The 144,179-nt window shown below is 45.7% G+C and overlaps 1 protein-coding gene across 9 annotated transcripts; it reads left to right on the top strand.

The window, feature by feature from the left end:
• Nucleotides 1-52,342: 52,342 nt before the first annotated feature.
• On the top strand, nt 52,343-121,400 carry LOC146785555 (autophagy-related protein 16-like). Of its 9 annotated transcripts, none has more exons than XM_085634711.1 (9): nt 52,421-52,452; nt 56,178-56,259; nt 65,106-65,348; nt 70,342-70,450; nt 72,499-72,572; nt 106,947-107,198; nt 110,820-110,882; nt 120,277-120,361; nt 120,776-121,400. In XM_085634711.1, the coding sequence occupies exons 4-9, from the start codon at nt 70,361-70,363 to the stop codon at nt 120,995-120,997; spliced, it is 786 nt and encodes a 261-aa protein (XP_085490837.1). In that variant the 5' UTR covers nt 52,421-52,452; nt 56,178-56,259; nt 65,106-65,348; nt 70,342-70,360; the 3' UTR covers nt 120,998-121,400. The 9 variants fall into 9 exon arrangements, with proteins under 9 accessions (XP_085490829.1, XP_085490837.1, XP_085490833.1 ...); XM_085634707.1 differs by lacking the exon at nt 52,421-52,452 and adding an exon at nt 52,609-52,961; XM_085634710.1 differs by lacking the exon at nt 52,421-52,452 and adding an exon at nt 52,927-53,006.
• The last annotated feature ends 22,779 nt before the right edge of the window (nt 121,401-144,179 follow it).

The following is a 144,179-nucleotide window of genomic DNA, read 5'->3' as shown; positions in this document are numbered from 1 at the left end:
AGAGTCATTTTAATGCCTGAAATAGTTCGAAATAGAAGCTTCTGAGTAGTAGAAAAAGTCTGTATAAATAGAAATTTTGGTCACATTGAGGCTTTAAAAAGTAGTTATTCAACATGAGGCTCAATCCAAATGACATTTTGAATCAATTTTTCTACAGTCCAAAAAATCAATTTTCTGATGAAAAACGATGACCCGTGACCTGTCGAACTTTTTCCAGATGGTCAAAAATGGTAATTTTTTAAAGTTTAATTTTTGGACTGTAAATGTCTATTGCATGTGAATTAGAACTCTTGGAACTAAAATAAGTGTGTTTAGAGTCATTTTAAAGCCTGAAATAGGTCGAAATAGAAGCTTCTGAGTAGGAGAAAAAGTCTGTAAAAATTGAAATTTTGGTCACATTGAGGCTTTAAAAAGTAGTTATTCAACATGAGGCTCAATCCAAATGACATTTTGAATCAATTTTTCTACAGTCCAAAAAAATCAATTTTCTGAAAAACGATAACCCGTGACCTGTCGAACTTTTTCCAGATGGTCAAAAATGGTAATTTTTTAAAGTTTAATTTTTGGACTGTAAATGACTATTGCATGTGAATTAGAACTCTTGGAACTAAAATAAGTGTGTTTAGAGTCATTTTAATGCCTGAAATAGTTCGAAATAGAAGCTTCTGAGTAGTAGAAAAAGTCTGTAAAAATAGAAATTTTGGTCACATTGAGGCTTTAAAAAGTAGTTATTCAACATGAGGCTCAATCCAAATGACATTTTGAATCAATTTTTCTACAGTCAAAAAAATCAATTTTCTGATGAAAAACGATGACCCGTGACCTGTCGAACTTTCTCCAGATGGTCAAAAATGGTAATTTTTTAAAGTTTAATTTTTGGACTGTAAATGACTATTGCATGTGAATTTGAACTCTTGGAACTAAAATAAGTGTGTTTAGAGTCATTTTAATGCCTGAAATAGGTCGAAATAGAAGCTTCTGAGTAGGAGAAAATGTCAGTAAAAATGGCAATTTTGGTCACATTCAGGCTTTAAAAAAAAGGTATTCAACATGAGGCTCAATCCAAATGACATTTTGAATCAATTTTTCTACAATCCAAAAAATCAATTTTCTGATGAAAATCGATGACCCGTGACCTGTCGAACTTTTTCCAGATGGTCAAAAATGGTAATTTTTTAAAGTTTAATTTTTGGACTGTAAATGACTATTGCATGTGAATTAGAACTCTTGGAACTAAAATAAGTGTGTTTAGAGTCATTTTAATGCCTGAAATAGGTCGAAATAGAAGCTTCTGAGTAGGAGAAAATGTCTGTAAAAATGGCAATTTTGGTCACATTGAGGCTTTAAAAAGTAGTTATTCAACATGAGGCTCAATCCAAATGACATTTTGAATCAATTTTTCTACAATCCAAAAAATCAATTTTCTGATGAAAAACGATGACCCCGTGAACTGTCGAACTTTTTCCAGATGGTCAAAAATGGTAATTTTTTAAAGTTTAAGTTTTTGGACTGTAAATGACTATTGCATGTGAATTAGAACTCTTGGAACTAAAATTAAGTGTGTTTAGAGTCATTTTAATGCCTGAAATAGGTCGAAATAGAAGCTTCTGAGTAGGAGAAAAAGTCTGTAAAAATTGAACTTTTGGTCACATTGAGGCTTTCAAAAGTAGTTAATCAACATAAGTCTCAATCCAAATTACATTTTGAATCACTTTTTTTCTGCCCAAAAAATCAATTTTCGGATGAAAAACGATGACCCGTGACCTGTCGAATTTTCTCCAGATGGTCAAAAATGGTAATTTCTTTAAGTTTAATTTTTTGACTGTAAATGACTATTGCATGTGAATTATCACTTTTGGAACTAAAATAGTTGTGTTTAGAGTCATTTTAATGCCTGAAATAGGTCGAAATAAAAGCTTCTGAGTAGGAGAAAATGTCTGTAAAAATGGCAATTTTGGTCACATTGAGGCTTTAAAAAGTAGTTATTCAACATGAGGCTCAATCAAATTGACATTTTAAATCAATTTTTCTACTGTCCAAAAAATCAATTTTCTGATGAAAAACGATGACCCGTGACCTGTCGAACTTTTTCCAGATGGTCAAAAATGGTAATTTTTTAAAGTTACATTTTTGGACTCTAAATGACTATTGCATGTGAATTAGAACTCTTGGAACTAAAATAAGTGTGTTTAGAGTCATTTTAATGCCTGAAATAGGTCGAAATAAAAGCTTCTGAGTAGGAGAAAAAGTCTGTAAAAATTGAAATTTTGGTCACATTGAGGCTTTAAAAAGTAGTTATTCAACATGAGGCTCAATCCAAATGACATTTTGAATCAATTTTTCTACAGTCCAAAAAATCAATTTTCTGATGAAAAACGATGACCCGTGACCTGTCGAACTTTTTCCAGATGGTCAAAAATGGTAATTTTTTTAAGTTTAATTTTTGGCCTGTAAATGACTATTGCATGTGAATTAGAACTCTTGGAACTAAAATAAGTGTGTTTAGAGTCATTTTAATGCCTGAAATAGGTCGAAATAGAAGCTTCTGAGTAGGAGAAAAAGTCTGTAAAAATTGAAATTTTGGTCACATTGAGGCTTTAAAAATTAGTTATTCAACATGAGGCTCAATCCAAATGACATTTTGAATCAATTTTTCTACAGTCCAAAAAATCAATTTTCTGATGAAAAACGATGAACCGTGACCTGTCAAACTTTCTCCAGATGGTCAAAAATGGTAATTTCTTTAAGTTAAATTTTTTGACTGTAAATGACTATTGCATGTGAATTATCACTTTTGGAACTAAAATAGGTGTGTTTAGAGTCATTTTAATGCCTGAAATAGGTCGAAATAGAAGCTTCTGAGTAGGAGAAAATGTCTGTAAAAATGGCAATTTTGGTCACATTGAGGCTTTAAAAAGTAGTTATTCAACATAAGTCTCAATCCAAATGACATTTTGAATCACTTTTTTACTGCCCAAAAAATCAATTTTCTGATGAAAAACGATGACCCGTGACCTGTCGAACTTTCTCCAGATGGTCAAAAATGGTAATTTCTTGAAGTTTAATTTTTTGACTGTAAATGACTATTGCATGTGAATTATCACTTTTGGAACTAAAATAGGTGTGTTTAGAGTCATTTTAATGCCTGAAATAGGTCGAAATAGAAGCTTCTGAGTAGGAGAAAAAGTCTGTAACAATAGAAATTTTGGTCACATTGAGGCTTTCAAAAGTAGTTATTCAACATGAGTCTCAATCCAAATGACATTTTGAATCAATTTTTTTACTGCCCAAAAAATCAATTTTCTGATGAAAAACGATGACCCGTGACCTGTCGAACTTTCTCCAGATGGTCAAAAATTGTAATTTCTTGAAGTTAATTTTTTTGGACTGTAAATGACTATTGCATGTGAATTAGAACTCTTGAAACTAAAATAAGTGTGTTTAGAGTCATTTAATGCCTGAAATAGGTCGAAATAGAAGCTTCTGAGTAGTAGAAAAAGTCTGTAAAAATAGAAATTTTGGTCACATTGAGGCTTTAAAAAGTAGTTATTCAACATGAGGCTCAATCCAAATGACATTTTGAATCAATTTTTCTACAGTCCAAAAAATCAATTTTCTGATGAAAAACGATGACCCGTGACCTGTCGAACTTTCTCCAGATGGTCAAAAATGGTAATTTCTTGAAGTTTATTTTTTTGGACTGTAAATGACTATTGCATGTGAATTAGAACTCTTGAAACTAAAATAAGTGTGTTTAGAGTCATTTTAATGCCTGAAATAGGTCGAAATAGAAGCTTCTGAGTAGTAGAAAAAGTCTGTAAAAATAGAAATTTTGGTCACATTGAGGCTTTAAAAAGTAGTTATTCAACATGAGGCTCAATCCAAATGAGATTTTGAATCAATTTTTCTACAGTTCAAAAAATCAATTTTCTGATGAAAAACGAGGACCCGTGACCTGTCGAACTTTCTCCAGATGGTCAAAAATAGTAATTTTTTAATGTTTAATGTTTTGACTGTAAATGACTATTGCATGTGAATTAGAGTCATTTTAATGCCTGAAATTGGTTGAAATAGAAGCTTCTGAGTAGGAGAAAAAGTCTGGAAAAATGGCAATAATGGTCACATTGAGGCTTTAAAAAGTAGTTATTGGTGGTGGGAGTGCACCCAAAAGCTTAGTTGGGTTTTCTTGGGGAACTCAGGTGGACTCTGGCCTAACCAGGTCCCCTACACAAGCAACTCTAGTCTGTGATGGTGGCATGGGGTTTGCCAACTTTACCATGAGTCCCAATATCTTGGGCAGGTACAGACAAGAGCCCATGATCAATGGTCAGAAGGCTGTGACCTACAGGGATACAGGGGCTAGTGTCACCATGGTGACAAAGAGACTAGTGCCCCTAGAACAGCTTTTACCTGAGTTTAGCTACCAGGTGACCAATATTGATGAAATTAGGATAGACCATCCCATGGCAGTGGTAAATCTCAGCTGGGGAGGGGTCACTGGCCCAAAGAGAGTGGCAGTGTCCCCAACCTTGCCTGTGGATTGTCTACTGGGGAATGATCTGGAAATCTCAGCCTGGGCTGAGGTAGACCACAATGCCCATTTAAGAATGTTAGGCATCCCTGAGAGAATGGATGAGACCCTGAGGGCCTCACCTCCACCCCAGGAGAAAGTAAGGAGAGTGAAGCCTGAAACTATGGATCACTCCACACAAACAGAGAGCATAGGGGGTGAGGAACAGTCCTCCCCCTACCAGACTAAAGGTAAGGGTCAAGTTTCTAAGGGAACGGATCCTGCCCCTTGTGAAGTAACTGCCCCAGAAGTGGACAGGCCTGTCCTGGCCACATCTCTGATGGCAGGAGATCCTTCCAAGGTGGTACCCAGTCTGGAGCAGGTATCCTGCCCCTCTCTACCCTGCCTCAGTCAGCCCAGGGCTGCAGAGGTCAGGGAGGTCAGTGGACCCCTAGTGGGCCCCTGTCCAGAGGAACCCCCTCATCAGCAGATTAGGGACACCCAGCAGAGTAGTTCTAGCCAGGTGAATATTCCTCTACACACTGAGGGATCCCCCTTACCCCTAGGTACAGGTACCCCCCAGATGGACTTTGTTGGGCACAGGGAAACCTGGGGCATAGTTGCCCCAAACATCAATGCCCTCCACTATTCCAACCAGAGGGACCCAACCCCCAGCTGTAGGCAGCCAGAGGTTGACCCTTAGGGCAAGATATGACACAGTCATGGACAGAAAGGCTTCCATGGTGACCAGTGTGCTGAAGAAGTTGACACCACCCCAAATAGGGTCTCACTTCCATACTCAGACACCCCATCGGCCTACTTCTGTACCAGAAAACAATACAGGTAATTTCCCTAGACTTTGGAGAAACTCCAAAACCCCTTGGGGTAGGATTTCCCAAGTGGACCATGAGACAGGGAGCAACCATGCTAGTGCAGGTTCTTCCTTATATGGCCACTCAGGAAATAAAGGCTTAACTGGGCAAGGTTAGCCTTATCTCCTTTCGTTTGTGGGGGGTTATGTAGGAAGGAGGAATCTGACTATATGGTTGCCCCCACTTTTTTCCAGGTGTTTGAATGTTTTTTGACTAGTCTGGCTGGGATCCTGCTATCCAGGACCCCAGCCTATCTGCTTACTCCCTTAAATGATTGATGTGCATATTAGATGCACTAGTGATTGGATACTGTGGTACCTTATGAGCCCCTAGTATATGGTACCTTAGGTACCTAGGGCATTGGTACTTCACAGGCCTACCAGCGGCTGCAGCATGTATTATGTCACCCCTGGGAAGCAATCTGACACCACAGGCCTGCTACTGCAGCCTGTGTGAGGTAGTGTTAGCACTCCTCACTGAGGTATAGGTTCCTATATCTCACCATACACAGACATATAAACCTATCAGTCACCCCTCTTGCAGGCCCTAACAATCCTGAGGGCAGGGTGCTAGGTTTACTATGTGAGGGGGTGCTTCTGCATGAGCAGGACCCCTCTGCAGCTGGCAGAGTCTATTCTCTGCTGCTGTTTGTGGATGCGGTTAAACCATATACTCTTAAGTTCATTATAACCTCGCGGTAAATGCTAACTTTGGAATGACTGCATCAAAACATGTCGTGTTTGGTGTCAAACAACTTGGAATCATACACCCACACCAGTAACTGGTGTGGGAGTATGATCCCACCCTTCTAGAGGGGACGACATGTACCCACTGGACTAAACGGTAGAAATCTTCTAGAGCCCTGGCATCACGAAATGGATGCCACCAGCACAGACACTGGGCTGCCCTCCTGCTGCTGACCGAAACTCGCAGTGGAGGAAGCCCAACAAAGGGTATCCTGTCACAGGGAGGTGTCACCACCTCCCAGACAGGATTTAGTGTATTGGAGCTGGGTGGGTGCACTCTTAGAGTGCCTTTGAAGTCCTGCACTGGGGGAGCAGTAGGCTCCTCTGTGCATATGCCAGCTCAAACCGGTTCAGGGGCTACCTGCCCCTGCTCTGGCGTGAAACTGGACAAAGGGAAGTGGGTGTAACCACCCACTACCCTGACCCTCCTAGAGGAGTGGTCATAGAGCTAGTCCCTCCCCTATCTTCACTATAAGATACCAAGCATTGCCAATGCAATTCAGATTACACCTGGACGATGCTCTGCAAAGAAGAATCCTGGCCCTTCGACGTTCCACTATCTCTGGAAGACTGAAGAATCTCCCTTGGAGTCAAGGAGTGACTCCCCTGCTTGGCAGGCACCAGTAACTTTGATCAACGGTTGCAAACTTCACCGCTCCCGCCGGAGTCCGAAGTCCCTGCATCCCCTGAAGTGGATTTCCTGACCTCTCGACGGCCATTTTGAGTCCCCAGTGAAGCTGTGGCATCTGGACCCCACGAGTGACGAGGAACAGCAATACCAGGGAACCGTGCACTGATTTCAAGTGCAAACCCGAAACAACGTTCTACGAACTTGTGCTTTGGACCATCTGTAGTCCAAGTCCCTAGCAGGTCTGGTACAGAAAATCAGCAGCCTACCCCGTCCCGAGTGACCGTGGGCTCCTGTGGAGTTTTTCCTGCAAAGGCGTCTTCGCGGTTGCTTGCCCATTGGCTAGTGACTCACCCGAAGACTTTCTCATCAACTTCAAGGGCTCTCCTGTTTGCTCCGGGCCTGCCCTCACTTACCCTTGCTGGGTAAGTTCATCAGACCTTGCTGGTCTGCACCATCTTCAATCTTTACTCCATGCGAGACTTGCAGTTGCCAAGGTTTGTTGGCTCCAATCCGGTTCCCGATACCGTCATCAGCTGCAGACGTTGTGGGACCCTTCGAATCCAGCTGCTGGTCATCGTCGATCTCTCCTGGACCTCGTGAGCGAAGAGACAAATTACCATCGACGACCTGAAGCGACGCGACATCAGTGGTCATCCATCCTGCTGGCCACCGGTCACTGGCAAGTGACTTTGAACTCTGTCCCCTCAATTTTCAGGTCCTCTTCAACTTCAATCCATCTTCGGATTCCAGCGGACACCTCTCCAGTCGTCACAAGCAGCAAGTCTTCAGTGATCTCCATTGAAAACAGCATCGCGACCCGACACCAAAAGACACCTATGCACCCGGCTTCCGTGGGTGAGGTAACTCGTGCACTCCGGTGCCCAAGTGTGTGTTGGCCCTCGAAATACTTACCCTGTAAAGTGGCTTGCTTGTTGACTTCTCCAAAGTGCCCTAAAACTTTAAATTACAAACCGCGACTTGTGCCATTGAAACCAATAGGAAACCCGCGGCTGTGTTTAGACACTGCACGCGTCTCCCGTGGGCTGATTACTTACCTGCTAACACTGCAGAAGTGAAGCCCCAGCGATTCCCAAGGCCCTAGGCCTTTTCATTTTGCAAGTCGAGTTTGTTAAACCATTTTCTTAGTATATGGTCTGGTACGCCCCTAGGGCTACAGCCATATTTGTGCTTAATTTATTGAGAAGTGTTGACATTTGAATGTGTATCTGGGTTCTAATCTCATAAAAAGATTAGAAGAGTGTATCTAAGAATAAATACATATATATTTGATATATATACCTGTGTGGTGTCCTTTTCATTTGGTAATTCAAGAGATTATAAGGTAAAACAAGCTGCTTTACATTCCTCAGAGACTTAGCCTAAAGGCTGCTCTCCACAGCTACCACTAGGATAGCTTTCTTTAAAAGGTTGTCTTAAACCTATCTACCATAAGAGTCGAATTGGACTGGTGCAAGGTGGCCACTATAACTAGTGACCAGCATATGCCAGGCCAACTTCTCACACCATGTCACACTTTTACATAGGAATAACAGCTCCTCATCCTGATAAAATTTTAATTTTTCTACAGGAATAGTTCCCACAATCAATTCTTCCAATACCATCCATAATTTAGCCACATCTATTGACTGGGAGTCTTTATTTTGTCTCTGCAACCCTTTTAACCATTCACTCAGTTCTTCCACGGATGGTCCTACCGGGTTCTCTATGCTACTCTGCTCTGGATTTCTCTGGGGTTCCAACAAAGTTTCTACTGTCGTTCTACTCCTTTCAGCATAATTCTAATTTATAAAGGGATTATTTGAAACATGTGGTTCAAACATATTTACTGTCGGTCCCCATGGATTTTCAATTTGACTCCGTTCTTGACTCTCAATCACATTATTGTTCCGTAAGCAGTGCTCGCTATCCTTTTGTTTCTCAAAAATTGGCGTTACTGGACCTATAGTCACTGGAACTGTTACAGCTTCTAGATTCTTGGTTAATTCTCTTATTTTCTCCGTTAATTCTAGAGTTGTTTTGGCCAATTCCACTGAATTTTCACTATCTATTCTATTCTCTGATTTCTTTTCTACCTCTCTAATGGAGTTTCTCTTTTCTAAGTCTGGTGACATAGTCTCTGTCTTGATAATTCGTAATGTTTCTCTCATTGGGGCATTTGGTGTCAACATTTCTGGTTCTGGTCGGCACGGTGGTGGATTTTTATAAAACACATCATCCAACACATCATCATCGGAGTAATTTGCTCCGTAACCTCTTGATTCCACATTATTCCTTTTTTTACACATTTTCTTCCTTCATTCTCTCCTACCGCTCTTACAGGAAACATACCCTCAGTCATACTTGCATTCCTCCATCTTTTCATTCGATCATCATGCGTTTCATGTCCATATGACCTGCCAAACAGATATCTGAAACTTCTACCATTCCTTTGCTTTTCTCGCTCATGCACTTCGTCTTCCCATTCTGTCAATGCCTCAAACTGCGTCGGTCTAGGTCTTGGTTCTAAGTACGTCATCTTTTGGCGCAATTTACTTAACACAGCCTTATTAAAGGAACCATGTTCTGGAAATGCCAGGACTCCATCGTCCTTGGTTTATTTTACCCAATTATCTACCCAAATACAAGTATGATATCCATATTTCGCAATCATTAAAGCTGCGGGGGTTTTCGGTGGAGGAATTAACTGTCCTTCCCTAGTTTTGACCTGTTTATCCTTTTTAAACCACTTTTTAACTTTACCAAACCAGGATTTCTTTTCCCTATCTGCTGGCTGGTAATACATTTTCTTAGTTTCAGTGTATCGCTAGTCTCTTACAACTGTACCGCTATTCTGTCCACTCACAGCGCGACTTCACGCTAACACACCAATCAAGAGCGTCTACGTCACTCTGTACTTTCTCTGTGACAGTGACAGTCCTCAAATCCCAGCGCGACTCACACTAACGCACCAATAGGGAGCGTTTACGTCACCCTGTTTCTTCAATCCTAGCGCGGCGTTACACTAGCGCACCAATCCGGAGCATTTCACAGTTCAGATCAACTGTCCAATCCCAGCGCGGTCGTTCTGGCGTCAGCATCCGCTGCGGCAGCTCTGCTCCTGTCTACCCCTCCTTTACAAGACCGCTCCGTGAACTCTTACTGCAACTTTTACAATTCTATTAGTAACAACACTAAAACATCTCCATTGTCTGCTCCGCTAACCAAAGAATAGCAATAGACCTTTCTCACGAGAATTCCGTCTTTCCCGAGAGCAGCGCTTACCTCTGCCCTACTACGGAATCGATACTTCCGTTGATAAAGTAGCACATCCCTCTACTTCACCCTTCTAGCAAGCATTAGCTAATTGTTTCTCTGGCATTTTAGAAATAAACCTAGAGTTTTGCAATCAACCCGAATGCCTTTACATTCACACTTGTTCACACAAGAAAATATAGTACATACGCATAGAATCCTGTCTTTCCCGAGAACAGCGAACAGTCTGTTCTACTACAGAATTATGACACACGTTAACAAAGCAGCGCTTCCCTCTACTTTGTCCTTCTAACAAGCTCAGAGAACACCTGCTACCTTTTCAGTGATGAGCGTTATCGGTATGCCAATTGGTTTCCTGGTACTTAAAGACCAAAATTTCACAGGTAACCTTCGCTATCATACACACTTCTCTCACACCGAGAATATTTCTAACGGCAACACACGATGATGCCGCCAAATCGAACCCAGACAATGCGCCGTGCAACTTCACTTGTTACACTTTTCCCCTGTGTACCTACAGGGCAACAACAATTCCGTCTTTCCCGAGAGCAGCGCTTACCTCTGCTCTGCTACGGAACTGTTACAAACTTCCGACTTCCTACATCCCAGAAGCCGTGCTAACAACATATAACTCAACGCAACTCAACATATAGTGTTAGTACACAAATTAATACCAATCAATAATCAATGAGCTATCTATAAGCAATGATCACTAAACCAAACAGTAGTAAACCATATCTCTGCTACCAAGAAAAACTGTTGCAGCGTGGAATGCAAAATCCCTCCCTTCGTCACAGATCATAAATCCCACACAATCACTACATTCGCTGGTGGGGCCCATAACACCAACATTCATCCTCCTAATAACCTGTTTCCAAGGAGGCAATTGTTCCACTCGCTGTAATGGAAGAGAGTACTCACATATCCCTATTCATAAAGATCTAAACTTCACCTTTAGTACTCCTCCCATGAATAGGCCATGGATCTACTAGCTGCAGGTTGGAGTGATAACAAAATCTATAACATAATTTACATAAATACATTTTCTCGAATAATAACGACCCAACACAGTTCTTGTAATGAATCTTAAATGTTATCTAAATAATTGAAATTCGAGTCTCTGGTTTAATCAAGCAAATAGATCATCATAGTTACCTATTCTGGCTAAAAGTCGCCCTCTAAGTCAAAATCTTGGTCATCAGTTCATACTGTCAGAGTCTTAGGAAACAGCTGTCCTGCAGTGTCACCGTCCTCTCCGTCAGCATAACGTCAGGAAATCGAAAATCTTCTGAAGGGTCTCGCTCGCTAACATCCTCTCTATTCTACCATTTTTATAGTAAAATTACATTCCAAAGTGTAACAAATGATATTTTGAACGATTCTAATTGGTCCGTTGAAAATTGTTCGACTTCTTTCCCATACATATAATGTGTCTTTAGATATAGTTCCAATCCACGCAATAGTATATTTTCATTGTTTCTTTCAGAGCAGCTGGCCGAAAGCCCGGTGTGTCCTTGGGTGGCACCGTTGAGTTAGGGTCGTGCAAAGGCTACTGCAGCTGATGGCGACGCATGCGCACTTCACCCAGAGATGCTCACAACCAAAGTCAATTTCGTCTGATAGGGATGTCGGCCATTTTGTGGCCACCAAATGGTCAACTTAAGCAAAGAAACACAAAAATGTAATTAATACATGGTAATGACTAATAATCTGTTATCCCCTTACTAATACCCATATGTGTGTGTATTTATCTAGCAGAAGCGAGACTTAATGCAGGTTATTTTTACATTAATAAAGCACACATCACAAATACATCACGAAAGCAACATATAATCATGCAATTTCTGATTGTCTATTATTAATATGCATACGAAATTAGTTTACGTCATTAATTAGGCCATACAAATGCAATTCCCACGTATATTCTTATATTAGTAATGTTGGTCAATTCAGACAGCAAACAATTAGTACAATTACTATTAATTAATTATTCATATTAATCTAAACATGCAGAATGGAGAAGGTATACAATTTTAAAGAAAACCCCACTCCAGCACTATCACCTGCCTCATTACTATAACTGGGACGGATATAGGTTTATGCGTTAATGCATACTCCAATAAAGAGACTACAAGTACTCACATTCATATTCCCAATGTAACTATTCCTTCGTTCTGAAAGCTCACGGGTCACAATCACACATAAAGTGACACACTAAGATGAGAAAATCAAGCATGGGTTTGGTTTGTTGGACACCTGACTGTGTCCTCCAATGCCTGCACACGCATAGTGGAAGCTGTCAGTGATTTACAGTTTGCAGTTTGTAAATGTTCACCGCTGTCCTCTGGGGTGGGTAACCACTCCATGCTTTGCGACTGAATAGGAGGCCCAAGATTTGTGCATTCCATTCCAAGTAGCAGTAGGTGGAGACACCCCGCCACCCATTTCCACTTGACACTAAGAAAAGATTTGCAATAAGTGCACTTTGATGCTAAGTCGTTTTGCACATCAGGCCTGCTGTTTCTAGTGTTGATCTGAAATGGCAAAATTTTCATGTCATATATGTCAAAGCTCATATTGCCGTTGGCTCCATGTGTGATCTTGCACATACAGCAACGTTTAAACTTTGACAGTCCAAGCGGGAAGACTAACCTGCTACACGCAAGCAGTAAGAGTGACCTGCTACACACATACAGTACCCTAACATTTATACTTTTTGTGCATGCTGCAAGGTCATACTGAACCCTCATGCCTTCTCCAAGCAATCTTGTAAATTTCATTTCATAGTCTGACTGCACTCACCTAGCTCCCTCTATGCCAGTTATGAACCCTCTTTACATTCCCCTGCCATCCTTGCCTCCCGCCCCCCAATTATTCATCACAGAATTCAAACATTTATCTGTATTTTTGGTGTAACTAATGTAAAACATATTGGTCCTACTCTGATTTCTCGGGATACTCAGAGGGACAATGTTATACCCTCCTCCCTTCGCCAGATGAGTGAGGAAAGGGAGCTTGAGTATGAATAGACAGCAGTGAAATTGCAGGACCTCCACTTATTGCTGAATGTTTGATCACATCATACACTTCCTATTAGTGATCACAGCGTCACAACTTTGTGCCAGTCTATCACGTTTGCATGTGCAGCAGCAATTGCTACATGCAAACATAACACTCACCTCATGCCCTACACATGACCTCCCGCATCAAAGTTCACATCCTTGATGGTCTTACATACGAAAATGCAGGTGACCTCACATATTACATGACTCTAAGGTAGTACGCAATATTTTGTACCTGGAGCTACTAAGCCGCAGCTTAGAGTTTTTGGAAATTCAGACCTTTTCTAGATTACCTTTTCGGTGATAAATCTTGCCCTGCTGTTTGGATTGAGTGATGTCTGCAAATTGCTCTTCTTCTACTCTTTAAATTGAACCTCATGCCACTGGAATTATGTGGTTGAAATGTTTTCTACATAATCATGGATTTGGCACACTTGACAGCATTTGATGCATATTTTGAAGTTGTCACCAAAAAAGTGTTTCCAGCAGAAATGCATCAAAAGTTACTAAACAAAAGTGCTAAAGATATTTCTGCACCATGGCGTATAATTTCAACAATCTTCCTTTTAATTTGGTCCTTCACTGCCCCATAAATCCAGTGGCATACATGATAAAATAAAAAATCGCGATCATGAAAATTCCCCATTGACTTCTATTGTAAAAAATGCAATTTCAGGCGGGAGTCAGCTAAAATAAACCAATTTTTGGCGTGAAAAATCGGTAGCCTCCCGCCTGAATCGGGTTTATTGGCATTAGTGCCAATATCGCCACATGTAGTCACATAACACACATAATACATCAATAAACCACACAACACTTTTGTAAGTGGAGAAATATTGCTGCAGGTTTATTAGCATAACCAATATGCAAACATGGTGGGTTATCTTACGGGCGATCCCAGGGCAGGCCAACCCCTATGCTGCCTGCCCGTCTGATAAGCCTAAATTACACCGTGGTAATCGCCAATTGGTGCATACCAAATCTTGGGAGGGGCCACCCCTCCCATCCGTGGACCACCAGTCCACTTGCTTACTCACGCCCCCCCCGAAAGAGGTGGGCGGAGCGTATTATGGCAGCCCCCGGTTGCTCAGACCCACAACCGCCCATAGGACTCACGGGGCGCCGTCGTTCTTCCAGGGGACAACGCTAAGACATCCCTGGGTATCCTGGCTTAGCACCACGCTGTGCTGCTGCATGAAGAGCCCCTTGGTATCTGCAGACTCTGGATCACCCTGTAACTCCTACACAGCCTTGGGAGAGGCCACCGTCACTACCAGGGCCCCCCACCAAGGTAGGCCTATTTACTTAAAACATGCTGCTTACCGGGCTTCTCCCAGGTCCAGCCAAACAAGTCTTAGCCCCTACAGGACCGGAGGCCAGCGTGCCCCTTCATGACAAGAGCCTCCATCCTTTCTAAACTCCCCGTGGATTTTTGACTGAAAAGACCTGAAACCTAAAAGTAGGCGTAGGTCCAATGTTGCCTTTGCATGGCTGAAGAACAATGCCTTTGACAAGCCACTCCTGCCAGGAAGTGCCAATGCGGGAGGAGGTAAGAGTTGACAAGCCCGCCTTACTTCCTCTTTCACTCAGTTGTCTGAGTCTAGCACTAGTCGGAGTATGTCCATCGCATTCCGTCAGTCACCACCCAATGTGAAGCCTTGCCCTCCCAAACTTCTGCCAGTATACCAGGGAGCAGACAGGACAGAGCGACCCAGAGGGGAACCAACGTGTAAATTCATTCTCTAATTTGAATACTGGGAATGCCACTTGTTCTCCTGCTACTTAGTAGCCAAGATGTATTTCCCCCGGGGTTTCCCCCAATCATATGGACCAACTCGCCCCCGTTGGAAGGCAACTTCCAACACCTGCATAGCTGCTAGCCAGTGCCGGAGGGCGGGAGAAAATACCTGTTGCCGTAACTCAAATCATTGGTACCTGTTTCATCGAACTCAAGGACGGGATACTAGGTGAACCTACCGGGACCTGCATCTTACGTTTCCCCCCAAACCTATGTACCCTGTTGCCCTGGTTGGAAGGCAACTTCCACAATCTGCCAGCTGCCAGCCAAGGCTGTAGGGCAGGAGAATTTACACATTATCGACACTCAAATCACAGGTGCCTGTGTCATTAAACTCGAGGACGGGATACTAAGTGGACCTACCAAGATCTGCACCTGAACCAGAGTCGGACCCAGGCCCCTCTAAGTTCTGCCGCTCCACCTGCCTGTGAACATGTATCCCGGGGCAGACCTCGGGAATCTAACCCATGCCTGACTTGAAACACATCTGAAAGGCATGACAGCAGGCTAACCACCAACATTGTATTCTGAATGTTCGCTGACAAATGCCAAGGAAAGTGCGCATAACTGAGAAAACTGCTTATATGCAATCCAGTTATTAATTTAACCTTCTATGACTGCAAAATGTGCTCTTGTGGTTGTCCGTATTAGTGCTCCCTCCCAACATATCAGCCCTAACCAGGCAACCCACACCCTCTTGGCACTGGCACACTCCAGCCCCAGCAGACAGTAAGTGCCTGTAAGAGTGTAGCCCCTAACCTTACAATCACTGACGGTATACCAGGGTATGCTGACACCCAGCTAACTCTACTGCTGAGTGCACGTTGCACCATCACAGGATGTCTTTGCCTATTCCGTGTCTGGCTGCAAGTTAGCTGTCATTGCCAGCCCCAATCCTTGGCGAAAAAGAAGCTATCCAGCTGCTGGTGCTGTTGAAGGTGCACATAGCTTGTTAACTGAGTGAAAATCCCTTACTACTGCTGTGCATGACCCACAACCATTGGCTCTCCATGGTTCAATACCTTCCTGCTAATAATGGTTTCCTTGAAGAATGCTGACAGATCTATGTTCTGCAATGTCGGGACTGCAAGATCTAATGCGTATATTGAAGAGCACCTAGTTCACACCCCAAAATTCCCACTTATCGCCGTGTTGCACGCGCAAGGGCAACCTGTCAAAGTATCCAGACGCAACCAAGAAGTCTAACCTTACCCTGAACAGTAACCCCAACTGGCCCTGAAGCGAGACAACCCATGCTAGGGCAACTCAGCAGCCTCCCTCCGACTTACATGCTGGTTATAGGCTCAACAGATTGACAGCTGATAGCTCCGTCCCCCGTGTGACCCCTGCTTGCCATCTTTGTCAGGGGGGGGGTAGGCCTTCAGGACTACTTAGCATGCACCATTCTATGAGGGCCTAAAAGACCTTTGTCCTGCTGCCTGACCTAATGATTCTGGCCCTGCACTAGAGGCTCCCGCTTCGGCCTTGGGTCAAAAAATTCGCCAGGAACATTGCTTAGCAGAGTGTGCTGCAAGGTTCTGCCTCCTCATCCATCGCATCCAGTTATGTAATCAACACTCACCAGCCCCTACAGCAAAACTCTACCAGTTTGGTGTAACTACATGCCGCCCATGTGCCTCAGGGCACAGGGCTTGGGGACGCCCCCCGTATTGAAACCATATGTGACAAACAGGGAGATTAAAGTCAGGCTAACCCCAAAATTACGAGGAAAGACCCACCACACAGCTGTGCCCAAATAACAACCATCCCGCATCAAACAGACCCGATGGAAAGCCAGCAGGAGCCTCACACTCTACCCCACGGAATAACACCGCAAGTAACTAATCGTTTAACGATCGAATAATAACAACAGACATCCATTCAGCATCTGAAGCCATAGCCGTTTCAGAAGGAACTGGGACCCCAAGGCCTTTAGCATCGGTGCTGACCTCGACACCTATGGTTTGTGTGATCTTTGCCCACTTTAAGTGTGAGCAGGGCCCCGCGATGCATATTTTCTTCATGGTCGAAAATGCACACGTCAACTACCCTAGCTGCTCCTTGCCGCTGGGTCATCCTACCCTATGGAGCCCTTCTGAAAGACCCGGGAACATTAAATCACCCTCAACACTTAAGCTTAAAACTTTGCTTAGCGTAGGTGCCGAAGGCGATGTGTACACCTTCCACCTGAACCCGGACATAGCGGTGAAAAGTCCCAGGAGGACCCGGCTAATATAAAAGACACCAACAGAGCCGAGGGAGCCTTACGCAAGCTTCAAGGATTGTTTAAGAGTTAAAACTGATCTGCAGGGCTACCCAGCTATGCTCAGGCAATGACTATGGGTTCAGACCGGCCACCAGCACGCCGCACATTTACTAGGTGTTCAGCTCACTGAGAAGCCTAACTGATCAACATTCATAGCGTTAATCTAACGCGCATTGAGAATTACATCTCGATTATACAAATGTAAATGTATGTGAACGTAAAGGTGTTGAAACGTTAAACATGAGCTCCAGTTACATGACATACTGAGCACGTGTCATTGCATCCCTATATTTACAGGAGCACTACCTATAACAAGCCCATCTATTGCTAATCAGTGCTTCTATTGGCATAAGGTGAGATAAGCCACATTATAGCTCAGTTGCATAGTCAACCGAGAGCTAGCCGCCCCCACCCATAGCTCTTGCGCTCCACCCAGAGCCCCAAACTACCAAATAAGAACAAGCCAAGGCCACTCAGCCTCAGTTGCCAATGAACAAAACATTGCAACTAAGGCACCCAAAACCCGATCCAGTCCCCGCTGCGGCACAAACTACAATCAATAGACCTCCCCTACTGAGGCCCTGCAACCAAGGCCCCCAAAACCAGATCCAGTCCCCGGCTGTGGCACGAAATACAAACAATCAACCTCCCCTACTGAGGCCTGGGCTCCCCCGGGATGCCTGTGCTCCTCAGCAATTCCCACTGGGACAAACCGTTCACAGAGCCGACCATGAGGTGAACAAATAACTACCCCTAATACCTTTCCTGTGGCTCCCTCCATAATCGCCCCACCAGCCTGCAGAGCAGGGGAAATCAGGCGGATTGTAAATCAGGGGGCTGTGTGCTCTTAAACTTTAAACTGCACATCAGAAGTTTAAGGTGCCAACATGGGGTCGCCTTGCCTGCATCTCATAGAGCTTAGAGAGCATCCAATACGTTCGCATTTCCATACTGGAAGAATTCATAATTTCAACATCACGGGGTGCGGAGTGCCCATCTCCATGCCATTCCAAGGACGTAATCTTTCTTCCCGTGGCAACTTCTTACAGGTAGCCAACCAAAACAACACTACCCACTCTGTCTTCCCGAAGTTTTGTGGCACTACCCACCTGAAATGCACTTCAGCACCCCTCACTGAGATAAGAAGCACCATGCAAAGGCCGCCGTGCAATACAAGCAAGAGAGTCGCAGCTGCAAGCCCCTGATAATTGTGACCGTTTCCCCCTTGGAACAGCCATGTGGAATACAAAGGGTCCTGTGGCACAGCTCCCGCTATCTGCCCTTGTGCCAGCCGCCAGTAAACTAGAGAAGCCCCGCTCTGGACACTCACCACAAGGGGGGTATGATACAAACCAGGCCGCTACCTAGTACATCCAGCACCCGAGTTACCAGGCACCAGAAAGCTGGAGAGGGGGTGCACCCCCCCTTAGTGCCCGGCACACTGGGTAGGCTAGGAGCGAGGCCCTTCCCTCAGCAGACCAGCTCCATACGCGCTATGCTCCCAGCCCCACCCCTCGACCAGCGCCTACACCTCCGTGCAGGGATGCCCTAGCGCTCAGTCGCGATGTATCCAGTGATGCAGCACACCGAGTGTGCTGGGCTGTTCGGATTTCTAATTGCAGCATCAGGAGACAACAAAGCAAGTGCCAGTGTGCCCCCAGTGTCGCGCCACCCCACAGTGATCCGCGTTGCGTGGAACAAAACGGGACCCAGAGTGCCCTGTGATTGTAACCCGTGAAACCTGCCCTGAGCCACAATGCAGATAAGCGGCGCGTCCCACCACCGGGAGGAGGGCCGCAGTAGGTTCAGCGCCCAAACACCAGAGACCAGCGGCAACCCAGCTAAGGCACTGGGCAGCACTCCCGGTCGTTTCGGGAGGGGGGGGTGTGAGAAGTTGGCCTGGCATATGCTGGTCACTAGTTATAGTGGCCACCTTGCCCCAGTCCAATTCGACTCTTGGTAGATAGGTTTAAAGACAACCTTTTAAAGAAAGCTATCCTAGTGGTAGCTGTGGAGAGCAGCCTTCAGGCTAAGTCTCTTGTGGTAAATAATTTAATTACCGGGACTTAATTTGATACGGAAACATAATAAAAATAGCTCAGTAAAATAAGAGGCAGAATCCGTGGTATTAGAGGTTCGGAATGGGCTTTATTCCAATGGACGATTCGAATCGGTTGCTCCAAGTTCCATCACCACGAAGGTTCAGGAAGTGAAGTACATACTTTATTGATAATTAATCACTTTTATACAATAGGCATTACAGTGAAGCAAATGCAAGAGGCGTAACAATTGATAGTGTAGATAAGAGATACATACGTAGCAAAAATAGGCGTAACTGGGAGTGACTAAAGAACGTCATCAGGTGTGATGTCATAATAGGGTGGTTCCATGAAAAGAATTTCGCAATGTCAGCAGAAATACTTGGCAGAAATGCGCGCACAGCAGCATGACGTGTGATTGACGTGCAACTAGGGGGTGAAGGGGACTTGACATTTAGCTCTACATGTGGCGACAGAAGTCTGGAGGGTCAAGTCAACCTAATCCCAAATCATATCTAACATCCTATGTTTAAAGAACTATGTTATCCAAAAGAGAGGTCTCTTAGAGTAGAATCTTATTCTATACTGACTATACTGACTGTTAGTGCGTGTACAAGCGTCTAAGTGTCTACACTAGATGCGAGGGCAGAAGTCTTCCATAGTAATAGGGCTATGAATTACTTGCATAAAGACAGAGAAGCCGGGCCTTTGCTCGGTAGCTGGAAGAATGTTTACTTAAACTACTAGACAGGAATGCATTGGGCAGGGAGCGGAGCAGATAATTTCGAAGGTGAAATACAGTTTTTGGCAGGCAACAGGCTGATGTCAGGCTTCGTGAGCCGCGCAGGGAATGAGACAAAGTTCATGGTCACAGATGCAGGCTCAGACTGGAGCTTTCAGAGGCAGAAGGCAAGAAAAGCTTGATGACAGAATCAGGGCCTACTTGCCTGGACTGTAAAATGGCATGAGTGAACCATATAAAGCCGGTGGCCTTTCGTACTTAGGAATGGAATATCCGGCCTATTCATGGCGGATCTGAAAGAGGACATGTTGACGGTGGACGCACATGTGTTTGCGTCTTCATAACTGGAACTGGAGGGAACATACATGTACTTGTGATTCATACATGAAACCGTTGGGGTCCAAGATAGGGGACATAACTGATCGGAAAAATCCATATTTCCACATTCCCTCCTTGTCCCCTACTTGCCCGTCAAGAGATATCAATCTTCATCAATCCGTTGATCTGTTCATATAACATCATTTGTTCTTCTTTTTTCTTCTGGGATGAATGAAATCCTGGTAGTGGAATACACGATGTGGCACACAGACCACAGATCGCTGGTCCACATTGTAGACATAGACAGCAACTGAATAGTATGAGAAGGCCAATACCTAGGAAGGATAGGACCTTCCATCCAAAGGTAGATAATACACTCCAAAACCAACCGGACCAAGTCCAGGTGCCTGGATTCTGGTGTATCTGGCTTACAATCTTATGAAGGCGAGTTATGGCTTTATATACAGATGGCGAATTTTCTGGTATGAAAATGCAACAACTTGATCCGATGACCCTACAAGCTCCGCCCCTATCGGCCAGGATGACGTCAAGGACAAGACGATTTTGAAGCACAACAATCCGCATAGCAGACTGCTCTTCTGTTAAATTGCCTAAGGCGGAAATAGTTTCGTTCACTACTGCTTCAAGGGTTCTAGTTAATCTACGTATCAGCTTACTATTAGTAACGGTACCTATATAGGGAAAGAGACCTTTATTGAAATCTGTGTATTTTTCCCATGCTGTTTCAGTGTAATCGACTATTGGGAGATCTCTCCTTACTCTATTATATACTAAATGAGTATTTCTGTGATAATCAGGAGGAGCTAGGAAAACAGGTGGCAAAAGAAATCCAATGTAGCAGGTACCATCCCAATCTAGAGGCAAACGTACATATGCCGTCTGACCACATATGAAATAGGAATGGCGGGAAGCTCTAAATGTAGACTTGCCTTGATCACTAAATTCTACTACAGTGGTGCATCTACTATGGCCCATATGTATGGAACCATTCTTTCTTACACATAATTCACCTTTTACTGGAAATATTGGCATAGCGGGCAAATTTGGAGTAGCTTCGGATTCGACATTTAGAATCATAAGATTAAGCGTAAAATTACCTAATCCATACACTTCATTTTCTAGATCAGTTCCTGTTCTCTTGGGAAGTCCCTCCTTGTTAGGGTAGCAGACTTTAAGTAAAACTAAGTTCAAATTTCCCCATACCCCGTTGTCTTGATAAACTGCAGAATTCGAATCTAGGGAATTAATTAAACTAAACCATGCTCCACAGGAGCCGTTGTGTGTGAACGGGTATGGAAAGAGAGGTAGAATTCCTTTATAATTCTGATAGGGAGGGAGTCGGCCACATATCCAACAATTTGTAGCATTGCTAACCTGATGGGAATGATGTAACATACTAATAAACGTGTTATTGCGCAGCGCAAATCTATAAGACAACTCAAGCGGAGGTAATTCACTAAAAGAATGTTCAGCAGTAATATTATAAACATGTCTAGAAATAGGATAATATATGTGCAACAATATACTTGCAGTAATTATTAAAAGACTTAAGAAGAACAAAATTAATAACGTCACTGTGCAATGACTACGCAGTGATTTACAGTACGCATGTCGTTTCAACATTTTTCGGGGTTGTTCTCTATTCAGGTCTAAGGGATACATGTCAGAGACAAATTCAACCGCTTCACCTTGGAGAGGACTTAAACAATCAAATTGCTTGACTGATTAGATCTGAGTTTTAGTTTATATTGTTCGTCATTACTTGATTCAACCAAAGGAAGTTTTGAGTCAATGGGTGAAAACACACGAGGTGTGGTATTTACATCCGATGGTAGTCCATGAAATTTCTTGATATGACTTGAATGTATCCAGCCTTTCCTGCCTTCGATCTTCACGGCTGTCCTTGTGGTGAGCAAGACCAGTTGCGGCGACTTCCACCTAGGATCCAGCTGAGTCTTCCGATCAAAGTTCCTCACTAAGACCAGGTCCCCCGGAACTACGTCATGGGGTTTCACCTCAGTGTTGTCGGGAAAAGTTGCAGCTACCTGTGAACGACAAGATTGTAGTGCAGACATCAAGGAAGCCAAGTAATCTGTCAGCATATTACAGTCAATATCAGTTATTTTGCGTGGTATGGGCGTCCCCCACATATTTGGTGGTCTGCCAAAGATCACCTCATACGGGGATAGCCCTGTTCGAGAGTGTGCTACCATTCTCATGTAAAAGAGTGCAACTGGTAACGCTACTACCCAGTCGACACCTTTCTCTCTGCATATTTTGGACAATCTGATTTTCAGGATCTGATTATGTCTTTCTACGAGACCTGCTGCCTCGGGGTGTCGGACACAGTGGAATTTCCACTGATAGCCTAACAAAAGTGAAACGTGTTTCATTAGTTCGGATGAGAACGGCTGGCCGTTATCTGAGTAGACAACACGTGGTAAACCGTATCGTGGGAAGAATTCTCGAACCAACTGTTTGGCAGTAGTCGGGGCAGTGTAATCTGAAACCGGGTATGCCTCTGTCCAACGGGAAAGAGCACAGACAACTACGAGAACATATTTGAATCCTCGACATCGTTCCATCTGGATATAATCCATCTGGAGGACTTCAAAAGGGTGATCAGGAGGCTGAAATCCACCCTGTTCTACGGGAACGCTTTTTCCTGGGTTGAACTGACAACAGATCATACAGGTACGAACTTTTTGTTTAGCTGCTGCTCGTAAATGTTTATTGAACCAAATGTGTTGAATGCTGTCTAGCATAGCTTTTTCTCCTAGATGCGCTGGACTATGTATAGTGTTAATAATGACTTGGACCATTGAATCAGGAAGGAACCACACAGATTTTTCCTTCGTCATCCATCCTTGATCCGTTTGAATCCCTCCTAATTCAGTCCATTTCTTTATTTCATCTGGTGTAGCATGTGTCTGTATGTCAATTACGTCAAGAGTAGGATCTTTAACCGTCATACAATGTGTTGGCGTCGGGACTATTGTCTTTGTCATGTCAGATGTTTGAGTTTGAGCAGTCTGTTTAGCTGTTCTGTCAGCTAGATCATTGCCTTGAGAAATGATATCAGTAACTTTCGTATGAGCTTTACATTTCATAATTGATATTGCAGTGGGTAGGTGTATTGCATCTAATAAGGCATGAATGAGGGGTCCGTGCTGAATGTGGGCACCGTGAGAAGTTAAATAACCTCTCTCTCGCCACAGCACGCCGAAGTCATGTACAACTCCGAATGCATAACGTGAATCAGTGTATATGTTGACTTTTTTATTTGTGGCTTGAATACAGGCTTGTGTCAGAGCGATGAGCTCTGCGGCTTGAGCTGACAAGGTATTTATGCAATTTGTTTCGATGACTTCAGTGTCTGTTGTGACTGCGTAAGCGGCCACTAACTCTCCTGTATTTGTTCTCATACATGAACCATCTACATACAACGTCAGGTCTGGGTCTGACAATGGGACATCTGTCAAGTCTTGTCTGGGTTTCGTCGTGATTGTAATAACTTCAATACAGTCATGAGCTAGTGGGTCTGTTCCGATTACAGGTAAAAGTGTGGCAGGATTCAATGTGTTACAACGTCTGATTTCTATATGTGGCTGAAATAATGTTAATTCATACCCTGTAAGTCGCGCTATAGTTAAGTGTTGTGTTTGCGTTCGATTCACGAGAACCTCTACTGCATGTGGTACTTGAACTGTCAATGGATGTCCTAACACTATGGCATCGCTTTGTCTGATTGCTAAAGCTGTTGCTGCCACTGATTTTAGGCATGCAGGCAAAGCCTGAGCTACGGGATCTAATGTACTAAAAAAATAAGCACATGGTTTGTGTGATCCTGCTTGTTCCTGTGTGAGTACTGACAAGGCAGTACCTTCGCGCTCTGTAACAAAGAGTGTAAACTGTTTATTGTAACATGGTGTTGCTAAAACAGGTGCTTGGCATAAGGCTTTCTTTAGGCTTTCAAAAGCTTGTGTATGTTCCTGAGTCCAAGGGAGAACAGTCGATGTGGCTGCCTCCTGTGTTGTCAATTGAATGAGTGGTTTTGCTAGAAATGCATACTGAGGGATCCACTGCCTGCAATATGAAGTGAGGCCTATGAAAGCCCGCACCTCCTTTTGTGTCTTGGGTATTGGCATGTTAGCTATTAACTGAATGCGGTCGGGTGTAAGCTGCCTTCCCTCCTTGGACAGCGAGTGTCCAAGATAAACAACTCGCTGGACACAGAATTGCAGCTTAGAAGGGGACACCTTGTGCCCCTTTTCGGCTAGAAATTGTAAAACTGTCAGTGATGCTTTCTCACATTCAGGTTCGCTTCTAGCGGTGATCAGCAGATCATCGACATATTGAAGCAAGGCAGTATTAACTGGCATGTGGATACTGTCGAGTTCTCGTTTCAGTGCTTGGCTATAGATGCTGGGGCTTTCTGTAAATCCTTGAGGTGCGCGTGTGAATTTAAAGCTACGTCCATTTAAACTAAATCCGAACAAGTATTGGCTTTCCGGATCTATTGGGACGCTGAAAAAGGCATTCTTGAGATCAATTACAGTAAAGAATGTTGCTTCGGAGTCAATAGCTGTCAGTAATGACGAGATATCTGGGACCACAGGGAATTGTGGCACAATGCATTTGTTTAATTCGCGCAGATCAATAACCAATCGATATACTGGCGGGGCCTTCGGATCTGTTCGTTTAAGAATCGGAATTATCGGGGAATTACATACATTGGAGTCTGTTTCCACAACCACTCCTTGGGCAATGAGCTCGTCAATGATTTGCAGTAAAGCCACTACAGCATCTGGTGGTAACTTGTATTGTCGCATTCGTGGTAGTACCACTCCTGCCTTTAGTGTAACTCGATATGGCGTAATATTCATGCAACCAACATCAGTAGGGCCTTGTGCCCATAGATGTGTAGGTAAAGTCTGTAATCGGGGATCCATGTCTCTAGACACATAGTGACCTTTGAAATCACGTAAAAACAATCTTACTCCTTCCGGAGAACAACATATTATAGCTCCTAGAGCTTTCAGTGTTTTTATACCTAACAAGTTTTCTGGACATGATTTAGTAAGCAAGAAATCTGTAGTTCGGGTCAAAGGTCCTATCGTAAGTGGAAGAGGCTGTGATACTTCATTAACAATAGGTTTTCCTGAAAAACCAAGGGAAATATTCTGTGAGCCTGAGAGGGGTGCCCCTGGGACTTCACTACGTTTTATGGTTGTTCGACTTGCCCCTGTATCAAGTAAAAATTTTCTATCTTGGCCTAATAATTCACTATGTACATAAGGTCCTTCTTGGTCTACTGGGACCTCGATAAGGGGTAAGTCAACTTCCCTCTCTAGGCTGGTTCATGCGTATCGCTGATAATCAGGATAGTCATACTGTGCGGTCTGGTACAGCTGTCGTGTCGTGGTTTGTGTGGCAGCAACAGGCAGCGCTGGTGCAGCTGGCACAAACTGTATAGACTGTTGTGGAGCTGGCATGGACTGTGCATGCTGCGGTGCTCCTTGTTCATTCTGATCCTGTCTAGGTGGCCGTGGTCTTTCTTTTGTAATACCTGTGGCGATATTACGCTTCAGGACTGGGCAATCGTGTATATAATGACCTGGCTGTTTACAATAGTTGCATGTCCCTTTTACAGGTCCTGCTGAATCACCGGAATGTGTCGTACCCTTTTATGTCCTTCAGCTGGAACTGTCTGGGAGACTAGCATTTTCATTTTCGTGTCTTTCATGCGTCTTTGTTCATGTTCTTGTTCCTCTCTAATTCTATTGTGATGATACTGTAACATTTGTAACATCTGTGATGGGGTGTTACCTTGCCAGGTACTCTCGAATTTTAATACTCTATTCTTCACTTGGGGTAAGGAATTTTCAACTAATTTTGTCACAAACAGATGTGGGTATGATTCGCTACTTGCTTTTATGCCACTATTTATACCAAAACATTTTTCAAATCGGGCATAGAAATCACTAGTGTCTTCATCTTGCTTTTGTTTACAGGCTGAAATTGTACCCCAGTCTTCCTTTTTCGTAGTTAATAAACGTGGCAGTACCTGTACTAGTAAACCTGGTAGTGCTTTAGTTTTATCCCCAAGCCCTGCTCCTGCAGTTCGGGCCTTTTCTTCTGCTTCTAATGCTGACCAGTCTATCTTTTGGTCTCCCACCTCCCACTCTTTTTCCTTGAGTTTTTCATAAATGCCAGCAGGCATCAATACCTTTAATATTGTCATAATGTCGGGATAGGTATACTCTCCCATGAGTAACATGTCTTTAATTTCTCGGTGGAAACCCGCTGGGTCTTTGTCATGACTGGGTACCACTTTCTTCATTTGTAACAATTCTATTTTCGATATGGGCGTATATACAAATACACGTTTAAACTCATTGTCCTCGCCTTTTATTGGGTGTACTTCTCGTAAGGGATTCTGTCTGTCCATGTAATACGTGGTTCTTTCCTTGATGGGCAGTGAGACATGTTCTGGGCATACAAAGAGAATGTACTGCTTTCTTGATTCTAGTATTTCTTTAATTAATTTAGTACCTGAACCTCTCCATCTATTTGTGAGTAATTCAGTCAATATATCAGGTAAGGGACCAGGATCTGAATGCTGGCTTTTATATAGTATAAGGAGTTGTTGAATCATATAAATCCCAGCTAAACGCTGTTCATCTGGGGTGAGATTCAAAAATGTGTGTGCTACTGTATCATCACCATATTTTCCGGGACTGTCAACCCAATGAACGGCTGACCTGGCTAATTCTTGTTCATCCATAGAATCGAGTAAATGATAACCCCTTCGTTCTCGGAGCAATTTGTCAGCGGCTTGGAACGAATGCTCGGGGGACCTTATATTTATTATAGGTGTTTGGAAATTCCTGTTATTATCTGGACATATCGGACGTATCGGGTCAATAAAACATCTAGTACTATTACAAGATCTTCCTCTACCTACATAGGCTATGGTTTCTGACTGTCCTGTGGGCAGTCCTGATCCTTCCTCCTCGCTTTGTTCGAACTGATCTACCGCTAATCTCTCTTCGTGTAGGCGTTCTATTTCTTTACGGATCTTTAGACACATGGCTATTATACAATTTTGCTTATCATGTCTCCCTTCTGATATATTCTGGCTCCATCTGGTAAGAGTGTGCATTGCTTCCGGGTCTACCCCCGGTCGGTCTTGATTTCTGATCACACAATTTATGAGGAAACGTAACAGTTCCCCCTGTATCTCCACTTTCTGGTATTCCATAGCTCTGTTAATACATTCAGAATCTCGCCCTGTTTGGACAAAATGATATATATTATCTAGATGCACAGTCATTCCTGGTATCTTCCCTAAATACACCGCGGCTCGTCTGATACGTAATGATGCCATGATCATTTCATCCTCTTTGCCGGGCACAGGGTCATATCTACAATCTATAAGAAGTTCCTTAAGCGTGCGGGCATTTATGAGTTTGGGGGTACGTGGATGTGCTGATTCTTGAAAGGTAAGTTTATTTACTCTGGGTGGCGTAGAAAAAATGTTGGTAGCACCTCCCGTAGCCCCATCTGGGGTATCGGGCGTGAAAGGATTCGTTGAACGCGATACAGCAACTATAGGTGTGGACACAGCTATAGAAGCAGCTGTAGGAACAGATGTGGAAACAGATGTGCTTGCCGGAACTTGTGTCTGGATTTGTTGCTGTAGAGATACAGATACTGGATCTTGGCGTTGAACCTCCCTGGCAGGCGGTCTATGTGGGGCGGGATTAGCGTACTCGGGAGCTGCGTCATCTAAATATGAGGAAAGAAAAACATCTTCTGCGGTTCTAGGATGCCCCTTAGGATGCATTTTTATTGGAAACAACGGGGGTGGCAAGTCTTTTGGTATCTCCGGAGTAGCCTTAGGTAATCCCTCGGCCAGGAGGGGATACATACCATTCATAAGGGCATTTCTTTGTCTGTCTATTTGTTCTGATTTCACTCGTGTACCTTCTTCAATTAATAGATTTTCTCGGACTTTATTTGAATTCTCTTTATTTTTCTCTTCCTGTCGGAGTGCTTTTTCTGTACGTCTATGAGATTCTTTACGCCATAACTCAACGGCGTCTTTCTGTGACTGTCTGACTTTCCTTTTCCATAACTCTTCCTCTACTTTCATGATGCACTCTGCATCCCAGGTCCCAGCTGCGGGCCACCTCTGACTTTCTGGTAATTCCTTGGTGTAGTCTACCCATAAATCAAGAAATAATATAGCGTCTAAGCCATGTTTATGATACATGAAGTACCCTGGAGTGTCCCTAGGAGGAATAGGAACAGCTTCTTCGAGTACCCCTTTTCTAGTTGTGATCTGTCTTAATTTCGAAAAGAGCGGCATATTGAGAACTGATCTGATACTTGATCTTGAACAAACTTAATACAAATAAACACAATAATGAACAGTCATTCATCCCATAATATGCAGAACGTATTTAAAACATTTAACATTTAACATTTAACTGAGCAACAATGATGATGACGATCTAAGGAAACTGAATCACTAAACATAATACTCGACATTAACTGAATTATTCTGAATTTATATACTTGATATACTAGATATACTGCTAAACAGTACAGATACACTGCTGAAACAGTGCAGACCGGATTTGTGTACCCAAACCCGTCTTGACCGGCACAACCTATGTGCACGTCAGAACGCCTCCCCAGTAATGGTACTCACCGGGTAGCTCGGAACGGAAGGCCTCGGAACGGAACTGAACTGGACTGGACTGGACTCGACAACTTCGGAAAGTTCGGAACATCGGGAACCTGGTGGGCCTCTGTATACCTCGGATCTTGCTCTCTCAGCTAGGCTCTGGTCGGGATACTTCGCACTTCTCACCGCCTCGTCTGGGTGTTGATCGCAGCCTCAGTCGCCCCCGCTTGACCGGAGGGAGATACAGGAAATCCTGCTGGTACGCGTTGTTGTCCGTCCAGCTGTGGCAGGAGACCGGGCCTGCAACGCACCGCCGGCGCGTGAGATGAGAAAGTGTCCCTGTTCGGGCGCCATTCATGTGGTAAATAATTTAATTACCGGGACTTAATTTGATACGGAAACATAATAAAAATAGCTCAGTAAAATAAGAGGCAGAATCCGTGGTATTAGAGGTTCGGAATGGGCTTTATTCCAATGGACGATTCGAATCGGTTGCTCCAAGTTCCATCACCACGAAGGTTCAGGAAGTGAAGTACATACTTTATTGATAATTAATCACTTTTATACAATAGGCATTACAGTGAAGCAAATGCAAGAGGCGTAACAATTGATAGTGTAGATAAGAGATACATACGTAGCAAAAATAGGCGTAACTGGGAGTGACTAAAGAACGTCATCAGGTGTGATGTCATAATAGGGTGGTTCCATGAAAAGAATTTCGCAATGTCAGCAGAAATACTTGGCAGAAATGCGCGCACAGCAGCATGATGTGTGATTGACGTGCAACTAGGGGGTGAAGGGGACTTGACATTTAGCTCTACATGTGGCGACAGAAGTCTGGAGGGTCAAGTCAACCTAATCCCAAATCATATCTAACATCCTATGTTTAAAGAACTATGTTATCCAAAAGAGAGGTCTCTTAGAGTAGAATCTTATTCTATACTGACTATACTGACTGTTAGTACGTGTACAAGCGTCGAAGTGTCTACACTAGATGCGAGGGCAGAAGTCTTCCATAGTAATAGGGCTATGAATTACTTGCATAAAGACAGAGAAGCCGGGCCTTTGCTCGGTAGCTGGAAGAATGTTTACTTAAACTACTAGACAGGAATGCATTGGGCAGGGAGCGGAGCAGATAATTTCGAAGGTGAAATACAGTTTTTGGCAGGCAACAGGCTGATGTCAGGCTTCGTGAGCCGCGCAGGGAATGAGACAAAGTTCATGGTCACAGATGCAGGCTCAGACTGGAGCTTTCAGAGGCAGAAGGCAAGAAAAGCTTGATGACAGAATCAGGGCCTACTTGCCTGGACTGTAAAATGGCATGAGTGAACCATATAAAGCCGGTGGCCTTTCGTACTTAGGAATGGAATATCCGGCCTATTCATGACGGATCTGAAAGAGGACATGTTGACGGTGGACGCACATGTGTTTGCGTCTTCATAACTGGAACTGGAGGGAACATACATGTACTTGTGATTCATACATGAAACCGTTGGGGTCCAAGATAGGGGACATAACTGATCGGAAAAATCCATATTTCCACATTCTGAGGAATGTAAAGCAGCTTGTTTTACCTTATAATCTCTTGAATTACCAAATGAAAAGACACCACACAGGTATATATATCCAATATATATGTATTTATTTCTAAATATACTCTACTAATCTCTTTATGAGATTAGAGCCAGGTAAACATTCAAAAGATCAACAGTTCTCAATAAATTAAGCACAAATATGGCTGTAGCCCTAGGGGCGTACCAGACCATATACTAAAATAATGGTGTAACAAACTCGACTTGCAAAATGAAGAGGCATAGGGCCTTGGAAATTGCTGGGGCTTCACTTCTGCAGTGTTAGCAGGTAAGTAATCAGCCCACAGGAGACGCGTGCAGTGTCTAAACACACACACGGGTTTTCAATACGTTTCAATGGCAAATGTCGCGGTTTGTATTTTACAGTTCTAGGGCACTTCGCAAAAGTCAACAAGCAAGCAACTTACAGGGTAAGTATTTCGAGGGCCAACACACACTTGGGCACCGGAGTGCACCAGTTACCTCACCCAGGGAAGTCGGGTGCATAGGTGTCCTTTGGTGTCGGGTCGCGATGCTGTTTTCAATGGAGATCCTTGAAGACTTGCTGCTTGTGACGACTGGAGAGGTGTCCATTCGAATCCGACGATGGATTGGAGTTGCAGAAGACCTAGAAATTGAGGGGACAGAGTTCAGAGTCACTTGCCAGTGACCGGTGGCCAGCAAGATGGATGACCACAGCTGTCGCGTCTCTTCAGGTCAAAGATGGTGTTTTGTCTCTTCGCTCACGAGGACCAGGAGGGATCGAAGATGACCAGCAGCTGGCTTCGGAGATTCCCACAACGTCTGCAGCTGATGACGGTGTCAGCACCCGGATTGGAGCCAACAAGCCTTGGCAACTGCAAGTCTCGGGTAGAGTGAAGATTGGCAATGGTGCAGACCAGCAAGATCTGATGGACTTACCCAGTGAGGGTAAGTGAGGGCAGGCCCAGAGCAACCAGGCGAGCCCTTGAAGTTGATCTGGAAGTCTTCAGGTGAGTTACTAGCCAACGGGCAAGCAACCGCGAAGACGCCTTTGCAGGAAAAGTTTACCAACAGCCCACGGTCACTCGGGACAGGGTAGGCCGCTGATTTTTGGTACTAGACCTGCTCGGGACTTGGACAACAAGTGGTCCAAAGCACAACTTCATTGGACGTAGATTAGGGCTTGCACTCGAAATCAGTGCACGGTTCCCTGGTATTGCTGTTCCTCGTCATTCGTGGGGTCCAGATGCCACAGCTTCGCTGGGAACTCAAAATGGCTGTCGAGAGTTCAGGAAATCAGCTTCAGGAGATGCAGGGACTTCGGGCTCCGGCGGGAGCGGTAAAGTTTGCAACCGTTGTTGAAGAGTTTTGGTGCCTGCCAAGCAGGGGAGTCACTCCTTGACTCCAAGGGAGATTCTTCCGTCTTCCAGAAATAGTGGAACTTCGAAGGGCCAGGATTCTTCTTTGTAGAGCGTCGTCCAGGTGTAATCTAAATTGCATTGGCAATGTTTGGTATCTTATAGGGAAAAGATGGGAGGGACTAGCTCTATGACCACTCCTCTAGGAGGGTCAGGGTAGTGGGTGGTTACACCCACTTCCCTTTGTCCAGTTTCGCGCCAGAGCAGGGGCAGGTAGCCCCTGAACCGGTTTGAGCTGGCATATGCACAGAGGAGCCTACTGCTCCCCCAGTGCAGGACTTCAAAGCACTCTAAGAGTGCACCCACCCAGCTCCAATACACTAAATCCTGTCTGGGAGGTGGTGACACCTCCCTGTGACTGGAAACCCTTTGTTGGGCTCCCTCCACTGCGAGTTTCGGTCAGCAGCAGGAGGGCAGCCCGGTGTCTGTGCTGGTGGCATCCATTTTGTGATGCCAGGGCTCTAAAAGATTTCTACCGTGTAGTACAGTGGGTACATGTCGTCCCCTCTAGAAGGGTGGGATCCTACTCCCACACCAGTTACTCGTGTGGGGGTAGGATTCCAAGTTGTTTGACACCAAACACGACATGTTTTGATGCAGTCATTCCAAAGTTAGCATTTACCGCGAGGTTATAATGCACTTAAGAGTATATGGTTTAACCGCATCCACAAACAGCAGTAGAGAATAGACTCTGCTAGCTGCAGAGGGGTCCTGCTCAGGCAGAAGCACCCCCTCACATAGAAAACCAAGCACCCTGCCCTTAGGATTGTTAGGGCCTGCTAGAGGGGTGACTGATAGGTTTATATGTGTGTGTATGGTGAGATATAGGAACCTATACCTCAGTGAGGAGTGCTAACACTACCTCACACAGGCTGCAGTAGCAGGCCTGTGGTGTCAGATTGTGAATGCTTCCCAGGGGTGGCATAATACATGCTGCAGCCCCTGGTAGGCCTGTGAAGTACCAATGCCCTAGGTACCTAAGGTACCATATACTAGGGGCTCATAAGGTACCACAGTATCCAATCACTAGTGCATCTAATATGCACACCAATCATTTAAGGGAGTAAGCAGATAGGCTGGGGTCCTGGATAGCAGGATCCCAGCCAGACTAGTCAAAAACCATTCAAACACCAGGAAAAAAGTGGGGGCAACCATATAGTCAGATTCCACCTTCCTACATAACCCCCCCCCCCCAAACGAAAGGAGATAAGGCTAACCTTGCCCAGTTAAGCCTTTATTTCCTGAGTGGCCATATAAGGAAGAACCTGCACTAGCATGGTTGCTCCCTGTCTCATGGTCCACTTGGGAAATCCTACCCCAAGGGGTTTTGGAGTTTCTTCAAAGTCTAGGGAAATTACCTGTATTGTTTTCTGGTACAGAAGTAGGCGGGTGGGGTGTCTGAGTGTGGAAGTGAGGCCCTATTTGGGGTGGTCCCAACTTCCTCAGCACACTGGTCACCATGGATGCCTTTCTGTCCATGACTGTGTCATATCTGGCCCTAAGGGTCAACCTCTGGCTGCCTACAGCTGGGGGTTGGGTCCCTCTGGTTGGGGTAGTGGAGGGCATTGGAATGTTTGGGGCAACTATGCCCCAGGTTTCCCTGTGCCCCACAAAGTCCATCTGGGGGGTACCTGTACCTAGGGATAAGGGGGATCCCTCAGTGTGTAGAGGAATATTCACCTGGCTAGAACTACTCTGCTGGGTGTCCCTAATCTGCTGATGAGGGGGTTCCTCTGGACAGGGGCCCATTAAGGGTCCACTGACCTCCCTGACCTCTGCAGCCCTGGGCTGACTGAGGCAGGGTAGAGCGGGGCAGGATACCTGCTCCAGACTGGGTGCCACCTTGGAAGGATCCCCTGCCATCAGAGCTGTGGCCAGGACAGGCCTGACCACTACTGGGGCAGTTACTTCACAAGGGGCAGGGGCAGTTCCCTTAGAAAGCTGACCCTTACCTTTAGTCTGGTGGGGGGAGGACTGTTCCTCACCCCCTATGCTCTCTGTTTGTGTGGAGTGAGCCATAGTTTCAGGCTTCACTCCCCTTAATTTCTCCTGGGGTGGAGGTGAGGCCCTCAGGGTCTCATCCACTCTCTCAGGGATGCCTAACATTCTTAAATGGGCATTGTGGTCTACCTCAGCCCAGGCTGAGATTTCCAGATCATTCCCCAGTAGACAATCCACAGGCAAGGTTGGGGACACTGCCACTCTCTTTGGGCCAGTGACCCCTCCCCAGCTGAGATTTACCACTGCCACGGGATGGTCTGTCCTAATTCCATCAATATTGGTCACCTGGTAGCTAAACTCAGGTAAAAGCTGTTCTAGGGGCACTAGTCTCTTTGTCACCATGGTGACACCAGCCCCTGTGTCCCTGTAGGCCACAGCCTTCTGACCATTGATCATGGGCTCTTGTCTGTACCTGCCCAAGATATTGGGACTCATGGTAAAGTTGGCAAACCCCATGCCACCATCACAGTCTAGAGTTGCTTGTGTAGGGGACCTGGTTAGGCCAGAGTCCACCTGAGTTCCACAAGAAAGCCCAACTAATTTTTTGGGTGCACTCCCACCACCTGGGGGATTACTACTGGTAGTAACAGGAGGTGTTGGAGCTGCAGAGGGAGAAACATTTTCTTTATTGCCATTCTTTGGACAGCTGGAGTCAGTTTTCCAGTGTCCAGGTTGCTTGCACACATGGCAATATGGTTTCTTATTGGAAGAGGAAGGATTTTGGGACCCACCCCCAGAACTGGGTTTTTGGGGCCCTTCAGAGGACTTTTCTGTTTTATCATCCCCACCTTTCTCTTTGGGCTTAGTGGAATCTTTCTTCTGGTCACCACCTTGGTTCTTGGGCCTAACGCTGGTTCTGACCCATTTGTCTGCCTTCTTTCCCAATTCTTGGGGAGAGGTCAGATCAGAGTCCACCAGGTACTGGTGTAAGAGTTGGTTTTGTCAATTATTAAAGATCTGCTCACTCATAATTAAATTATACAATCCTTTAAAGTCAGTGACTCTACTGCCAACTATCCAACCCTCCAGAGCCTTGGTAGCACAATCTACAAAGTCCACCCAATCCTGAGTCTGTGCTTTCTGGGTGTCTCTGAACTTCAACCTGTACTGTTCAGTGGTTAAGCCAAACCCATCTATTAATGCACTCTTCAGGGATTCATAATCATTAGCATCCTCTTCTCTAACAGTGAGGAGCTTGTCTCTACCTTTATCTGAAAAGGAGAGCCACAAGATTGCTGCCCACTATTTCTGGGGGACCTGTTGAACTTTACAGGCTCTCTCCATAGCAGTTATCCATTTGTGGATATCATCCCCACTCTGGTAGGGAGGAACAACCTTGGACAGGTTCCTATGATCTGGCATGTAATCTCTGCCTTTAGAGACACTGTTGCTGCCACCAGGGGTTTCTAACCCTTCCTTCTTAGAAGCTCTTTGGAGCTCGAAGGCTTCCCTATCTAAGGCCAATTGCTTGGTTCTGAGGGCAAGCCTAGCTTTCTCATACTGGAGCATCTTGAACCTTCTTTCAGAGGAGGACTCCCTGGGAAAGTTGGAGTTCCTCTGGTGAACAGATTCTCTTCCAGAGTGGTATGAATGGTCAGAGTCCCTTGAAAGGGACCTAGGCCTTTCTCCCACTTTGTCAGTTCTCTTAGGGAGAATTCCTCTGTTCTTTTCAGACCCTTCTGGGTCTGGCCCTTCAACCACAGACTCCAGGTCATCTTGATTTTCATCATCAGACCCAGAGACTATGTTTGACCCACTCCCTGATGCAGACCCACTTGCTCCTAGAGCTTGTCTCAGGTAATCTGCTACTAACAGATCTATCAGGTGTTGTGATGAGGGACTCCTGCCCAGCCTCGGTTGTCTTTCAAAGCATAAGGCCTTCAGTTCAGTGTAGGCTATATCTTTGTACAGAGATGGGGTGGACCCACTGGCTCCACCATGGTGAGACATACTAGTGTTGTGCAGTGTTGTACTACCTACACTAGTTGAGGCCTACTGGACCTAGCTTGAGCTGTAGCAAGGGTGTGCTTATCCCTTCACCAACAGCTCTAAGTTCAGTAGAACTTATTGATACTAGCTTGACTTTATATATACCTTGAGTACCTTAAGTGGTTTTCAGTTAGTAATTCAAATAAAGATTTTCTGGTAAAACAATGGCAAGCTGGAATCCCACACGCTGCCCACCAATGTGAGAAGTTGGCCTGGCATATGCTGGTCACTAGTTATAGTTGCCACCTTGCACCAGTCCAATTCGACTCTTGGTAGATAGGTTTAAAGACAACCTTTTAAAGAAAGCTATCCTAGTGGTAGCTGTGGAGAGCAGCCTTCAGGCTAAGTCTCTGAGGAATGTAAAGCAGCTTGTTTTACCTTATAATCTCTTGAATTACCAAATGAAAAGACACCACACAGGTATATATATCAAATATATATGTATTTATTTCTAAATATACTCTACTAATCTCTTTATGAGATTAGAGCCAGGTAAACATTCAAAAGATCAACAGTTCTCAATAAATTAAGCACAAATATGGCTGTAGCCCTAGGGGCGTACCAGACCATATACTAAAATAATGGTGTAACAAACTCGACTTGCAAAATGAAGAGGCCCAGGGCCTTGGGAATCGCTGGGGCTTCACTTCTGCAGTGTTAGCAGGTAAGTAATCAGCCCACAGGAGACGCGTGCAGTGTCTAAACACACACACGGGTTTTCAATACGTTTCAATGGCAAATGTCGCGGTTTGTATTTTACAGTTCTAGGGCACTTCGCAAAAGTCAACAAGCAAGCAACTTACAGGGTAAGTATTTCGAGGGCCAACACACACTTGGGCACCAGAGTGCACGAGTTACCTCACCCAGGGAAGCCGGGTGCATAGGTGTCCTTTGGTGTCGGGTCGCGATGTTGTTTTCAATGGAGATCCTTGAAGACTTGCTGCTTGTGACGACTGGAGAGGTGTCCGTTCGAATCCGACGATGGATTGGAGTTGCAGAAGACCTAGAAATTGAGGGGACAGAGTTCAGAGTCACTTGCCAGTGACCGGTGGCCAGCAAGATGGATGACCACAGCTGTCGCGTCTCTTCAGGTCGATGATGGTGTTTTGTCTCTTCGCTCACGAGGACCAGGAGGGATCGAAGATGACCAGCAGCTGGCTTCCGAGATTCCCACAACGTCTGCAGCTGATGACGGTGTCGGCACCCGGATTGGAGCCAACAAGCCTTGGCAACTGCAAGTCTCGGGTAGAGTGAAGATTGGCAATGGTGCAGACCAGCAAGATCTGATGGACTTACCCGGTGAGGGTAAGTGAGGGCAGGCCCAGAGCAACCAGGCGAGCCCTTGAAGTCGATCTGGAAGTCTTCAGGTGAGTTACTAGCCAACGGGCAAGCAACCGCGAAGACGCCTTTGCAGGAAAAGTTTACCAACAGCCCACGGTCACTCGGGACGGGGTAGGCCACTGATTTTCGGTACTAGATCTGCTTGGGACTCGGACAACAAGTGGTCCAAAGCACAACTTCGTTGGACGTAGATTAGGGCTTGCACTCAAAATCAGTGCACGGTTCCCTGGTATTGCTGTTCCTCGTCACTCGTGGTGTCCAGATGCCACAGCTTCACTGGGGACTTAAAATGGTCGTCGAGAGGTCAGGAAATCCACTTCACGGGACGCAGGGACTTCGGGCTCCGGCGGGAGCGGTAAAGTTTGCAACCATTGTTGAAGAGTTTTGGTGCCTGCCAAGCAGGGGAGTCACTCCTTGACTCCAAGGGAGATTCTTCCGTCTTCCAGAGATAGTGGAACGTCGAAGGGCCAGGATTCTTCTTTGTAGAGTGTCGTCCAGGTGTAATCTAAATTGCATTGGCAATGTTTGGTATCTTATAGTGAAAAGATGGGAGGGACTAGCTCTATGACCACTCCTCTAGGAGGGTCAGGGTAGTGGGTGGTTGCACCCACTTCCCTTTGTCCAGTTTCGCGCCAGAGCAGGGGCAGGTAGCCCCTGAACCGGTTTGAGCTGGCATATGCACAGAGGAGCCTACTGCTCCCCCAGTGCAGGACTTCAAACCACTCTAAGAGTGCACCCACCCAGCACCAATACACTAAATCCTGTCTGGGAGGTGGTGACACCTCCCTGTGACAGGAAACCCTTTGTTGGGCTCCCTCCACTGCAAGTTTCGGTCAGCAGCAGGAGGGCAGCCCGGTGTCTGTGCTGGTGGCATCCATTTTGTGATGCCAGGGCTCTAAAAGATTTCTACCGTGTAGTACAGTGGGTACATGTCGTCCCCTCTAAAAGGGTGGGATCCTACTCCCACACCAGTTATTGGTGTGGGGGTAGGATTCCAAGTTGTTTGACAGCAAACACGACATGTTTTGATGCAGTCATTCCAAAGTTAGCATTTACGGCGAGGTTATAATGCACTTAAGAGTATATGGTTTAACCGCATCCACAAACAGCAGTAGAGAATAGACTCTGCTAGCTGCAGAGGCGTCCTGCTCAGGCAGAAGCACCCCCTCACATAGAAAACCAAGCACCCTGCCCTTAGGATTGTTAGGGCCTGCTAGAGGGGTGACTGATAGGTTTATATGTGTGTGTATGGTGAGATATAGGAACCTATACCTCAGTGAGGAGTGCTAACACTACCTCACACACTGCAGCCTGTGGTGTCAGATTGTGAATGCTTCCCAGGGGTGGCATAATACATGCTGCAGCCCCTGGTAGGCCTGTGAAGTACCAATGCCTTAGGTACCTAAGGTACCATATACTAGGGGCTCATAAGGTACCACAGTATCCAATCACTAGTGCATCTAATATGCACACCAATCCTTTAAGGGAGTAAGCAGATAGGCTGGGGTCCTGGATAGCAGGATCCCAGCCAGACTAGTCAAAAACCATTCAAACACCAGGAAGAAAGTGGGGGCAACCATATAGTCATATTCCACCTTCCTACATAACCCCCCCCCCCCCCCAAACGAAAGGAGATAAGGCTAACCTTGCCCAGTTAAGCCTTTATTTCCTGAGTGGCCATATAAGGAAGAACCTGCACTAGCATGGTTGCTCCCTGTCTCATGGTCCACTTGGGAAATCCTACCCCAAGGGGTTTTGCAGTTTCTTCAAAGTCTAGGGAAATTACCTGTATTGTTTTCTGGTACAGAAGTAGGCGGGTGGGGTGTCTGAGTGTGGAAGTGAGGCCCTATTTGGGGTGGTCCCAACTTCCTCAGCACACTGGTCACCATGGAAGCCTTTCTGTCCATGACTGTGTCATATCTGGCCCTAAGGGTCAACCTCTGGCTGCCACAGCTGGGGGTTGGGTCCCTCTGGTTGGAGTAGTGGAGGGCATTGGAATGTTTGGGGCAACTATGCCCCAGGTTTCCCTGTGCCCCACAAAGTCCATCTGGGGGTACCTCTACCTAGGGATAAGGGGGATCCCTCAGTTTGTAGAGGAATATTCACCTGGCTAGAACTACTCTGCTGGGTGTCCCTAATCTGCTGATGAGGGGGTTCCTCTGGACAAGAGCCCATTAAGGGTCCACTGACCTCCCTGACCTCTGCAGCCCTGGGCTGACTGAGGCAGGGTAGAGAGGGGCAGGATACCTGCTCCAGACTGGGTGCCACCTTGGAAGGATCCCCTGCCATCAGAGCTGTGGCCAGGACAGGCCTGACCACTACTGGGGCAGTTACTTCACAAGGGGCAGGGGCAGTTCCCTTAGAAAGCTGACCCTTACCTTTAGTCTGGTGGGGGGAGGACTGTTCCTCACCCCCTATGCTCTCTGTTTGTGTGGAGTGATCCATAGTTTCAGGCTTCACTCCCCTTAATTTCTCCTGGGGTGGAGGTGAGGCCCTCGGGGTCTCATCAACTCTCTCGGGGATGCCTAACATTCTTAAATGGGCATTGTGGTCTATCTCAGCCCAGGCTGAGATTTCCAGATCATTCCCCAGTAGACAATCCACAGGCAAGGTTGGGGACACTGCCACTCTCTTTGGGCCAGTGACCCCTCCCCAGCTGAGATTTACCACTGCCATGGGATGGTCTGTCCTAATTCCATCAATATTGGTCACCTGGTAGCTAAACTCAGGTAAAAGCTGTTCTAGGGGCACTAGTCTCTTTGTCACCATGGTGACACTAGCCCCTGTGTCCCTGTAGGCCACAGCCTTCTGACCATTGATCATGGGCTCTTGTCTGTACCTGCCCAAGATATTGGGACTCATGGTAAAGTTGGCAAACCCCATGCCACCATCACAGTCTAGAGTTGCTTGTGTAGGGGACCTGGTTAGGCCAGAGTCCACCTGAGTTCCACAAGAAAGCCCAACTAATTTTTTGGGTGCACTCCCACCACCTGGGGGATTACTACTGGTAGTAACAGGAGGTGTTGGAGCTGCAGAGGGAGGAACATTTTCTTTATTGCCATTCTTTGGACAGCTGGAGTCAGTTTTCCAGTGTCCAGGTTGCTTGCACACATGGCAATATGGTTTCTTATTGGAAGAGGAAGGATTTTGGGACCCACCCCCAGAACTGGGTTTTTGGGGCCCTTCAGAGGACTTTTCTGTTTTATCATCCCCACCTTTCTCATTGGGCTTAGTGGAATCTTTCTTCTGGTCACCACCTTGGTTCTTGGGCCTAACGCTGGTTCTGACCCATTTGTCTGCCTTCTTTCCCAATTCTTGGGGAGAGGTCAGATCAGAGTCCACCAGGTACTGGTGTAAGAGTTGGTTTTGACAATTATTAAAGATCTGCTCTCTCATAATCAAATTATACAATCCTTTAAAGTCAGTGACTCTACTGCCAACTATCCAACCCTCCAGAGCCTTGGTAGCACAATCTACAAAGTCCACCCAATCCTGAGTCTGTGCTTTCTGGGTGTCTCTGAACTTCAACCTGTACTGTTCAGTGGTTAAGCCAAACCCATCTATTAATGCACTCTTCAGGGATTCATAATCATTAGCATCCTCTTCTCTAACAGTGAGGAGCTTGTCTCTACCTTTATCTGAAACGGAGAGCCACAAGATTGCTGCCCACTGTTTCTGGAGGACCTGTTGAACTTTACAGGCCCTCTCCATAGCAGTTATCCATTTGTGGATATCATCCCCACTCTGGTAGGGAGGAACAACCTTGGACAGGTTCCTATGATCTGGCATGTAATCTCTGTCTCTAGGGACACTTTTGCTGCCACCAGGGGTATCTAACCCCTCCTTCTTAGAAGCTCTTTGGAGCTCGAAGGCTTCCCTATCTAAGGCCAATTGCTTGGTTCTGAGGGCAAGCCTAGCTTCCTCATACTGGAGCATCTTGAACCTTCTTTCAGAGGAGGACTCCCTGGGAAAGTTGGAGTTCCTCTGGTGAACAGATTCTCTTCCAGAGTGGTATGAATGGTCAGAGTCCCTTGAAAGGGACCTAGGCCTTTCTCTCACTTTGTCAGTTCTCTTAGGGAGAATTCCTCTGTTCTTTTCAGACCCTTCTGGGTCTGGCCCTTCAACCACAGACTCCAGGTCATCTTGATTTTCATCATCAGACCCAGAGACTATGTTTGACCCACTCCCTGATGCAGACCCACTTGCTCCTAGAGCTTGTCTCAGGTAATCTGCTACTAACAGATCTATCAGGTGTTGTGATGAGGGACTCCTGCCCACCCTCAGTTGTATTTCAAAGCATAAGGCCTTCAGTTCAGTGTAGGCTATATCTTTGTACAGAGATTGGGTGGACCCACTGGCTCCACCATGGTGAGACATACTAGTGTTGTGCAGTGTTGTACTACCTACACTAGTTGAGGCCTACTGGACCTAGCTTGAGCTGTAGCAAGGGTGTGCTTATCCCTTTACCAACAGCTCTAAGTTCAGTAGAACTTATTGATACTAGCTTGACTTTATATGTACCTTGAGTACCTTAAGTGGTTTTCAGTTAGTAATTCAAACAGAGATTTTCTGGTAAAACAATGGCAAGCTGGAATCCCACACGCTGCCCACCAATGTGAGAAGTTGGCCTGGCATATGCTGGTCACTAGTTATAGTTTCCACCTTGCACCAGTCCAATTCGACTCTTGGTAGATAGGTTTAAAGACAACCTTTTAAAGAAAGCTATCCTAGTGGTAGCTGTGGAGAGCAGCCTTCAGGCTAAGTCTCTGAGGAATGTAAAGCAGCTTGTTTTACCTTATAATCTCTTGAATTACCAAATGAAAAGACACCACACAGGTATATATATCAAATGTATATGTATTTATTTCTAAATATACTCTACTAATCTCTTTATGAGATTAGAGCCAGGTAAACATTCAAAAGATCAACAGTTCTCAATAAATTAAGCACAAATATGGCTGTAGCCCTAGGGGCGTACCAGACCATATACTAAAATAATGGTGTAACAAACTCGACTTGCAAAATGAAGAGGCCTAGGGCCTTGGGAATCACTGGGGCTTCACTTCTGCAGTGTTAGCAGGTAAGTAATCATCCCACAGGAGACGCGTGCAGTGTCTAAACACACACACGGGTTTTCAATACGTTTCAATGGCAAATGTCGCGGTTTGTATTTTACAGTTCTAGGGCACTTCGCAAAAGTCAACAAGCAAGCAACTTACAGGGTAAGTATTTCGAGGGCCAACACACACTTGGGCACCGGGGTGCACCAGTTACCTCACCCAGGGAAGTCGGGTGCATAGGTGTCCTTTGGTGTCGGGTCGCGATGCTGTTTTCAATGGAGATCCTTGAAGACTTGCTGCTTGTGACGACTGGAGAGGTGTCCGTTCGAATCCGACGATGGATTGGAGTTGCAGAAGACCTAGAAATTGAGGGGACAGAGTTCAGAGTCACTTGCCAGTGACCGGTGGCCAGCAAGATGGATGACCACAGCTGTCGCGTCTCTTCAGGTCGATGATGGTGTTTTGTCTCTTCGCTCACGAGGACCAGGAGGGATCGAAGATGACCAGCAGCTGGCTTCGGAGGTTCCCACGACGTCTGCAGCTGATGACGGTGTCGGCACCCGGATTAGAGCCAACAAGCCTTGGCAACTGCAAGTCTTGGGTAGAGTGAAGATTGGCAATGGTGCAGACCACCAAGGTCTGATAGACTTACCCAGCAAGGGTAAGTGAGGGCAGGCCCAGAGCAACCAGGCGAGCCCTTGAAGTCGATCTGGAAGTCTTCAGGTGAGTTACTAGCCAACGGGCAAGCAACCGCGAAGACGCCTTTGCAGGAAAAGTTTACCAACAGCCCACGGTCACTCGGGACGGGGTAGGCCGCTGATTTTTGGTACTAGACCTGCTCGGGACTTGGACAACAAGTGGTCCAAAGCACAACTTCGTTGGACGTAGAGTAGGGCTTGCACTCGAAATCAGTGCACGGTTCCCTGGTATTGCTGTTCCTCGTCACTCGTGGGGTCCAGATGCCACAGCTTCACTGGGGACTCAAAATGGCCGTCGAGAGGTCAGGAAATCCACTTCAGGGGACGCAGGGACTTCGGGCTCCGGCGGGAGCGGTAAAGTTTGCAACCGTTGTTGAAGAGTTTTGGTGCCTGCCAAGCAGGGGAGTCACTCCTTGACTCCAAGGGAGATTCTTCCGTCTTCCAGAGATAGTGGAACGTCGAAGGGCCAGGATTCTTCTTTGTAGAGCGTCGTCCAGGTGTAATCTAAATTGCATTGGCAATGTTTGGTATCTTATAGTGAAAAGATGGGAGGGACTAGCTCTATGACCACTCCTCTAGGAGGGTCAGGGTAGTGGGTGGTTACACCCACTTCCCTTTGTCCAGTTTCGTGCCAGAGCAGGGGCAGGTAGCCCCTGAACCGGTTTGAGCTGGCATATGCACAGAGGAGCCTACTGCTCCCCCAGTGCAGGACTTCAAAGCACTCTAAGAGTGTACCCACCCAGCTCCAATACACTAAATCCTGTCTGGGAGGTGGTAACACCTCCCTGTGACAGGAAACCCTTTGTTGGGCTCCCTCCACTGCGAGTTTCGGTCAGCAGCAGTAGGGCAGCCCGGTGTCTGTGCTGGTGGCATCCATTTTGTGATGCCAGGGCTCTAAAAGATTTCTACCGTGTAGTACAGTGGGTACATGTCGTCCCCTCTAGAAGGGTGGGATCCTACTCCCACACCAGTTACTGGTGTGGGGGTAGGATTCCAAGTTGTTTGACACCAAACACGACATGTTTTGATGCAGTCATTCCAAAGTTAGCATTTACCGCGAGACTATATGCACTTAAGAGTATATGGTTTAACCGCATCCACAAACAGCAGTAGAGAATAGACTCTGCTAGCTGCAGAGGGGTCCTGCTCAGGCAGAAGCACCCCCTCACATAGAAAACCAAGCACCCTGCCCTTAGGATTGTTAGGGCCTGCTAGAGGGGTGACTGATAGGTTTATATGTGTGTGTATGGTGAGATATAGGAACCTATACCTCAGTGAGGAGTGCTAATACTACCTCACACAGGCTGCAGTAGCAGGCCTGTGGTGTTAGATTGTGAATGCTTCCCAGGGGTGGCATAATACATGCTGCAGCCCCTGGTAGGCCTGTGAAGTACCAATGCCCTAGGTACCTAAGGTGCCATATACTAGGGGCTCATAAGGTACCACAGTATCCAATCACTAGTGCATCTAATATGCACACCAATCATTTAAGGGAGTAAGCAGATAGGCTGGGGTCCTGGATAGCAGGATCCCAGCCAGACTAGTCAAAAACCATTCAAACACCAGGAAAAAAGTGGGGGCAACCATATAGTCAGATTCCACCTTCCTACAGGGGGTTACATGAATTGTAACAGGACGCGTGCTTCCCTGCTCTGAACACGATACAACAACGGTGAAGATGCCCCCAAAAGCCGCCACATGACTGCGCGGTTGTCGCCATGGAACAAATCAGGTCCCCCCTGATGGGCAATGCCGCCGGGCACGAGGCACCCCGCAACAGAACCGCAGGACTACTCAATATGTGGCTCCTTTGGTACATCGCGTTGAGTACCACAAATTATCAAGCACTGCGGCGCGCAAAGCTGTCCTGAACACCACCTAAACCTTTGCCTAACTTTCTGTGATACACAGCCAATCCCGTCGCTCTCCCCAGGCCCCTCAGCTCTCGGACCCACGACCACGTGACCAGGGTGCCTCGCTCCACGCTCTTGGGCTAAATCCGCCGACGGCCAAACGATTCCGCCTGCGGCACACGAAGAATACCGGCACAACGTATACCTATAGCGTCACAGCAGGCCTAAGGGCACACGTGAATTACCAGCGTACTTACGTCTCGGGCATATTGTCACCATCCGTTCGCACACAACATGGTTACCGATTGTTTACTTGTGCCTTAAACGCTGCCATGCTTTGTCCAGCTAGCCTCCCGAACCTCTAGCGTGCGGCCTAGAGATAATAATTTGCCTTCCCTGCAACCAAGCACCACTGTAGCCGCTGGCACCAGCCCGGCCCCAACTCCCGCCGCACAATTCACCTGACTCAACCCATACCGGGCAAGAACCACTCGGTCAGACCCACCAGCATGTCGCGACGCTCCGATCCCGGCACCCGGGGCAGAGGAGGGAGTACCGCCCCCTTGCAAGTTCCATACCCATACGAGAAACATAGCGGGTGCGGTTAACCCGCTCTATCTTTATGAGATTCATGCACCTTGGGGAACTGAAAGAGGGCCAAAACCATAGGAACGATGACGTGCCCTACAAAGGAACCTGGAGGGGGGGTCGCAGTTAGCGCGCTATGAGTGAACATTAAACACCAATCTAAATCATGTGATCCGCGTTTGGCCAGTAATAAACGATACTTTACAGTACGCACTTCGCTAGCTCGAGCATGCGCGACCAAGACCCTCGGTTTTGATCAGCATCCAACTCACCCATCCCCCTCAGGTGAGCCCGGGGACCCGACGCTGCAGGTGAGGACGAAGGAAGTATGGCTCGTGGGAGGTGGATGTGTGTGAGAGGCAGACCGCGTGCCCTGTGCCGCTCCTGCCCCGTGCCGCTCCTGCCCCTTCACCCTGAGGGCTTGCGGGACCCAATTCTATCACCTAGCTCTTCCCCACATATCCTAAGCCCCCACCCACAGCGGCCGCAACAATCCTTAACGTGTTCCCCCAGCACTTATCCCGGGACGAGGGCGACCTCTTGGCGGCCAAGCCCAGGCACTCTAGCGGCCGCAACCTTTACCCATGGCCGCCCCAACATTAAAGCGGACGCGACCTATCTGCGCAGTGCAGGACGGTCCACGCGCACTTGCGGCCCTCCTAGGGCCTCTGTGTCGCCGGCCGGGACAATTGGGTCGTACAAATGTCCGGGGGGAGCTGCCCCACCGGGCGTGGTCAGCATAGTGTCCCGCACAACAGGGGCGGTGGAAGGAGAGACTCACCGCACGAGGCCAGCAGCTCCCGGGCCCGTCCAACGGACACAACAGCGAGGCTCGCTGCTACCCACGCAGCATCATGCCCCAGCGGGCTGAGGCTCTGAACCTGGAATATTTAGGGTGAGCGAAAGAGGAGTCTCACGACATCGCCCCCCCCGCACGCCACCAGAAGTCCCCGCTGTTCAGGGCATTAGAAGCGGCTCCCCTAGGTTAGAAAGCAGCGAGAAGGAGGTGCCTCGCAGCGCTCCTTGCCCCCCAACGCAACAACAGGCCCATGCGGGCGGGCCCTGGAGCTGGCACCCAGAATATTAGAACAGCGAAGAGGGGGGGGGGAAAGTCTCAAGATGACCGCGTCCCCATCGCGCAACGGCCCACGCGGGCTGCAGCCCAAAGATGACTAGCAGCTACAGGCTCTGCCTAGCAAGCAGCTAAAGGGGGAGGGTAGTGGCGCTCGCTGCTCTCCCCCCCCCCGCCCGCAAACTCGGCTCGTGATGGCCGGAGCCCCGGCATCGCCGATCTGCACAGAGAGAAGCCTTGCTGCCCTCGCTGACTCCCCTCAGACAACCGCCGGGACCAGGCCAGCACCGAGCGGCGTGACAGAGGTCTGGCCAGGGATGAGGGATGACGGCCTGTGCCCCCCAGGAGCTGACCTTCCCCCCCCTTCAAGGCGGACAACCGCCTCGGCAATGGCCGGGCTAAGGAGCCCTGCATAAGGAAATATGTGGGGGGGGGATGCTACACACTCACCGTGTACAGCTCCTGGAGGTCTGGGGCACACCTACAAGGCGAGACGTCGAGGGACAAGAGGGCGAACATCGCGCAGGGACAGCCTAAATACCCTTGTCCCCTCCCCCTATCCCGAAAGTGGGTTAGCCGGACGTCTTCCCTGGCCGTGGCCCAGGGACTAGACCGGCACCTTCCTGTGGCACTAAGGTGGCCGCCCTTTAAGGGGGGCTGCTGCGCAACCCCCCCGGGCAGCCTTGCAGTATGCAGTGGGCCTTGTTGTATATTGTAATCTGTTTCCTCCTCGCGCACCGGGGGCTTAACTGTTATCCTATTGGTTGCTCCCAACTCACGTCATTTCGAATGTTGATTTATTATTTAATCTACGTCACCCACTGACTCGGGACTCTGCTTCTGACGGCGTTCCTGTGTGTTCCGTTCTTCCTCCACCTGTGGCGGGTCTTATGTTAGGAAATAAATATATTAATTCAAGTATAACGATTTCAGCAGTTTACTTACGTTTCCTGACACTTCAAATTGGCGACGAGGATGGGATACGAGTATCGAGTAAAGACCCGTCATTCTGAAGTGCTTCTGAGCGTCCACTGGTTCGAGGACTTCTGCAGTATTCTGAAAGGCAAGTTATTGCTGTTTACTGCTTTATTCTACGTGATCCTTTAGTAATTGCCTTTGTATTTCTGGGTTTTATGCCGTAGTTTTTTTTGACGGAGCCAACTGATGCTTAGAAGTATTTGTCGAGTGAAAAATATGTACCTAGCTACGACAAAAAAGGGAGAACTAGCAAAAGTCCAAATTTAAATGCTTTTGTTTGTTTTAGATGTGGTTCAAAGAATCATAAGGCGGATTTTCAAGGGTGTCCTGCGCAGGGAAGAAAATGCACCAAGTGTTTTAAGGTAGGACATTTTGCTGGTGTGTGCAACAATTTTAGGGCTCAGAAGTTTCAAAAGGTTAAAGTTAGTTCTGTTGATGATTTTGATGAAGATATGTGCTCTAATATTGTTTTGACAGTTGATGATCCTGGTGATGCCATAAAAGGTCCTCTTGGTGTTGCACACATAGGCGATGTGGAAATTAATATCATGGCGGATTCAGGTTCGCCAATTACCATAATTTCTGACATTAAGTATGGAAAATTTTGGCCTAATACTGATTTAATGGCCTCTGATGTCAATCCCAAAGCTTTTGGGGATTTTGACATAAATATGTTGGGATATTTCCAAGATAACCTGAATATCAAAGGAAGAATTATTTCTACTAAGGTATATGTTGCGGAGCGGGGTAGAGACATAGTAGGATGGAAGGATCTGGCGCGACTGGGAATTCTTCTCAAACCAGGTGCCGATGATCCTATTGTGTTGGATGAAAATTTTGTTCATGCAGTCTCTTTTTCTGATTCATTGCCGTCTATAGACAAAGTTGAATCAATTCTGAGTAAATATGAGGCCCTTTTTGAAGACCGCATTGGTTGTGTCAAGGGGTTTGAACATACCATAAAGTTGAAGAAAAATGCTATACCAGTAAAGCATAAGGTAAGACCAATTCCGTTATCTGTAAAGTCTGATTTACAAAAACTTCTCCACAAATTAGTTGAGGAAGGGGTGATCGAACAGACTAATTCAGCAGAATGGGTTTCTGCCATAGTTCTGATTAAAAAAAAGAATGGCCAAGTTCGTTTATGTGCTGATTTGAGATCATTAAACAAAAATATTTTGGTGGATTGTTTTCCTTTACCCAAAATCCAGGAGATTCTTGCAGCTACAAAGGGTTCCAATTATTTTTCCTTGATAGATCTCAAATCAGCATATCACCAAGTGCAATTATCGGAGGACTCAAGGGATCTAACTACTTTCGTTACTCCATTGGGTGCTTATAGGTTCGTTAGACTCCCTTTTGGTTTAGCTTCATCAGCCAGTGTCTTTCAAAAGTTAATGGAATGTATATTGGAAGGTGTGTTGGGTGTTCAGACATTTCAGGACGACATTCTTATTCATGCTGATACTATTGAAAAACATAATGAAATTTTAGATACAGTCCTTAACAAATTAAATGAGAGAGGCATGACTGTTGCTAAAGACAAATGTAAATTTCTACAAACTGAAATTGAATATTTGGGCCATTTATTGAGTGGAAATGGTATAAAACCTAAACTAGATTTAGTCAAAGCTATATCAGATGCTCCAAAACCTATGGATAAAGATACTCTTAAATCTTTTTTAGGGCTCAGTGAGTATTACTCACGTTTTGTTGAAAACTACTCAGATTTAGTTGAGCCTTTGAGAATGTTGCTTCGAAAAGGAGAGAAGTATATCTGGTCAGAGAGTCAAGAGTTTGCTTTCACAGAAATCAAGAAAGCTATTGTTAAAGCCCCAACATTGAAACCCTATGATCCCGATGGTGTCAATATCATCACTGTAGATGCGAGTTCTGTGGGCATAGGTGCTGTTTATTCTCAAAAAGTTGCAGGTAATGTGCATACCATCGCATTTATTTCAAGACGTTTATTGGATGCAGAGCGTAATTACAGTACCATAGAGAGAGAAGCCCTTGCTTGTGTTTGGGCCGTTGATAAACTCAAAATGTATTTATGGGGTAAGCGTTTTGAGTTGATCACAGATCACAAACCTTTGACTTTCTTAATGGATGGTTGTGGTAAGGGAAACGGTAAGGTTTCCGCAAGGTTGGTAAGGTTGTTATCCAAACTTCAGGAATACAATTTTACTATTAGTCATATTGCAGGTAAGAAAAATGTAAGGGCAGACTTCCTTTCACGTCTTCCATTGACCAATGTAGAGACCGAAGTGGAAGAAGAAACTGAATGCGTAGTGTCATTTGTTCACAGTTTTAACAATTTGGAACAGTTATGTAAAGAATCGGAATGGTTAAGTCTCATGGATGAAGATGCAGTGTTAAACAAAGTAAAAGAGTATATTTTAAGCAAATGGCCGCCTATCAGAAATGTACATGATGCATTAAAAACGTATGTACAAGTAGCTGAAGAGTTGAGCATTGAGAAAGGTTTTGTTTTGCGGGGAGATTTATTGATTCCACCCACAAAAATAAGAAAACATCTAATTGAATTAGCTCATAACTCCCATTTAGGTTCCACCATGACAAAAAAAATTTTGAAGCAATACTATTGGTGGCCTGGATTGGACTCTGATGTAAATGAGTTTGTAGAAAAATGTTCCATTTGTTTGAGGTCAGATAAGCATTGGAAGCCTAGAGTTCAAGAAATGCAATTAGTCGATATTCCCTGTTCATCTTGGGTTAAACTGGCTATTGATTTTGCAGGTCCTTTCAGTGTACTAGAGCAAAATTCTAGATTTGTAATTGTCTTATGTGATTATTATAGCAAATGGATATATGTCAAATTTGTTTCAACTATAGACTCCAAATGTGTAATAGAATTCTTGGAGTCATGTTTTTCTTTGGAAGGTTTTCCGCAGGTTTTAGTATCAGACAATGGAAAACAGCTTACCTCGGAGTTGATGGTCACATTTTTGAAGAGAAATGGTATATGTCAAGAAAAGACACCTTGTTACTCGCCTAAATCCAATGGTCAAGTGGAAAGAGTCAATCGTTTTCTTAAAGATGGTATTCAGATGGCAATTTCGGCTGGATTTCCAGTGGTTGACTTCACTCGTGAAAGAGTTTATATGTACAACAATACAGTTAATAGTGTAACTGGTTATTCGCCTTTTTTCCTAATGAGAGGACGACAGGGCAACTCTGCTGTTTCACCTAAGTTTGCTATTATTCAAGACCGTATGCAGGAAGTGACAAGGTTAGATGACTCCAACCTCCAGGTGAGAGACAAGATTGTAAAGCAACAGATTAAATCTAAAGAATACCATGACAAGATTCACAGAGCTGTTGTAAAAGAGATTGGCAAGGGTGATTGGGTCATTGTCAAGAAACCTTGTGTCAGGCATAAGGGAGAGTCCAAGTATTATGAACCTAGTGAAGTTATTGATGCCTCCAGTGGTTCTGTTCGACTCCATAAATTTGGATGGAGAAACAAAAGTGATGTCATCAAGCTCAAGGATGGACAGAAAGAACTCATGTCATGTCCCTTTAATGAGGGTGTAGATTTGGATCAACTTGATAATTGGTTTGACTTTAATATAAACGAAAAAGACTATTCTCCATCAGTTGTAAGAGAATCTACCGGTGATAACTCTATTTCAAAAGAGACTTCAGGTTTACCTATGCAAGAGATGGTTGGAAAAGAAACAGTTCAACACAGTGTAACTATGGGTACATCAGCTGATCTAGAGAAGCAAGAGCCAAGGGAAGCAGCAGAAAATGTAACCCGTAGGGTGAACAATGAAGCGTGTGCTTCTAATTGTGTAGAAGGCTCTTGCACCAGTTCTGGTAGAGTAACTAGCATTCCCAACAGATTTAGAGATTTCATTATGTATTGAATTAGTTTTTCTGAAAAAAGGGAGATGTTGTATATTGTAATCTGTTTCCTCCTCGCGCACCGGGGGCTTAACTGTTATCCTATTGGTTGCTCCCAACTCACGTCATTTCGAATGTTGATTTATTATTTAATCTACGTCACCCACTGACTCGGGACTCTGCTTCTGACGGCGTTCCTGTGTGTTCCGTTCTTCCTCCACCTGTGGCGGGTCTTATGTTAGGAAATAAATATATTAATTCAAGTATAACGATTTCAGCAGTTTACTTACGTTTCCTGACACTTCAGGCCTGATTGAGGTCGACAGTAGGGGTTGGAAGATGTTTTGCTTGGGAATTTGAAAGCATGGATTGGGACTTGAGTAACACAGCTGTGCGTAATTATGGTGGCAGCATAGTCCTTCATGACAGGAATTAGGAAGTGATATACACGTTCTGTCTTTAGCATTTTTTATTGAAACTACCTGGTTCGTGCGGAAGACTTGTGTTTGTTTGAGGGACATAATAGCACGAGCTCTTGCTAGATAAACATTTTGCAACGCCACTAACTTTTAGCCTTCCTGAACAGCAGCCACCATGGTGTACAACACATATAAAACAAATTGGCAAAGTCAATAGCTCTCGCATGATAGGCGAGATCTATTAGCTTCGCCAATGCTTGTTTCCAACTGTTATCGCTACCCGATCAAAAGAATCTCTCAGCAGCGCCATTTAGTGGTCATGCAAGGGTTTCGGCACTGTGAACAATATTATATAAACAAAGACTAAATTGTGTCACACCAATTCATTGAAAGCATTCTTGATTTGGATCATGAGAACTAGCTATAATGACGTCGCCATCTTAGAAAATAACCTATAGCTACTAGCTAGCTGTACCAGTTATTCCCAGGCAAAATAAAAACAGGACTAACAATTTTGGCGAGGGACTACAGAAATGAATCGACATAGAAAAGGAGACAACTCGGAAGTCGACAACCCTAGAGGAACTAGACAATCTCGTTTCATAATACCGAGTGCGCGATTGCCATCTTGGAGTGGAGGTACCTTCCCCCAAACTCGCCTGCAAATAACTGTAGTATTTCCTTAAATGGATAAACATTTCTATAGATTACTGACAATGGAAGCAATCGAATACTCTTTATTGATTCACTCCACCATCGTGTGGCCCCACCAAGGTTGTACACAGGTTCAGGGACACTCTTCGTGGTTAATTTTCTCTGTCTGGAGTGCACAGTGGGCGTACCTCATTTGTATTGTATGGTATTACAATACCTAATTTGGTCTAATTTGTGAAAACAACTTTTTGGCGTTTCTTGTTTCTTATTATCCGGGAAGAGCATTTGTAACAAACGCAGAGACTGTGAATTCACAACAGGGAACTAAACCTCCTATGATGCACTCTTCTTTTGACGTAGAAACGTTCATCCGCAGCACTAATCTCTTCAAACTGAACCTGACATGGAGTTGATCTGGAAAAGGCATATCAGAGCCGAGCTGCAGAGGAGGGACAGGAACCAGAAGGAGGGCTACGAGGGGCTGCTGCAGACATGTAACTAACTAAAACCCACTCACTGCGCCACGAGGGTTACTGAAAGTATGGTGGGAAAGTTCGTTGTTACTGGAGATATGTAAACGTTAGCTTCCGATCCAGCTTTGTTCTGGCTATTAAGGCATGTTTTGAAATCGAGTGCCCAAGGCAGGCTGCGGAAATGTGTACCCCCTGTCCTTCCTGTACTAACCACGCTGTAATGTGAGATGTCTGAGGCATGCTGGGAACTTGAGAATAAGCGTTATTGTTATGTCTGTAGACCGCATAAACATTTCCACAGTGTGTTGGGAAGAGCTAAGTTTACAATGGCAGTCTGAGAGTGGCTCACGTACCCTGTGTATTTTTCTTGCATTCTGGTACTTGTAGTCCCGGGTATCCGATTTTAAGTGCAGAATAATATTTTCATATCTGTCAAGTTTTAAGATTGCTTATGTGTGGCATTTCCATAGTTACAATTTTGGAAAAGGTAGCATTTCTAATCTGCGTCGCACTGTCATTCTGTTACCCATCCTTACTCGCACAGGTTGACGCTGTCAATAATCTCAAATCCGCTCACTGTAACTCAATCATTACGTGTCACCGTAGTGCTGTAGTAGAAAAATTGACAATCCTACAACACATAAGCTGTCAGAAATAAATATAAAGCATATCTCACCGGTCAAATCTCCCAACCGCATGCAGCGTGCACCCTCCAGTTTGGCATTTGTATTTATCTGAAAATGTCAAGGGATTCATCAGGACGCCGAGAAGGAAGGAAGTACCAAAACAAACAAAAAAACAAGCATTGGCCAAGTGAATAGGCCTGGTGTTGGCTTTCAGCCTTTCGACTTTCACAGTCATTGTTTTGTCGCCAGGTCCTCATCAGTCTTTAAAAAAGAAAAAACACTGTCTAAAAACAAAAACATTTCAGTCTCAAAATGCACTCATTGCCACAGTAGTTCCTGGCACTTGAAGGATACTGCTTTGTGTGGATGTGCTTCTTGAAAAAGTGAACTGTAGTGGGCGGAATTAAAATGTGAATGACACAATAACATATCAATGCTTGAAATTGTTAAAGTCAACACCGTAGCAAAAGTATTACTCCGTACAGCAAGTGGGGTGGAAGAACACATTCTTGACCATAAAAAATGAGGCAAAGACTGATAATTACTACGCCCAAGTTATATACCTTCTCGGCTTTATCTTTGAGTAGGAGAAATTCAGGTCAAGTGAAGGGAAGACGTGACAAGTCCTTGTTCACAAGGAGCCTCCCTATCTTCTCACCATAAAAAGAGGTTCAGTTTAGCTGCTTCCAGTCCCTGTTATACATGATGACGATATTTGACTTGCCAGTTATGTGCATGTGGTGTGGGATTGTGTGAAATAGCCGAGGCTAGTGAAATGGAAAAACTTTCTTGCTTTAATATTAGGTGTGGCATATGTATGTATGTATGTAATAGATTTCTAAAGCGCCGGAATCACCCCCATAGAGGTATCTCCGCGCTAGCATAGAAAACAACGCAGACTGACATGGCTTTACAAACTCAGATCTTAAACAATTCCGTCTTAAGAAGTTTTCTGAAACGCATCAAGTTAGAGCATTTCCGTAAAACCTCTGGTAGGGAGTTCCAGTGTTTAGAGGCCAGGAAGGCAACTGTTTTGCCTCCAGTTCGACTTTTCTTAAAGCGAGGAACCACCAAAAAACCTCTATTTTCTGACCTCAGATTCCGGTTCGGGCAATACAACTTAAACTTATCCGCCATATAGCTCGGACATTTGCCAAAGACTGCATTGTGTGCAAAGCAACAGAGCTTAAACTTAATTCGCTGGCGAATAGGAAGCCAATGAAGTCACTTCAGAAGTGGCCCGGCGGTGGTGCGCGAAGAATTACTAAGAACTAAGCGTGCGGCTACATTTTAGACAACCTGTAGTCTACTTAAAAGAGCCTCATTTGCAGATGCCAACAAAGCATTACAGTAGTCAAGGCGACCGATTATCAGAGCCTGAACTAAAGTTTTGCGTTCTGTCAGAGGCAGCCAAATGAACACTCTACGCAGCATACTCAGAATGCGATAACAGGTCCCAGCAGTGGTCATAACTTGATCTTTCATTGACAACCGTATGTCCAACTGAACTCTTACATTTTTTGCCACCGGAGTAGGAGAAGGAGCAGGGCCCAACACCGTCGGCCACCATCCAGGTGCCCATGAAGTAAGTGCAGGACCAAATAACAAAATTTCAGTTTTAGCAGCATTTAGCTGCAAAAAGGGGTCCATCATCCATTCTGCTATGGCAGTCACGCCTTCCGCAAAATGTTGATCCACTAACTCCTTATATTTATCAAAAGATAGGAGTAGTTGAGTGTCGTCTGCATAAGAAAATGGCTCAAAGCCAAACTTCCTAATAATTTTGGCAAGGGGGGGCCACATAAATATTAAACAAGGTTGGGCTCAGGCAAGATATTTGTAGCTGCTGAAGAAACAGCATGGTGGGTGGCGTATGTGTGCAAGCGTCAATTCTTCTTTAAGGCAGCTGTAGGGTTGTCACCGTTCTCTGCAAAAAAAAACTGCCATTTGTTTGTGTTTTGCTATTCTTGAAGGAGCTGGTGTATGAAAATAAATTTGTGTAAAATTCTTGGTGTTCTTTTGCAATATTTTAATTATCCGGCTGTTTGCTTTATTAAAGATTAGGAAATAATTTAGGCACCTCTGATGTCATTATTTCATCAGTGTTTGCTGTTTTTAGGTTTATATTTCAAAAGGGGAAAAAAAACACCGGTTTCACTTCTTTTCCCAATTATTTTTTCCACTGGCATTGAACCGTATAATTACAACTAGGGGGCAATATTAGGCACCTTCAAATGTGTACATGGAAACATGGACATAACACGAGTACGTAGGGTGACTGAGGCAAGCTGCAGATCATAAGCTGGAGAAAGGCTTCAAACGCTTCTCTCAGTAACATGGGAATGACTTGGGCACACTGTGGAATCAGGACTTAAGTTAGGTGACCGTGTGAAACCACTTGCACACTATGCTGTAGGATATCTAGGTAATAAAGGCTACAAGCATGCAACCTCCCTTCATAATATGATTGGGGCATGCTGGCAAGACTGGGTTATGGAAACTCCTGCACAATCTCTTCATGTGGTGTTGACTTGGTCCTCTGGTGTCATGTGAAGGATAGAGAACGCAGAGCTCGTGTGTCATTTTTCTTATTTCCTGTTTTTTCTCGTAGATCTGAAACTCCTCGATCGCCTGGACTTGCAAAACTTTCTAGCAGAAAAACTGCAGCTGGAAACCCACAGGAATGACTTCAGGTGAGTCGCTGAGTGGTTGGGAGAGGTAGGGTATGAGGGGGACAGTCTTTATGGGAAGAGGTTGTGGGGTGTGAAGACGAAGGGATTGCTTGGGGAGAATAGTTAATGTCTGGAGTGGAGAGACTGTGTGGGGTAGAGAGAAAGGATGCAGAGGGTGTGGGTATTGAGGGTAGGGTGTACAGGGAACTAGCAGTAAAAGAACAAGCGGCAGACCAAGGTTGAGCACATTCAATACATATGTACATTAAAAGTAAAAAAAGTGCAATCTCTTCCTGCACCCACCGTCCGAAGGTGCCACTATTAGCCACATTTTCAAGAAAGATGGAAGGTGCACTCGTTGTGGAGTCAATAAAGCAAGCAGAGATCTGTTCCAAAAGTACTTCTTTTATTCCATTGTTTCTTAAAAACTGGCACACAGATAATTTGTCCCCTGATGGGACGGTGGTAACTGGGATTGTCTTGTATCTTCAATACAGTATCTAGGATACACAATACTCTACAGTCGATTGGGTGCTAGATTTTCGTGAATACATACCACTACTGAGGCCATATCCTGCCTCTGAGGCACTGACTTACCCAAAATACTTTTGAAAATTATGCACCAGCTGGTTATTGTTGAGCCCTGACGAAGTTCCCTCTTGCAAAATTGGGAACGAAACGCGTTGGCTGTGTGCCAGTTTTTATGAAACAATGGAATAAAAGAAGTACTTTTGGAACCGATCTCTGCTTGCTTTATTGACTCCACAACGAGTGCACCTTCCATCTTTCTTGAAAAAATAGGGTGTACAGGGAGCAGGGTACAGAGGGAATGAAGGATTTGTGGAGGGATAATGGCTGGTGGAAATATGACCTGGTTGGAAGTTTGTTGTGCTGTGGTTGGAGAAGAGTGTAGTAAGACTGGTTGCATTAAAAGGGACATGGTATAGTGTGTGACAGTGAGACGAGAGCCTAGCTTGTTTTCTTAGGAGGCCGATCCCCCATAAACACACACCCCATGAACGTATTTTATTATCCCCGCTATCACAGTTTTGATGGTTGCTAGAGTCTGAATGTGTCTGTGCATATTAATTAATATATTTATTTTCCATTTTACCCTACTCTTGGTCGTAAGTTAACTAAGAGTGGTATGTGATCAGTTACCATTTGAACAAGGTAGCCACAGTGGTAGGTGGGAAAGTATTGCAAGTTCTTGTTTTTGATTTGTGATTGTCACTGTTCAGTCCCAGAGAGCAACCTTCTGACGTAGGCATCTGGGCAAACCTTTTTTTCCACTTTTATCTAACTCCTCCCAAATAGCCAAACCAACCACCCAGGCTATTCCCAGATGATCTGACATCCACCAGGGGTACTGTGTCTCGGCACAGTCCAGAGTCAGCCACTATGATTTTTGTAGTCCTTTTTTGGAATGGCCATCCAGGTCACTCAGCATGTTTCTTTGTTGGCTCCCCATGGGCTCTGCAGGTTTGTTATGAATCATCTGTAGTAGTAGGCCAGGCCCAGGAAAAGTGTGGTCTCATTTATATTTGGGATGGGAGAGAGAACCGGGAGAGGCCACTCTCGCCCTTTCCCACGGAGAGGACATATGCAAACAGTTCCACTTGGAGTTTTAGGCGTTTTGATTTGCCTCTGTGTGTCAGTGCTCTTTCAGACGTTACAATGTCCCTCTAGTTGCTGATTGTGGCCATTAGCAATTGTTGCCATCTATCAAGCTATCCACATTAATTACAGACTTCCAAAGACCTGCCAGCACTTCTTAAATGGTTTTGAAGTCCCTCTCACATCAAAATATACCCTGAATATGAGGCAACAGTACACTCGAAGCTCACTTGCTTTGAGGATGTCATCACATTGCATGATTTAGAATCGCATTTCAATAGGTTGTATTCGGTGTTGATGGCCAATTTGGGGAAATATGGGTTCACTGATGTAGGCATGAATTGCTGCTATAGTGAGGACCTTTCCTTTTTGATTGCACGTTTGGGATCTTCATGTCCCTGCAAATAATTATCTCTCCGGATTGGTTAGCCTTGCAAATGACTGCTACGGAGGGTACGCCATGGGTGGTGTTGATCGCACCTGCTAACTTCAGCTCTTGCTCTGCTTCATAGCCGTTTTGAAACCGATCCTCTTACGTTGTATCACCATTGGTTGGACAGTGGGAGTCACATGCAGTGTATCCGATCGTCCATGAGGTATGCAAGAGTCTGGAAAATGCTATGTATTTTTTCAGTAGGTCTGCCAACCTACACTGGCTGACCGTTAAAGCATATTCATTTAGCTACTTGCTGTTTTGCAGCACAAGCACATCCTATAGCCTGTCTCCATCACAGAAATATATGCTGGATACTCCTTGTCACCATGTCATATGGTTCACAGCTCACTGTGACATAGGACTCAAATTGTAGCTACTTGATCAGGCCCAGCAAGGTTGAATCTAGTTTGAAGTTGCTTGTGTTCTTGTTCAGAGAGGATATGGACTTGAAGCTCGGCATGGACTATCCCTTTTGGAACGCGTCCAAAACTGATTCGTGTATGGTTGATCATTGTCTCTAATGGTACAGACAGGCTAAAAACAATGGCCTTATATGCACTTCAGAATGATTATCAGTTGCAAAGATTAATTCAAGCATTCCATCCATAATTGTTTGTGCTATTTTAGTATGGTACATTGAAAGTACCCATTGAGGGGAAGTGATTCCAAACTTTTTTTTAACAAAGATCCTTGTGAGTGTGGCTGTCAGGAGTGTCTTGGGTTTGAGCTGTTTATATTGGGTAAATGACATGGGGTGTTTAAATGGCGTAGAGTCGTGTGAATTAGCAATGACAGGACACTTTTGGTTCCTGATGGACTCCGTAGAACTATGACGTAAGTGTTTGGGTGTGGTGAATATAGTTCATGTTTAGAACATTGAGTTCAGAGAAATAAAGACATGTAATACTAAGCTTCATGTGTGCCGTATTCATTTACGAGTACCCAGGCTGGGTAGGACGCTACAAATGGCGACGAGATAGGGGATAAATAACCCAAAGATCTACAGTTTTCTCCTAGAGACTTTGCCATGGCCCAGAAAACTGCTTGTGCATGCCACACGTGCCTCAGTCGAAGTTAAGATGGATGTTTGGCGTATATGGAGTCAAAGCGCCACTCTAGCCAATGTAAAATATTTTATGATAGTGAAAGTCTTACTGAGAAGGTTACTCATCATTGGCCAGAAACTTGCTGTCATTGCTGTGATATATATGTACTCTGCCACAATGCAACACAGAGCCATAAGTCGTACAGAACGTTAACGGCGGAAACAACCAGGTACAGAGAAGCGCGAGAAGCAGCGACCGATAAAGGCTAGAAAGTGCTAGCAGCAAAAATAGCCAAATACAGAAAAACACTAAAGGCAGTGAAAACCAGGTTGGAAAATCATTGTGGTGCTTACCAAGAGCTTAGTAAAAAGAGTCATCATCACACCGCTGTGGGCACCGTGACCCAAGTAGAAGACCCGGGGTTGTGAATATGGAGCAGTTGATCCTTGGAGTGGACACCACCAAAAGTGCCAGGTGCACGCCACACAACTCGAAAGTCATTCAACAATTGAAACACACAGATGACCACGAAGCTCTACCCATCAAGATTGGCCATAATGACCCTGAAGCAAGCATGTCGCAAGGACTTGCCGATGGTATGAATGATGCAAGTCCAGGTGAGCAGCATAGACTTTCGATGTCTGTAAGTTTCACAACTGGTTATACAGCTGCTGCCTTCCTGAAACCACCAACTCCATTTTACACTACTAAAAAGCTGAATATTGGTGGGAGAAGTCCTGCCTGGATAGAAACGTTTTTATCGATGCACTGGAAGAAACAGACAACAAAAAGATTGTCAAATACCTTTAAAAATCTTGCTGGTGAAGGTGTAAAAGAGGTAATAAGACGAAGTCACATACCGTCAAATCAAAAAAAAAGGATTGAATCTCAGTTCAATCCAATGCTGAATGTTGATTACAAAAGATATATTTTCAATCAAAATGTCAGAAAGCTGGTGAAACAATCGACAAATTTGTTGAGAGCCTTTATACGCTCATCAAACCCTAAATTTAATGATGAAGAAGCTAAACGTCTTCGAGTTATCGTCGAATGTCTGTCCGATTCATTCAGACGTCGAAAGCTGAGAGAAACCCTTAGTCTGGGGCGATTTCTCATGATTGCCAGAGCTGAAGAAAGTACTGATCGAAAAGCTGTGACATGGAGGCCGGTGGTGCCCAGGATGAGTCAGTTATGAACATGAAAGTTAAGCAGAAACACAAAGCTGAAGGACACAAAGTGATGTCCCTAAAGAAAAAAAACTATGCTTTAGTTGGGGATTTTTGTTTCTACACAAAGATAAATGTTCAGCCATTGGAGAAGTAAGCAAAGGCTGTGGGAAGGAGAATCATTTTGTAACGGTTTTCAAGGCGAGGCGAAAGCTAAGTGCGTCACAAGGCGAAAACAAAATGGACGCTCGAACGTTCCAGAAGCGACTACGCAAGCCCACAAGGCCAAGCAGCAACATCAGCTGAGGTAAAGCGACACTAAACGGAGTCGATCGTCGTCTGAATCTTCGTCCAAAAGTTTGTCAGTTGCTTTGTCAAGTGACAGTGACAGTGAGAAAGCTGGGTGTGCGATGTCGATGTTTACCTCAGAAAAGCATGAGCATGTTAGACTTGCTGCATGCTGTGAAGAAAACGCGTCAAAGAAAAGTCAGCGTGTACAATCACAAAAGTTATTCAAACATTGTCTGAAAATTACACTAAGAGTAAACAATTGCTCAGTACCTTTTATTGTTGACAGTGGTGCTTCGATGAATATCATGCCCGAGGAGAAATGCAGTGAACTGTCTCCATTGCCCCGTCTCACACCATCGAAGACTAAAGTGTATACATGGGCTGCATCGATGTTCATTTGCAACCATGAAACACGAAAGGACAAAAGTACAAGCACCCATTCATGTACTGCAACGTACTGCGTCAAGTGCCTGTTTTCTCAGTTGCAATACTGCTACTGATTCAGGACAGATTTCTGTGAGCGACAATATGAATGCTCATCATGAAATAATAAGTCAGTTCCCATTGTTTCATGGATTGGGAAAATTTAAGACCATGAAAGTGCAATTGTATATCAATAAGGACGTTCGTCCTGTTGCTCAAAGACATAGACTTGCATTTCATCTACAAGAAGCTGTTGAGAAAGAACTTGAAACCTTACTAAAGCATGACATCATTGTGCAATCTACTGGTCCAACTCTGTGTGTTTTGCCCATAGTGGTAGTGCCCAAAAAGGACAGTGAATGAGCTGTACGCATCTATGTTGATATGCGTCAAGCCAGCAAGGCAATTGAAAGAGAATGACATCCCGGTCAGCACATTGCCAACATGATCACACAGCTAAATGGCGCTACGGTCTTCTCTCGCCTTGATCTGAACAAAGGGTCTCATCAGTTGGAACTCAAAGAAAATTGCAAGTACATTACCATATTTTCTATCCATATTGGTGTGTGCAGATAAAAACAATTAAGTTTTGATGTGTCATCCGCTGCCGAACCTTTTCAGGATGTCATTCGACATATTATAACCCCTGTCATGAATTCCCCCCCCCCCCTTGTGGCCTGTATACCACTGGATATTGCAGACAGGAAAATAGGTTCCTGTGATGCGCACATACATGGCCACCTAATAATGAGGTAGACAATCGTTTTGAGACTGATTACAGACCAGATTGCAGCTGGTCCTATGATGTTCCATATAAATGAAGTATGGCATTTATAATTTGTGCATATTAACAGCAGAGTGACATGATTGTGGTCCTGATGAATTCAACTCACCTAAGGCAGAAACATGTTGACCTAGTCAAATAGGGAACGTCCATATCCCTAATCCTCTTACTGTTTTTTAACTCTATCCGCTTGGGCCAGCAGAATAAACGAATTTGTCCCTTGTAGAGATAGTTTTAACTCACCCTTTTATATTATTTTTGCACTCTACCCCTCACTCATATGCACACTGGAGGATAAAACACCTCACTCTCCTCTCTCATGTGGGAGAGTTGTAGCCCACACTGTGTACCTTGCGGACACAGTGTGCAAGAGGGAACCCAATGATGAAGCATGTCACCTCGGTGAGTGAGGGTTCTCATCTTTATAAATAAATATTTTTTCTATCATTTGGATCATTTTTACACCCTTATTTTTGCACTTACTTTTAGGTATAGTGGACATACCATCCGGTTACTTGTGAGATTGATATTGCGGAGAGGTACCGTGGATGGTAGATAATTCCTCCATTTCTTGACCGTGTTGTAGGACTATATGAATGCCTTCAATTACATGATGACATATTTGTTTTAGGAGTTACACAAAAGGAACATGATAAAGCTCTTACACAAATGTATAATTTACTTGATTATGCAGGTGTAACTTTGAATGCTGAGAAATGTGAGTTCCTCAAAACAAAACTTTAATTCTTTGGCCATATCTTTTCCGATGGGGGCACGACTCTGGATCCAGCTAAAGTACAAGATTTGTCAGCTGCCAAACCCCAACAAGATGTTACTATGGTATGTTCATTCCTTCGCATGCCCAATTACTGTTTCAGATACATATGTGACTTTGCCACAGTAAGTGATCCCTTAAGAGTCTTAACAAAAATAAATGTCTCGGTCTACTTTTAAGAAAACAAGCATTCAATTGAGAATGCCACTGAAATGACCTACTTAGAAGCAAAGCTCCATACAAAGGTTGTTGTTGATGCAAGCCCGGTCGGTTAGGATGCGATCCTTGCTCAACACAGTGGACACAATATGGCTCAAAGCCATACTGTGGCATATGCAAGCAGAAGTTTGTCACACACTGAGCATGCCTATTGCCAACCAGAGAAAGAAAGTTTAGCAGTGATGTAGGCTTGTGAACAATTCCATGTATTCTTATATGGAAAACCTTTCACTCTTGTAACGGATCATCAAACATTGCTCACCATCTTTGTTAACCCAAAAGCCAAGATGCCTCTTAGAATTAGATGTTGGAGTTCACAACTACAGGAATATGACTACACAATCATACACCGACTGTAGATATCAAAACCCTGCTGAGTACTGTTCACGAGTGCCAGTACAGTGCCCTGGTAACCCTTCCAAAGCAGCCGAAGCCTACATTAACTTCATTGTAAAGTCCAATGCACCTGCCGGTTTTTCATCAGAGCAAATCATTGCTGCAGCGAGGAAAGATGGTGATGTTTTTATGCTGAAGGACATCATTGCACATCACTCCTGGAAACAGCACATTTGACCTCTCACACGTGACAACGTATATCAAAAGTTCAAAAATGTGAAAGATGAACTGTCCATTACTCCAGAAGGTATTGTCTTAGGAGGTACAAGAATTGTCATACCGGAGAGTCTACGACAACAAGTAATTGAAGTGGCCCATGAAGGACATCATGGAATTGTTGCCATTAAGTGAGCTGTCCGAGATCGAGTTTGGTTTCCTTATCTTGACAAGAGAGTTAAAAGAGAATTGAAGGCCTGTCATTTGTTCCATAGCTTATCTCCCAAAACGGCTCAACATGCCTTGACTATGAATGATTTGCCAAAAACGCATGGGAAGAATCGCTTTTGGTTTCTTTTGTCCTTTTGACAATGGACATCAACTGATGGTGGTCATCGATGAATGCCCCTGTTTTTCACTGGTAGAAGATCTTTCATCGACTATGCAAGAAGGAGTCATGGAGAGGGTAGATGGTACCCATACAGACACTCATGTACCCACTCACCAACCCACACAGCCACTTAGACACCAACTGACAGAGTGATGCAGACATTCACACAACCTAGTCACTCACTCACCCATACATTCACTCACACCTAATCACTCACTTGTAGCCAGTCATGCACCCACTGAATCATCCATACAGGCACTTATACACCCACTCATTCACCAATACACTTTGGTATATATATTCAATACTCATAAACTTTTTTTAAAACACTTGCAGTCACTCGATGATGTCATCAGTGATGTCACTGACCATGTCATGAGTGATGTAATATGTGAGGTCATAAGCAGTACTTTGCAGGGGGGCGAGTTAAAGTTAGCTCAGCTAACTATAACTGCTGAAATTCTCTGGTTTTGTACAAGTGAAACCTGAGTCTAACTATAACTTCTCTGTAACCTTTGTTTTTTTCAGTGAATTTCTAAGGTTTTTAAATGCTAATTCCAAACTATAACGTCCCTGCAACCACAGTATTTTTTCGGTGAATTTCTATGTTTTTTTAGGTCTCGCCTAGCGTTGCTTCCGCACATGCGTAGCTCGCTCGGCAAGATTTATTGTCAAGGAGGATTTTGAAAGAAGGGCTTGAAGCTCCGCCCCTTATTTCCATTGGCTTGCGTCACCGTTTATGGTAAACGGTAGCCTGCCATTGGAAATAAGCTTTCTGGGGTGCCCCCTTTTCACTTTTTTGTCCGGCCCATTCGGACTGGATCACCTGCTTCACAGCTATCGTGAAGCAGTTTCTTATCCCAAGAGGCGTGTTATGTAAACAAGCCCTGCAATCCAGGCAGGATGAGCTGTCTCAAAAGGAGACCGGGCGTTGCATGTTTATTTTTGCATCGCGCTTTCACTTTAAAGTGAAAGCGCGATGCAAAAACAAACAGCGGCTGACTGGCGAGCGCTTGTTCTTAAAGAGACTTGTAAGCCTTCTTGTGACAAACGTTGATGCATGCAGGCAGTCATTTTAACAAGCTTTAATTGGAGAGAGGACAAACTCAGGATGTTCGAAAGTCACAAAGATTTGATTAGATTTCTAAGGACTTTAATCTTTTACAGCTCAAACTTAACGCCCTTGGGGGCGTGGCCAAGCAGTCAGACATGGTGGACGCGAGCTAGAACAGCTCCCGTAGCCCTTCCCAAAATCCGCTGAATATCCTACCGGCATCGTCCCAACAACGGATCCAGAGGCTGGCAGACGAATACTAGCCCACTCACAGGTTCCTTGGGGCCACTCCACTGAGCTAAAACATGTGCGGCTGCCCATGTAACATCCGAAGAACGGCACAGCCTACAGCGGAAGTAAGTACAGCCAATTATTGCGGCACCACCTCGAAGGTGGGCTCTTGGCCCTGGGGTGTTGTGGTAGTTGCACAGCACGGGCGCTGCTGACTGACGGTGGCTGGGGGCGTACCTAGGGACCCGGGCTCAAGAGCGGTGCATCTGGTGACCACGAGCAAGGCCTGTAATTGATCTCGGCTACCCCTCGTCGTGACCCGTGGCTGGTGCACACACGGCAGCGAGTCGGTACCGCACGGCCCTCCGTCGGCAGATACCATTCTCGGGAGGTAAACAGGAGCAGGGTGACGGGACCTCCAACATGCAACATGTATCGAAGAGTCCTGGAGGCAGGGTGAGTGTGCGGCAGGCACCAGAATGCGCCCCTCACACCGTCCTTACGCACCCCTCCATCTAACAGCCTCTCGCCCCCTCTTTCTTTCCCCTTCTCTCTGTCATCCAGTATCTTTACTGTTCCTGTCTGTACAGCTTCTGCCTCTTATGCTCCGTCTCGACCTTTCTCTCCGTTGTGGTCACTGCCACACCGGCGTCTCCCCTCCCATCCTCCCTAGCTCTGTTTCTCATCTGTTTTTGTTTTGTTCCGTTCCCCACCCCGCTCCTCGATGCTTTGCCCTCCTGCACTCTTCTCCCGTCGCTGCTTCACTCTCTTCCTGTCGAACCTTTCTCTCCCTTTCCTCCTGCTCTTCGCTTCTTCCCAGTCATGTCTCGCCCCTTCATTCTTCCCTCGCCCTCTCCCTCTCCACCCTCTTCCCTCGCTCTCTCCCTCTTGCCTCGCTCTTTGCTCTCCTCTCTCCCGTGAGAGGGAAGGTGCAGGGGTGGGAGTCAGAGGCAGTCGTATTTAGCACATTAAGCTTTTCCGGGCTGTGCACAGGGGTCCAGACACATTACAAATGGTCAGCTTTAATCATGATGTCAGCTCATTAACAGAGACCTCTCACTGCAAAACCATTTCAGAGCATAGTGTATGTATGTTCACAAAAATACAAGCCACATGCAGTGTGAGCGACTGCACAAACACACCGGACAGTAAGTACAACGTCATGGTTTTATGTGCACACCTCCAGGGGGTGTTAGTGCTCACAACAGAATGGGTTGAGATGTACGAAAGTGAAAGCCCAGAGCTGCTGTCTTCCCAAAACATTTCGGATAGTTGCATTAGCGCTATATAGATGCTAACATTTTTTGCCCTTCTATCTCTTCACTATCCTGCTCAATCCAAATAACTGACTAACATATCCACCACTCAAATCACTTTCATATTTCACTATACTAATTTGCCACTAATCCTTTATGGGTTCCGGAGTAGCGTGCCACTGGCCGAAATAAGCGCTTCAATGCCTCGTCAGGGGTAGTAAGTGCTATATAAATGCAATTTTAATACTATACAATCAGGTGTAGGCTGTGTAACCCTATAGTCTGGCATTTTTATATAGTGGTCTGCTAGATGCACCTTTCTTTTGCATACTTACTCCAAACAATGGAAAAATATGCCACATTGCAAGAAATTATGCCAAATACAAATTTTACATTTTGCGTGATTTTAATAGACTCAATGATGCACTTCGTGCTAAAAAATAGCGCAGACTGTTGTCAATGTCTGCCCCAAGGGAAATGACCAGAGAGGACTGGCATTGGGAATGTTGGGAACAGCCACAAGCAAAATATTGCGGACATTCCCTTCTATTGCACTTTCCCAGTCCAACTGTTTGATGAAATGCACGTTAATGGTGAGAAAGTGACCCCAAAACTCCTGATCATTTAGCGGATGTTGGAGGAGCAGTTTATCCACGTGGATTAGAAAAACACAGGGACAATATAAGGATACGGAAGACGCATTTCCTTTGATTCTAAATGGCATGTTGTCCGCTTGGAGAGAATCCGCAGAAGGGAGGAGCTGGTGCAATCGTGAGAGCGCACTTTTCACAGATTTTCATGCAGACACCTTCTTTTGCCCACTGGGCACAGACTGCAACAGCGAGCGTGAAAGAACAGACATTGTCTGAGGATCTCAAGTAATGCTCATGTCAAGCTTGTACAATGGAAGTATTTATACAGAACATAAGTTGCCCTAACTAGGATACAGAACATCTTTCCATCCTGCCAAGATTCTTATCTCAGAAGCACCTCTGAATACTCAAACTTAATTCATATGGTTTGGAGCTGTGTGGCTGTTGCTAGCTAGTAAAATGTAGTGGTCTCCAGACTGAAGTAAGTGGTAGGTAGTCTGATTGGGTGTACAATTGGACATTGTCAACAGGGGGTAAAATACATTGTCATTTACAACGCCATTACTTGATTAATGCTTCACGAAGGGAAAAAAACAAAACAATAACATTTTAAAAACCAATAGCCTTTCCGACGACCTTTTCATGGCGGGGTCCCTGACATGAAAAGGTTAGCAGAAAGGCAGGGAAGGGGGCCATAAAAAGGGTCAGAGGGCGATGCAGCCCATTGGGAATTGTGGCTGAAAGCACATATTGTGCCCCCTTATGCCTGCACTGTTTGCCATGCACAACATGGTGCATGAAACAGTGCGCCCGATGTGCAAGTGGCACTGCACTGCGGCAGCATGTGCTTCGGGCGCTCTCTGAGCCAAAGCAGTTGGCTGCCATGGCACCGCTGCTGCAACACCGCCAGCCCAGTGGCAACATTGTAATGCGGCGTCCGGGATGCCACCGGCTTGGGGCGTTCTCCCTTCCGCTGCGGGCTGGCGGTCCACCCACACAAGTGTCAGCTTGTCCACCTGCTCTGGTGGTTCTTTGATTGCTACAGATGCAAAAACAGCTTCATTGTTTTCTTTGATTGCAAGAGCATTTGGCGAGAAATAGGCTCAACATTGCTGGTAGTTCAATGCACGGTTCCTTTAGGAACTGTTATCATGTGCTGCATAGTTATCATACCAACACATAAATATTTCAGCTCTATATAAGAACAGTTGTTAAGGTATACCGATACATGGCCCTGCCCAGCTTTACTCAAACTCCGAGTAACCCGTCCAGCATATTCATTAACCAAGTCAATCAAAATGTGAATGGGGAGTAGTTCCAAAATTTATCACACGATTAAATTATTAATACATTATCTTAATATATCCCTTTTTTTCTTTTTTTTTACCAATTTATTTAATAAAGAAGCCATGCATCAAAAGTCATTATACTGTCATTAAAAAAATCTCATTTAGCTACGGATATACTGCTCCCAGAAAAATAATTTCACTTCCATTCAAGTTCCTTATATTTTCTCTGTTGCAAATAGCCTATGGTTTTTACTCTTCCGGATGTTTTTCGACAGCAGTAAAATTCTTTTAAATATTCGAAGTGTCCTCTACTACAGTAGTTCTCTTAATTGGTGTCTCCACTATTAATGTCTTGTATTTAAAATCAAGAGCTACCCTTTCACATTCATAGAACTCACGTTTACCTCCTACTTTTTGTTGCGCTATCTGCAGGATAAAGAACTCCATGGCAGATTGTCTTGCAAAGCCAAGTGTGCATTCAGTTTTTCGCATGCTTCCCTGTCTTCATTGCTCACGCCCATCTTCGGGATTCCTTGCCTGGTGAATGTGGAGGAGAAATTACTTTAGCAATTTGTCAGTTTCCTTTGTGGCTGGGAGAAGTGTGCCCTGCCCATGATCCATACTTCCATCTTGGAGCCGCCTGTGGCAGAAACTGTTGCATTGCCACTGGGGCTATCATGCAGGTCCGCATCCTACCTAGAGGACTATCTGCCCCTCTGGCCATTCTTCGCTGATTACATTTTTCCTTCTGTGATGATATGTATTCGTCCTTCTCCCATACTGTTCTGTCTCATACGTGCCCAGTGCCGCCTTCTTGCTACCATCTTATAGCTGGATGCTAGATGGTGGTCTTCGCAATGGGGTCCTGAAGTCAGATGAACAAGAGGGCTGCAGAGCAAGTACAGATTCATCCAGAAGGTTAGCATATCCTGCACAGATTTGTACCTATGCACAAGAAAGTCCCTTTTATTAGTCAAACCCTCATACCTGGCATCCACGAAACATGCTCGTGTAAACAGCTGGCATGTTGACTCTCAGTACACAGCAGACTTGCCGCCTATAAAATAGGATCTCCATGCTGCCCCGAAAATCTTTTATGGAGCACAGAATGGTGAGTTCACATATGTCCACAGATCACCTTAAAGCTGCTTTACTGCTACACCAGGTGCTTCAGAACAATGCACTTGGCAATATCCATTAAGGTGTTTTATTAAGGAAATCAATTAAGTGTCACATGCTCTACTCTGTCTTGAAAATGTGTGAGGCGCTAGGCACCTGCCCAAATCACCTACTCATTGAGCTGTCAGTCCCACGTCATGAGGGTGACCTTTAGCCAGTCAGAGTGCTTAATTTGTTCCAGTGTTTGCCGGTTCTCAGCACCGGGACTTAATTCTTAACACTGCACTAATTTATGGCAGTTCACCACATGGTGGCACTATCTGTCTATTTTTTAGGCGACCACATTAGTTTAACAACTAAATACACACTTATAAAATAACTCCAGTGTGTCCACTATCCAGACAATGTTTATAGCTGTGGGTGGCCTGGAATTGTACAAATTGTCACATTTGTAGTAGTGTGTTGCTTAGTAGGGAGCGTTTATATTGGCATTTGGCAGCGATGGCAAGAGCAGTTGGTAGTGCAAGCTGCAGTGGCCTTGTGGGCTATACCTTGGGCCCTGACACTTATTTTATTTCAAATTCAGCGCTGGCCAGTCTTGATCTTTTCCAGCATGCTTGAGAGGCATCCTGTGGCTCAGAAGGCTAAACATAAAATGAGAATAGTGAAAATGCAAGTCCCACCGTGTTTAGTGCTTTTTCCTGAAAAATCAAGGCTGACTGACTGAAGGTCATCCTCTTGACCTGAGGGCTGTTAGGTAGATGTGTGAACTCTCATATGGTGTAACGGTGGTGTGTGGTGGGGAAGGGTATTGGCGCCCAGTTGCGAAATGTCCACCAGTAATACCTTTTTGTTTTTCAGTGGTTCGCCCACACATCACATGACCCATGATACCCTGTGCCTAGAAGTAGCACACCTACGCATACAGCACCAGTTGGAGCTGGCAGAGCTGCTCAAAGCCCGCGCAGAGGTAAGCTGGGTGTGCACCAAACTGCACAGGAAAAAGGCTGCTCTAAGCATGCACAAAACTGCAGATACTAGATACTGCCCATGTTCAAGACTAGAGACAAGACCGTGTGCAAACATGAGACTGCTATGAACACCCCTGAGCCTGTATATACTCAAGAGAAGGAACGTGTATCCACAGCAGTCTGTTACAAGACCTCACAAGCAACTGAAAGCTTTTCTCTTCCGTGGTGCCGGAACAATTGTGGGGGTCCTACCATCAATGTTACAAATGTACTAAATGAGCCACGCACATTCAGCGGGACAGTGGTAAGGAAGGGGTATGTAGACTCACAAATATCACTAAAGCATGGTGTGGTAGTGCACTTTTATTAACCGAAAGCTCATTTTCCATTGAACAGGCCACTAAATTTGAACAGACGTGGTTTTCCTGAAAAAATGATATGGTGCACAAACGACAATGTGTGGAAACCGTGTTTTAGTGAAAAAATGTCTATTGCACATCACCAGCCAACTGTCTTTATTTTGTTTCTATTCAAATGTTTGTTTACAATTCACTTCAGAATTATAAAAAATGCTTCATTTGCGCTTTCTCAAGTGCTGATGTATTTTGAAATATTTCTACAGTCATTTACCAGATATTTAAATGTTATGTGTTAGGAAAAAAAACATAACACCCTACAGTCTTTCCTTTCACACTTCCTTTACTACCGCAAGATTGTCACATAGTCCACTTAAAAAAAATCCTTTCACTTTGTACTCACCGACTGAAAAGTAAACATTAATCTTCATGTTAAGGGAAAAAGCAACAATTTGGCAGAAGACATAGCCGAACATTCGACTTCTGTCTTTGAATGCACGCGTCGAGATATAGACAGTTTAAATGCATCTTTATTGGTTATTCCGCTTCAGAACTCCAGCATGGTCATTTCGGAGGTGCTTCCGCATCCTCTGCACCCCTACTCCCAGCGCCTATGCTTCTAACTCTAGAAGATGCACACGAGACGTCTGTGTCCTGCATCGGATATGTGAGAGCTTGAAGGAGACCACTCTGCTTTCATACAGAGAGATGAGATCAGTTTGTAAAGAATAGAGCATGAAGTATTTTTAAGAGAGGACGCCCTCTGGGGTCTGATCTGCCCCAAGGTTGTTACTCACTGCTGCAGTTTGCACAGTACCGGGTAGCCCATACCATTAAGGTGGTCATTAGTAAATCCTTACCCAAGGCAAAAGTCACTGACAAGTTCAGATGCCTTCTATTCTTCTAACCGGGGTGTAGCACAGGCACCTGCAGCTCTTTCTGGGCAGGATGCCCAGTGGTCAATTTGTAAGAAAAAAAATTGTCAGGTGGCAGCTTGCACCAGCCCATTTCTCCTGTTAGCGCAGCCGAAAACAGAACCAACTACTAAGCAGGAAAGTGGGGTGAGGATGTTGCGTAATGGCCAGAGCTGCCAACTTCAGGAAAGTGGGGTGAGGTTGTTGCGTAATGGCCAGAGCTGCTGACTTCGGAGCTGGGGAACTAGGTTTGAGTTTCGCCGTCGGCTCAACATCCTGTGATTCTGGGCATATTACTTAATCTCCCCATAAATGAATGTGTGAGGCTCATGAAAAGCGCCAGTATTGGTGATTGTGTCGCACCAGAAACCAATGGCTCAAATTAAGCACTAAGAATGCCCCTCCCCCGACCCTTCAGGGGCACCTTCCATTCTTGAGGGGTGTACTTTTTAGTCCAAGGCCTGTGAATATCTGTGAGAAATAGAAGACTGAGGGCCCTTTGTTCACAATCTCCAGGGGAGACCATTCATAATTTTTTGTTACACCACTGTCTGTATCCGAGGACTCCAAACATTGGCAGCATGATAGAACTGCCTGGTAATTAAAGGTAATGGTCCTGCTTCTGGCTCAGTTGTGCAATAGGTGATGGTCCTCTCAGGGGTCAGTGCTCTGCATTTCTGCACTGGGGCAAAGAGTCTCCACATCTCATGAATGATGGAGCACTGCCCGAGACCACAAAACATAACCAAACACTAACACTTCTTCTCTTCACCACAGCTTGCACAGACTGTCCTGGAGCTCAACAGAACCCTCCAGCTGAAGGACGTAGAGATCCAGGATCATCGTGCACGGTGAGACTCCGATTTACATCGGGCTGGGGCGGCAGGTGGAGGAGGGAACACAAGGAGGCTTCACCATGTTAGGGGCAGATAGGTGGGCACAATGGGGGGGTGGGTCTGAGTTGTGGCAACAGGGCGATCGGCATGTCATCCAGTGTTTACATGGCCACAGAGACTTACTGCTATGTTTTGCAGGGGAAAATATGAGTTCCAACTTGAATATATTAGTTTGCGTCCAATTTCACATTCATGGTGCAGTGATCCATAGTGCAGGTAGGAATGAGAGAGGTATTCATTATTGGGAGAGGCTTTTTCCATTAACAGGATTCAGGCCATGGATACAGACTACCTGTTCTTGTGTGCCAGAAATTCTTATCTATGCCATGCACGAGAACGAGCAAAATGCCCACATTATTGGCTCATAGCTGTACCAAAACAGGTAAGAGTCTTCAGCTTTACAGACAACACCTTTTACGTAAACAAATAATTGGAACGTAATTGTCTGTGATACAGATGTGACCGTGTGCCTACACTGCAAAATTACACACATGTACTTTATACATTAAAGGGGCACTGTGCTGTTCAATAACTGCATGATATCCAGAGTAGTGGGGCAGGCCTTGATCAGCCCCTCTCAACTCGAGAGGTCTACATGCACCTGGACCAGGGGAAACAGTGCCCCCACTGCCCCGCTGGCACCATTATGTGTCTACTAGACAAAGGTATTCACCCCATGGCCCCACAGTTCAGCTTTTTTTGCATTTTGTTTTCTTTTCAATCGAAGTCTTATTTTTCTCGTGTCAGAATTTCAAGAGAGGTGTAGATGTCGTCTTATATATATCTGATTATTACTTCTGATGACCTCATCAGCTACCGGCTCATCACTCACCAACCATTCATCTGCAAGATAATTGAAAAAACAGTCTATGTTTAAGTCCAAGATCACATCAAAGATAACCATCTTCAGCACAGCAACCAGTCTAGCTTCAGATCATGCTGCAGCACAGAAACTGCTATCGTACACATCTTAGACGATGCCCTACCGACCACAGATGGACATGACCCCTGCCTCCTGATATTGTTCGACCTCTCAGGTGCCTTCAATATAATTGACACTCCCACCCTCATGCATACCCTCCAGTCTAAAATGGGATTCACCAGCAATGTCCTTCACTGGTTCTCTTCTTACCTTTCCAACTAACCCCAATTTGTGCACATGGGCACCTCCAGGTCCTATAAAATCCCTATCACCTGCAAAGTTCCACAGGGTTCTCCACTGTCAACACTCATCTTCAAATGCTACATGGAGCCACTTGGTGCTCTACTCACAGATAACAGAATCCGGTTTCACCATTATCCTGATGATACACAACCCTACTTAAAAGTCTCCAATACTTTAGACATCTTACGCTTCAAACACTACCTGTACATCATCCAGACCTGGATGTCTAACATCTACCTGCAGCTCAACCCAGCCAAGCCAAAGTTCCTTTTATTTGCCAACAAGCACATACATTAAACAGTACAAACCTGGCTCAATGACATGAACCATGAAGGCTTCACACTCCACCTTTCATCAAATGCCACGTCACTTGGATTCACCCTGGGCACCAACCTCATCCTCAGGGAACGCATTACCTAAAAAACAAAAAGGGCATGGTACCAGCTCTCTCTTTTAAAGAAAGTATAACCATTTCTTCTATAAAGCAGATTGAGAACTGTTGTTTAAGCCCATGTACTATCTAGATGGTAGTAATGCCCTGCTAAATGGCCTCCCAGATTCAACTCTTACCCCCACCCTCCAGGGCATCCTGCATTCCAACACACATCTTGTTCAGGGCCTGTGGAAATATGATCACATCACCCTGATAGAGCTCCCCTGGCTTCCCTTGCTGGCCAGCACCATCTACTAAACCTGTTGTATCATTTATAAAGCCATCATTACCAGAGTCCCCACATGACTTGCAGACAAGATCAACATCTCTGGTAGTTCTCGGCACACTCACAGCCAGCGTTCTATCAGACTCCAGGTTAATAAGTGTGAAAAATAAAATAACAAGGCAGCAGGCCTTTTCATAAATGCACTTAGGATGTGGAACGACATCCCCCACATCCAGAAGACTGCACCAACACTGCTCCAGTTTAGGAAAGAGCTGAGGACTCCCCTCTTTAAAGATTGCTACATCACATTTCATTAACCTTCCATAACCCAGCTACCTCTCCTAACACTCTTTGACTTTCTGCTTGTCTCTGATCTTGTACAGTGCTGGTTGTCGTCTTGTGTGACCACCTTGTTCATTAAGAAGGAGTGGGGCAGTGCAGTGCAGTGCAGGTCAGGTGAAATAATGCCCTGCGTCTATGCCTTTATGTTCCTGATCCTGTGGATCATGCTCTGGGAAGGCATCTACTTTTGCAGTGGGGCCTGGACCGCCCCATGCTCAGTCTCTCTGAGCACAGTCTCTCTGCAGATGGAATCAGTTCCTAGGACATTCCGTCCTAGTTTTTCTTCCTTATTTCAGTTCAGAAACAAATGAGGCTCTGGTGCTTTGTGAGAGAAATGCCCACCAGCTGTCTGCATTGTCCGGTCTTCCTGAGCCAAGGGACGGACAACTGCTGACAGGCCTTGCATATGAAGAGTCTTGTGAGGAGGGGTAGCTGCCTTTGTACTGGCTTGTCTTTTGTTCCTCTTCTGCTGCTACTCCGATCAGGAGTCTGGCTGATAAGGTGTGAAAGCCCGAAACTGGTCCCAGGATGCTTGTTTGTGGTCCAGGGAGGACCTGGCCCGGCAGTTCAGGCTGGACTGTTCCCATGGGGTCCATGGTCAAGACTGATTTGCATATGGCTGGATATAAACTGGAATGGCATGGGGAGCCCAAAAACGATGGATTTAGGCCCATATCTCTGTACTGGGGTTAATGTTTGACATTGTTCAGCATTCTGTCCATCAATTGTTCTTTTTGCATTTGTTATTCCGATCAGGAGCAGGCAGCATCAGCCTGCATGCCTATCCCAGGAAACATTTCCTAGTCAGCCTGCTGCACAAATAGTCTTGTTTCCTATGTCTACACCTCCTCTGCACACCCTGATCTTGGATGACCCTTCAAAGGTGCTCTTACCTGCTCAGTGCATGGTAAACTGTTCTTTGTCGCTGCAAACCTCTCACCGCAGCTTTCATTTGGCTTACATGTGCATTGATGTGGCTAGTGGATGACTGCTGCAGTACTCTGACTGCTGCAGTACTCAGACTTCTTCAGTCCGACTGGCTGATCATATTCCTGCCTCTGGCCTGTTCTCATCTCAGTTGCACACAGCACCTCCTCCTCTTGGTGCTGAGCAGACCTTTAGACTAGTTTAACGACACCAGGCTTTGAGCTTCAAAGGACTGCATCTGTTTATTTGTTTTCAGAGACCACCTCTTCGACCAGGATCATTCTCTTCCATCATTTCAGGCTTTTTCTATATTTAGGCTTCTTTGTAACGTACCGACAGGGAAGCAAGTGAGTCTCGCAAGGAACTTTTGGTTTGTTTTGGCCACACACCCATAATCCACAACTTAAACAGAAAATACATTTTCCTACATTACTTTCATGGGGTACATATTCTTTCAAATAATTTATTTCTAAATCCATGGCATCAATATAAGTAAGTTTACATTATGGAACTGTAGTATTTTTTTTTTTTTATTTCAAATCATTTTTATTGAAGTAACAATGACAATACAGTAACTCTTCCGTACAAAAAAAAAGTTCAAATCAGTCTATGTCCAACAAATACAAAAACAGAAAATAAATAGCAAATGACAAATGATATAAAGAAAATCCACTCCAGCTTGCATCATCAATATACAGGTACATCTATATATATATACAATGCTCAATGTGCGGGCGCGGCGCCCCTGGGTTCAAGAAGTTAATCACGACTTAACTCCCAGCCAACCCCGATCAGAGGGACCAAACCACAGTATACATCTCAAGGTGGCTCATAATGAAAGGAGGATGCGTCCAATGATTTCCAAAGCCTTCTATTGGAAGGGCTCCAAGTAGAAGCTTGCAGAGCCGGATTATTAGAACCTCTCAGGAAAGATAACCACTCCTGCCAGATTTTGAAGCTCACCTCACTCGCATTTTTCCATTTGCAAAGAACCACTTTACATGCCATTGTTAACATTAAGTCCAAAAGCTGACGATCTTGGTCTGTTGTTATTTGTGGGTCCAGCACCCCCAAAATAACGTATACAAAGTCCTGTACAGGCCTTATCTTGAGTACGTGATAAATGCAGTCAAATATCTTCCCCCAGTAATCCCCTAATGAAGGACAGGTAAATAGCATGTGTGCAAGATCACCAGAGCCTGATTGACAGTTCCAACACACAGGAGACTCCCTTAATTTACATTTGAAAAGCTTGTCAGGCGTCCAAAATGCCCTGTTGAGGAGCATGTATTTCGTTTGGAATAGGATGGGTGAAACTTTGTGTGTAAGGGCCAACTTATGGATCACATCCCAGTCAAAAGTTATGCCTGTTAGATTTGGCTCAGCCTCCCATATTGATTCCACCCTTTTGTGTTTTGTCGTGGGTAAAGGCAATAACAGTTTATACACCCTCGACACGAAGTGGCCAGCGTACACAAGACGTGGGATATGAAGTATTAACCATGGAGTATAAGGAGAGAAATTACGCGCGGTCAGCATCGCTTTGATTTTTAGGAAGTCATAAAAATCCATCGGGGTAAGATCATACCTCTGTTGCAAGGTCGAGAACGGCAGTGGAGCCTTATCATCGTACAAGTCCTTCACCAAATTAATGCCCTTCTTGGACCAAGACTCCCAGACTAGTCTACTACCATTATATTTGAGATGGGCATTTCTCCACAAGGACATAAACGATGACCTAGCGAATGTCAACTTTGTTTTATGTGTTTGGTCGAGTCTAAGCAAAGCCCGTCTAGTATTCAGCATGATATATTTGGAGTGTGGTAGATGTGACAGGTCCATCGTGAGAAGGGCCTCCAAAGGCGCGTGATCTACTAGCGCCTCCTCAATATTAACACATAGTGGTGTATAAGCAGGGGATTTTATCAACCACTGAGCACCCTGTTTGCACAGAAACACTGTCTGATAGCTCCTGAAGGAGGGGAGACCCAGGCCACCTTTATCTTTTGCTAATTGCAGCTTCTTCAGTGAGACTCTGGCTTTCTTGCCCTGCCACAGAAAATTACCAAACAGCTGATCCACCTTGGTAACAAAAGTATTCGAGAACGTCATAGGAAGCATGCTGGCCAGATAGTTGACCAACGGCGTCGACATAATTTTGAGCGTCTCCGCTCTGCCCCACCAGGAGAGAAACTTTGGAGACCAACCCTCCAGCAATGTAGATATCTTTTTAAGGGTCAAGTCTTCATTTACTCACAGCGTAGAGATCAAATCTTTATCAAAGTCTAGCCCCAGATATTTAAAACACCGAGGCTGCCATGTAAGACCGGAGTCCCTGATAATCCCTTTATCCCCAACATTGTTCAGAAGTTTGACCTCCGTTTTGTCTTTATTGAGTTTATACCCAGAGACTCTGGAAAAGTCCTCAATATCAGTCATGAGTGCAGGTACGGCCTCATCCGCTCTTTCTGACACAATAAGCACATCGTCCGCGTAAGCAGTTAATTTAACAGTACAGTCTCCAAACGGTACACCAGCTATCTTGGGATCATTCCTTATATGATATAAGAACGGTTCAATTGCCAACAAGAACAATGAGGGAACTGTAGTATTAACAACATCTTCATATCCCAGGAATCACAGTTATCCTCATCGTTTACCATTCTGTGTTATGGCACTAACTAATCCATAGTCTCTTTGAGTGCTGAATATCCAGTCAATGATTAGTTTCTTAAAAATAATACTGTTTTAAACACTTTCTGGAATTCGAGAATGGAGTAAATATAAAATACTAGTGTAGTTAACAGCCGCAAAAGTGTACAGGCATGTCTACCAAACGATCTTGTTCTAGGTCTGTGCTTGATGGTACGTATCACTCCGGTTTATTTGTTTTATTTTTTTATTTTTAAAATAATTTTTTTATTTTTTAGCTCCGCCTGTTCAACATCATTAATGACCTTATTGGTCTGTGGCTTGAAATCAGTTCTGTCTTCTGCTGTTAATGAGTCTGATATATGCCGTTCGTGATGAGTTTTTATGGGATTCCTTGCAAAGTAGGGTTCAGTAATTGTTGTTGGAACCAATGATGGCTACAGAGAATGCATCTTTTAGGCCTTCTGAAAAACTGGCCATAATAATTTAAGATTGTTATTTGAGAAGAGTGCTATGGTATTAACATATTGATCCATCATCAAATTTCACTGCACATGACTTAACCTTTATTTAAGAGTTCCACTCTTGAATTGCTAAACAGTATGTTTTGAAAAGCCTGTTTTACTTATTTTTAGTGTGTTAGGCCAACAGCATCAATTCTTTTTTCCAAATATTTGTTATTGTTTTGTAACAGGAAACAGCATGGCAGATAAAATCCACCACACTCAAGACGACCAAAGAAAAAACAAATCATATCGGGCCCTTCAAACATATCCTTCCTTTCAGCCAGGTTTTAACACAATTATCATGTATGGCATTTACAATCCCGATAGTTGCATGGTCCACCTCTAATACAGGTCTCTGCGGGTATGGACTGGTCTTAGAGCTCATTAGATGATACATGTCACCACAGTAAGTTCAGATAGTCCAGAGTCAACCGCACATCACATCATGCTAAACCAGGTGCCCCAGATCCCGTCATGGGTCTGTGGGCAGTCTCTGGCCTTGTAGGCAACAATTTTTCTTGATATTGTAAAGAATAAACCAATTGTACAATGTGTTTTGTAAGTCCATTTCTAGGTAAGCCTGCACACAACCTGAGTGCCATGATCTTAGTTGTGGAACTCACCCCCAGAGCATGAGAAATTGGTGTACAGGCTGCATACAGATGTAAAACAATAGTGGCAATAAGTACGATCCCTCGTTGACTTCACAGCCAAAGTGCGTAGTAACATTTCTTTGCTTGTAATGAAGTGCATTATTGCACTTCCCAATTTTGATACTACCACCTCCTCTCAGACAATAATATTAAATGACCGAAGATGGTGAAATCAGCTGTTTGGTCAAGAAGCATCAAAATGACAATATATTTGTATTACAAAAATTCTGGAACAGAAAATGGGACGTTAAGAAGAGTGGGCAAGGAGCTGTTCCCCTGTTTTATTTATTTTAACTCAATTTTGCAAGACATTTCATACTTGTGAAGGTGTAGTATATCCACTTTCTACAGATTGAAGTTGTAGTGTGTCCACCTTCCTCAGACTGAAACTGTAGTATGTCCACTTTCTTCAGATTGAAGCCGTAGTGTGTCCACTTAATTCAGACTGAAGCTGTAGTGTGTCCACTTTCTTCAGACTGAAGCTGTAGTATGTCCACTTTCTTCAGATTGAAGCTGTAGTGTGTCCACTTTCTTCAGACTGAAGCTGTAGTGTGTCCACTTTCTTCAGACTGAAGCTGTAGTGTGTCCACTTTCTTCAGATTGAAGCTGTATGTGTCCACTTTCTTCAGATTGAAGCTGTAGTGTGTCCACTTTCTTCAGATTGAAGCTGTAGTGTGTCCACTTTCTTCAGATTGAAACTGTAGTGTGTCCACTTTCTTCAGACGGAAGCTGTAGTGTGTCCACTTTCTTCAGACTGAAACTGTAGTATGTCCACTTTCTTCAGATTGAAGCTGTAGTGTGTCCACTTTCTTCAGACTGAAGCTGTAGTGTGTCCACTTTCTTCAGACTGAAGCTGTAGTGTGTCCACTTTCTTCAGATTGAAGCTGTATGTGTCCACTTTCTTCAGATTGAAGCTGTAGTGTGTCCACTTTCTTCAGATTGAAGCTGTAGTGTGTCCACTTTCTTCAGATTGAAACTGTAGTGTGTCCACTTTCTTCAGACGGAAGCTGTAGTGTGTCCACTTTCTTCAGACTGAAACTGTAGTATGTCCACTTTCTTCAGATTGAAGCTGTAGTGTGTCCACTTTCTTCAGACTGAAGCTGTAGTGTGTCCACTTTCTTCAGATTGAAGCTGTAGTATGTCCACTTTCTTCAGACGGAAGCTGTAGTGTGTCCACTTTCTTCAGACTGAAGCTGTAGTATGTCCACTTTCTTCAGATTGAAGCTGTAGTGTGTCCACTTTCTTCAGATTGAAGCTGTAGTGTGTCCACTTTCTTCAGATATCTCTGTTGGAAAGGTTCCTTTGCAGTGGGGCAGCAGCTCCTGCGGTCTGTAGGATTTACTGAAGATTTTCAGGATGAGCGTTACTTAAAGAATTTGGAATTAAGTCTGCATGAAGAATACTGTTTATAACGCCAGCGATCGTTGACACACGTTTGTCTTTATATTCTTCGATCAGCTTTGTTGGGCAAGAGTCCCCAGCACAACTTGTTAGATTTGAAGTCTTAATTATGAATCTCATATTATCTAATGTATTTAACTGAAGTAAAAAATGTAAGGGAGTCCTTATTAGACCGGACCCATGAGTCATTTTCATCTAGACGATATGACCAAACTGTGCTTCTCACAATTTACTCTAAAATCTTGCATCCATACATCAGCTTGAACTACTACTGTGATATCACTCCGTGGAACTCTAATATTTATATTATTTCAAATAACATTTTTAAAACAAAATTCTACAGGCATTTTCTGACTGAAAGATAGGCGTTTTATAACCCTCATAATTTTTTTAGCTCACTAAGCAAGATCTTGGATTTTTTAATATTTTTTTATTGACAACCAACTATATTGGTATTTTGACAACCACATCTGTAACGTCCTCCCCAGCCCGGGTACATGCAAACGATCACATCATGCACGGAGTTTTATATTAAACGTCTTTATTCCTCAGGTTGTAACCGTTAACTAAACATTCTGCATTGGTAATTATATCACCCACACCGAAGCACTTAAGTCGCTGTTCTAGGGAGTCTGTCAGGAACCAAAAGGGTCCATTTCATCTCTAACTCACAATAAACTACATCTTCCGATTTGTTAAATAAAAAGTACAATTAATGCATGTAAACATCACAACTCTACAATAAGTCGTTTTGGTGCTCCAATCATTTGGGCAGAACGGGTCATGTGAGGTTGCGGAGATGCAGTAGAAATGCCCATGACTGGCACTGGTGACAGAGAAACTGGTTATAGTCATTGGGCTCTCTGGATTTTCAGGTGGATGAGTGTCACTTCTGACATCTGGAGCTGGCGAAGGTCGAGGCAGGTGCTTGAAATACGAAGAATCTTGCGTAATGGACTTTGCAGGACGGTTAGCAGTCTCCATGTGTCCTTTATCACAACCCTCAGTGGGTCAGCATCAAAAGGAGAATCAGATTTGCATTTCCGTTTCTACCCGACGATTACTCAATCTCCTCTTTTGAACACAGGGATTCAAGCATGGCGGCGCCTTTTCGCATAGGTCTTCATTTTGCGTTTGTGAGATCAGTCAGTGGTGCAAAGTTTATCAATGTCAATAGATCACTCATTGGCCCATTGTGACAGTTTGGTTCCTATGGCTCTCTCAAACATTAAGGTGGCAGGGCTTTCACCTATGGTAGAATGGGGAGTTGACCTGCATGCACAAAGTGTAGACTGAAGAACTGATTTGAGTTCGAGCTTTTCCAGTGCAGCTCTCTGAACGGTGGTCTTGAGGCTGCTCATAAATCTCTCAACCATACCATTCACACACCTGTGACCAGAGAGGTGTGCATTTCTGATGCTTGACATTTAGATGAGTGAGAAAATCTTTAAATTCTGGACTATTGAAAGGCGGGCCATTGTCAGATTTCAAAATTGAAGGAACACCCATGTTGCAAAAATACTTTATAATTTCTCAATTACTCTGTTATGAGTAGTGGCCGGCAGATCTTCCACAAGAGGAAAGCGGGAATATTCATTAACAATTACTTGTAGATGATGTCTGTTGTCAAGGGGTCAAAAGAAAGAAAATGCAATCTTCTCCCACGCATGCTTTGGAAGATCAGACACTTTTGATGGATGTGGGTTTGTCCTGTATGACAAGCAGTTGCACAAAGGATATGACTTTAACTCTTTTTTCAACTCTTTCATCAAGACGAGGGACCCACACTCAGTTCCGTAGAGCTTGTTTAGTAGCAACAACTCCACAATGTCCCTCATGAGCCAGTTCAATAACCTGTTGTCTCAGACTCTTGGGTATGACAATTCTCGACTCTTGTAAGATGATGCTTTCTGGGGTAACTGAAAGTTCTTCCAGCACATTTTTGAATTTCTTGTATTCAAAGTCATCATGAAGGGGTTGGGTATGGTTTTGCCACAATTGACATGTAATAATGTCTTTGAGTATCAGCAAAACTCTGTCCGTGCTCATGTCAGCAGTGATTTGTTCCACCAATACGGCAGCTGGGGTACTGGATTTCCCAATAAAGTTAACATAGGGATCTGCTGCTTTGAAAGTAGTGCCATGATACTGTATTGGCACACGTGATAAGTAGTCAGCAGGGTTCTTATCTTTTCATGGACGATGCGCAAACGTGTAATCATACTCCTGCATTTGCAAACCCCACCTATCAATGCAAGAGGCCATCTTGGCTTTAGGATTGCCAAAAATGGTGAGCAATGCTTGGTGGTCAGTGACCATGGTTAAATGTTTTCCATACAGGAACACATGAAAATGCTTACAAGCCCACACCACAGTGATGCTTTCTTTTTCAGGTTGTGAATAAGCATGTTCCGTTGATGACAAACTTTGGCTAGCATAAGCCACAATGTGCCTTGGGGCATTGGGCTGTCCAGTGTGTTGAGCAAGGATGGCTCCCAACCCCACCGGGCTTGCATTAACAACAACCTCCATTTGTAATTTTGAATTAAAGTATGCCTTTTCAGTGGCGTTCTCAATTGTATGCTTGATTTTCTTGAAGCTGTGCTCACATTCACTTGACCATCGAAATGGGGCATTTCGTTTTGTTAAGTCTGTCAGTGGGGTACTTACAGTGGCAAAGTCATTGTATATACCTTGAACAGTAACTGGCAATACCACAGAAGGATCGCATCATAATTACATCTTGTGGGGGAGAAGTGGCTGACAAGACTTGTACTTTATTAGGATCCAGAGTCATTCCCCCATCTGAAAAGATATGACTAAAGAACTTAGTTTGGTTTGATGAAACTCATACTTTGCCACATTTACAGTGAGGCCCTAATCGGCAAGTATACAACACACTTGTGTAAGAACTTTATCATGTTTCTTTCGTGTGTCCCCAAGAATTTGTAGGTCATGACTAATTAAAATAATTTGTGACTAGCTGTATTATGCGACAAATTACATCCTGAAAACATTCTGTAGATGATGACACTCCAAAACGTAGCCGTTTATATCTATATAAACCAGCATGAGTCGAAAAGGTGGTAATGTACCTCAAGTTTTGTTCCAGTTTGAGTTGGTGATACCCTTCATCAAAATAAGGCAGATAAAGACCATTCAGCAGCATAATCATGTCAGGAATATGTGGACCTGGATGTCGTTCTCTTTCAATTGCCTTGTTTGCTTGGCGCATATCAAAGCATATGCACACAGCTTGTTCACCGTCCCTCTTTCACACTACCACAATGGATACCCATGGCATCGGACCAGGGGATCGCTCAATGATGTTGTGTTTTACTAGTGTCTCAAGCTCTTTCTCAAAAGCCTCTTGTAAAGGAAATGCAATTCAACAATGTTGTTGAGCAACAGGACGAATGCCCTCATTTATGTGAAGTTGCACTTTGATCTTCTTGAGTCTTCCTAGTCCATGAAACAAGAATCAATCAATCGGGGAATTGTAAGTGTGCTACTCACCCGTGAGGGACACAAGGTGCTGAGGGGGGGTCCGCAGATCTGTTTAGCCGAAGAGCCAGGTCTTGAGGGTCTTCCTGAAGGTGTTCAGGGAGGGGGTGCGTCTGATGTCTGCCTGTAGCTCGTTCCAGGTCTTGGCTGCAATGTGAGAGAAGGATCTTCCACCTGCTCTGGCTCTGTGGATGTGCGGGGTTTCGGCCAGTGCGAGGTTGGAAGATCGGAGGTTTCTTTCGGGTACGTGGAAGTTGATTCTGTCGTTGAGGTATTTGGGTCCATTGTTATGTAGGCATTTGTAGGCGCGAGTGAGGATTTTGACAGTGACTCTTTTCTCCACGGGGAGCCAGTGGAGACTTCATAGGTGTTGACTGATGTGTTCGTGTCGGGGGATGCCGAGGACGAGTCTGGTGGCGGTGTTTTGTATTGTCTGGAGTTTGTGCAGTAGGGACTTGTTAATGCTGGCGTAGAGTGCGTTTCCATAGTCCAGTCTGCTGGTGATGAGTGCGTGGGTGACTGTCTTCCTTAACTCTGGGGGGATCCACTTGAAGGTCTTGCTCTGGAGGTGACGGCGTTGACCTGTCTGTTCATGGTGAGTGATGAGTCGAGTACGATGCGGAGGTTCTTGGTGTGGTCTGAGGGGGTAGGTGGACTTCTGAGGGCGGTCGGCCACCAGGTGCTGTCCCATGCAGAAGGGGTGGTACAGAGGATGAGTACTTCTGTCTTCTCGACGTTGAGCTTCAGGCAGCTGTTGGTCATCCCAACTGCGACGTCTTGCATTCCTTTCTGGAAGTTGAGTTTGGCAGTGGTGGGGTCTTTGATGAGGGAGAGGATGAGCTGGGTGTCATCGGCGTAGGATATGATGTTGAGGCCGTGTTGTCAGACAATGGCTGCGAGGGGGGCCATGTAGATGTTGAAGAGGGTGGGGCTTAGGGATGAACCCTGTGGGACTCCGCAGGTGAGGAATGATCGGATCCAGTCCAGGGCTGTTCCTTGTATGCCTGCGCCGTGTAGTCTGGCGACTAGTGTGCGGTGGGAGACGGTGTCGAAGGCCGCTGATAGGTTGAGTAGGATGAGGGCTGCGGAGTGGCCTTAGTCCAGGAGGGTGCAGATGTCATCTGTGGCGGCGAGTAGGGCGGTCTCTGTGCTGTGGTTGCTTCGGAATCCGGATTGGGACGGGTCGAGGACGGCGTTCTCTTCAATGAATCGTGTCAGTTTCCTGTTGACTGTTTTCTCTGCAACTTTGGCTGCGAAGGGGAGGAGCGAGATGGGCCGATAGTTCTTGAGGCCGGTAGGGTCAGCTGTGGGCTTCTTGAGCAGAGGTCTGACTTCTGCGCGCTTCCAGTCGTCTGGGAAGGTGCCTGTCTTGAAGGTGGTGTTGATGGTGCGTTGTAGTTCGGATGCGATGGCAGCCACGGCTCTGTGGTAGATGTGAGGGGGGCAGGGGTCGGTGGGGGTCCCTGAGTGGATGCTTTTCATGGTCGAGGCTGTGTCTTCGGCCGTGATCGGTGTCCAGTTGGAGATGGTGGGCTGGCTGGTGTTTCTGGGGGGCGGGGGGCCATCTGTGGCACCTGGTGGATGGTCGACTAAGTTGTTGTAGAGGTTTTTGATCTTGAAGTGGAAATAGGTTCCAAGCTTGTCACAGAGGTCTTGGGATGGGGTGATGTCTGTGGCTTCGCTGCGTGGGTTGGTGAATTCTTGAATGACACTGAAAAGTTCCTTGGAGTTGTTGGAGTTGGCCAGGATTTTGTTGTGGATGAAGTTCCTCTTGGGGGCTTTGATCTGGTTGTGGTAGTCCGTCATGGCGTCCTTGTAGATGGTGTGGTTTTCGGCTGTCTTGGTGTTTCTCCAGTTCTTCTGCAGGTGCGTCAGGCTTCTTGGAGAGCGGTGGTGAACCAGGCGGCTTTCCTGGGGCGTTGTCTGTCGGGGTTGCGTAGCGGGGCGAGCTCGTCTGCGCAGTCGGAGATCCTGGTGTGTCGTTTGCGTCTGGTGCCCAGGTGTGGTTGTCTCGGGTGAGGGTGGAGTTAAGTTGCTCGTCGGTAACCTTGCTCCAGTTCCTTCGTGGTGGGCGTGGGGCTGGTTTGGGTGCCTTGGGTTTGTTGATGGCGAAGTGTACGCAGTGGTGGTCGGTCCATGGCGGCTGCATTGTGTGGCTGAATTGGATGCTGTTTCCTGCCGCGAAGATGGGGTCGAGGGTGTGTCCTGCTCTGTGGGTCGGTGTGTTGACGAGTTGTTCAAGTCCGATGCTGGGGAGGTTGTCACGAAGGATAGTGGAGTTGGGGTCGCTGGGGTTGTCGAGGTCGAAGTTCAGGTCTCCAATGAGTATGTAGTTTGTTGAGGCGATGGCATGGGGTGTGATGAAGTCGGTGATGGTGGTGGCGAAGGGTGTTTGGGGGCCGGGGGGTCCGTAGACGAGGGTTCCTCGGAGTGTGGCTTTGGGGGTGGTCTGGATCTGGAAGTGCAGGTGTTCGGCGGAGGCGAAGGTTTCGCTGGAGGTGGTGAGGCGGAGGCTGCTCTTGTGGGCGATGGCAAGGCCTCCTCCTGGGTGGTTGGGGTGGTCTTTCCTCTGAATCTTGTATCCGGCTGGGATGGCGGTGCTGATGTCGGGGGCAGAGGATGCGTTGGTCCAGGTCTCTGTGAAGAAGGCGATGTCAGGTGAGAGAGGGTCGAGTAGGTTCCAGATTTCCATGGCGTGTTTGTGTACGGAGCGTACATTGAGGAGGGAGCAGTTTAAGGTGTCGCCGGGGCTGGCGTCGGCGGTGTTGGAGGCCGGGGTGGCGGTGAGGGTCTGGTGGTAGTGGAGGCAGGAGAACTGGCCGTGGGTCATGTTCAGTGAGGCCTGTTGGTATTCTCTAAGTCTTCCAGGGTTTGGTGCGAGGAGGGTGGTGGTGTCGTAGCGATGGGTAGTGGGAGGTCCAGGGTTCCAGGCGCTGGCTGCGGTCGGGTCGCGGACGGGCGCAGATGGGCTTGCCTTTGGTGAGCCTTCGGCGTGCCCGCTGAGCTCGTCCGCTGCGTGACCACGCAGCGGCCGCCATTAAGTAGGGGAGGTGGGAGGGAGGAGAGGCTTCGAGGCGGGGGAATTCCGGGGGGAATTCTGAGGGGGAGGGGCCGCAGGGGCAGCAGCATCAAAAGGAACAGGCAGGCACGAGAAAATAAAAACAGTGGTGGAATTAGAGCTAGACACAGATGGGCACAATAACAGTGGCACAACAGGGAAAAATTAAGAAGAAAAAAAGGCTGAGAAAGGTTACGGTGGTTGCAGGCAGTCTGGTCCCAGTTGGAGTGGGCAGCAGGCGCAGGAGTGTACAGCAGCCTCGAACCTCCCAAGGAGGAGGTCGGGGTCTGGAGGCAAGAGACGGCACAGCAGAGCTGCGGAGTGAGAGTGGACCTAGACCGAGGGTCGGAGGAATAGAAACTGATTCACTATATCATGATAGGCATTGACATTGTAGTTTACAGAAACCAACCCCATGTCAGCAGCAGTACTGAAACTAAACATGCACTCAATGAAGTGCCTGGCAAGACCTGAACTTGTGCTAGTACTTTCGTCTTTTTATGCTTCACAGTCGCTATGACTGAACCTTGACTTTTCAGTGGTGTCGAAGCAGCCCATGTATACACTTTAGTTTTCAACAGGGTTAAACAGGGCACTGGAGACAGTTCATTGTACTTTTCCGCTGGCATAATGTTTATCGACGTGCCACTGTCTATGATAAGAGGTATGGAGCATCCATTCACTTTCAGTGTGATCTTGGGACAGTCTCCAAATGAATTTTGCACTTTCACTTGTCGACCTAGCTTCGACCGACATTCTTCTTTGCACAAAGCTAAACCTACATGTGCACATCTTCAAGCAGTCCACATCAATATCGCACACCCATCTTCCTCACTTTCGTTTGACAATGACGAACTTTTAGACGAGAAATATGTCGACAATCGACATCGTTCAGTTTCTGCTTGCATTAACTGATGTGGTCGCTTGGCCTTGTGGGCGCACGTAGAGCTTCAAGTTAGAAACGTTCTGGCATCTATCTTGTTTTCTCAACGTGACGCAATTGATCTTCCATTTTGTTTTCTTGACGTGACACACTTGATCTTTCCCTCACTTTGCAAACTGTTACAAAATGTTTTTCTTTCTCGCAGCCTTTACGTAACTGTCCAATGGCAGGACATTTACCTTCATGTGGAAAGGATAATCCACATTGGAAACACAATTTTTTATTTCACTCAATGCTGATTCATTTGGGTCATTCCAGCCTCCATGTTAGCTGCTTGTCAACTGTTTCTCCCGCTCTGGCAGCCTTAGTACTCGCTCCAAGCTGAGTGTCTCTTTCAGCATTCGTCGATTCATGAAATCAGAGAGACAATTGTCTATTATACTCTGCGACGCATGGCCTCTTTGTGGTAAATATTTCGTTACCGGTACTATTTTTTATGCGGTAAAGTCTTAGTGAGAATAACTCAGTAAAAATAAGAGGCAGAATCCGTGGTATTAGAGGTTTTAAAAGGTTTTATTCCTATACAAAGGAATACAATTCGAATTGTGGGCCTTCTATTCCATCACCACGAAAGTTCAGGAAGGAAGGGGGCATATATTATTGACAGATAAGCAGTTTTATAGAAAATACATTACAGTGAAACAGATGCAAGAGGCGTGACAGCTGATAATTCAGATAAACTGTACATACGTAACTAATAGAGGCGTAAACATGGGTGTAACTAAAATACGTCATTAAACATGATGTCACAAGTGGGTGGATCCATAGAAGAATCCTGCAATGTCAGCAGAAATATTTGGCAGAGATGCGCGCGCAGCCGCATGACGTGTGATTGACGTGCAACTAGAGAGTGAAGGGGACTTGACATTTAGCTCTACATGTGGAGACAGAAGTCTGGGGGTTATGTCAACCTAATCCCAAATCATATCTAATATCCTATGTTTAAAGAACTGTGTTATCCAAAAGGAAAGGTCTCTAGGACAGAATCTATTCTATACTGACTGTTAGTGCGTGTACAAGCGTCTAAGTGTCTACATGAGATGCGAGGGGGTAGGAATATTCCATGGTAACGGGGCTATGAATTACTTGCATGAGGACAGCGAGGCCTGGCCCCTTTGCACGGTAGCTGGAGGAATGTTTACCTAAACTACTAGACAGGAATGCATCGGATGAGGAGGGAGGAGATAATCTTGAAGGTGAAATACAGTTTTTTGGCAGGCGATAGGCTGGATCAGGCACCGTTAGCTGCGCAGGGAGTAGGACAAAGTTCATGGATACAGATGTAGGCTCAGACTGGAGCTTTCAGAGGCAGAAGGCAGGAAAAGGCTTGATGACAGAATTCAGGGCCTACTCGCCTGAATCTGTAAAATGTGGAAAGTGAACCACATAAAGTCGGTGGCCTTTCATACTTAGGAATGGAATATCTGACCCATTCATGGCGGATCTGAAAGAGGACATGTTGATGGTGGACGCACATATATTTGCGTCTTCAAAACTGGAGCAGGAGGGAACATACATGTACTTATAGCATGTACATGGAGCCGTTGGGGTCTACGATAGGGGACATAACTGATCACAAAATTCATATTTCCTCATTCCCTCCTTGTCCCCTACGGACCCTCAGGAGATATCGATCTTCATCAATCCATCGATCTGTTCATATAGCATCATTTGTTCTTCTTTCTTCTTCCGGGATCTTGAGTGAAAACATGGATGTGGGATACACGATGTGGCACATAGACCACAAATCGCTGGCCCGCATTGTAGACATAAGCAGCAACTGAATAGTATGAGAAAGCCAATACCTAGGAAGGATAGGATTCTCCATCCCCAGGCTGACAACACGCCCCAGAACCAACCGGACCAAGTCCAGGTGCCTGGACTCTGGTGTATCTGGCTTATAATCTTATGAAGGCGGGTTATGGCTTTATATACTGACGGCGAATTTTCTGGTATGAAAATGCAACAACTTGATCCGATGACCCTACAAGCTCCGCCCCTATCGGCCAGGATGACGTCAAGGACAAGACGATTTTGAAGCACAACAATCCGCATAGCAGACTGCTCTTCTGTTAAATTGCCTAAGGCGGAAATAGTCTTGTTCACTACTGCTTCAAGGGTTCTGGTTAATCTACGTATCAGCTTACTATTTGTGACTGTACCTATATAGGGAAAGAATCCTTTATTGAAATCTGTGTATTTTTCCCATGCTGTTTCAGTGTAATCGACAATTGGGAGATCTCTCTGTTGTCTATTGTGTACTAAATGGGTATTTCTATGATAATCAGGAGGAGCTAGGAAAACAGGTGGCAGAAGGAATGCTATGTAACAGGTACCATCCCAATCTAGAGGTAGACATATATATGCGGTCTGGCCACATATGAAGTAGGAATGATGGGAAGCTCTAAATGTAGACTTGCCTTGATCACTGAATTTTATTACAGTGGTGCATTTACTGTGGCCCATGTGTATGGAACCATTCTTTTTTATACATAATTCCCCTTTTACTGGGAATACTGACATGGCGGGCAAGATTGGTGTAGCTTCAGATTCAACGTTCAGGATCATGAGGTTAAGTGTAAAATTACCTAATCCATATACTTCATTTTCTAGATCAGTTCCTGTTCTTTTGGGAAGTCCCTCCTTGTTAGGGTAGCAGACTTTAAGTAAAACTAGGTTCAGGTTTCCCCAAACCCAGTTGTCTTGATAAACTGCGGAATTTGAATCTACGGAATTAATCAAACTAAACCATGCTCCACAGGAGCCATTGTGTGTGAACGGATATGGAAAGAGGGGCAAAACTCCCTTATAGTTCTGATAGGGAGGGAGTCGGCCACATATCCAACAATTTGTGGCATTGCTGGTCTGATGGGAATGATGTAACATACTAATGAATGTGTTGTTGCGCAGCGCAAATCTATATGACAACTCATGCGTAGGTAATTCGCTAAAAGAATGTTCTGCAGTTATGTTGTAAGCACGTTTAAGAATAGGGTAATACATATGCAATAGTATGCTAAAAATAATGATCAGAAGACTTAGAAAAAACAAAATTAATAATGTTACTGTGCAGTGACTACGAAGTGATTTACAATACGCATGCTTTTTGAGCTGCATCTGATGATTTCTTTCTCTATTCCGGTCTAGAGGATACATGTCAGAAACAAATTCAACCGATTCACCTTGGAGAGGACTTAAACAATCAAATTGTCTGACTTACTAGACCTCAATTTTAGTTTATAAAGTTCTGGTTTGGTTAATTCAACCAAGGGGAGCTTTGAGTCTGTCTTTGAGGGAATACAAGGTTGAGTATTTATACTGGATGGTAGTCCATAAAATTTCTTGATATGACTCGAGTGCAACCACCCTTTGCGACCCTCAATCTTCACGGCAGTCCTTGTAGTCAGTAGAACCAACTTAGGCGACTTCCACCTAGGATCCAGTTGGGTCTTCCGGTCGAAATTCCTGACCAAAACCAGGTCACCAGGAACCACGTCATGGGGCTTCACCTCAGTATTATCGGGAAAAGCTGCGGCTACCTGTGAACGACAAGATTGTAGTGCAGACATCAAGGAAGCCAGGTAATCTGTCAGCATATTACAGTCAACATCAGTTATTTTGCGAGGTATAGGCGTCCCCCACATATTTGGTGGTCTACCGAAGATCACCTCGTACGGGGATAGCCCAGTTCGAGAATGTGCTACCATTCTCATGTAAAAGAGCGCAACTGGTAAGGCTACTATCCAGTCGACACCTTTTTCCCTACATATTTTGGACAATCTAATTTTCAGAGTTTGATTATGGCGTTCCACAAGACCTGCGGCCTCGGGATGCCGAACACAGTGGAATTTCCATTGGTAGCCTAACAAAAGGGAAACGTGTTTCATTAGTTCGGATGAGAACGGCTGGCCGTTATCTGAGTAGACAACACGTGGTAAACCGTACCGTGGGAAGAATTCTCGAACTAACTGTTTGGCAGTAGTCGGGGCAGTGTAATCTGAAACCGGGTATGCTTCTGTCCAACGGGAAAGAGCACAGACAACTACGAGAACATATTTGAATCCTCGACATCGTTCCATCTGGATATAATCCATCTGGAGGACTTCAAAAGCATGATTGGGAGTTTGAAATCCACCCTGCTCTACGGGGATGCTTTTACCTGGATTAAACTGACAACATATCATACAGGTACGAACTTTTTGTTTAGCTGCTGCTCGCAAGTGCTTGTTGGACCAAATGTGTTGAATGCTGTCTAGCATAGCTTTCTCTCCTAGGTGTGCTGGACTATGTATTGTGTTAATGATAACTTGAACCATTGAGTCGGGAAGAAACCATATAGATTTTTCCTTCGTCATCCATCCTTGATCCGTTTGGATCCCTCCTAATTCAGTCCATTTCTTTATTTCTTCTGGTGTAGCATGTGTCTGTATGTCAATTACATCAAGGGCGGGATCCTTAACGGTCATGCAATGTGTTAGTGTCGGAACTATTGTCTTTGTCATGTCAGTTGTGAGAGTCTGATTCTGAGCAGTCTGTTTAGCTGTTCTGTCAGCTAGGTCATTACCCTGAGAAATGATATCGGTAACTTTTGTATGGGCTTTGCATTTCATAATCGATATTGCAGTAGGTAGATGAATCGCGTCTAATAGGGTTTGAATGAGGGGTCCGTGCTGGATGTGGGCACCGTGAGAAGTTAAATAACCTCTCTCTCGCCACAGCACGCCGAAGTCATGGACGACTCCGAATGCATAACGTGAATCTGTGTATATGTTGACTTTCTTATTTTTGGCTTGAATACAGGCTTGTGTCAGAGCGATGAGCTCTGCTGCTTGAGCTGACAAAGTGTTAATACGATTTGTTTCAATGACTTCAATGTCTGTTGTGACTGCGTAAGCAGCCACTAACTCTCCTGTACTTGTTCTCATACATGACCCATCTACATACAATGTCAAGTCTGGATCTGACAAAAAGATATCTGTCAAGTCTTGTCTGGGTTTCGTCGTGATAGTAATGACTTCGACACAATCATGTGCCAATGGATCTGTTCCGCCCACTGGTAACAGTGTGGCAGGGTTTAACGTATTGCAACGTCTGATTTCTATGTGTGGCTGAAACAATGTCAGTTCGTAACCGGTGAGTCTCGCTATAGTCAAGTGTTGTGTTTGTGTGCGGTTCAAAAGAACCTCTACCGTATGTGGTACTTGTACTGTCAATTGATGTCCTAACACTATGGCATCGCTTTGTCTGATAGCTAAAGCTGTTGCTGCCACCGATTTCAGGCACGCAGGAAGAGCCTGAGCTACTGGATCTAATGTACTAGAGAAATAAGCACATGGTTTGTGTGATCCTGCTTGTTCCTGAGTGAGTACTGACAAAGCAGTACCTTCGCGTTCTGTAACAAAGAGTGTAAACTGTTTGCTGTAACATGGTGTTGCTAAAACAGGTGCTTGGCATAAAGCTTTCTTTAAACTTTCAAAGGCGTGTGTATGTTCTTGAGTCCAAGGGAGGACAGTCAATGTGGCTGCCTCCTGTGTTGTCAACTGGATGAGTGGTTTTGCTAAAAATGCATATTGAGGGATCCACTGCCTGCAGTATGAAGTGAGGCCTATGAAAGCTCGTACCTCCTTTTGTGTCTTGGGTAGTGGCATGTTAGCGATTAACTGGATGCGGTCGGGTGTAAGCTGCCTTCCCTCCTTGGACAGCGAGTGCCCAAGGTAAACAACTCGCTGGACACAGAATTGCAGCTTAGAAGGGGACACCTTGTGCCCCTTGTCAGCCAAAAATTTTAAAACCGTCAGTGACGCTATTTCACATTCATGTTCGCTTCGGGCGGTGATCAGCAGATCATCGACGTATTGAAGCAAGGCAGTGTTAACTGGCATGTGGATACTGTCAAGTTCTCGTTTCAGTGCTTGGCTATAGATGCTGGGGCTTTCTGTAAATCCTTGAGGTGCGCGTGTGAATTTAAAACTTCGTCCATTTAAACTGAACCCGAACAAGTATTGACTTTCCGGATCGATTGGGACGCTAAAGAAAGCATTCTTGAGATCTATTACAGTGAAGAACGTTGCTTCTGAGTCAATAGCTGTTAGTAATGAAGAGATATCTGGGACCACGGGGTATTGTGGTACAATACATTTATTTAATTCGCGCAGATCAATAACTAATCGATATACTGGTGATGCTTTTGGATCCGTTCTTTTAAGAATCGGAATTATCGGGGAATTACATACATTGGAGTCTGTTTCGACAACCACTCCTTGTGCAATGAGCTCATCAATAATTTGCAGTAAAGCCACAACAGCATCGGGTGGTAATTTGTATTGTCGTATTCGTGGTAGTATTACTCCTGTTTTTAGTGTGACACGATATGGTGTAATATTCATGCAACCAACATCAGTGGGGCCTTGTGCCCATAAATGTGTAGGTAAATTCTGCAGTCGGTGATCCATGTCTCTGGACACGTAGTGACCTTTGAAGTCACGTAGAAATAGTCGTACTCCTTCCGGAGAACAACATATTCTAGCTCCTAGAGCTTTCAATGTTTTTATACCTAACAAGTTTTCTGGACATGATTTAGTAAGCAATAAATCTGTAGTACGTGTCAATGGACCAATCGTAAGTGGAAGAGGTTGTGTTACGTCATTTATTATAGGTTTTCCTGAGAATCCAAGGGAAATATTTTGTGAGCCTGAGAGGGGTGCCCCTGGAACTTCACTGCATCTTATAGTTGTTCTGCTTGCCCCTGTATCAAGTAAAAACTTTCTGTCTTCCCCTAATAGTTCACTATGTACATAAGGTCCCTCTTGGTCTACAGGAACCTCTATAAGGGGTAAGCCAACTTCCCTCTCTAGGCTATCTCATGAGTATCGCTGATAATCGGGATAATCTGCTTGTGCATACTGATACATCTGTTGTGTTGTTGCTTGTGTTGCAGCAATAGGCTGCGCTTGTGGTGGTGCTACGATCTGTTGTGGAGCTGCCTGTTGCGGAGTTAGTTGTTGCGGAGCTAACCTAGGTTGTGCATGCTGAGGGATTTGTTGTGTATTCTGATCCTGTCTAGGTGGACGTGGTCTCTCCTGAGTTCTACCTGTAGCAATATTATGTTTCAGGACTGGACAATCGTGTATATAATGACCTTGTTGTTTACAATAGTTGCATGTCCCTTTCGTAGGACCTGCGGAATTACCCTTTTGATGACCATCGGCTGGAACTGACTGTGCAACAAGCATTTTCATTTTTGTATCTTTCATACGTCTTTGTTCGTGTTCTTGTTCTTCTCTAATTCTATTGTGATGATATTGTAACATCTGTAACATCTGTGATGGGGTATTACCTTGCCAGGTACTTTCGAATTTCAATACTCTATTCTTAAATTGTAGCAGAGAATTTTCAACTAATTTTGTCACGAACAGATGTGGATATGACTCACTACTCGCTTTTATGCCACTATTTATACCAAAACATTTTTCAAATCGGGAATAGAAATCACTAGTGTCTTCATCTGGCTTTTGTTTACAGGCTGAGATTGCACCCCAGTCTTCCTTTTTCGTAGTTAATAAACGTGGCAGTACCTGTACTAGTAGTCCTGCTAGTGCTGTAGTCTTTTCCCCAAGTCCTGCTCCTGCAGCTCGGGCCCTTTCTTCGTTTTCTAATGCTGTCCAATCTATCTTTTGGTCTCCCACCTCCCATTCCTTTTCTTTGAGTTTCTCATAAACACCGGCGGGTAATAGGACCTTTAATATTTTCATAATATCGGGGTAGGTATACTCTCCCATGAGTAACATGTCCTTTATTTCACGGTGGAAACCTGCTGGGTCCTTGTCATGGCTGGGTACTACTTTCTTCATTTCCAATAATTCTAGTTTAGTTATAGGCGTGTACACAAACACGCGTGTAAAATTATCACCGGCACCTCTAATTGGGTGCACTTCGCGTAACGGGTTCTGTCTATCTATGTGATACATTTTTCTTCCCATGATGGGAACTGGAACGTGTTCTGGGCATACGAAATTTAAATATTGGTTTCGAAATTCTAGAATTTCTTTAATCAAATCAGTACTTGACCCTCTCCATATATTCGTGAGCAGTTCTGTCAATATGTCAGGTAAGGGTCCTGGATCGGAGTGCTGGCTCTTATATAATATAAGGAGGTGTTGAATCATGTATATACTAGCTAAACGCTGTTCGTATGGGTCAAGATTCAGAAACGTGTGTGCAAGTACATCATCATTGTATTCGCTGGGACTGTCAGCCCATTGTACTGCTGACCTAGCTAATTCTTGTTCGTCCATGGAATCGAGCATATGGTACCCTCTTCGATCTCGGAGTAATTTATCAACGGCTTGGAATAGGTGTTCGGGGGATTTTGTATTTAACATAGGGTTTGGAAAATGTCTATTATATTCTGGACGTATTGGACGTATCGGGTCGTTAAAGTCTCTAGTATTATTATGGGGTCTTCCTCTACCTACATAAGCTATTGTTTCGACTTGTTCTGATTCTTGCTCCTCCTCCTCCTCTGATTCTACTCTGTCTGTTTCTCGTCTTTCTTTATGTATTCGTTCTACTTCCTTGCGGATCTTTCGACTCATGGCGATTATACACGCCTGTCTATCGTGTTTCTCTTCTGATATGTTCTGACCCCATTTGACAAGTCTTTGCATGGTATCGTGATCTGCCCCGGGCCTGTCTTGATTCCTAATTACACAATTTATGAAAAAACGTAGTAGTTGTCTTTGGACATCCACTTTCTGGTATTCCATAGCTTCGTTAATACTTTCTGGACCTCGCCCTGTTTGGACAAAGCGATATATTTCGTCTAGGTGATCACCCATTCCTGGTATTGTCATTAAATATAATGTAGCTCGTCTTATACGTAGTGATGATATGAGCAATTTATCCTGTCTACCTGGTACTGGGTCGTATCTACAATCCACAAGTTGTTCTTTAAACATGTCGGATGTCGCTAATTGGGGTGTACGTTGGAGTGCTAAATCTCTAAGAGTCTGTTTATTTCGCGGCGGGGTGGCAAACATGTCTGTCGTACCTCCGGTAGCACCGTCTGAGGTGCTAGGCACGAAAGGATTCGTTGGGCGTAGGATAGAGATTGTAGATGCGGGAAAAACTGCAGAAACGGACGGACCTGTGGGAACTTGTGTAGGAGTTTGTAGTTGCGGGGATACAGACGGATGCTCTTGGTGTGGAACACCATCGGCAAGCGGTATGGCATTAGCATACTCGGGAGCTACGTCATCTAAATAGGAGGAAAGGAAAACGTCCTTTGCTGTTTTGGGAGGTGCTTTGGGATGTGCTTTTATCGGGAGCAATGGAGGAGTTAAATCTTTTGGTATTTCCGGGGTAGCCTTAGGTAACCCTTCGGCCAGAAGAGGATACATACCATTCATAAGAGTGTTTCTTTGTCTATCTATTTGTTCTGAGTTTACTCGGGTACCTTCCTCAAGTAATAGATTTTCTCGAGTTTTGTTTGAATTCTCTCTACCTTTCTCGTCCTGTCTGAGTGCTTTTTCTGTACGTCTGTATGATTCTTTACGCCATAATTCAATGGCATCTTTCTGTGACTGTCTGGCTTTCTTTTTCCATAATTCTTCTTCTACTCTCATGATGCAATCTGCATCCCAGGTCCCTGCTGCGGGCCATCTCTGACTCTCTGGTAATTCTTTGGTGTAGTCCACCCATAAATCAAGAAATAATACGGCATCTAGACCATGCTTATGATACATAAAGTATCCTGGAGTGTCCCTAGGTGGGATGGGAACAGCTTCTTCGAGTACACCTTTTCTAGTTTTGATCTGTCTTAGTTTCGAAAAGAGCGGCATTTTAGATCTTGTTTCTTAGAACACACTTTATACGATGAACACAATAATGAACAGTCATTCACACCACAATGTATAGAACGTATTAAAACATTTAACATTTAACAGTTTTAACGAACAATGATAACTAATAGAAAACTAGTTACTGACATAATACTGACACTAGATAATACTTATTTATATGCAAGACATACTATATATACTGCTAAACAGTACAGATACACTGCTGAAACAGTGCAGACCGGACTTGTGTACCCAAACCCGTCTTGACCGGCACAGACTATGTGCACGTTAAATGCCTCCCCGGTAATGGTACTCACCGGGTAGCTCGGAACGGAAGGCCTCGGAACGGAACTGAAACTGGACCGGACTGGACTCGACTCGACTGGACTCGGAACTTCGGAACTCGGTGGGACTCTGTATACCTCGGATCTTGCTCTCTCAGCTAGGCTCTGGTCGGGATACTTCGCACTTCTCACCGCCTCGTCTGGATGTTGATCGCAGCCTCAGTCACCCCCGCTCGGCCGGAGGGAGATACAGGAAATCCTGCAGGTACGCGTTTTTGTCCGTTCAGCTGCGGCAGGAGACCGGGCCTGCAACGCACCGCCGGCGCGTGAGATGAGAAAGTGTCCCTATTCGGGCGCCAATTTATGTGGTAAATATTTCGTTACCGGTACTATTTTTTATGCGGTAAAGTCTTAGTGAGAATAACTCAGTAAAAATAAGAGGCAGAATCCGTGGTATTAGAGGTTTTAAAAGGTTTTATTCCTATACAAAGGAATTCAATTCGAATTGTGGGCCTTCTATTCCATCACCACGAAAGTTCAGGAAGGAAGGGGGCATATATTATTGACAGATAAGCAGTTTTATAGAAAATACATTACAGTGAAACAGATGCAAGAGGCGTGACAGCTGATAATTCAGATAAACTGTACATACGTAACTAATAGAGGCGTAAACATGGGTGTAACTAAAATACGTCATTAAACATGATGTCACAAGTGGGTGGATCCATAGAAGAATCCTGCAATGTCAGCAGAAATATTTGGCAGAGATGCGCGCGCAGCCGCATGACGTGTGATTGACGTGCAACTAGAGAGTGAAGGGGACTTGACATTTAGCTCTACATGTGGAGACAGAAGTCTGGGGGTTATGTCAACCTAATCCCAAATCATATCTAATATCCTATGTTTAAAGAACTGTGTTATCCAAAAGGAAAGGTCTCTAGGACAGAATCTATTCTATACTGACTGTTAGTGCGTGTACAAGCGTCTAAGTGTCTACATGAGATGCGAGGGGGTAGGAATATTCCATGGTAACGGGGCTATGAATTACTTGCATGAGGACAGCGAGGCCTGGCCCCTTTGCACGGTAGCTGGAGGAATGTTTACCTAAACTACTAGACAGGAATGCATCGGATGAGGAGGGAGGAGATAATCTTGAAGGTGAAATACAGTTTTTTGGCAGGCGATAGGCTGGATCAGGCACCGTTAGCTGCGCAGGGAGTAGGACAAAGTTCATGGATACAGATGTAGGCTCAGACTGGAGCTTTCAGAGGCAGAAGGCAGGAAAAGGCTTGATGACAGAATTCAGGGCCTACTCGCCTGAATCTGTAAAATGTGGAAAGTGAACCACATAAAGTCGGTGGCCTTTCATACTTAGGAATGGAATATCTGACCCATTCATGGCGGATCTGAAAGAGGACATGTTGATGGTGGACGCACATATATTTGCGTCTTCAAAACTGGAGCAGGAGGGAACATACATGTACTTATAGCATGTACATGGAGCCGTTGGGGTCTACGATAGGGGACATAACTGATCACAAAATTCATATTTCCTCATCTTCATCATTGAATTTGTTGAACTTGCAATGTTTGATGAGCGAATTGAATCTTTCTAAAAACTCATTCATTGTTTCGCCAGCTCACTACTTTTCCTGACTGAAAATGTACCTTTCATAGTCGATATTTGGCATTGGATTGAACTTGGTGTTTAACGCCTCTTTAATTTGACGGTACGTCACTTCATCATCTTGTGGTATTTTCTTTATCACTTCTTATACTTCTTCACCTGCCAAATTCTTTAGATATTTAATGATCTTTTTGTCATTTGCTTCTTGCAGCGCATCAATGAAATCATCAAAGGTTTCGATCCAGGCAGTCAATCTGTCACCAATAGTTCGCCTTTTGGCTGTATCGAAGTGATGTGGTGGTTTTAGGAAGGCAGCAGTATCATAACCTGTAGAACTTTCTGCTGTCGGGAGCATAGCTCCCTCAGGCAGCGTATGCTGCACGCTGGTACCAGCACCTTCGTCAAGCACTAGCTGTTTGCTGACATTTCATTTGTTGCGTCGCTCTTTGGTTGTGAGGCACAGTCTTCTTCTTTGGTGGTTAGTAGCGGCTCTGTCTCTTGCAATGGTTCTTCACCCTTTTTTTATTGTATCTGATTTCCACTGCCTTTAGAGTTTCTTTGCATCAGAAATGGTTTCACTTTTATATCTTTCTTGCATTCGGCTATCACTGCCTTTAGATCTTCTCTTTACCTGGTCGTCACTGCCTTTAGCGTGATCATACTGTATGAACGATGTCTGGTTGCGGCGCAGTATCTCTTGTCTAGACTTTATCAGCAAATTTTTAGCCAACGACAAACAAACTTGCTGTAAGTCTTTCACTTTCTTCACAGGCCTTGCACGGGCTGGAGTGGCGCATTGACTCCACATACGCCAACCGTCGATTTTCAATTCGACTGAGGCATACGTGGAATTCACAAGAAGTTTGCTCAATCACAGCAACTCTCAGGGAGAGCACTCTTGGTTCTTCGGGTTGCGGGGTTTATGTAATCTCCTATCTCATCGCCAGTTGTAGCATCCTCTCCAGCCCGGATACGTGCAAAAGATCACACCTCACATGGAGCTTGGTATTACACGTCTTTATTCATCAGTGTGTAACCATTAACTGAACATTCTACATCAGGTATACTGTCACCCACACCCAGGCACTTGCGTCATTGTTCTACGTAGTCCATCGGGAACCAAAAGGGTCCCATCTTCTCTGACTCACAAGGCACTGCAACGTCTTAAGCAGTTTATCTACTGAATTTGTTTGCCACCTTTCTTATATCCAAAATGCTGGCCAGTTGTTCACATTCTGAGATTATGGAAGGGTCAGGAGATGGTCCTTGAGTAACATGCTGCTTAACCCTCTCTCATTTTATAAAACAGCAATTATGCACCTTCTTACTTTAGTAATGATTTATGAATATTGTGGGCAGCTAGGAACTGCTTTTGAGATGATGTCCTCTTCGATTTGTTGTTTTGAGCTTGTATTTCATGGAAGAAGAAATACCGGCTTCACTGATTTACTGCAATCTGTACATTTTCTCAAATGTTTGCTTTTTAGCGGTGCTTGCTTCTCTTTGGTTGAGGGAAAGGATCAGTGAATGTGTATAGTCTCTTTTCTGTGACTAATGGAACCTGCTGTGACATAACTCAACAAGCATTGTAAATGACATTGCCTTTTATTTATGTTTTGGTTTTTGAAACGTACATAAAAGCCATTGTCATTTACAATGTCAATAGGTCAGACTCGCGTAAATGCGATACCTATTGTATTGCAAATGCTTGTTCCTTTAATCATTGTTTTTCTCCCACCATTAATCTCGCTCTAACCACTGTTATCCATGTTGTTGTACTATCGTAATCTGGGCATTTCTTTACCCTACTCGTTCTTTCTGGCCCTGCCACCGCTTCTCCCGCCCGCTTCCCGCATCTTGCTAACCCCGCCCAGTGCCCATCCCTCTCCCAGGACCTACTTAATGTAAGCCAAAGCGCAGGCGTGCAGCAGAAGCGCGCAGCAGGTGCACCAAAGGCAGGCCCATCTGCGCCCGTCCACACCTGCAGTGCCAGGAACCCTGGTTCTTTCACCTTGCGCAGCTACACCGCCACTGACCCCGAGTCGCACTTCTCCACACACCACCAGAGGACCATTCTCCTGCCAGCTCTGCCGCTTCACCTGCAACACCGAAGCAGCCAACAATGCCACAGACACCACAAACATGACTTCATCCACCACGCCAACCGAGACCGCCACTATACAACTCCAGTGCATTCTACTCAACGCATGATCGCTCGGCAGACATGCCATGGAGATCTGGGACACACTCTCATCCCTCACTCAGGACGTCACCTTCCTCACAGATGCTTGGCTGAACCCGGACATTGCCATTGCCACTAGCAAAGGCTACAAGATGACACACCTGTACTGAATCAACAAACACGGAGGAGAAATTGCCATCATCTACAAGGACACCATCCACTGCATGACCTACTCAGATGACTCAACTCGATAATAGAGCATCTCAACTCCCAACTTCCCACAGATGTGCCTAGGACCTCTCTCTGCCTGTGAGTGGTGTGTTCCTAGGATCTCTCTCTGCCTGTGAGTGGTGTATGCCTTGGGATCTATCTCTTCCTGTGAGTGGTGTGTGCCCTGGGGCCTCTCTCTGCCTGTGAGTGGTGTATGCCTTGGGATCTCTCTGCCTGTGAGTGGTTTGTGCCCTGGGGCCTCTCTCTTCCTGTGAGTGGTGTGTGCCTTGGGATCTCTCTCTGCCTGTGAGTGGTGTATGCCTTGGGATCTCTCTCTGCCTGTGAGTGGTTTGTGCCCTGGGGCCTCTCTCTGCCTGTGAGTGGTGTGTGCCTAGGATCTCTCTCTGCCTGTGAGTGGTGTATGCCTTGGGATCTCTCTCTTCCTGTGAGTGGTGTGTGCCCTGGGGCCTCTCTCTTTCTTTGAGTAGTGTGCCTTGGGAGCTATCTACCTGTGAGTGGTGTGTGCCTTGGGATCTCTGTCTGCCTGTGAGTGGTGTGTGCCTTGGGATCTCTTTTCCTGTGAGTGGTATATGCCGTAGGATCTCTCTCTCTTCCTGTGAGCGGTGTGTGCCGTAGGATCTCTCTCTGCCTGTGAGTGGTATGTGCTTGGGATCTCTATCTTCCTGTGAGTGGTGTGTGCCATAGTATCTCTCTCTACCTGTGAGTGGTGTGTGCCTTGGAATCTCTTTTCCTGTGAGTGGTGTATGCCGTAGGATCTCTCTCTTCCTGTGAGTGGTGTGTGCCTTGGGATCTCTCTCTGCCTGTGAGTGGTGTATGCCTTGGGCTCTCTCTCTGCCTGTGAGTGGTTTGTGCCCTGGGGCCTCACTCTGCCTGTGAGTGGTGTGTGCCTTGAGATCTCTCTCTCTCTCTCTCTCTGCCTGTGAGTGGTGTGTGCCTGTAAATTGTGAGTACTACTCCGGTCATTCATGCCGTAGCAATCAGCGGTGCAGCGGGTGCAGTGGCACCGAGTCCCAGAGGCCAAAGAGCCCATTCAGCCCTCATAATGTCTTTATTTCACTACAGAAACAGAGGTCAGGGTGTAATTTTCTGGCTTGCACAGGGGTGCTTGACCCCCTTGGTGGGAGTGGGGGACCTCCCAGTTCCCCCCTCCAGTGCAGCCCAGGTGCCAGCTTTGGGCTCTTTGCTAGGGAGAGGTCACATCACTATCATAGATGGGAGTTGTTTTCCCCTCCTCATCCTCCAGGCCCTGTTCCTCCAACCGCATCGTTTAGGCCTTGAGCCCCTCCCCACCCCCCTCCCTCAGCACACATACAAATCTTGGAGGATATTGATAACCATTCAGCGGGGGCGGAGGCTTTGAGGGGGTGCGGGGTTACTGTAACATCCACGCCTGCCGCTTCCTGTGTGCAGGCTGGAGCCCATTGTCTTGAGTAGGCAGCAAATACAGTGCAAGCGCAGGCTGGGTGCACAAGGTACGGACATGTAGTGTTCGTTTACAGCGCACACACAAGCTGCAGGTCCAGTGTGTGCACACTAGGCACGGATTATATTGCCAACACAAAGTGTGCAGTATGTACGCATCGGTAATAAGTCCAGGGTAGTGCATTTACTAGTCCTTGACTGTACCCGTGCACAAGAGATCCGTGCAGCGCGTGCACGCTGATCCATCGTTCACTGTAGTAATGTGTGCAGATAAACAGAAAGTGGCTGTGCATACGACGCCCAAAGGCAGGGAGTCGACTCTGCACGAACTGCATAGTTTGCCTCTTTGTATGTAGTGTGCAGTGCACACACTGCATCCAGTATGTGGATATAAAGTACACAAAGATGGAACTTAACCCTCTCACCACACACAGTTGAATCCTTGCAGTACATATGACCAGTGAATGCATGCTGCGCACACAAAGTCGATGAGCAGGCCCATTGAACGGCATGCTGTTGCGTGTTTGTGGAGTGCACATACACATTCAGCCAATGACGGCAGAGAAAAAACGGGCAAGGGTTGGACCTTTGGCACGGCACATAGATTCCTCTTTGAGTATAGCACACGCACATCCAGGAAGTGAATGTAGCGCACATGCAGTGAGTGCATACACCACACATCCAGTGAGTGCACGCAGAGCACACACGGACATTGAGCGGACCATTTGCATCAAGTGCATGTATTGCTTATTTGTTCAATGCACACGCATATCCAGTGAGTGCGTGAGGCCCAGAGCTAGTGAGTGAATGAATACACGCAGGGCGCATTCGGTGAGTGAATTCAGCGCAGTGAGGCATGTAGTGCACACCCAGTGTGTGCATCCGGAGACACACAGACACGTAACGGGCAGTTTGTACTAACTGCACCGACTGCCTGTCTGTTCAGTGCACATGCGCATGTGGTTAATGCATGCAGCCTACGCGCAGCCAGGGAGCGGACCATTTGCACTAACTGCACCGGTATCAGACAGTTTACACTAACTGCACTGATTGCCTGTTTGTTCAGTGCACACGCGCATGTAGTGAATGCATACAGCCTACGAGCAGCCAAGAAGCGGACCATTTGCACTAACTGCACCGACTGCCTGTTTGTTGTTCATTGCACACGTGCATGCAGTGAGTGCATACAGGGCACATACAGACAGGTAATGGACCGTTTGCACTAATTGCCTGTTGGTGCGGTGCACACGTGAGTGCATGCAGCCAAGGAGCGGACCCTTTGTACTGACTGTGCCGACTGCCTGTTTGTTTGGTGCACACGTGCATGCAGTGAGTGCAGGCGGCGCACACACAGCCAGAGAGCAGGCAGACCTTGCACTGCACAGAGAGAGCGCTCTTTAGTTGTTCTAGTATCACACACAGGGACGGCCGCGGAGCCCCGCGGTGGGAGCAGACGGAGGCAGACAGGGAGGGCTTCGGACGGAGAGCGGGGAGACTGCGGGTGTGAGATCCCAGATCCTGGGCAAGCAGCTGTGAGTTCCCCCGTTACACCGCAGCGCGGCGCCCACTCCCCAGCTGGGTCCTCCAGGAGACGAGCAGAACGGCTGCTGCGGATCCCCGTCAGGCCACCAAAAGCAGCGCATCGGACCCCGGAAAGGTACCCAGACTGGCAGCGGAGCGGATCCCGGTGAAGTCCTTGGCTAGGCGGCAGGCGGGCAGCTCGGCGGGATCCTGCCTGGTCCTTGTACGACGGCGGTGCAGCTCTATCCGACCTGAACCCTCGGAGCGGCAGAACCGCAATGAACAAAGGATGAATCTGAGTAAGGAAGTCGCCGCCTTCTAGGCGCTAGCAGGTCGCGGCCCGCGCCACACGCGCCAGCCCAGCGGGTGAACCCCTGGCTGCGAAACCTAGACCTTGGTTCCTGAGTTCATGGCGAACCCGCGATCGAGCCTTGTGCTCTGACTGACCACCGAAAAGTACTGCGTACCCAGTGTGCAAAAAGTCGCCTACAATGCCGTAACATGAGAGAGGATTTCGCATATACCCCAAACCATTATTGTGAGCCCCCCCAAACCACCGTGCAAACTCCGAACCTTAATGGCGAACCACGCGGTACACACAAATTTTAAGAGGGGGGGGGTAATTTGGTTGGATTCCTCGCCCCTAGCGGGGGTTTGTAACTGGTATTGTTTGGACGTAATATAATTACGAAATGTGCAAGAATTATGGCTTCGTTTTTCAAGACAACTTCATTGAAAACCCGTGAAGGGGGGCGGGGTGATGCAGACAGGGGAGGAAAGTGAAGTGGTTTTGCGTTTCCTTTTCTGAAATGTCCAGACAGTCGTTAAAAATCTCTCTGCAGGCGGCGTGCATCTCAAACTGTTGACTAATTCCGATCCGTATCCTCTCTTTTCCAGATGACTTTTTTTTAGGAAAAAACACGCCCGCGAGTGGTGCGCACGCGCCACATGTGCTTTCAATTATCGCGCCCATGTCTGGGCACGATAGTTGAAACGACATGAGCTTTGGTGCGCGTAACAGACACCAATTGGCCGTGGGCGGAGCAATGCGCCCGCCTTTGGCCTATTTCGTGCTCTGTTGAAACAAAACACGCACTCAAAGCCCAATTACAGACCCCAAAACAGAAAACACACTCACGAGCGTGTACGATTCCAGGGTCCATTTCTGAACCCCGGACAAAAGGACTCTCGCCGGCGCGAGCATTGCTGCGCAGTGCAACGCAGGTCGCGAGACCTAAAAAGGGGGTCAAAATGAAGGGGTTATTCATGAGACCATACTCAAGTAACAAAGCGGAGATCGTCACACACCTGTATACTTAGTCGGGACTATGTAGTGAGATTTGTAGTGATGGGCGCCTGTACCTCTGACTAAACCATGGACTGCAGCTGTGTTTTTCTCCATCTCTTTTGCAGGATTTCCAAGCAGGCGCAGGACATCTCGTCCCTGGCCAAGAGGTGCCAAGATCAAAAGGCATACGTGGAGGAGCTTGAACGACAGCATGAGTTGCTGCAGGATGAGCACAATGTTCTGCAGCTCACTTACCTGGCAGTGGATGAGAGGCTGCAGAAGACTGAGAGCGAGAATAAGCACCTTTTAGCACGCTGGATGGAGGACAAGGCCTTGGAAGCTGATCGTCTCAACCGCTGCAATGAACAAGAGGAAAAGTAAGGGCGCTAAGCTGGAAATGGGTAGCTGACAGCACTCCTGCCAGGAGCGAGAGACTGGGGCTCATGCAGCCAATGGGAAGGCAGTTGACCATACCCTCTCGAGGACAAGACTGAGCACAATAGGAGCATGCTGAAGGAAGTAGGGGAGTCAGATACCTATGAGAGAGGCCAACAGTTATACTCCCATGGTAGAGCTGCGCAACTATCTACCCAGATTGAAAAGGCAGTGAGTGGCTTTCTACAGTTATTTTAAGATAGCTTGTAAAGCGCACAGCTGCCACAGCAACGGGGCGTCCCGGCGCTAAGCAAAATTGAACCTAAACAGCGAGTATCCCTCCTGAGAAAAGACAGGAAGGGCCAGGGAAGACAGGTGGATCAAAGGCGGGAGACTTAGTGCGGGAACAAATGGGTCTTTAACACTTTTCGGAAAGTCAAATAGTTATCCATGCTACAGATATGAGACGGAAGCTTGGCATCCAGAACGCAGAACGAGCGACCACCAGCACGGGCCCTCTTTGCACGTGGTATAGAAACCAAATGTTTGCCTGCAGAGCGCAGATGGCGCAAGGGAGTGTAAAACGAAAGCAGGCCAGATATTATACCAGAGGTGGGAGATTTCTGGATCTTAAACGCAAAACAGAGAGTTTTAAACTCCACCCGCCTCTCCACTGGCAGCCAGTGTAACCGCCGAATGGTACTAGAGGTGGGGCAGCGGCTGGGCATGGCAAGAAGCGTTCTGGCTGCAACATTCTGATCCTCTGAAGTCTTGAGATCTCGGTCTTATTAACCCCAAAATAAAGCACACTGGCGTAGTCCAGTCTAGATAGAACAGAAGCTTGCACAATGGTCTACCGGATGGAAGGGTCAAAGAAACCCAGCATGAGTCTAAGACTGCGCAGAATGCCAAGACATGTCGCCGCCACCCTCTTAGTTTGAGTTTGGAAGCTCAACGCTGAGTCAACCCAAACACCCAGATTTTTCACCACCTTTTTTAGAGTGGGGGGGGTCACAGTGAGGGATAGAGAGTAGTGAACCCAAGAGTGAGACCGGGAACTGCACAACCAAGTAGACAGACACCTCTCTGCCACTGAAAAGGAGAGCTAGGACCTGCTCACCCGAGGGCAGAGATGGTGCGAAGGAATCGAGTTGGTTACTCAAAGACATCAGATACTCAGAATCCAGATGAAGTCACACACTCGGAGAAGATGCAAGGATCTATGCATCAAAGCGACAGATATGCACCTGGAGTATAGACCTGTATCTATGCAACCTGAGGAAGAGGCAGGGATTTGTCTAGCCTTGAGATAGTGAAATGTCCTCCAAGGTTGAAGGCATAAAGTTCAGCACTTAAGTTAAAATAGAGAGAGCCACACATCTGGCAATGGCAAGAATGCAGGCACCCAAAGTTTGCAGGAGAACCATACTCCGAGGGAGGAAACAACCTTGCATTATGGGGAAGGCAAGCACTGGCACATCCTGGTTGTAGAAGTGAGGACCTTTGCATCCAAGAGATAGAAGCAGGGAGTGTCATACTTAAGGGGGAAACAGAGAGCAAGGAGGCCTAACAGATAGCTGTACGCCCACGTAGTATAAGGAAAATACTTCCAGAACAAGAGAAAGACCCAAGGTGTAGAGGCAGGGATACACAGGCATTAGCAGGAGTTAAAGACCTGCACCAACAAAAGGAATAAGGAACCCATCCAGAAGGTTATGGAGATGAGTGCAAGTAGTGGTGAGGGGAGAAAAAGGGGCAGGGTGCAGCTTGCTCATGTAGAGAAGATGGGGCAAAAGATGTATGCCCTATATCGAAAGAACGAAGGAGCTGAATTTGTAGAGGGGACGATGCAATGAACTGCATGCCAAGAGTAGGTAAAAAGAGCGGGGAAAAGCATGGAGCCTCATCACAGGGTAAGAGGCAGTGAGCTTTTGCACCCATGCAGGTGCATTCAGAAGGCAGAAGCAGGCACCCCAAATACTTGAGAAGTACTGAAAGCCACTCATGCCATGCCTGATTCATAAGGACGTGGAGAGGCGTCCCTGTGGTTGAAAGTAGGTATCTGTACATTCTGAGAGAGTGATTGAGAATCCTCTATCTACATAAAAAGAGAAAAAGAGGTATAACCACCGCACATTCTTTTAACCAAAACATGTCAACACTACAGTATGTTGCTGAAGGCAAACTGATACTATCGATGTAATCAATTTGTTTTACCCCCCTAGGCTAACAGTGCAATCTTATTGGATGAGGAGGCTTCACACACACTTTGTGGAATGCTTCATCTTAGGTTACTTCACCTCACCCCAGTGAGATGGTACTACCAGGGCAGATTCAACCCCATTTTGAGGGAGTTCTTGATTAAGCTTCAACTGGATAGAGCAGAGATCCAGATATCTAAACATTTCTTGGGGTAAACTTAAAAGAAATACCTTTTATTCACAAGTACCCCAGATACAATTTAAAATAGAGGGTGGGATGAATATGGCTACTATGCCCTGTTCATCCGCTAATGACCAAAAGCTCATTAGCGGATGAACGGGACATAATACCTTTACGTTTACCCTGAGGTATTTTTAGATATCTGGATCCCAGCTTTATCCAGTGGAAGCTTTAGCAAGAGCTCCCTCAAAAGTGGCCTTCGATGAAGCATGCCGCTAGATGTGGGAGAGGCCTTCTCATCCAATAAGCTTGGGCTGTTATCATAAGGGATTACACTAATTGAGCAAATTGATTGTATCTGTTTGGCTTCACCATCATACCAAAGTGTTCACAGGGAGTCATGTACCCATATGGAAGGCAAGAAACTATTTTGTTATGCTGCTTACAAAATAAAACCTGATTGCCTTTGTTTTTATTTATTTATGACTCTTGTAACGCATACCTCACAGATCAAACTGTCTCAGGTACATACCAGGGGTAAAGGAAGATGGTTCTCCAATATCTGTTAGCAAAAGAGGTACTTTATGAACCTCGCTGAAAGCCAGTAGGGTCAGGGTGTCTCAGTATGAAGGGAATGGTGCTTTAGATATTTATGGAACCACCTCCAGGATGCATCAGTCTTCCATTAATAAAACTATAAAAGTGGGAACAGTTTGAAAGCTGTAGTTAGAGGACCAATATGTAGGAAAGCTTTGCTACATGGCCAATGGGGTAGGAGATAAGCCAAGTCTTTATAATTGTTGCAAACAACTTTAAACCTGATAATGCCACCACCAGGCAGCCAGAAGAGGCTTCTGTGAATAGGACAAATTAGATCTATTTTATAAAGTCTTTTTGTCAGTCTTCAAACTGTATTTTGAATACTCTATAAGCAGTGGTGTTACTCCATACACACTTTTAATTGCTGCATACCAATATATTACCAATGCTTCTCAAACCATGCTGCATGTGTGCACATACTGCATACCCTGGTCCATATTTAGCTGTTGTTGTTATTGTTGATGTTGTCTGTGATTGTCCTACAATGCCCAAATCGAGCTGTGACTGTTTTCTTTTCTTTGTATTTCTTTTCGTTTTCTAAACCTGACTTTAAAATCTAGTATGAAGATTGATTGTTTTTGCTCAAGAATGTATGAGATATCCTTCTCTGAAAAATCCATCCTGTTTGCATTTGTCATCAGGTATGGGAAATTACTGACCAAGCTTCGGCGCAAACTGGAAAAGATGAAGAAATCATCCATGATGTAAGCAATGATAATGAGTAATAGCATATATGTTGTCTGTTGAAAATAGGAGTACAGGTAACCATCTCTGGTCAGCTGTTTTTGATGTACAAAATACGATACCCATCACTAAAGAACTGGTAGGCAAGTCTCAACTTTGAACTCCATAAAGCGCGTTTCCAAAACTGTGGGTCATGACCTGCTGGTGGGTTGTGAGTAGGGGTGGGCAGAATATGCGTAGTCTCACTACGCAAAGCTCCGCGAAACAGTAAAAAATCTCCGCGAGCACGCAGAAGTTCCGCGAAAACGCGGAAATGCTTGTTCGCGATCCTTTTTTCCTGTTCGTGAACGTTGTTTGCGTGCTCGGGGGGGAAAATATCACGCGAACACGCATTTTGAGAATGCGAACAAGCAAAAAACTGTGAAGCCGCGGAACGCAAAATTTTGGGCAAATCCGCACTCTCAGCGGAACGCAAAATTACCCAAATTCCGCAAGCAGAACGGAATTTGCCGCTCAGGCCTAGTTGTATTTTGGTGGGTAGTGAAAGTCCAACCAATAAGTAAAAATGGCTTTCAATTCTGTATTTATCTTATCACATTTGCTGTGCTCCAAAGAGAGAGGTGAAATGTCAGGCCATGTCTTCTGACAAATTGCTGCCTATGTTTTTTGACATGGAGATTGGTGTTTACAAACTCTTTACTTTTCAGTCAGAGAAAGAAGAGTAAAGTGAATTATGTGACAATCTTACTGAGGGAGTGTGAAAGGAAAGGCTGTGGGATGTCATTTGTTTGTAGCACACAACAAAATGTAAATATATGTAAACAAACTATACATATTCAGCAGTTAGAAAAGCAAAAATGAAGCACATTTTTGTAATTGTGAAATGTGATGGTGATGGAAACAAAGAATTTATTAGGCTCAAAGGAAACCAAGATACTTTACTTGGTGATGCACAAATGATAAACATTCACTAAAACATCGATTTCCAAACATTGTCATTTGTGTTCAATATATTTCTCTCTGTACGGTAAGTGGTAGTCGAATATTACTGTCTCTCCTTACCTGGTTGTCATTTGGTGCTGCTGCTCTAGATGTTCTCAACCTCTGGAATTCACAGTAAAGCCATGTGCACCTTTTGGCTTTCAGCATGCATTCCTTTTGCTTCTTGTGCTCTAGCTGAATCTACAGCCCAGTTCCAGCCAGTCAAGGTGTGATCTGAGAGAGATAAAGACACACTTGGGAAAACACTTTGGCCTGGTAGCCTTGCAGAAATGACTCCCACACGTAGAAAGGATTAGGCTGATGTCCCACTACAATACAAAATACAAGATGGGAGTTTCACCCAAATTAGTTGCCTTGGAGATGTGGATACCTGACATAGGAATGCTTGCTATGTTATACTATGCTATCCAAACCTAATATAGCGCAATGAATCACCCCCGCAGGGGTATCTTGGTGCTAAAGCACACTCCTAAGAGGAGAAAGGAAAAGAAGAAATATTGTAGAAAAAGCCATGTTTTAAGTAGCTTTTTGAAGCGGACAAAATCAGAGCAAATGTGAATGTGAGGCAGAAGCCTGTTCCAATGAGTAGGACCAAGGTAAGAAATGCATCAACCGCCCTATCTAACTGTGCAAATATGACGTGGGAAGCGCACAAATTGATCCTTCGATCTCAAATTTCTAGTGGGTCAATGGATGACAGTTAGTTTTGGAGTTACCTTGGTCCTTTACCTAAATATGCTCTGTGTACTAGGTACAGAAGTTTGAAAATCACTCGCTTTCTAATGGGAAGCCAGTGCAGTGATTTAAGTATGGATACAGAAGGTGTGCAAGGTGGAAGTTTGAGGACAAGCCGGGCTGCAGTGTTCTGGACTACCTATAGTTTTGACAGGAGAGAATCATTGGCCTCTGCCATAATCTAAGCATCTGACTACAAGTGCCTGTGTGAGAGTCTTTCTTGTATGGAGAGCCAGCCATTGAAATACTCTTCCTAACATGCACATTATCCCAAAGCAGGTGCCACATGTAGATTTCACTTGCTCTCTCATCGAAAGACTCTCGTCAATTAGTGGAGGAGTGGAGGAGTGTGGCTCAATGGTTAGAGCGGCAGACCCTGAAGCAGAGTTCTGGCCAGGGACCAGGGTTCGATTCCCGCCTCAGCGGGGCTCGGGCTCAATTTCCTCGGACCTGTCTATTCTCGCCTCGGTGCCTATTCTAATCACGGGCCCCACGCTGCAACTCTGGGCAATAGCTTGCTTAGCCTCCACACCGGCCCCAACAGCGCTAAGGATGCCTGGCTTCACCCTGGGGGTGCCCAGGAGTGGACACTTCACAGGGAAAGCCGGGAGGGGTTCCACAGCGGTATGAGTATCAGCGCCAGGAAACCGCAAAGGCGACACCGCAAGGTGGCCGTCTGGTGATAGTGCGCTCTATAAGTACCTTGACATTTACATTTGACATTTACAATTAGAATGCTCAGGTTTTTGGCCACCTTTTTGGGTTGAGGGGAGGTGCCTAATTCAAGATTCCACCAATTGTTCATCCAGGAGTCATGGGCCTTGCCTAGCAACACTATTTCTGATTTGTCACCATTGAACTGTAGGCAATTGTGTGACATCCAGGAAGAAATTTTCCTCATGCACTCTCTGAACTTCAGTTTAATAGAGTCCAGGTTTGGGCCAATGGAGATGATCAAGAGTGTCATACGCATATGAGATGACAGCAAATCCACAGGACCTGATTACTTGAGCCAGAGGTGCCACATAGATGTTAAAGAGTACAGGGCTTAGTGAAGAGGACTGAGGGACTCCTCTGCCAATGACATGACCCAAGATTGATAACCTGGGTGCGATTGCTGAGGAAGCTCTGAAACCTGCCAATGGCTTTGCCACCGAAACCAATCTCAGATGAGGATTTCCTTATGAGGATTTGCTTCCCACCCAATGAATCATTCTGACCATTGAATTCGATTGGATACTTGGAAATTCCATTCATCCCTAGCACTAGATCTAAGCAATCACCTCTTTCATATCCAGTGTTCACTTTTTACTCGCTAAGAATTTGCAAATTGGTGTAGGGATAGAATAGGGCCAGTGACAGAATCCCTTGTTGTCTCAGGTTGAATCCAGAGGACTGCAAAGAAGATCTATAGTGCTGATCCCTGCTGCGATGGAGGTAGACTGCCATGCCATAACGCGGATTAGGGCGCGGACGCGCGCAGCTAAAGACATTGTTCACGGCTCGTGACTGTTTGCCCAACATATTGTTCTTTCTCTCCTTGTCTAAACCTATGCCTAACGCGCTCAGTTGTGTCAATGCTATTTTTAAGATACTGTAACTTTAAAAATACTGCCTAATCGCTTTTAGAAATCATTTTACCTGCTGCCTCTGCTTTGTTTTGCACTGTCATTGGTATCTTGGTTGGCCGGTCCCCGTTCCGCCACGGCTTGTGCCGGTTGAGCGGAGGGACGTGAGGCCATTCCCGGGGCGCTCAGTGGTGACGAGCGACTTCCGGTTATCAGGTTAGTATTCCAGTTGCTCGCTCCGCCCTCCCCACCTACATGACACGGATTAGGGCGCGGGCGCGCGCAGCGGCACGCCGCCGGCATGCCTAAGGCAAGCCCGTCTGCGCCCGTCCGCACCAGACCGCTGCCAGACGCCCAGATTCTTTGTTTAGCTCTCCAGGTAACCAGCGTGGCGACATGTGTTACTCCAGTATGGAGTTGCATTCTTTAAATCCCCTCAATCCTTTTATGTCTAGTATACATCAATACTCAGCCGAGTTCCATAAGAAAACTCATCCTGTAATCCATATTAGAGAGGCGACAAGTATACGTCCTCATGAATTAGACAAATTTTGTCCTAGTACTACTAAAACTGCTCCGAATTCTCTGTCAGCCTTATATTTAAACGCTAGGTCCATATCTAAACGCGCGCTTGAACTCTGGAGTCCTCTAGATGAAGAGAAGCCTGGAATATGTTTTATCACTGAGACCTGGCTCCATGGCTCATCTTCAGCGAGTGTTGCCACAGCGTTTCCCTCCCAATATCATCTGACAAGGCTTGACAGAGAATCGGGCAGAGGCGGCGGGATTGCAGTTGCAACCATGGCCCCCCTGGGATCCGAGTATTAGAATCACTCTCTTCTACTAAGTTAGAGATTTTGATTTTCACCATTGATATTCTAGACTCTGAAACTTGGAATGAGGCGTTGATATATAGACCCCCGGGTCTAAAGACGCAATTTGTTAACCAGCTGCTAGAAATTATTGCGCCTCATGTATTAGCTGCAGATAATTTTATCTTACTTGGAGATTTTAATTATCATGCTGAGCTGGTGCTAGATTCCGACTCGGCCCACTTAACCGGGGCAATGCTCACACTAGAACTAACTCAGAAGGTGATCGGCCCTACTCATCTAGCTGGTCATACATTAGATGTAATATTCACGAACTCCCCTAAATTAAATATTGAATCTCCCTGCCCGGTACTATGGACGGATCATTCCATTCTTAAATTTAGTATGCCTATAAATATACATAGGAAAATCAGCTCAAAGAAAAGTAACTGAATCCGGTCATGGCGTAAACTCACAACGGATACTTTTCTAGCACACTTTGAACCTCCATTATTGGGTAAGAAGGTTGATACGTTGGATTCCGTTGTCAGTAACTTTGAATCTTCCATCTCAAAGGCTCTGGATAAAGCCGTTCCTCTTACGAGGGTCCAAGTAAAAAATAACACCTCACCCTGGTTTACTGCTGCATTAAAAATTGATAAACAACTAAGCCAGGCCGCTGAACGCCAGTGGAGGAAAACTAAAACTGAGGAACATCGTAGGAATTATAAGCACCTTCACCTAACCTACATCAATAACATCAAATTAACAAAAAAGGCGTATCTCACTCAGCGCATCCATAATGCTGCACATTCCAGTAAAGAACTTTATAAAATACTGAAGGAATTTACCGCTCCTCGGGTCGAGCAATCCTCCTTCGCGCCTACACAAGAGTGGGTGGACTCTGTGTCTCTGTTTTTTGATAACAAAATCAAAACAATATACGCTTCATTCCTTCCTCAGGTTGATGACCATGGTTATCATATCACTAACGTGAATGAATCCATTTCCTTGCTTGAACCTGATAAGACCCCCTGTTAACAGAGTTTGAACCCATAACAAAAACCGAAGTTATTGAAAGTTTAAGAAGGATTAAATCTGGCTCCCCAGCCGATCCCTTTCCCCCCGTTCCTGTGCTAAAATTCTACCACTGCTTGCTGATGCTTTGACTACCATTTTTAACTTATCACTGAATCAATCCAAGGTCCCACAGAGATGGAAACTCGCGCAGGTCAAGCCTATTCTCAAAAAACCTTTGGCTGACCCCAGTGCACCTGTAAATTACCGTCCCATTTCATTGCTTCCTTATTTCGGGAAGGTACTGGAGCACTTAGTCAATAAACGTTTTACTGCCCATCTTGAGACTCATGGTCTCCTTGATCCTTCCCAATCAGGCTTCCGTGCTGCTCATAGCAGTCATTGAAGTAATGGATAACATCAGGCTTGCACTGGACCATCAAGAATCTGCAATCTTGGTCCTTTTGGATCTGTCTGCAGCATTCGACACCATCTCCCACAGAATTCTTAAACACCGTCTGTGGGAGGTGGGTGTCAGAGGGAAGGCCTTGGACTGGTTTGAGAGCTACCTGGCTGATCGTTTGACTACGGTTTCTGTGGATGAGATGGCCTCCCGTACCTATCCAGTAACAGTCGGGGTTCCACAGGGATCTATTCTTAGTCCCATGCTATTCAACGTTTACCTAACACCTCTAGCGGATATCATCAGATCGTATGGCTTTGAGACCTTGTCTTATGCTGATGATACCCAGCTGCTCGTTACTTGTGATTCTGATCAAGATGGCGTTCAATCTCGTTTTAAGAGCTGTATGATCTGGATCAATGACTGGATGAGCCTAAACATGCTACAGTTGAATGGCGGTAAGACGGAGGTTATTCTTTTTGGGAAAGCGGAACAGCTTTGGACTCGCGACTGGTGGCCTTCAGAGCTGGGTACCTGTCCCCTGCCTAAGCTAGTAGTCCGCAATTTGGGTATCACCATTGACAATTCCCTGTCCATGAACGCTCATATTAATCAAGTGCTTGGAGCCTGTTTTGGGATCATGCGTAAGCTGCGAAAGATCTTTAAATGGCTACCCACTGAAGCAAGGAATCCACTGGTCCAGGGACTTATTATCAGCCGTCTTGACTATGGTAACGCTCTGTTTACCGTACTTAATCAAGACCTACTTTCCAAACTTCAAATCCTTCAGAATACGGCTGCCAGACTTGTTCTTAATCTCCCTTCCCGTACTCCATCTGCTCCGACTCTTAAAACCTTGCACTGGCTCTCTGTCCGCCAAAGAGGACGTTTTAAAATCTTAAGCATTACTCATAAGATAGTGCGGACCAATCCCATGCATTATCTGGCAAAAAAACTCCAATGGTATGTACCCGGACGCTCTCTTCGGTCAAGCACTACATTTCTTCTTGCTCAACCACGCATTCGAACGGCCCGCAATGGCGGCCGATGCTTTTACATACTTTTCATACTTAGCTCCTCTATTTTGGAACAAACTTCCATTTGAGCTGCTATCCATAAACGGACCATCTACATTTCCGAAGAAAGCTGAAGACTTGGCTTTTCTCTCAATAAAGTTAGGTATTGAGGACTTCAGTCACTGTCTGTCTCTCTGTCTTGGCTGCTAGCGCCCTGAGACCTTTTGGTGATTTGTGCGCTTTTTAAAATCGTTTGACATTCACATTGCCATGCCTGCCGGGAACCTGACTAGCACTTCTAGAGCTCGTGGCCTGCTTGCCCGTGTGGTCCTGAGGTGCTTAGTGTTGCCAAGTCCTACTGAGATCGGAGATCGTATTACACAGCCTAGCCCAACCCGAAGCTGAACAGCCACACAACCTACTCAGTGAAGTACTGCAGGTTCAGTGGCCAGCATGTGACCATGCAAGAGGTACCCATTGGGTGGCCGGTCACTTTTCTGAGTCACTATATATCACAGCCATGAAATAGGTATGTCACCCTGCAAGAGACACCCTGTAGTGTGACCTCTCACCGTTGTGAGCCACTGCCCCGTGTGTGTGTGCCTCAGCCCATGTTGAAATCCGTCATAAATGTAAGCTTTGCTATACTGAAGAATTGGCATCCCCTGTGATGATGACCACAGCTACTCAGATGACACTCTCTCCCCTGCACATATGCAACAACAAAGGCCGCCAGGTATTTTTTAACCTGTACTCTACAAACCTGATCTGCTGCGGTGTCGTGTACACAGCATAAATCTTAACACTCGCTGTACCACTGGCCAACACAGCCTCACCTTGCCTATATTCACCACCAGGCACAGCCACCACAGACTGTGGTTCTTCAGCTTCTACCAACCTGATGCTTCACCAGCATAGAGACATTGTACTTTGTACAACCGTGTATTAGAAAATAACAGATGGTGCATTTAGCTAAACCCTTAGTTACATGTGTGCAATTATAACCCAGATTTTTTGATGCACGTTTCTCCTCTCTGCATTGGATAGAAGTTATAAAAATGTATGGACTGAGATAAAGCTAAGGGAGCTCTAAGCCGTAAACATCTTAAAATTACTGATAACGTTTTCTTGATATTTATTGAAAGTCTTGTCTCCTATTTTAATAAATAACACAGCTTTGACTGTAGAGTTATGGTGAGTGATAAATGTGCTTCCTGAACTGGACAGTTTTGCCCAACCTTTGAACGTTCGAGCCTGCTACCCCGTGAAAGTCAAAGACTGAAAAGGAGGCCCTTGGCATTCCATTGAGCTTGCACTATTTCCTGGTTTCTGCATTTCCAGCAACAGTTTTTGCATACATGCCAGTAGACCCATGTTTAACAGAAGACTCCCGATGTTTTAAGCCAAAGGTGGCTTTATTTCAGCTCCTTCCCTCCTAAAATTGCCTCCCCTTCAATGCAAGTCAATCGGGAACATAAAGTTACCCCATTATTTTTCAGACAGTCCCTTTTTCATGTTTACAAATGCTGGCATGTATCTAAAACTTGTTACAAGGATTGCCGATCTGCCCATGAGTTGTGCGTGGACGAGTGGCTTGGTTGATGGTTTCCAGCCCAGACAGAGGGATGGATGATGTGAGAGGGCAGTAGTGGTAAACAAGTGATCAGTAGAGGAAGGTATAGGACAGAACAAAAAACGATACAAGAGGAAGAGTGATCATGAGCAGAACCCTGGCATGTCGGAGATCGCATCACACCAATTCAGAGATACTTAGCCTGCGAGGGTAACTAAGCCGGAGTTGGAGGTAGTCAAAATTGGAGTCGACATTCCCTGTGTGCCTCAGTCCCTGACTTCTTGGGGGGATGGGAGTGTTGAGGTTTCAGGAGTGAGCCATATTGTGTTGAAAGCTTTTAGAATTCAGGACCGTGGTGCGGTGAAAGCTTTTAGAACTCAAGACAGCTAGCCTGCTGCTCTAGTGAGTGAGGCCCTGTGTTGTATTGTTCAAGTTTGGGATAATGGAAGTCTAATTGCACAGGATCTTGCCCGTTTCAGTCTGGTATTTCTTTTAAGACAGAACTGAGATTTCCAGGACCTGTAGTCTTATGGCTTGTGAGTTGCAGGCTCCAACATGGATGGGCCTACCGTGGCAACAGAATAGTACAGGTCCCACTATTGTTGCCAGGGTGGCCCTTGGCCATATAGAGTGTCACATAAAATATATTTATGTGCCACTCTTTATTTTTTGCTGTTACCACTGAAATGTAATTGTGTGTGGCAGCAAAGGTTTGTATTTCACTTGTCTTTCTCAGCTTGCATTTGTGGTGTAGCTAAGCCACTAATGGTCACACAATAGATTTCCAGTGGCTCCCAGGCAGTGCTGGTGCACACATAACACCCTGCTACAGGTACAATTTAAACACATGTTGATCCTGCTTTAACACTATGGTTAAATATCCATTTGGATCCATTCTTTGCTATTTCCTGTTTCATTAGATTTCACAGTTTTGCCTACTGAATAATAACCACAAAGTCTCGGGTTCACAATTGTCCAGTTCTGTGTGGGAATTCTGAGGAGTTACAAATCCTCATTTGCCAAAGGTGAGGGTTGTATTTCCTGGAAACCTTCCCTGCTCACATTTTCTCATTCAGGGACTTTCTCTGCTTACTTAAATTCTCATCTAGCCTGGAGCAGGCTCCTCTCAAGGGCTGTAAAGAAAGTCAGAGGAGCTTTTGTCCCATCTCCTCCATTGTGCTTGTTGATTCCTGGACCTTGGTGGGAACTTCTGAGATTGGTATGAATGTTTATCTTATTATCTTCATAGATGCTTGTCCAGCTGCAGCACATTGTTTATATCCCATAGGTCTCAAGCTCATGCTGTGGAGGAACCGGTCACTGACCCACAGAGTGGGGATGCAACTTCAGAATACGACTGCATTGCAGAGCAGGTAAGACTTGCGATTGAAACCCATAAGGAGCATTAGAAATTACAACTTTGATCGGAAGCATAAATCTTTACATTGAAACACGTGCTGCAAGTGAATACAGAATTGGATACTCTATGTTCATGAATACATGCACATACATTACCAAACGCAGGGTAGTCCAGCATATGTCCAGATACATACATGGTTTCAGGATAACCTCTGACGGATTGATATGATTTCCATGGTGATTAATTGTGTGTGAATGTAGCTAATTGGGGTATTCTGAAATTCTTGCATGAAGCTGGCTGTCGTAGACCTACGTTGGGCATGTCTGACCTACAGTCAAGCGAACATAAGCTGTGAACATTCAGCGCAAACTAGGAACCTGTCCAGCATCTACTCGTTTCAAATTGCAATCTTTATCCCTCTCTCTAGGAGATCATGGAAGTCCAAACAGATGTTCTTGGCCTCTCTGCAATGGAAGAGGACACAACACCAGGCATTGATCGCTGTTATGCAGCCCCTAAAGAAGACCAGGCATCCCCAGACTTCCTGTGCCCTGTGGACACATCCTTGGACCCTGTACCCCCAGGAGCAGATGGGGAGTCCTTGGGAGAAGTATCAACTGAACACCAAGTGGAGGAGGTCATGCCATGAGGGCCTGTGATCTATGGTTGCAGTCCTTGGAAGGCCAGGTGCTACAACAGAGGCATTCAGTTTCCCAGGGATTTGCATTAATATAGGACAGTATTAGGGGAAAACTACTGCACATGACCTCAGTCACTTGATCTTGTTTCATCTTGAAGGTTGACCATGCGATGGGATGTGGGCACTTGTGGAGGGGGCACTCCCACTTTCATTTGTCAAAAAAAGTCGTCTGTTGGATTTCGGACCTTTTAATTTTACTATTTAAAATTCGCTCTCTGTATATTCTTGCCAAGCCTCCCTGCAGCACTGGCAGGCCAGTCTGCAGCCTACTTTAGAACCAAACTATGAGTGTTTTCAAAAGCGAGACACATTTTAATGTTATGAATACAATAAAGCAATTACTTGTTCTTGGGTTTTGGTCAGGAGTATCTGTTTTTGAAGAGTTCCACAAAATACATCTAGCTTCCTAGATATTCACGGGAGATGCGCAACCACCTGGACCAGCTACTCTCCCATTCGCTGGTGTCCCCAAACTATGAGTAGTCCATGGAGATGCCAGCCGTCATTATTCTTCCCATACAAATTACTCGCCCTTGTCTCTTCCATTGCCTTTTTAGGTCTCGCCTGACCCAGCGCATGCGCTGATCTGGCGAGACTTATTGAGAGGTCTCCAAAAAGTGCTACCAGGCCAGCCTAGAGCTACAGTGCATGTGCGCGGGCGCGCGCGCCGCGCTTTACCGCGATTACTCTCACTTTCGCAGCAGCTTTGAAGTTTGATCGCGATCACTTTCACTTTCGCGGCGCCGCTTTGCATAGCCAATAGGTCTCGCTTTTGGGACCTTATAAGTATTTAGTTATGCAACTGTTGCATGGCTAAACACTTATAAGGTCCCAAAGGCGAGACCTATTGGCTATGCCAATGCTTGTTTTATTCTACTACTAATTTTTCCTAAATATTTAGCTCTAGATGGTGATTCTGTGCATTAACCGCCCTTACGCCATGTAGGACAATTTGTGCAGGCGGTGGGAACCCCCACTCATGTTTGGGGCTAGGACTTAATTTTCATTGTTATATTTTGTCCCAACCAAGTGTGATAACAGTAGACAAGGGAAAAGGAGGCGGAAGAGAAACATAGGAAAACAGTGACAAAGGGAGAAAGCAGAGTTATAAAAGAGCCTGCTAGAGAAAGCATTGGGTGGTGAAACAGGCATGAGGTGGAGTAAAGACTAGACATGCTTGGTAATCGGCAAGTTTCACTTTTGGCAGCACGGGGGAGGGCTACTAAGAAAGACTTTAGGCCTCTGGACTTATTTTTATTTATTCTTAAAAATTAAACATTCAGGCGAAAATAATGTAAACTGCATAATGGCTAGCGCGAGTGACAGCCATAGTTGGCAAGATGTGATCATAGTGGTGATATGTTTCATGAGAATTTGTGCTTGACAACTCCTTAAAAGGTAACGTTATTTTAGATTTAACTTTGAAATTCTTTGTACCTCATGAATCTTTCTCCTCAGGAGAGTTTTGAGTAGCCCACGTTTTTACATGCAGTGCAGTATTCCATAACACATTGATCCTCACATGCAAAACATGTTAAATGCTATTTACATCACAAGGCACTGCAGTGGTGCTATGTGAACAGGTCACTGACTACAAACAACCTTCTTACAACATTTAATAATACGTGATACATCTCAGCAAACCATACAAACTAGATCAAATAACAATTCTATTGTGAGATGTCAACAACAGGGACTACATTCAGGTGACTCAAAACACCTGAACAGAGGCGTGAAGAAAAACAATAGGATTTCATAGCAGATCAATGTTTTCCAGTATTCAGTTCTTGACAATGCTTGTATTCAGGTCAATATTTATATGAACTGTTTGAGCCACTGAGGATGTTCCAGAGGAGAGACCAAAAGTTGATGAAAAGTTCCCAATCACCTGAACGCACCTTGGTGTAGGAACTGGATAAAAGAGGGTAGAGAGAGTTTTAACAGCAATGTTTATAATTATGTGGTAACAATCTTTCCTTTTCCCTATATAGAGTGTGACTACAGGGGTTATTGGGACCTTCCTCCATAGGGCTCAGATAACCCTCAATTAGGGTAAGAGCATGTGAGCAGGTTCTCTCAGCATGACACTACACAATATTGAATGTGTGTGATACACAAGTACAGTGTCACGATTACACTGCATGCATCTTTTACTAAATGAGATTGAGGGACTTAATGTCCAGTTGTATCAGTCTGTAGGAGTACTGATCTATAACACACATTATATTATAGTTTTTCAGGGAACCTATGACCTATGGATTGTGGCAAATATTATGTTGGACTTTGCCCTTTTTGCAGGGTTTTCCCCAAACGTTTTGCTTCTTCCTCCTATTTTTTCTTGACCTGTTTGTGTTAGTTTTAGAACTCTGGGCTCTTTACCACTGCTGATCAGTGCTAAGGTGCATATGCTCTCTGTGTAAATTGTGAACATGATTGGCTATCTATGATTGGCATGTTTTATTTACTGTTAAGGCCCTAGTAAAGTGCACTAAAGTGTGCCAGGGCCTGTATAGCAAATGTTACTAGTGGGCCTGCAGCACTGATAGTGCCACCCACATGAGTAGCTTTAAAAAGGTAACTCAGACCTACCACTGCAGTGTCTGTGCACAGTTGTTAACTGCCATGTCGACCTGGCAAGTGCACCCACTTGCCAGGCCCTAACCTTCTCATTTCTTACATGTAAGGCACCCCTATTGTAGACCCAAGGTACCCCCCTGGGCAGGGTGCAGTGTATGTGAAAGGTAGGCCATGTACTTTTGTGTGCGACATGTCCTGATTGTGGAATACTGCCAATTTTGTTTTTCACTATTGAAAGGCTAACTTACCCCATAGGATAAAATTGGAAATGCTTAGTAACATCTAACAAGTATAACTTCCCATTGGGATAAGATAGAGAAATAAAGTTTAGGTTCTCTGAAATCGGAATTTAATAACACATATTTTAGTATCGTTTTTTTTAAAATTAGGTGTTTGAAAATGCAACTTTTAGAAAGTAGGCATTTTATTGTCTTACCATTCTGTGTGCCTCTGCCTGTTTGTGTATTGACTGCCTGGTTTTGGAGTGACAGGGGCTGGGGATGTGCATTCACTGTAGACAGCCACTGAGAGGATTGAGGTTTGCCTGGCCCTTCCTGGATGACTCAAAGCTGGGCTGAATAGACCCTGGCTGAATTTAGAGTAGTGGGAGGAGATTTCCTTGCACCTGAATAGGGCCTGTATCCCTTGCACAATGCTGTCTCCACCCCCTGGCATCATGCTGCACCAGTGAAGACTGGGCTCAGAGACCATTGCACAAAGAGAACAAAGACATTTTGGGATATAAGTATCAAACCTAAAACCCCTGAACTTTAGACTACTTCTGGAATCGAGAGGAACCTTTGCCAAGGAGAAGAGCTGGAGAAACTGGAGGAAGAGGCAGGGGCAGCTCCTCTACTAGGGTGGAGAAGCGTTGCCCCACTGCTTTCTCGCAGAGCGAGAAGCAGAAACATAAAATGGTAAAACTACCATGTTTTGTTTCTGCCTCTCACACTGCGAGAAAGTAGCAGTGTTTGTTTGCGGGCGGGCGGGTAGGCTCAACAAGCAGGGCTGGGCAGGGGAGCCTACATGGAGAAATTGTCCTTCCCATAGGCGCCTGGTTGGGCGCCGTCCTGACCAATCACAACGCTGCCATTGCAGCGCTGTAATTGGCTTAGGGGAGGGGAGGGAGGCTGCCGGCTTCCTGTTCCTGCCAGAGGCTGGAGAACAGAAGCAGGGGCCGATAAAACGCGGGACCCGGCCGGCAGACAGGTACGTTTTTAAAATGTATTATTACATTTACCACTCACCCCGTGCAACCCCCTGCCCCTCACTCGCAACAATTAATGCTGGCCGTGACTGGGAGGAGTACTGCTTCTTTGCTGTGTGGGGATGGCCTGCAGTAACTGTTTCTGCCAAGGAAAGGAGAAGGACTTTGCTGTGGGCTGTGTCCCCCCAGCTTGAGAAAAATCTCCTAGGGCTTGAATAGGCTTGCCTCCTGTTCTAAATTCTCAGGGAGACAAATACTTGACACCCAGCTCCCCTGAACTTACTTGCTGGGAGTTCTGACCTGCCAAGAGGAGCCTGTGACTGTGTTGGGCCTCTGGAGGTTGTTCCTGCTGTTAGAAGCTTGAAAAGCAATGCAACTACAAGAAAATCAATGCATCGCTCTTCCTGCGGGTGTTTGTCCGATGCAGCACCACTGTACACAAAGCATCTCCATGCATCGTCGCGCCGTTGTCGAAACCGATGCAGCACCTGTCTCCACTGCAAGAACTGATGCATCGAGTGATCATGGCTGAAGAAACCGCCACAGCGCCGCATGATGCTGCCACATCGATGGCTGATGCATCCCAGATTTCCACGCATCGTACCTGTGCGGCAAGTTCTCCCGACGCATCACCCACGGACCAGAACCAACTTGGAATCGATGCATCGCTTCCCCATATAGACCGGATTTGACGCATCACTTCTCCTGTATGCAGCAGAACTGTTGCATCGCCTCCACATGGTCTCAGGAACTGACACATCTCTTTGTTTTTCGTCGCTTCCAATTTCTGCAGCTATTTTGCCTCGTGAATTTTGTCCCAACTACAAGTACTTTGAGAGAAATCACGCATCCATAGTTTTCTATGGACCCATCTGTTTGAAACCTTTTTAAAGTCATATTCCTATTACATGTATGTTGGATTTTTGTTGTTTTGGTCTTGTTGAGTTTAGATAAAGTTACTTTATTTTTCTAAACTGGTGTGGTGTCCATTTATGGTTTTATCACTGTATTTCTGTGGTTTTTGAGTACAAATACTTACACATTGCCTTTGGGATAAGTCTGTCTGCTTGTGCCAAGCTACTTAGGGCATGAGCAGGGGTTATCTAAAGTGTGTATACCCCTTACCCTGACTAGAAGCAAGGGTCCCTATTTGGACAAAGGTACCTACCTCTGCCAACTAGAGATCCCCATTTCTAACGGTATCTATTTCATTAGTGTATACAAAGGGTAAAGACTTACAGTGGATCCGATACCTGTCCTGATGAATGCCATGGACTCTGTTGAGCCGCTAGGCAGAATAATGTTGACCTATAGTGGGTTGGGGATACTTGTTCCCTGAAAGCCCACACCTAATTTGTTAATACTAAGTGGTACCCTACGAAGTAAACACCTTACTGCATTTTAGCCTATTACACAGATCCTAGGTTTGAATAAGTGCCTCCCTGATCTCAGGGTGTTGGCCCGCTGTCCATCAAACCAAAGTTTATGGAGAGCAGAGGGTTATTCTATGATGAAGCATGACACTTGGTTGGTTTGTGATGACATCCCGTCAAACTTTTTGTGTGTGTTCACGAGCAGACTGGTAAGGATGAGATAATAATATGTTGTAATGTAATTAACTCACTTGGGTGGCTCTTTCAATAACAGCAGCCCAATTACTTTGCGCTGCACAATAATAGCATCAGTGCAGGAGCAGATTGTGATGTTAGTGGCCCTGGGTAGGATGTCCCACTCACAGCCCTGAAAAGTGAACAAGAGCTGTTCAAAGGGCCAGTGAATGCCTAGCATCCGCCAATATGATGACTACGAGGGAGGAGCTGCAGCGAGGAAGGTGTAATACTCAGCACACCTTTAGGAAAACAGGAATCTGTAGCGACGCTAATACGGAGGGCAGTGTCCTCGCTGTCCACGTTTTCTTTGCATAGGCCCACTGCATATGTCCGCAGCTAAGGTAAACTGTCATGACATATTGTATTGGTCACAGGCTGCATTGTAAAAAGGCCTTTAGGGTGAAGGCACCTGCCACACAGGGGTGGCTCCTCCGCTATGGTGGAGGAGCGTCGCCCCAATGCGTTTAAGCAGTGCACTGCAAAGGAAACATAAAATGATAATAACTTTGAATTATCATTTTATGTTTTCTGCTGCTTTGTAGGCAGGTGGGCGGTGCTGCTCTGCTCTCGGAGGAGGGCAGTGGAAGAGTGGTTTGCCCACTACTAAATGCGCAGTGACAGGTCGGCCCTCTCGGGCCGTCCAAACCAGTCATGCACACTTTCCCCGTTCTCCATGCAGGCTGCATTACAGCCTGCATGGAGAACAAGGCCAGGCCCCTGTTCCCTGGTTGAGCATCGAACCAGGATGCTCAAAACCCATCACAATGCTGCATTGCAGCATTGTGATTGGTATGGGGAGCCTTTTCTGTGCTTCCTCTGGCTCAGAGAGCAGGAGCAGAGACACGGACCTGTGCAGCAAGGTAAGTGTTTCTTTTATTTGTTTACGTGTCCCCCCCCCCGCGTGCCCACCCCACCTGCGAACCATGCTGGCCACCACTGCTGCCACAGACTTAGAATATGATACAGGCAGGATGGTTTAGGTGATTTGTGCACTTCTCCAAGATACCTGAGTGTAATGTGCTGATCTTAGATTTGAATTGTCAAGATTGGGTTTCATGATAGTAAAATATCTCAGAGGAATAAAAAAAAAATTAGTTTTATATGTGCTAACAAGACCCGAAGGTATCAGAGCGTTATAGACTGACTCATTCATATTGTTAGGCATGGGGAGATTAAGTGATTTGCCCAGAATCGCATGATGTTGCGCGTCCCTGCTGAAACTCGAACCTGGTTCCCCAGCTTCAAGGTCGGCTGCTCTAACCATTTGGCCACATTGTCTGTGTAGTATCCTGGCTTTAATGTTATTCATGTCACCTCATGCTCTGTCAGTGGAATGTTCCAAGGATGATGTATTACAGAATGTTGGGAGTCTGTAGTCACAGTTGAGAAGGCCTGAGCAGCATGCTGGCTGCTCCTGGTGGGGTTTGTACTGGACTTAACTACATGTCATGTAACTAACTACAAATAAACATCTGAACATCCTCTACACGTCTGGACTTCGTTACTACATTTTATTGGTGACGATCTGGTAACTGATCATCGTGCTACTTGCTCTACAAAGAGGATATTCTCACAGAGGTCACAGATGTTTGAAAAGAAACAGAAACTCAAGAAAAGACTACCTCCAACAGCACGACTCGTATCCCCACCAGTTGTCCATACATCGGACAGGCCCCATTCAAACGTGCTGTCCTCTTTCTCTGTAAAACCAAAGGAAATGATTGACGGAGTGTTGAACATTACAAGCACTCACCCCCAGTCTGACCCTGTGCCTCATGGGAACAGTCCAGCCCGAACTGCCAAGCCATGTCTTCCCTGGACCTGAAACAAGCTTCCTAGGACCGGTTTCTGGCATTTCAGCCGTCTTCAGCCAGGCTTGCTTGAATCCAGTGGCAAAGTGAGCAAGGGACTCACGTCTGAGCATACCCTGCCAACTTATGGCGAACAAAGCAAAACCAAAGGAAATGATGGACGGAGTGTTGAACATTGCAAGCACTCACCCCCAGTCAACTGATATGGGTTTAATCCATCACCGTTCTTTAGCCCACTCTGCCACCCCAGTTCAGACATGGCCATATGCAAATCAGTCTGACCCTGTGCCTCATGGGAACAGTCCAGCCCGAACTGCCAAGCCATGTCTTCCCTGGACCGGAAATAAGCTTCCTAGGACCGGTTTCTGGCATTTCAGCCGTCTTCAGCCAGGCTTGCTTGAATTCAGTGGCAAAGTGAGCAAGGGACTCACGTCTGAGCATAACCTGCCAACTTATGGCGAACAAAGCAAAACCAAAGGAAATGATGGATGGAGTGTTGAACATTGCAAGCACTCACCCCCAGTCAACTGATATGGGTTTAATCCATCACCGTTCTTTAGCCCACTCTGCCACCCCAGTTCAGACATGGCCATATGCAAATCAGTCTGACCCTGTGCCTCATGGGAACAGTCCAGCCCGAACTGCCAAGCCATGTCTTCCCTGGACCGGAAACAAGCTTCCTAGGACCGGTTTCTGGCATTCCTCTTTCTCTGTGGCCACATCTACTGGAATTACCTACTCAACCAAAGTAAGGAACAACAACTGTTTCCTGTCAATGTTATTCTTTGGACCACATTATCAGTGCTGCACCATCAGTGAGGGTAAGCCTGATGTATTGTGTTCACTTGCCACATATCAACGTCTGCACTGTCTGGGGAAGAAGTGTGCTATTGTATTTGCATGCCAGCCTCGGTGTCACTGTTATTTGGAGAGCCCCAGCACAAGTGTGATGTATACCCTATCTATGGACCACTTTTACGAGTGCTGCACCTTCAGTGAGGGTAAGCCTTGTCGTTTTTATATCCTACATGTGGACTCTTACTATAGCCACATTGCACACACTGAGATACTCTTGGACATGCCCTTCAACCTCTTAATATGTGTTCATTATATTGTATTTCTATTTTAATGGGAAGTATGAGTGATCTTATTGTAATTTTCTCTAATTTTCCCGGTTTCTTTTTACAGTTCAATTTTCCTCGTGATGTCTTTTATTCTTGTCATGTGTGGATTCTGGATTCTATTCTTGTTGTTAGTTTTTCTCTGTCTTTCTCTTACCGTTGTGCGGTTCTTTTTGTGTCCGTTTGAGTTTTTTTCTTCTTCTTCTCTTTGTTAGTGCCTGGTCGTTGTTCTGTGGTTATTGTGTTGTGCTATGACTTGTCTCCTTTTATGCCTGCCTGACCAGCAAGTATGTCTTGAGGTAGTCATTGGTGCTTTCTCTTTTTGTTTCTGTTATGTTAGAAGGGAGGATGGTTAACGTTTATGTGTTTTCCTCTCCTGTTGCTTCTCTGTTTTTCTTATATATATCTTCGCGTTCTCTCTTTGTTGCTCTTTTCTCGTAATGGTTTGTGATGTTCCTGATTTCCTCTTTGTCTATCCTCAATCTTGGTTTTTTCGTTCTGTTTACCTTCAGTATTGTTTATTTTATATAGAAGAAAAGGGGATATGTAGTATCCTGGCTTTAATGTTATTCATGTCACATCATGCTCTGCCAGTGAAATGTTCCAAGGATGATGTATTACAGAATGTTGAGAGTCAGAAGTCACAGTTGAGAAGGGCTGAGCAGCACGCTGGCTGCTCCTGGTGGGGTGTGTACTGGACTTAACTACATGTCATGCAACTTACTACAAATAAACATCTGAACATCCTCTACACGTCTGGACTTCGTTACTACAGTCTGCCACATGTTTAATGTAGAGATTAATATGCAGTCTGCAGGTGACCCATTTCAATCATGATAGTAGGTAATTCGGTTATGTGTCTGCTGTATGTAAGCTACAAAGGCATTCATTTCAATTCTTGCCAGTTTTAACTCATTTTTTTTCTTTTGTTTTAGGCTGAACAAATGGGTTGGTTGCATTGTGATGGCTAGTAATTAACACCACTGAGTTAGGGCCAAAAAGATTTAAATTTCTGTTTTAGCTGTTTAAATGGTGCATACATATAAAGCGGCTTAACCAAGTAAAATGCTTCACGGCTTCGTTTGACAAACATGTGACATGACACACAGGGGCAATCTTTATTTGCTCTGATGGTCTGGTGATGTGAAAAAGAGATTCAGCCCTTTCTAGCTTTGCCCCTTTGGTGTACAGCACCTGCTTCAGGTCAAAATACTACCTGGACAAAAGGAATGCTTGGAATGAGCTATTTTATGCCAAGACCTCTGGCACAGAATGAAAGTGACTTGCAGTTGCCTGCATCTGATGAAGGCACCACATACTGAAAATGCACACGTGCCACTGCACGTGTCCTGCTATTGGCACATGACACACTCGGGAGGATTTGCAGGAACCCAAACACAGGAAAGCATTTGAATTCCTTGTCTTTTCTCATTCAGGAAATATGATCTGTTAATACTGAAGCAATCTATCCTCTAGACACTGGATAGTATACTGCAGCTTCTACTACTAATATTTAGCGTTCATAGAAACATACCTAAACCGACTTACATAAGTAATGGGTGTGACTTTGTGGACTAGCCTTCATTTATAGCTCTATTAGGGTCAGCTATAATGACAAACAGAACACCAGAAAAATCAGTATGAAGTAAACATGTGTCTATCTATTTTAACAATGTTTTAAATACTTGTTTACATGTGTTCACTCAATAGAGAATTATTCTAGAGCACTCCCTACATATTCTTAAGAGCAGTTCTCAAGGAAACTGATATTCAAAACTTATGATCAACAACCATTTTAAATCGAGAACTTTGAGCAGCTTTGTGTGGCTATGCAGGTAGTGCATACAAGCGCTTGCTACACTCTTTTATAATCAGGTCAGTTCTCCCAGAGTAAGGTACCACATTTTATATCTAGATCCCTGTTAAAACGAGATGTTGCTGTTCCACTAGAAGTTATTCACAGTTTGTACAAGGATACTGCATCCGTTTTCTATCCCCATAAACCCAACAAGCCTAGGGAGTAGCCACAAAATTAAAATACCCCCCACTTGAAACTTCCCTCTAAACAGACCAAGGGCGCGAAGTGAGCAAATACAAGCTTCCTATAAGAGTTCCTCTCACTTGCCTTCCATTTATCTGTCCATATATCCATCCATCTATTCATCCATCCATCTGTACATACTTTCACCTTTACTTATACCCACCCATTGCCCCATCCATCCATCTTTCCACCCATCAATATGTTCATGTAGTCATCTATCTTTTAACCACTCATTTATTTGCTCTTCTTCATCTGTGCATTCTTCAATACTTCCATCCATTCACACACTCGCCAGGCAAACCTCTCTCTGGTACAGTGAGTCATTCATTTTTCCTTTCATTCTACCTTTCACCTTTCTTCTTTCTTTCACTTCGCATTTCCTTCCTTCCTGTCTCCCTTCCTTTTCCTTCCATTTTTTCCCCCGTTGTATCTGCCCATCTTTTTTCTCTCATCCTTACTTTTTCTTTCATATCTTACTCTGTCATACTCACTGATTGTCTTCTAATGTATTCCTCTCTCTGCGTTTTCTACTATTTAACTTCATTATGTGTTTCCATCCCTGTGCATGCCGCTGAAAGAGCACAACCATCTCTGATGGTATGTGGTAGCAGTGCTGTTTATCGGTATTTTGCCTGCAAACCTGCAGACATAAGAGGCCCTTAAACAATTAATGTTTATGTGGACTCGTTTCACCAACTTATGTGGCCCAGTAGGAGACCCCGCTTAAGCTGTTAAAGTAGGACGTTCCCTACGCCCCTGCAACAAGCAGTGGGTTTAACGAGTGCTAGCTGAGATTTGCTCCTTGCTTGGTGCTTCCCGCAGCCAGAGCCGCCGAATCCGCTGCCAGCCACAATCAGCGTGCCAGGAGGTGCTTGAAAACCGGGCCCGGGCTCCCGCAGCGCGAGCCAATGACGTGCCCGTCCATGCCCGTCGGAGCCCGGAAGAGACTGGACTGGGCTTACCCTCTGACATTTGGGACTACATATCTTATCAAACAAGGTACTGTCACGAGATTTACAGCCATTTGCAGCAAATCTATGCTGACTGTCTCTTTCTTTCACATATTGTAAATCAATTTAAATCAATACCTATTTAAAATCAAGATAGAATCAATGGCAAAAAGGAAGACCCGTGCTTATCAGAAGTGGGGAGTGTGGCTGGAACATTAGATGCTTTTTTGACTAGGGCAGAAACGGTACTGACACACGAGATTGCTTTAACAGTAAGACGCCTTTCCTTGGACTCGCTAACTGCGCAAAAGCATTCCTCACTGGGTACATTTATCTCACTAACACCGCTATTGGCCTCACCTTCTATTTTGTGAAGATCACCGGCGTCACTGGCGTCACCTGTACAAACGGTTGCACTAGTGGACTCCCACCCATCCCATCTACATGATGAGCCTATCACTAGCTCCAAGTCATCAATAGGAAGCCATGGGCCAATAGTAGTGTCTGATAAAAGTAGCGAGCCCCCAGTGAAGTGCAGGAGGGGTGGTGCACAGGTAAAGCAACCGGTGAAGCAAACATCTCAACCCACAAGATGCAAAGGGAAACAAATAATTGAAAGAACTGATTCTGGCCCAAATCACACTTTGCCAAATGTGATAAACAAGGACTTTCCCCCCCTCCTATTAACTGAGGGTGATGATATGTGGAAGAGGTTCGAGACAATGATTACTGTATTGCTAAACACTTTGCAAATACAATTGAATAGGATTGTGGAGCAAATGTCGCATATTGAGGGTTTGGTAACCTCATTTTGTAATTCCCCTACTTGGCTTTTCAATCAGCGCCAACAGGTTGGGCCCCCGCCGCATCTAAGTAATGGTACTGCACAGGGCAATCAACCTAGCCAGAGGGGAGATGGAGGGCTGGAGCCTTTGAATACAAAGGAGGGCAACACAAATAGTCATTTTACTCTGAGCTGTCTGACCCCCACTGTTCAAATTGAGGCGCACACTCAAATGGCTTACGAGGTACAGCAACACCAACCTCATCAGAACGATGAGACCCCCCTTCTGCACCCGGTCACTATCATAAACCACCCCAGGCAATAATATTCACCCAACTTCACAGGGTCAGAAGGGGAGGGTCGCTCTTTTGAACAAACTAAGTCTGTCAGGAGGGGCCCCTATTAAACCCTATCAGTTTTTGTACCTTCTTCAGGCCTCCGATCCTCTTGTCATGATTTTGGCTAATGTCCCGACCTTAGGAAACGACCAGTTGGAAAGCACTTTTCAATTGCTAAATAAATCTCTCCACTGGCTCTCCCGTCAGGACCCTAGAGGGGTAATTGGGGCTGTCCCACTCGCAAAACAGATCAATATGGCGAGAAGGGTGGAGTGGTTGGGCCCAACAAACAAATCTATGGACGGGGCTTGTGTTATCCTGAATTTTAACAATCATTACAGCCCTCGAATCTTCATGGACTACCAGCGGGGGGATTTACTTAGGGATTCCCAGATAAAAGTTTTACCTTATTGGTTTTTCTTCTCTAGACACCCCTCTAAACCGACTAATGGGCGGACATTACTGGGGTGGGGTGGGGGGGTGGGGGGGACCAATGAAAACTGCTGTTCCAATGGAGGGGGGGATTTAGAGAGTTAGCCACTGTGAGAAGTTGGCCTGGCATATGCTGGTCACTAGTTAAAGTGGCCACCTTGCACCAGTCCAATTCGACTCTTATGGTAGATAGGTTTAAGACAACCTTTTAAAGAAAGCTATCCTAGTGGTAGCTGTGGAGAGCAGGCTTCAGGCTAAGTGTCAGAGGAATGTAAAGCAGCTTGTTTTACCTTATAATCTCTTGAATTACTAAATGAAAGGACACCACACAGGTATATATATAAAAAATATATCTGTACACATTCTACTAATCTCTTTATGAGATTAGAAGTCAGGAACATATGCAAACATCAACGTTTCACAACAAATTAAGCACAAATATGGCTGGGGCCCTAGGGCCGTACCAGACAATATGCTAAAAAAGAGGTTTAGGAATGTCGACTTGCAAGGGGACAAGGTCTAAGGCCTTCAGAATCGCTGGGGCCTCACTAATTCACCCAAGGCAGGTAAGTAAAGGACCCACGGGAGACACGTGCAGTGTGAGAACACAGCCGCGGGTTCCCAATGGATTTCAATGGAGCAAGTCGCGGTTGGATTTTTACAGTTTTAGGGTACTTCGGAAGAGTCTCCAAGCAAGCCACTTACAAGGTAAGTAATTCGAGGGCCAACACACACAGGAGCACCGGAATGCACGAGTTACCTCACCCAGGGAAGCCGGGTGCATAGGTGTCTTTTGGTGTCGGGTCGCGGCGTCGTTTTCAATGGAAGCCAAAGAAGTTTTGCTGCTTTTGAAGACTGGAGAAGTGTCCATTGTAATCCAAGGCTGGATTCAGAAGAAGGAAGACCTGAAAGCAGAGGGGACAGTGTTCAAAGTCACTTGCCAGTGACCCGGGCCCAGGAAGTTGGATGCCCACAGTCGTCGGGTGATTTCAGGTGATCACAGGTGTTTTGACTCTTCTTCAGCCACGAGGTCCAGGAGGCATCGACGATGACCAGGAGCTGGATTCGGAGTGTCCCACGATGTCTGCAGCTTACTGATGTGTCGGCAACCGGATTGGAGCTAACAAGCCTTGGCAACAGCAAGTCTCATGGAAAGTGAAGAAAGTCAGCGGTGCAGACCAGCATGGTCTGAGGGACTCACCCAGCACGGGTAAGTCAGGGCAGGCCTGGAGCAACCAGGGGAGCCCTTTGGTTTGGTTGAAAAGTCTTCAGGGGACCCACAAGCCAGCCGGCAAGGGATCGCGAAGACGCCTCATGAGGATTCGCTTCACATGAGCCCACGGTCACTCGGGATGGGGTAGGCCTCTGATTTTCGAGGGAAATCCTGCTGGAGGCTTGGCCCACACGTGGACCAATGCACAAGTTCGTAGAACGGCGTGAAGGGGTTGCACTCGACAATAGTGCACGGTACCCGGGTATTGCTGTTTGTGAGAAGTTGGCCTGGCCTATGCTGGTCACTAGTTATAGTGGCCACCTTGCACCAGTCCAATTCGACTCTTATGGTAGATAGGTTTAAGACAACCTTTTAAAGAAAGCTATCCTAGTGGTAGCTGTGGAGAGCAGCCTTCAGGCTAAGTCTCTGAGGAATGTAAAGCAGCTTGTTTTACCTTATAATCTCTTGAATTACCAAATGAAAAGGACACCACACAGGTATATATATTTATTCTTAGATACACTCTACTAATCTCTTTATGAGATTAGAACCCAGATACACATTCAAATGTCAACACTTCTCAATAAATTAAGCACAAATATGGCTGTAGCCCTAGGGGCGTACCAGACCATATACTAAGAAAGTGGTTTCAATGGCACAAGTCGCGGTTTGTAATTTAAAGTTTTAGGGCACTTCGGAGAAGTCAACAAGCAAGCCACTTACAGGGTAAGTATTTCGAGGGCCAACACACACTTGGGCACCGGAGTGCACGAGTTACCTCACCCACGGAAGCCGGGTGCATAGGTGTCTTTTGGTGTTGGGTCGCGATGCTGTTTTCAATGGAGATCACTGAAGACTTGCTGCTTGTGACGACTGGAGAGGTGTCCGCTGGAATCCGAAGATGGATTGGAGTTGAAGAGGACCTGAAAAATTGAGGGGACAGTGTTCAAAGTCACTTGCCAGTGACCGGTGGCCAGCAGGATGGATGACCACTGATGTCGCCTCGCTTCAGGTCGTCGAAAGTGATTTGTCTCTTCGCTCACTTGGTCCAGGAGAGATCGACGATGACCAGCCACTGGATTTGGAGGGTCCCACGACGTCTGCAGCTGATGACGGTGTCGGCAACCGGATTGGAGCCAACAAACCGTGGCAACTGCAAGTCTCGTGTGGAGTGAAGATTGACGGTGATGCAGACCAGCAAGGTCTGATGGACTTACCCAGCAAGGGTAAGTGAGGGCAGGCCCGGAGCAACCAGGAGAGCCCTTGAAGTCGATGAGAAAGTCTTCGGGTGAGTCACTAGCCAACGGGCAAGGAACCGCGAAGACACCTTTGCAGGAAAAGTTCCACCGGAGCCCACGGTCACTCGGGACGGGGTAGGCCGCTGATTTTCGGTACCAGACCTGCTAGGGACTTGGACTACAGATGGTCCAAAGCACAAGTTCGTAGAACGTTGTTTAGGGTTTGCACTCGAAATCAGTGCACGGTTCCCTGGTATTGCTGTTCCTCGTCACTCGTGGGGTCCAGATGCCACAGCTTCGCTGGGGACTCAAAATGGCTGTCGAGAGGTCAGGAAATCTGCTTCAGGGGACGCAGGGACTACGGACTCCGGCGGGAGCGGTGAAGTGTGCAACCGTTGATCAAAGTTACTGGTGCCTGTCAAGCAGGGGAGTCACTCCTTGACTCCAAGGGAGATTCTTCAGTCTTCCAGAGATAGTGGAACGTCAAAGGGCCAGGATTCTTCTTTGTAGAGCGTCGTCCAGGGTTAATCTGAATTGCATTGGCAATGCTTGGTATCTTATAGTGAAGATAGGGGAGGGACTAGCTCTATGACCACTCCTCTAGGAGTTTCAGGGTAGTGGGTGGTTACACCCACTTCCCTTTGTCCAGTTTCGGGCCAGAGCAGGGGCAGGTAGCCTCTGAACCTGTTTGAGTTGGCATATGCACAGAGGAGCCTACTGCTCCCCCAGTGCAGGACTTCAAAAGCACTCTAAGAGTGCACCCACCCAGCTCCAATACACTAAATCCTGTCTGGGAGGTGGTGACACCTCCCTGTGACAGGATACCTTTTGTTGGGCTCCCTCCACTGCGAGTTTTGGTCAGCAGCAGGAGGGCAGCCCAGTGTCTGTGCTGGTGGCATCCATTTTGTGATGCCAGGGCTCTAGAAGATTTCTACCGTTTAGTACAGTGGGTACATGTCGTCCCCTCTAGAAGGGTGGGATCATATTCCCACACCAGTTACTGGTGTGGGGGTAGGATTCCAAGTTGTTTGACACCAAACACGACATGTTTTGATGCAGTCATTCCAAAGTTAGCATTTACCGCAAGGTTATAATGCACTTAAGAGTATATGGTTTAACCACATCCACAAACAGCAGCAGAGAATAGACTCTGCCAGCTGCAGAGGGGCCCTGCTCATGCAGAAGCACCCCCTCACATAGTAAACCAAGCACCCTGCCCTCAGGATTGTTAGGGCCTGCAATAGGGGTGACTAATAGGTTTATATGTGTGTGTATGGTGAGATATAGGAACCTATACCTCAGTGAGGAGTGCTAACACAACCTCACACAGGCTGCAGTAGCAGGCCTGTGGTGTCAGATTGTGAATGCTTCCCAGGGGTGGCATGATACATGCTGCAGCCCCTGGTAGGCCTGTGAAGTACCAATGCCCTAGGTACCTAAGGTACCATATACTAGGGGCTCATAAGGTACCACAGTATCCAATCACTAGTGCATCTAATATGCACACTAATCATTTAAGGGAGTAAGCAGATAGGCTGGGGTCCTGGATAGCAGGATCCCAGCCAGATTAGTCAAAAACCATTCAAACACCAGGAAAAAAGTGGGGGCAACCATTTACTCAGATTCCACCTTCCTACACTGTTCCTCGTCACTCGTGGGGTCCACTCGCCTCAGGTTTGCTGGGGACTCACAATGGCCGTCGAGAAGTCAGGAAATCCACTTTCGGGACTGCAGGGACTTCAGACTCCGGCGGGAGCGGGAAAGTTTGCGACCGTTGATTCAAAGTTTTGGTGCCTGCCAAGCAGGGCAGTCACTCCTTGACTCCAAGGGAGATTCTTCAGTCTTCAAAGGTAGTGGAACGTCGAAGGTCCAGGATTCTTCTTGTAGAGCGTCGTCCAGGGATATCTAGTTTGCAATGGCAAGGGTTCCCTAGCGGACTAGCTCTATGACCACTCCTATGGGAGGGTCAGGGGAGTGGGTGGTTACACCCACTTCCCTTTGTCCAGTTTCGCGCCAGAGCAGGGGCTGGTAGCCCCTGAACCGGTTTGAGCTGGCATACGCACAGAGGAACCTACTGTCAGGTGTCAGCAGCTCAAGAAGGAAAATAGAACCCACTAACCTCTGCGTAGCAGCCAGCAGGAACGATGTCGCGAAGAATATGTTTCCTTCGCCACCGAACACGTTCTCTCCCCAGAGTGTAATAGTATACAGCTATGAGGGAACGCACTCGGGGGACAAGGAACAGAGACACGGGTCTTCAGGGTCTTGGGCTGAGGGTCTGGTCTACGAGGGTGCCTCAACTGCCTGTATGAAAGACACAGAACACGCATTAGGGAAGTGTTCCACTCTTCCTGACTTTGTTCGCGGTCCCTGGTTTTCCCCTGTCTAGTTCCCACTATCAGGGACGCACCTGTGAGTCTGGTGTCCCTTCTGAGAACCTTTCAGCGGGTCACGCCTGTGCAGTTTACCTCACCGCTACAGGACTGCGATCTCTCGTACTGACGTCGCTGTTGAATTCGTCACAGCGATTGGCAGACTGAAATACTGGTCCGCGCCCCAACTTCCGCACAAAGTTCTGGGAAGCTGACAGACGCTCTGAAGCCTCTTAAGGCAAAACGATAGTTAGCAGGAGAATCTTGGGGGATTTTCCAGTGCAGGGAACGGAGAACACTATGGGCCCTGGAATGGGTTGGGGGATCTGGGAGAAAACCAGCAGCGTGTACTCACAGTCCGAAAAGGAGCGTAAGGTCGGACCCGACCTCTTCCGGAAATAACGCTCAGGAAATCGGAGGCTCCGGTAGGAATCCCTCCGCTCTTGTGAAGTCCTCACGGGTTTTTGTCGACGATCTCCAGTGATACCCAGGAAATCGGAGGTTCCGGTAGGAATCCCTCCGCTCTTGTGAAGTCCTCGAGGGTGAATGTCAACGATAGTCCACTTCCTAGTCTGCAGGAAAGCAAGCGTCCGCTTGCAGCCAGGATCCGAAACGGATTGTCAAGCGCCGTTTCGGTGTCCCGGAAGTGCTTTTATACTTCCTGGGTTTAAGGGTCCTCACCTGACTATGACCCAGCCTCTGGGACTTGTAGTCTTTTCGCCTTTGTTGTGCCGGACGGGAAGACGCGACCGTCGCGTCTTTGTTTTTGGCTCCGCGAGTGAAGGAGCATGACACCTACTGCTCCCCCAGTGCAGGACTTCAAAGTACTCTAGGAGTGCACCCACCCAGCCCCAATACACTAAATCCTGTCTGGAAGGTGGTTACACCTCCCTGTGACAGGATGCCTATTGTTGGGACTCCTCCACTGCGAGTTTCAGTCAGCAGCAGGAGGGCAGCCCAGTGTCTGTGCTGGTGGCATCCATTTTGTGATGCCAGGGCTCTTCAGGATTCTACTGTGTTTCCACAGTGGGTACATGTCTATCCCTCTAGAAGGGTGGGATCATACTCCCACACCAGTTACTGGTGTGGGGGTATGATTCCAAGGCGTTTGACACCAAACACGACATGTTTTGATGCAGCCATCCCAAAGTTAGCATTTACCGCTAGGTTATAATGCACTTAAGAGTATATGGTTTAGCCGTATCCACAAACAGCCACAGAGGATAGACTCTGCCAGCTGCAGAGGGGCCCTGCTCAGGCAGAGGCACCTCCTCACATGGAAACCAAGCACCCTGCCCTCAGGATTGATAGGGCCTGCCTTAGGGGTGACTGATAGGTTTATATGTGTGTGTAAGGTGAGATATAGGGAACCTATACCTCAGTGAGGAGTGCTAACACCACCTCACCCAGGCTGCAGTAGCAGGCCTGTGGTGTCAGATTTAGTCTGTTTCCCAGGGGTGGCATAATACATGCTTCAGCCCCTGGTAGGCCTGTGAAGTACCTATGCCCTTGGTACCTAGGGTACCATATACTAGGGGCTCATAAGGTACCACAGTATCCAATCACTAGTGCATCTAATATGCACTCCAAGTTGTTTAGAGAGAACAGAGAGGCTGGGGCCCTGGTTAGCAGGGTCCCAGCCAGACTATAGCCAGAAACCAGTTTATACATCAGAAAATGGGGCAACATAGGTGCAGATCCTACTCTCCTACACAACCCCCCCAAACGCAGGGACACTAAACTAACCGTGACCAGTTGAGTCTCCGTGTTCTAAGTGGAAATACCTTGAGAGTCCATCTGCATTGGCATGTTGGGTCCCAGGTCTATGTTCCACTGTATAGTCCATCCCCTGTAGGGAAATGGACCACCATAAAAGTTTTGGGTTTTCACCTTTCATCTGTTTGAGCCATAGTAGGGGCTTGTGGTCAGTCTGAACTATGAAGTGAGTGCCAAACAAGTATGGCCTCAGCTTCTTCAGGGCCCACACCACAGCAAAGGCCTCCCTCTCTATAGCTGACCAACGTTTCTCTCTAGGGGTCAGCCTTCTCCTTATAAAAGCTACTGGCTGGTCTTGACCTTCATCATTCAGTTGAGACAGTACAGCTCCCAGACCCAGCTCAGAAGCATCTGTTTGGACAATGAACCTTTTGGTGTAGTCTGGACTCTGTAAGATGGGGGCAGTGCAAATGGCCTGCTTTAGGTCTTCAAATGCCTTTTGACAGCTAGCTGTCCACTTAACCTTTTTTGGCATTTTCTTTGAGGTAAGATCATTTAAGGGGGTCACTATAGATCCATATCCCTTAACAAACCTCCTATAGTACCCAGTCAGGCCCAAAAAGGCTCTCACCTGTGTCTGGGTGGTTAGAGTAACCCATTCCATTATAGTTTGGATTTTGCGCTGCAAAGGTTGAACCTGGCCTCCACCTACAAGGTGGCCCAGGTACACAACCTGACTCTGCCCTATCTGGCACTTAGTGTGGCCTTGATAGTGAGGTCTGCTTTTTGCAGGGCCTCCAAAACATTTCTGAGGTGGACCGGGTGATACTGCCAGGTGGAACTAAAGACAGCAATATCATCTAGATAAGCTGAGCAGTACGTTTCCATACCTGTCAGAACTTTGTTCACCAACCTCTAAAAAGTGGCAGGTGCATTTTTCAAACCAAAGGGCATCACCACAATGTGGTAGTGCCCACCAGGGGTTGAGAATGCAGTTTTGGCCTTGGCATCCTCAGCTAACCTGATCTGCCAGTAGCCAGCTGTTAGGTCAAATGTACTTAGATACTTGGCCGAGGCCAAAGTATCAATCAGTTCATCTGCTCTGGGAATTGGATAGACATCAGTCCTGGTGACTGCATTGAGGCCTCTGTAGTCTACACAAAACCTCATTTCTTTCTTACCACGCTGGGTATAAGGTTTAGGCACAAGGACTACTGGACTAGCCCAAGGGCTATCTGAAGGCTCAATTACACCTAGTTCCAACATTGTCTGGACTTCAGTCCTGATACAGTCCCTGACATGGTCAGGTTGCCTGTAGATTTTACTCTTGACAGGCAGACTGTCTCCAGTGTCCACCTCATGGGTGCACCAGGAAGTCTGACTAAATGTCAGGCTAAACATATGTCTAAACTGCTGCAGAACTTGTCTGCATTCAGTTTGCTGATGATCAGTGAGGCTGCTTGCCAAAGCAACACCATCTACTGACCCATCATCAGGGTTCTGTGAGAGCAGGTCAGGGAGAGGGTCACTCTCCTCCTCCTGTTCCTCATCAGTTGCCATGAGCAAGCCCATGTCAGCCCTGTCAACATATGGTTTCAATCTGTCAATCTGTTGACATGGAGCACGCTAAGGGGGCTCCTGGGAGTTCCAAGATCCACCAGATAGGTGACTTCTCCCTTTTTCTCAACAATTGTATGGGGGCCCACTCCACTTGTCTTGGAGAGCTGTTGGGGCCACAGGCTCCAACACCCACACTTTCTGTCCTGGCTGGTACACAGTCAGCACAGCCTTTTGGTCATGCCAAGTTTTTTGTAGTTCTTGACTGGCCTCCAGGTTTTTAGTTGCCTTCTTCATGTATTCGGCCATCCTGGAGCGGAGACCAAGTACATACTCCATCACATCCTGTTTGAGAGGTAACTCCCAGCCCTCCTTCACCAAACATAATGGACCTCTTGCAGGATGCCCAAACAGAAGCTCAAAAGGGCTGTAGCCAACCCCCTTCTGTGGAACCTCCCTGTATGCAAACAGAAGGCAGGGAAGTAAAAGGTCCCATTTTTGCCTAAGCTTTTCTGGGAGGCCTTTAATCATTCCCTTTTTGGGTTTTGTTGAACCTTTCAACTAACCCATTGCATTGTGGGTGATAAGGAGTAGTGAATTTGTAATTTACACCACACTCCTTCTACATTGCTTTGAGATACCCTGACATGAAGTTGGTATCTCTGTCAGATATACCCTCCTTAGGGAAACCCACTCTGGAGAAAACTCCAATGAGGGCTCTTGCCACCACAGGGGCTGTGGTGGTCCTAAGGGGAATTGCTTCTGGTTACCTGGTGACATGATCCACTACCACCAGGATAAACCTGTGCCCAGATGCTGTTGGAGGGTCAAGGGGACCAACAATGTCAATCCCTGCCCTTTCAAAGGGCACCCCCACCACAAGTAGTGGTATCAGGCGGGCCTTTGTTGTGCCACCTGACTTGCCACTGGCTTGGCAAGTGACACAGGAGCGACAAAACTCCTTGGTGTCCTCTGACATATGTGGCCAATGAAAATGTGGAACAAGCCTGTCCCAGGTCTTGTTTTGGCCCAAGTGTCCTGCTAAAGGGATGTCATGTGCTAGGGTCAAGAGGAACCCCCTAAACTTCTGAGGTATTACCAACCTCCTGGTGGCTCCAGGGGTAGGATCTCTAGCCTCAGAATATAGGAGTCCCTCATCCCAATAAACCTGATGGGACCCACTAGCACTCCCAGCAGCCTCAGCAGCAGCAGCCTGCTGTCTGAGGGGTTCAGGAGAGGGGCAGCACTGTTGCTCTTTGCTCAGATCTTCCCTAGAAGGTCCCCCTGCCCCCAAGAACTCAGCCTGATAAGGCTCACGTCCCTCTGGGGAAGTTCCTTCTTCAGGATCTGCTTCTCCTCCCTCAGGAGGGGAATCTGTGATCTGAGACAGAGGGGAAGGCACTGCCTTAACCCTACTGCTCCTCCTCTTGGGTAGCATCTGGTCCATAGTTTCAGGATCCAGAGCTGGTTCAGCTTTATGCATTTTGGCCTGTGACCTGGTCGCAGCAAATACCTCTGCAGGTATGCCCAACATCTCAGCATGAGTCCATAACTCTACTTCAGACCAGGCTGAAGTCTCTAGATCATTGCCCAATAGACATTCGACAGGGAGGTCTGCACTGACTACTACCTTCTTGAGGCCAGTTACCCCTCCCAGGAGAAATTCACTACTGCCAGGCTATGGTTGGTCCTGACATTGCTTGCATTGGTAACCTGGTACATTTCACCCATGATGATCTGCCCAGGGTCCACAAGATCTTCTGCCACCATGGTGACACTAGCACCTGTGTCCCTGAATGCCAAAGCCTGTTTGCCATTTATTACAGGCTGCTGTTTGTATTTGCCCAGATTACTGGGGCTCACTAGGAATGACATATCAATGTCTCCATCACAAATCAGCAATGCCCGAGTGGGTACTCTGACTAGGCCACTTCAGAACTCAGGGTCAGCCCTACTACACCATTATTCTGATTACCACCTCCACCAGTAGCTGTACTAGGGGGAACAGTTGCCTTAGGGGCAGGAGTGGTTGTGGTTTGGTCTTTGGACTTGTTACAGTCAGAAGTCCAGTGCCCTTTCTGTTTACAGAATTTGCACCAGGGCTTCTTTTGGCCTTTTCCCTTGTTAGACTGTGAATCCCCACCAGATGCAGATTTGTGGGGCC

This window comes from Triturus cristatus, chromosome 11 (assembly GCF_964204655.1).
Source record: "Triturus cristatus chromosome 11, aTriCri1.1, whole genome shotgun sequence".
In the NCBI taxonomy this organism is placed as follows: Eukaryota; Metazoa; Chordata; class Amphibia; order Caudata; family Salamandridae; genus Triturus; species Triturus cristatus.
Note: the sequence above shows the minus strand (reverse complement) of the source record. Positions and strands in the feature narration are given on the sequence as shown.

What these genes read in the sequence shown, in the direction of transcription:
- LOC146785555 (XM_085634703.1), top strand. Translation starts at nt 52,347, where the DNA reads ATGAATCGACATAGAAAAGGAGACAACTCGGAAGTCGACAACCCTAGA. An exon ending in ACCCACAGGAATGACTTCAG is followed by an intron (nt 56,260 to 70,341) that starts GTGAGTCGCTGA and finishes TTTGTTTTTCAG; the next exon opens with TGGTTCGCCCACACATCACA. An exon ending in ATCCAGGATCATCGTGCACG is followed by an intron (nt 72,573 to 106,946) that starts GTGAGACTCCGA and finishes TCTCTTTTGCAG; the next exon opens with GATTTCCAAGCAGGCGCAGG.